Source organism: Mustela lutreola, chromosome 13 (assembly GCF_030435805.1).
Source record: "Mustela lutreola isolate mMusLut2 chromosome 13, mMusLut2.pri, whole genome shotgun sequence".
In the NCBI taxonomy this organism is placed as follows: Eukaryota; Metazoa; Chordata; class Mammalia; order Carnivora; family Mustelidae; genus Mustela; species Mustela lutreola.
In genome coordinates, this window is record NC_081302.1 from 56,597,189 (window position 1) to 56,741,367 (window position 144,179).

At 39.4% G+C, this 144,179-nt stretch overlaps 2 protein-coding genes and 1 pseudogene across 2 annotated transcripts; 1 reads left to right on the forward strand and 2 right to left on the reverse strand.

Moving 5' to 3' along the window:
• Positions 1-18,112: 18,112 nt before the first annotated feature.
• On the reverse strand, positions 18,113-64,399 carry NUFIP1 (nuclear FMR1 interacting protein 1). Its single transcript, XM_059143933.1, has 10 exons — positions 63,868-64,399; positions 61,412-61,494; positions 59,235-59,333; positions 58,468-58,530; positions 57,576-57,652; positions 44,670-44,762; positions 37,530-37,723; positions 27,908-28,024; positions 20,039-20,256; positions 18,113-18,419 (listed from the first exon to the last, which is right to left on the reverse strand). Exons 1-10 carry the CDS (start codon positions 64,298-64,300, stop codon positions 18,303-18,305), a joined length of 1,494 nt encoding a protein of 497 aa, XP_058999916.1. The 5' UTR covers positions 64,301-64,399; the 3' UTR covers positions 18,113-18,302.
• A 41-nt stretch (positions 64,400-64,440) lies between these two features.
• Positions 64,441-101,207, forward strand: GPALPP1 (GPALPP motifs containing 1). The gene is made up of 9 exons (XM_059143934.1): positions 64,441-64,581; positions 77,207-77,336; positions 78,152-78,253; positions 80,687-80,795; positions 86,843-86,974; positions 87,379-87,543; positions 92,678-92,776; positions 100,036-100,254; positions 101,002-101,207. The coding sequence occupies exons 1-8, from the start codon at positions 64,494-64,496 to the stop codon at positions 100,252-100,254; spliced, it is 1,044 nt and encodes a 347-aa protein (XP_058999917.1). The 5' UTR covers positions 64,441-64,493; the 3' UTR covers positions 101,002-101,207.
• LOC131813559 (large ribosomal subunit protein eL21-like) lies at positions 73,821-74,356 on the reverse strand (annotated as a pseudogene).
• Positions 101,208-144,179: the final 42,972 nt, after the last annotated feature.

A 144,179-nucleotide genomic window follows, 5' to 3' on the forward strand; every position in this document is an offset into this window, starting at 1 on the left:
TGTTTTTCCTCTCTCACAGTCCAGGATGAGAAATTCCCCCTAACTTGCATTCAGAATTACTGCTCACTGTTCTTTAATTAGTTGATTCATGCAATCAACAACCTAGACACAAAGACTTATGAGGCATAAGACATTCTGCCCCTCCGAAGCCATAAGCTACTTGACATCTGCACATGGATGACTAAGGAGCGTCTCAAACTGAACATGTTTAAAACTGAGCTCGTGAGCATCCACCACCCTCACCCCCACACCCACTTTCTACCATCTTCCCAGTTTCTGTTAATGGCAGCAACATCTTCCCCAGTTGCTCTGGCCAAAAATTCTGGAATCACTGTTGATTCCATTCTCTCTCTCTCCTTTCTCCATCTGATCCTTGGAGAAATCCTATTGGCTCTACCATGAAAATATACCCAGAATCTGATCACCTGTCCCCATTCCTCTGGCTCAAGTCCCCATCATCTCTCACCTGGACCACTGTAATAGTCTCACTCCTGCTTCAGCCTACCAGCTCCCTTCCCCCCCATCTCTGCAGGCTATTCTCAACACTGTAGCCTGAGGGCTTCTTTTAAATATTTATTTATTTATTTATTTATTTATTTATTAGAGAAAGAGAGAGAGAGAGAAAGAGCACGATGGAGGTGGAGGGGATCTCCAGCACACTTTCCGCGTAGCGCAGAACCCAATGCAGGGCTTGATCTCATGGCCCTGAGACCATGACCTGAGACCATGACCCCAAGACCATGACCTAAGAAATCAAGAGTCGGACACTTAACCAACTGAGACACCCAAGCGTCCCTGAGGGAGTCTTTTAAAACAAATCAGATCATGTCACTTCTCTCTCTACAGCCCTCCAGTGGCTTCCCATCTCACACAGAATAGAAGTCAAAATCCTGACAATGACCTACAAGGCTCTACATGGCAACCATCCCCTCCCATTACTTATCCTTTCCCCTCAGCAAGTGCGTTTGGCTCCAGCCACACTACTCTCCTGTCATCTTCACATCCTCTAGATATGCACCCTTTGGACTTGGGTGGAAAGGAGAGAGCTTTCTGTAGCAGGGGAATACCTTCATAACTTGTTCCCTTGCTCCCCTCAAATCCATTAGAAATTATCTCCTCAGTGAGACCTTCTTTGTTCACCCTATCACAAATTTCAGTAACCTGCCTTTTTCTGCTTTACACCTTCTCATGAGCACCTACTGGCACTTGACACACTATTTATTTTATGTATTTGTTTATTTATCTTGCTCATTGCCTTTTCTACCAGAGTACAAAACTTCTGCTGTTTTAATCCCTGAGAGATCCCCTGACTTGAGCAAATCTTTGAACTTAGTGGGCATTCAGTAAAAACTTATAGAGCAAATGAACGAATGAAGACAGTTACACAGAAGAGTGCACTGAAGGGCACTCTGAGTGGTCCGGATAACGATAACCACCATGAGAATTAAGAGGTAAAAGATCGATTCTTGCCAGGGCAATCACAGAAATGTTAAAAAGCACATGGTATCTGAGCTGGGATTTTAAAAACAAGGAACCTTTGGGGCAGGTGCAGGTGGTGGGGTGAGCACAGTGGGTTAGAATGGAACATGAGCAAAACCCTGGGAGCAAATACGGTGTGCCTCGAAGGGAGGTTCCCTAGGAAAATAATGCCAAGAAGTTAAGCTGAGAGGGTTGAAGAAGCCAAGAAGTTAGCCAAGAAGCCTAACTTCCCACTTGCTTTGTCCACACCATAATCGTAGTTGGCTCTGTAACGACAGCGTGTCAAATACGTGATGTGACCATAGGGTATAAGGTAAGTAGATGTCAGGATTTTTTCTCAGGTAGTTGTATTTACTGTATTACCTATTAACTTACTGTTCCCAAGCACAGAAAAGCAGCCTCAACCCCAACATCTGGAGGCTGGAACTAGGGTTTTTAGCAATGCACATATTAGAGTTATAAAAGGAAAACTCAAGAACAAACTGGAATTCTTCTTCCAGTCGATAGATGATGATTTTCCTGTATTACCATTAGGCATACATAGCTGAGACTCAGCAAATTAGAAAGCAGGCTAAGCAAGTATGGCCCAAAACCATGAAGCAAATGTGATTTTCAGAGGGGCCATTCAGTAGAACATATAATTAACTTCCATGCCGCTGATAGTTCCCAACCATTAGCCACTGCTGAACCACAGTATCTTTCTTTGGAGCCGCTCTTAAGATAGTAAAACTTTTATAAAGAGGACTAGGATGTACTACTAAGTGCAGGGTAAGTCAACTACTGATTACTGATCCAAGAGGAGTTGAATTCCCCCTTAGCGGTCCCTGAAAATTAAAGAGCTATTCAGACCACATCACAACAGCACTGTCTCCCACTGTGGGTTCCCTTAGAGCCCATGTTCTTGCCACCCTACATAAAAGGAGACACTCAACAGCATTTCTTAGTGACCCTCAAACAGCAGACTCCCGTCAGCATTGCTGTTTATCTGTTTCTATTATTTCTCTTGGCAAAATGCCAAGCAAAGGACAAACGATGCTTGTTAAAGTAAAAACAGAGACGCAAGGGGGAAGCTACGCAGGGAATGAATCCAACCCAGCAGCGGCAGTACTCCTGTGGAAGTAAGTGAAGACCAACCCAATGAGAAAAGCAAAGGCTGTTTGCAAGTCTGTCAGCCTCTGTCCCTTGCATTTGGGCAGATATTCCAAGGCAGGCAGAGGAGTGAGAAAAGTTGTACAATGAAAGAGAGGAAAGGCTGCAGGAGCACCCTGGTTGGAGGCTGCTGGTGTGGGGAAGCAGGAGTCAGGCTAACTAGAAGCGCCCTATGTGGTTGGGGAGTGGGGTTGCCTACTTAGCTTTCTGTAAAGGGCTCTTTACACTTGGAAGTGGAGGTAAAACAGGGAAGCTGTCTGTTATTAATCAAGTCCTGCCCATTTGGGACTGATTGTTACAGAGGTTAGTGTTTAGCTTCCTGGGTTATTGTTACTGGAGAGAGCTGTCGGACTTCCTACAAGCCTGGCCCGTTGGTTGCCTTCCTGGGCATCTCATCGGAGAGCATGGGTGATTTTCCCAGGCAGGCTGCTGCACGGTGGGGGTCAGAGTTCAGTCTGTACACTGAGTCTTGATTCTCAAGAGGGTTAGTAGCTCCAGCAGTTTCAAAGCACCTCGTCAGACCAAGACACATAATTCAGCTAGTCCTCACTCCTTCCTTCTGCTTTCCGGACAGCCCCCTCACCTATGGCCCAGCAATGCAGGTTCTTCCCTCCGTTCTGTCGGAGCCGTCCCTCCTACCTATGCTGCATGAGCAAGAGCTCTCATTTACACTCAAAACCACTTGGAAATCACCTGAAGACAGGCCTCCCCAGAAGGTTCCAGTTCCCCTTCTTGCTGAAGTATTCACATGTCATTTACTTGTTTGCCGGCACTCGTATTATCATGTGGTGTTAACATAAAGAGCAGTGACTGTGTCCTTTTTTCCCAAGACTGTCCAGGGACTGGGACAGTGCCAGAGAGGATGTGTAGTAAATGAATGGCTCTAATGGCCGATGACCTTTGCCTTAGGAAAGTGAGAAGCAATTCCAGTCCACCAGTCAGGGCAGTTTCTGGTAACCTGTTTAACTTCAGGGGGCATCTTTCTCTCCTCAGGTCCTCTTTCTTGTTAAATTCAGAAACACAGCAAAGGCATTTCCTCTATGTTTAGGAGAAAAAAGTCTCCCAGTTCTGACTGAGAAAGATACATATCTATATAGATATATATTATAGATATATTATATAAAATCCAGGTACGGATTCAAATCTCACTTACAATAACTATTAAACTAAAAGTCATAAGGCAATAATAACAAATGGGCCCTTCCACATTCATAATCCAATCAACAAAATAAACTGGGTAGGTATAATAAGGGAAGATGGACCAGCATCCTGTTATAACAGTGCCTGTTACCTAGATCCGGATTGTTGTCTGGAACACCTCAAGCCTTACCATTATCTACCAGGAGAGTCTGATGTGGCATGAGCTTTTGTCCAGTTTCTGGTACCAGATTCCAAATGAATTCCATTCAATAAAAATAAAGGGAGTTTGCAAAAAAATGTCTACTGTTAAACTTTCAGACACTGACATGGTCGAAGTCAGTCACTGACATTTTAAATCAGCACAAAGACATGGACTAGTGCCCTCCATTGAGATATGTGTCCAATTTATCTGGGTCCAAATTCTGACTTCAAGAAGAATGTTCAGGAGGGCCATTATTTATAAACGCCAAATCTTAAAACTATAAAACTGCTCTATGATTATGTAAGTTCTTTGCTCTCTGTTCTCTTTGTCTCCTCTGAATCCTCCCTTGGATACAGAAACCTCCCTGGAACTCAGCCAAGCAGCAGAAAGAATACAAATAATAAATACCACTTCTTGTTTGCATTATGCTTTACAGCTTATAAATCAGCTCATATACAATGAAGTCATGTGGACCACAAACTATGGGTGAAATACAATCACACATCTGTGGCGTCCTATCTCTTTGAAGGTATCAGTCATTATCAGGGTGTGGGCACACATGGGAATTTACACATGCTCCACGACAAGCTCATAAAACTGTATGCAACCTACTAAAGTTGCCAGTGGGTCTATCTCTCTGGATCCTATGGACATGTTTCTTCCTGCCTCCATCCATTGTACCCCACAAGATAAGCCAAGTAATTGCCCATGATGCGAAGCAATAATACAGGATGGCAAGTCAACTGTCCATGACTACTCCCTTCCCTGACCTGAAGGTACTAAGTTCAAGTTACTGCTGGAGACTCTTCAGGCAATTGCCCAACAGCCCCCAGGTAATAAACCATTTCCTTCTCCCAGTTTCTGACCTCTAGTCAAACAGGCTTTTAAAAATCCTGTGCTTGGGTACATGGGTGGCTCAGTCACTTAAGCATCCGACTCTTGGATTTGGCTCAGATTCTGATCTCTTGGCTGGTGGAATCAAGCCCTGCTTCAGGCTCCGTTATCAGTGGGAGTCCACTTGGATATTCTCTCCCTCTGCCCCTTCTTCCCCCCCTCCCCACCCCTCTCTCTCAAATAAATACATAAGTAAATCTTTAAAATAAATAAATAAATAAATAAATAAATAAATAAATAAATAAATAACAATCCTGGGCTGGTTATTTCTATCCTCTCCTCTGTGATGGCCAGTAACTAAAACATTTGGTCTCTCTAAAATGAACACAATTTCCAGATGTTACCCATTGTAGGATTCTACTATATGGAGAGGGCAGTCATGTTTACAAGTAGTTAAAAATTACCTTACTCTCCTTTGGTACCAACTATCTCCAATCCCAAAAACTACCTTAGAGATCTAGTTTGAGCATAAAATTGGTTTCTGCTGTTTTTGTTTATATTTCCTTCAGGAAATACATCTTCTATCTACAGATCATATCTTTATAATACACATTGGCTTTTGGAATCATAGGAAAAAAATAACACCCAAGATAATAGCAGACTGAGATTCTTGACTTCCTAGATCAATGCCAAACATAGGATTACAGCTGGTGTCTGACATATAGAAGCACTCAGAAAATAGTAGTTCAAATAACAGAAACCAATGTGTACAGTTGTGCACTATAGGGAATTTATTATAAGAATAACAGTGTCTTCTAGAAACCCCGAGACAGGACTGAAGCTAATTTTGGAATGCCCCCCCCCCCGCCCGTGCTGCTGTTTGTATACGTGACCCCATTTGTTCACCCACTATGTGCCAGACACAGCGTCTGTGGCTAGGCCACAATAGGAAATACAAACTGATCCACCTTTTCACAGCATAAGTCCCAGGGCTTACAGTCTAGCTGAGAGAGACAAATCAAGCTATGACACAAATACACAAATACCACTGTGGTTATGCTGGGAAGGGCAGGTATGTGGTGCTGAGTGTGTAAAGAAGGACCTGACCGACTTAGGGAGGTCACAGAAGGCTTTCAGAGGAAGTGATTGCTGAGCAGAGATCTAAGTTCAAGCAAGCAATAACAAGACATTGGGGGAAAGGGAAAAGCTTTCCAGGTATGGAGAAGAGTAAAGGCCTCTTGGCAGGAGGGAAGCATGGCAAGGCACCAGGGCTGGAGCTCCCCTGGCTGGAAAGCAGATTAGGGGACCTGCCCAAAATCACAATAAAACCAGGGTCAAAGCACAGGGATTTCTGCCCAGATCTGCACAGCTCCTCTGCTATTTTCATTCCCCTGCCAAGCCACCCTATCCAGCAAACATCAACATCCTTCCACTCGAAACGTTGCTTAGGGATAGAGGTCCATCAATTCATGCTCATTCCCAAGGAAGAAAAATCACCAATCAAGAAGAACATGAAAAAGAAAAGCAAAGGCTTGAGCCAAAGAAACATAAGATCTTGCCCCAGAATTCAGTTTGTTGTCTTTGTTGAGTGTGACCAGTCTGGGACTGGGAAGTCTCGGGGAAGATCTAGGTCAGTAGTACTTGAATGTGTGGTCCCTGGCCCAGCAAAAGCAGCAGCAGCAGCATCTCCTGGGAACTTAATACCATTGCAAATTCTCAAGCCCAATGGGAGACCTGTGAGGCAGAAACTTGAGAGAAGGGAGACCCAGCAATCTGTATTTTCACCAGCAAGATACACTGTAGGGGCTTTTCCACACACACAATACCAGTGCTTCCCAAATCTGTCGGACCATATTTACCACCTCACCTGGGCAACTTGTTAAAATATTCCTGAGCTATATCCTAGTATCAATAAAACCCAGAATCTCTGGGTAGGAACTTATATTCAGATGATCAACATGGTTTGGGAGCCAGCAAATAATAGTGACTGACACAGTGAACAATGAATTTTCAAATGCCATTTTTCCTTGCTAGGTAATTAAGGGTAATGAATACCACAGGCTCTACAAGTCTGACTCAATACCTAATTTGATTGATACCTTCTTATTTTAATGACTTGATACCTTATTTCTTATTCTGATGGTTTTTGATGACTGTCTCCTGTCTCACAATTTCCTATCATTACATCCGTCAAACACCGTATGGGACTGAATAAATGCCTACCAAATTCAAACCCTGTGATTTTAGTTGTGGTCTAAAAACCTGCTCTTGAAAATGTACCCAGGATTCAAAATATCCAAAAGAAAGCACCCAGCCTTGGAATGCAAATATGTATCTAATTCAGAACTTTTTCTTGTTCCTGCTTCTGCAAGGAAGTAGATGTTCTATCACAATGATTCAGCATTGTTTTAAATATATATACACAAATAAATATGGGAGGAACTGAGCCAATATTATGTCTAAAAACAAAAACCAGAAAATTTTTCCAGAGCTGAAAGAACAGATATTATCATAGATTCATCTTAAAGCAATAATATTTTAAAGAATTTTCCCATTTTAGAATTCTTCCAAAATCTGGAATTTATGCAGCTCATCTGCAAATAATACTGACTGGTCTACTCTAATTTTATGTGTTCTCAGACAAGGTAATAGTTTTTGACTTACTTTCCTCAAGATACAAGAAGGCCACAGTCCAGTGAGAAAGGGCCAAAAATAATCAGTGATCACTGTAATATTAAAAAAAAAAAAAGTCCCAATTATTGGTTATCTTCAGATAGTTTAGTGGTTAGAGCCAGAAATCTTATATAAAATCAAAATTTGGGAAGTGGCTACCACTGTTTAGGAAGTGCTACTACCACTCCCATAAGACATGGAAACAATTTCAGTAGTTCTTAAAACATAGAAGAGAGTACAGGAAGAAAATACAGCCTTGATTAAGTAATTGCCCCTTACGACATTAAAAAGAAACCACTATGAAGTTACGTAGTTACGTAGTAATAAAGGATTCTTTCTTATTATATGGTATCATCTTCAAAAAAAAAGAAAAAAGAAAAACAGAACCCTTCTATAGAGCACAAAACCTGGAAGGCAGTATCAAGAATGTAAACCATTTTACCTGTAAAAATAAAGGGATTAGAACAGCAGAATAAGGAATTTAAAAAGTAACAGATCCCTAACTCATGCTGTATGCAAAATAAAGATCGAAATATAGTATCACAAAAATATTAGAAGCCATCAAAGGAAAAGTAATAGAATGAATGTCCCCCCAAATAAAAATACTAGCAAGAGACTGCAGTATTTAACGGAAGATTGAGATCCATAAAGTCTGTGTACAAATCAGAAAGAAAAAATCCAAGCAACCAACAGGAAAATAAAGATTAGAACTCGCAATTCACAGAATGCAATGGTCAGAAACAAACATACAAAACAGGAAAAGTGGTTGGCCTCACTAGTGATGTAGCAAAGACGTTAGGGCTCAGAGCCAAACAGCCAAGAAAGAATTCTTGAGATGTCTTTGGTGCAAAAAGGTGATTTTATTAAAGCACAGGGACAGGACCTGTGGGCAGAAAGAGTTGCAGTAGGGTCAGGAGGAGTCCCCAGTATATACTTTCAAGTTGGGAGGAGATTAAGGATAGCACAAGTCTAAAGGAATTTGGAAGCAAGGTCTCCAGGACCTTGAAGGGTCTAGCTATTGTTGGGAAAAGGTCATTTACTGCGGTCTAATAAAACCTCAGTCAAGAGACCCTTCAGATGTGTATTGGTGGGCCATATGCTTGGGGGGTAACTGCCAACAGTTTTACAAGTTTAGAGATAAAGGAAATTTCTACTTGTCAAAGTATTAACATTGAGGCAGTTGAGTCCCTAGAGGAATGTCACTCTGCCTGCTTCAAGGACTTGTCAATGGGCTGTAGGTAGTAAGGAAATTTAGTAATTTTTCTTCTGCCTTTGTTTCCCAAATCAACTGGTGTCAGGAAAATGCAAAAAAAGATGCCATTCTCTCACCTGACAGAATAACAAAATTACTGTATTTGCTGTTTTGGGACATTCTTGTCCCTCAACAAGGTTGTATGAATATAACATGTGTTCCATGTGAAAGGTCCAACACTGAGGACCCTACTACTGCTCTGGACTGGCAGCTGCGGACAGGACCAACTCCCGGGGTAGGAGTATTTGAAGGAAAGGCACATCTCCCCATGCCATGTGGGATATGGAAGGGGAAGCCTGGGCACTGCCTAGTCCTTCTCTTAGAGTACCGAATCCTCTTCAGGCCCCTGAACAGAAAGCAGATGCACTGAATACTGAGGAAATGTTTAAAAAAATTTTCTTAACTTTTAAGTCCTTAAGTCTTACAATAGCATCAGCAAAACTAGTAAAAATATCTGTGATACATTGGTAAGGGCATGGATAAAAAGAAACTCTTGTGAACTTGTCAAAGAATAATTTTCAAAAGTTGGAAACAAGATAGTAAACACAGGTCAAAAGACTCCTTTAACTTATTATCAAAGGATCCCAAAGGATGATATGAGACGATACTGGAAGAGAATGCACGAGTAAAATTACAGTCAAATGATTAATGTCCTACAAGGCTAAATAACTATGACCTCCCTTCTACTAGAGAAAATGAACAGGTCACTCTACCAAATAAAATTCAGTTGTGGCTTATCAGGCCTTACAGAGTCTGGGCCCTAATGAATCAGTCAAACAAAAAGGGTCAGTTAACCATTAGGTACATTCGTTAGATACTGCTCTAGTACAGTGACTTCCCAAACATTTTGGTCTTAGGACTACTTCACACTCTTAAAAATTATTGAGATCGCCAAGAACTTTTGTTTCTATGGGTTATATTTATTAATATACATAGCACTAGAAATTAAAATTTAAGCATATAATGCACTTAAAAACAAAAAACCATTTACATATTCACATGAATTAACATTTTTAAAATCTGTTTTCTAACACAAAAAAGTAGTGAACTGAGTGGCATCATTTTAAAGTTTTCCAGATCATTGGCATTTAAAAATAATAATTTATTGATGACATTAATTCAATAATTACAAGGTTACAAAGACTATAACAGGCAAAACAAAGATAGCCAGCAAGAGTACTAACAACTTGAGTTAAGCCCTAAAAACTCACGTATGTTTATCCTCAACCTATCACTTTAGAAAATTCTAGACAACACAAGAATAGCCAAGGACACTTCCCATTAGCTGTCATAGTGAAGACAGCATCACATATCATATAGCTTTTGGAAAACTATTCATACATAAAAAATTAGAGTGAAAAGAGCAAATAATGTCCTAGAATTATGAAAACAGTTTGAATTTCACAGACACCCTGAAAGGTCCTGGGCCACACTTTGAGAACTACTGCTCACGTGACACTGAAAGGGCATATGCCAACCTATTTTTATTTCAAGTTTCGATATGTTTTCTAAACATATTTTTAATAAGAATGTATTTTGATATAGCCTTCTAAAGGCCATTCGACCTTTGAGCCCAAGACTCCTACAGAAATATTCATAGATAAAAACAAACACACACACAGAGTGTGTATCACTGTAAATTCAGCAGTGTTCACTGTAGTCTCATTAACATTAGAGAAAAACTGGAAACAAATTTCCCCATAGGGGAATGATGTTAAAAGTGAAAGCATATATATGCATACATGCATATATTTACATATATATACATAAATATCCATGACATACCGTCAAGTGAAAAATTTGCAAGGCAATATCTATGATGATTTTTCTATTTAAAAACAAAATTTATATGAGCATATTTAGACATTTGTAAATATGTGTATCTTAAAAGTGTGGAAATGCACTCCAAACTATTAACAGTGGTATCTCTGGGTAATATGACGATAAGAGTATAGGGCAAAACAAACCTCACTTTTTTATTTTATATATTACTGGATTATTTGAATTTTTCAATGAGCATATTACTCTTGTCATAAAAAAACAACAAAATGAACAACAAGGTAACTAAGAGAGACACACTGCTAAACGCAATGTGGTATCCTGAACCGAACTATCAAAAAACGACACAATGGAAGACTGGAGTAACCAAAATAAAGCCTAGAGTTTAGCTTTACAAATTAAATAAAAACAGAAATGTAACTAGAAAAACATACAGATGCTATGTGTTCGAAAATAGCTGACTCAGGAAATGGCGGTACTGCCCTCCAATAGCCAGTTAGAGACTGACAGAAATCACAGTATGGAAACCTTCACACAAACTATGAAAATTTCTGAAGTGAAGCCATTATAGGTTGTTCCGGGGGTGCACAAAGACACATTACAGTCAACTGGTAAAACGGATCAAGAGAAGACCCCAAAGTGTTTCACAGTGTGCACTGCACTGCAGGGCACAGTCTACGGCAACTGTGATCAAGAATGGAAATGTCAGTTCAGGCATATTCTGAGTATCTGTCTCCTCTATTACTCCATTTACTCACGTTTACTGGTTTCCTCCTCTTCCAATTTTGAAATAACCATTTCTTATGCCACCCTCAAGAAGCCCCCAGCTATGCTAACAGGAGACTGTTCTGGAACAAGCTTCCACCACAGTCGAAGTGGCTTTCCATTCCCAGAGTGACCATTCAGTCCATTTCAGCCTTGTGTATCTGGCAAATACATACTGGACAAAGGAAGCCAACAGGGCAACTTTCAAATGCTTATTAAATACAAGGCAAGCCCCCGGCCCTGGCCTGTTCCTTCAGCAGGGCTTTCCTATCTTCCTCTCCCCTCACAACAAGAGCAACGGTAAGCTCTACTGCGCTTGGCACTGCCATTTGCACATTTAAATGAAGATACATAGTCCATTTCAGAATTTAAATGTCTACTTTTTCATGGAAAAGAGGAAGGTGACCAGTAGTAAGTAGCAAATTGAGCAAATTTTAAATATGTCCAAAATATACTTTTCTAATCTGGCACTTGAGATACATAAACAAGGTACAAAATGAAATACACAGAATGATCTCAACTATGTTATCTTAACAAGTTATAGAAACTTCATTTGTCTGATTGGATAGTTGATGATCTTAAGGAGTTATTAAATTTGAAGATATGGTGGGGGTTTTTCTAAGTCCTTACCTTCTGGAGATATATACTGAAATGTGTAAGAATAAAATAATTAAGATGCCTAGGCATTTGATTCTAAATAATCTCAGGTGGGGTGGGGAGGGACTGGTGAGGTGTGGATAGAAATGAGACTGGCCACAGACTGATCGAGCACTGAAACTGCACGACGGGTGGGAAGATGGGTGTCATTGCATTACTCTATACTTTTACTTTATACTTTATAATATACTTTACTATATACTTTATACTTTAAAAAGCCTTAACAAGGAAACGGGGCACCTGGATGGCTCAGTTGGTTAAGCGTCTGCCTTCGGCTCAGGTCATGATCCCAGGGTCCTGGGATCAAGCCCCATGGCAGGTTCCCTGCTCAGTAGAGAGTCTGCTCCTCACTCTCCCCCTGTTCTTGCTCTCTCTCTCTCTCTTTCTCTCATGTGTGTGCTCTCTAATAAATAAAATCTTTCTAAAAAATAGCCATAAAAAGGAGAAATATTTTTAAAGAAGCTTATTCTAAAACTGAAGAATTTAATGAATGAAGAAATTAAAAGTCTAGACTAAAACAGTGGACTATTCCTCTCCTTATGCTACAAATTCCTTGAAATGATATTTAAAACAAAACAAAACAAAAAACTGAAGATTTAGGGGCGCCTGGATAGCTTAGTCATTAAGCTCCTGCCTTTGGTTTAGGTCATGATCCTAGGGTCCTGGGATCAAGTCCTACATCAGGCTCCCTGCCCCATGGGAAGCCTGATTCTCCCTCTCCTACTCCCCCTGCTTGTGTTCCCTCTCTTGCTGTCTTTCTCTGTCAAATAAATAAATAAATAAAAAGGGGGAAAAAAAAAAGAACTGGGAACAGGGAAGGAATACAAAAGGTAATATTGGGGTGCCAGTGGTTTTGAGAAACTCTCAAGTTCTTAAACGTCTCACAGTGTTTTGTTTTCTTTTCTTTTTTTTTTTTTTAAAGATTTTATTTATTTGACAGAAATCACAAGTAGGCAGAAAGGCAGGAAGAGAAAGAGAGTAGGAAATTCACAGGCCACATCCCAACCTCCTTATAATCTTCAGGGGTAGGGCCCTGCAATCTGGATTTAATAAGCCCTCTGGGTGATTTTGATGTCCACTGAAGTTGGGGAGCCCCCGTAAAGCTGATCAGACCAACAAAAAACAAGAATGGAGAGCTTCAGCCCCAACCAGCCCAGGCAACAACAATCAAAAAGGTGAAAGCAATCCTAAGGATACCCTATGCTGAGACAACAAGTGACAGAAAGGTGGGAGCCTCCAGCAGTGACTGTCCCGTCCTAACTTTGTCCACTTCCAAAACCAAGTCATTAGTGGGAGTGGGAGAGTTCTGTCCTGGAGAGAAGAACTCTGTCCTCAGAATCAAAACCTCTACTTTGGCAAACATGGTGACTCTCCAGGGATGGGGCTGAGGATGGAACAAGAGCCTAGATCTCCTGCCCATTCCCATCTATGTATTATTAAAAGTCTGTGTGAACAAGCCCTCTTCTTCCAGTCAAGGTAAAAAAAAGTCTTTTGGAGAAAAGAAGGCTCATAGCAATGTGGGGAAACTCCACACCCAACTACCAATACATTAATCAAGTGAATCTCTTCCATATATTTGAATGATCCTTTATTTTTTTTTTAAAGATTTTATTTATTTATTTGACAGAGAGATCACAAGTAGGCAGAGAGGCAGGCAGAGAGAGAGAGAGGAGGAAGCAGGCTCCCTGCTGAGCGGAGATCCCGACACGGTACTCGATCCCAGGACCCTGAGATCATGACCCGAGCCAAAGGCAGCGGCCTAACCCACTGAGCCACCCAGGCACGCCCCTGAATGATCCTTTAAAGACAACAAATAGTGGTAAAGATAATTAATAAATTAACAAAACAGTTGGCAATAGGGAACACGAGTAATTGAAGGAATGGAAAATAATGTAAAAACTCCAACTGAGATCCCCAGGAATGTAAGGGTACCACATCTATGAAAAAAACAGACCAAAAGAGCTATCTTGAGGGGCGCCTGGATGGCTCAGTGGTTTGGGCTGCTGCCTTCGGCTCGGGTCATGATCTCAGAGTCCTGGGATCGAGCCCCGCATCGGGCTCTCTGCTCCGCAGGAAGCCTGCTTCCCTCTCTCTCTCTCTCTCTCTGCCTGACTCTCTGCCTACTTGTGATCTCTGTCTGTCAAATAAATAAATAAAATCTTTAAAAAAAAAAAAAAAAGGAGCTATCTTGAATATTTAAAAACAAATGACTAAACTTAAAAGGAAACAGAAAACCTAAAATACTATTGTAATGGACATGCCTGAGGAGCGAATCATGATCTGGACAATCACATCTGAAGAATTCTTCCAGAATGGAGCAAAATATAAATGACAAAATATAAATGTCCAGCGAACAGAGGACCAAGGCAGGAGGTCCCACACTCACTCAGTAAGAGTTCCAGAAAAATGAAACTGATGAAATGGAAAGAAAATCATTAAAGAAACCATATTAGAAATTGCTCTTCATCCAAGAATGGTACAGTTCTTCAGAGTGAAAGGACCATGGGGTATGACAAATATCCCACATACCTAGACACACAATGGTGAAACTTTTAGGACTCAACACATAAAAAGAAAATCCTAAATGTTTTTCAATGACAGAAAAAAACAGGTCTTTATCAATATATAAAAAGAGAAGGTGAGAGAATCAGATTGGTGTTGGGTTTTTAAATCAGCAATACTGGATGCTAGCAGACCATCATATTAGGGCTTCAAAATTCTAAAGGGAAGGATTTTGAACCCAACACCCTAAAACTCAATTTAAAAAAAAATTCAAGTGGAGGATTCAATCTGATGGGATTAACTGATGATAATCTGCAGTAAACCAAAAAACTAACCTTGGGATGAAAGAAAAAGCAGTGAGAAGGAAACTAAAACTTATAGTTGTCTAAATAACTACACGTACTGTTAAAACACACACAAACACATTCACCAAGATAACAGAGATTAATCTGAAACAAATCCCACATCATTATACCAGGAGGAGAGGTCCAGGTGGGGAAGTGCAAGAATGGTAAGGGAGAGGAGTGGAAGAAGATACAGCCACTGTAGCTGCAAACTGAGAGAAAAGGAAAACCACGAAAGGAAGAGCAATAGGTTTGATTCTTTCCAAAGTACCAGAACGAAAAACTAAGAGAAAAAACAATGCTCAATCAAGTCACTGAAATGTTGAAGTAAGATACAAAATAAAATGGCAGGGACGATCCAAACATTTCAACAATTTCAATTAATACAGATGGATTAAATTCCCCAGAGACCATTAGACTGAACTCCCAGAAAGCTGTTTTGACTACATTAATTGGGGGAAATAGGTCATTGCAGAGAGTCCTGACAACAAACAAGAGTATTTCACAGTTACAAAAGACACAACTCACCAAAAGTCATCATATATTGCTTTCTTTCTTTCACATTCAGAAATCAATTCACTATATGAACAGTAAGACAGGAATGTAGACTCTATGAACAATTAATAAGCCAAATCCAAAAAAAACTTTGTATCCAAGAATAGGCACCCCTCCCTCTGAAAACACTCAATATTTACAAATATTGACCATGTATTCCATAAAGTAGAAACCACATGGGCTGTGTGCTAGGTGCTTAAAAATTTTAAACGCACTTGAGGAATTCCTGGGTTAATTGCTGAATCCAGCCACTGAAACTGAAATTACCCATTTAGAAATAAATGACAACAGTCACCAGAGCTCAAGACTGCCAGACACAGCCAAGGCAGTACTCAGAAGAGCGTTTTCCGTCTTAAATACATTTATTAGAAAGCAAGAGAAATTGAAAATAAAACTTTTTGCACAAAACCCTTTTTTTTAAATTTTTTTTTTTTAAGATTTTTATTTATTTATTTGACAGAGAGAGATCACAAGTAGACAGAGAGCAGGCAGAGAGAGACAGAGAGGAGGGAAGCAGGCTCCCTGCTGAGCAGATAGCCCGATGTGAGGTTCAATCCCAGGACCCTGGGATCATGACCTGAGCCGAAAGCAGAGGCTTTAACCCACTGAGCCACCCAGGCGCCCTGCACAAAACCCTTTAAAGCAGTGATTGTGAACATTCCTGGGGTTACAGAGGTCTGTGAAAGCAGCCTGAGAGTCTGAATTCATTTATGTAGTTAAAGTCTATGAAATTTGCATGCCAACCTATGATAAAACTACAGACTAAATCATGTTTTAGAATATCAACCCAGTTTTGTAACACTGGTTACTTCATTCTGATGAGATGGATTGGTTTAAGAGTCACAGCTATGAATAATATAAAAATTAAACTGAGTTCCTTAAAGTCAGGCAAGGCCTCATTCATTTTTATATTTTCAATCAATCCATGTTTCCAGTCGGCACCTAAGTAAGAACTCAACAGTGTTGTATAAACTGAATTAAGTAATGTGGTGGACAGGTAATTTTCTAAAACATGGGATTCACTGGAGGAGAAGAATGAAGGAGAGTAAGATCTGTATGGTGAAACACTGGCCTAAGTATGAATTTTGATCTCAGGTCTGTAGTATCACAGTGTTACATACCAGGTGCTCCAGGATTCTGGATAGGATCTTACAGAGGTCTTTCTTCAGGGTTGCCATAAGTTTTCTTACCTTTTTCTTGCAGGCAAGATTTATGGACTTCAAGAATCACAATGTCAGTCAGGTAACAGCAATTTTTCAACTACAACACACTAATTTTTAAAAATCCCAGTCAAAAGTGGAGAGCTCCAGCTCTAGCTAGCACAAGTGACTAGAACGTAAGATCAAAATCTTTGGTATTAATCAGGGAGATTCAAATTAAAACCACATTGAGATACCACCTTACACCAGTTAGAATGGCCAAAATTAGCAAGATAGGAAACAACCTGTGTTGGAGGGGATGTGGAGAAAGGGGAACCCTCTTACACTGTTGGTGGGAATGCAAGTTGGTGCAGTCAATTTGGAGAACAGTGTGGAGATTTCTTAAGAAATTAAAAATAGAGCTTCCTTATGACCCTGCAATTGCACTACTGGGTATTTTCCCCAAAGATACAGATGTAGTGAAAAGAAGGGCCATCTGTACCCCAATGTTCATAGCAGCCATGGCCACGGTTGCCAAACTGTGGAAAGAACCAAGATGCCCTTCAATGGACGGATGGATAAGGAAGATGTGGTCCATATACACTATGGAGTATTATGCCTCCATCAGAAAGGATGAATACCCAACTTTTTTATCAACATGGACAGCACTGGAAGAGATTATGCTGAGTGAAATAAGTCAAGCAGAGAGAGTCAATTATCATATCTTTTCACTTATTTGTGGAGCATAACAAATAACATGGAGGACACGGGAAGATGGAGAGGAGAAGGGAGTTGAGGGAAATTGGAGGGGGAGATGCACCATGAGAAACTATGGACTCTGAAAAACAATCTAAGGGTTTTGAAGGGGTTAGGGGTGGGAGGTTGTGGGAGCCTGGTGGTGGGTATTATGGAGGGCATGTATTGCATGGCGTACTGGGTGAATGAACTCTGTTACACTGAAAAGAAATTAAAATTTTAAAAAAATTCTGGGAAAAAAAAATATTTGGTATTAAAGGATCTATTCAAAAAGGGTTCAATTGATATGCTCATAGGATGAATTTTAATTAAATCTTAAAACTGGTTCTAAGGTTTTACTTTATTTTACAAACTACTGTTTTGCCTGTAAATTAGATGGGCTTCATTAAGTACCATGCTTTATATAGTTTTCAACAGAGAAATTTAAAAGGTCCAATTCTGAACCATAGCAAAAACAAGCATTTTCAGTGAATCTAAACATACTCAAAGGCCTTATCTATATTAATATTCCAAACATTCAATATTTGAAATATTTAATTAGTGCCAATAGGTGAATTTCAAAATATCCTTTGAAATAAACAGGGAAATTTTAAATTTCAAGACCTTTTGAATATATTAATTTGATACAGTTTATTTTCTAAATAATCTCCCTTGCTATGGTTAAGGAATGATTCTTGTTCTCCTGCATTAAAAACAAAATGAATATACTTCTCTCCCTAAGCTACAGTTTTGCTTAGCTGAATTTAACATTTTTAAAGCTTTTTTCTTTACTACTAAACCACCAGAGCAGACTTCCTTACCTGACAGCAATACATACAAGTAAATATAAATAACAGAATTCTGCCAGCAAATAACTATGCACATCCCCAACAATACAGACACAGTCTTAAAAATCAGTTATGTATTTATTTGCATAGATTCAAAGGAAAGATTTAAAAATCCAACATAACGTCCCATGAGGCCTACAATTTAATTACGAATCCATTTTTTTTTGTTTTGTTTTGTTTTTTTAAAAAGGTTTTCCTCCACTAACTTTAAGATGGGGCTATTTCACATGAGTGCTGAAACATCAGAACCTATATATCTTCAGTTTTTGCAGAATTAGTATTAAGTCCAAAAAAGTCCTTTTTGATGATGTACCGAACACACTGCAAAATCACATTTCTTTCATGTCGGATGTCCGGAGCTAAAAGCTAAAAAATAATAAATAAAACGATTAGCTGGTAAATAAAATATATCCTAAAATACTATATGTGTCTCCCCTATATAAAGAACAGAACAATAAAGATATATATATTTACATACTTACAACATAATTTTTAATAAATTTGTAATATATATTTAAGTAGATTATTATATTTAAATTATCTTGCTAAAAAACAATATAAGAACATTTACTTTTAACTTATACCAAGATTATCTAGCTTTTTGTATGGCACAAATGTTCACATTGGGCATCCTCTCTGGGAGTATGTAACAAAGGACAGGAAATACAGGTTTAAACGTCTGCAATTCTTTGATCCACAAATCATGTCAAAGAGGATCCTCCTAAACCCAAAGCTACAAACAGTATAGAAACTGATAAGCCGATACAGTAAATATAGTAATGATGAAAGCAGCAGTAAAAAAAATCCCAACATTCCTGGGCTTTTGTAACTTTTCACTTTTGTGCTTATTGTAATGGAAATATAAAAATCCCCCATATTTAGATGAAATACATAACCAAGGAATCATCTGTGATTTGTCAAAAAGGATAAGATCACTCAATTTATCTCCTGATGTCATTAGTGCAATAGAGAGACCTCACAAAGGAATGAACATCTAGTGAACAGAAGATTTAATTTAAAACTTAGGAGGTATTTTAAAAATGCAATTTACGGGGTGCCTGGGTGGCTCAGTGGGTTAAGCCGCTGCCTTCGGCTCAAGTCATGATTTCAGGGTCCTGGGATCAAGCCCCACGTCGGGCTCTCTGCTCAGCAGGGAGCCTGCTTCCCTCTCTCTCTCTCTCTCTGCCTGCCTCTCTGCCTACTTGTGATCTCTATTTGTCAAATAAATAAATAAAATCTTTAAAAAAATAAAATAAAATAAAATAAAAATGCTATTTACTTTATAGAAGCACTGAAATTTACAAAATAGATAGTCCATTCCAGATCAATTTAAATAAGAAGCAACTGTGTCTACATGTAATACCTCAAAGAGTGTAGCCACAGAACAGTTCAGCTACAGCAGAAACACTTAGCTGACAGGGCAAAAACAACTTTCACACATTGTCAATAGTTCTACAACTCTAGTAAAAATTTTGGAATATTTTCTATTACTTCTAGCACAAAAGAACTAGACCTTTGAACGACTTCATGTCCATTACTTAGAATCAAAAGATGTGCTGCTGCTTCTTTTAAAATTTGAAGAAATAGATTTTTCAGCACATCACACTAAGAATAAAGCCAATAATGCACAAAATAAACACATAAAAAAACTCCTTCTCCCTTCAGTCTGCCTTTGTGTTTAGTTGTGATTTCAAGAGAAACTTTAAAAATGTCAGTACACCTCAATACATATTTCCTTACCAATCAGTTAACTCTACAGATCCTTTTATTTTAAGCAGTTTTGAAAAGTATACTATTTCACATTTACTGAATATCAGCTGTACTCCAAATGCAGCTTCAAAATACACTAATGGAGTCTTCAAGGAGCAAATGTCCCTGGTAAACTTTAAAAACATGCATGCATGAACCCATGAGGAAACCCAGTGGCTCTATCTTTATCATTTGAGAAGAGCACAAAGATTAGAATGTAAAGAAAAATCATTTACCATTTCCAAGAGATATGGATGGTGTGTCCGTGGTTCAAATAATGTTTGGTAGTTGTGATCATCTTTTTTCCTCTTAGGTTTTGTCTTTTTAAAACTTTTCTTTGGGCTCTCATACTTCCTAGCAGTCTCTTTAGCACTGGGACTGGGTCTCTTAGGAGTATTGCTATGAAGAACCTCATCGGCCACCAGAATGTCTGCTTCAGTCTTAATGGGAGCTTCTGAAAGTAATGAAAAACAAATACAAAGATTAACCCCCTCCCCAAAAAAAGGTAAACTTACAAAATAACCAAAAAAGCCATAATACTCCCCCCAGCAGCCATAATACTGGCTACTTATTAATAAAAACTAGGCATTTTCAATGTAGTACCATATTTTTCAAATCAGAAATATAACTGCCAAGAACTGAAAAGATTACCATAAAGAGTTACAGAAAGTGATCTCTATGAAGGAAATAATACCAGACAGAAACAAAGGAATGAAGAGCATCAGAAATCATCAATATGTAGATAAACAGAAAAGACCTTTTTTTCTGGTTTAAAAAAGGTTTTAAAGATAACTGACTATTCTAAGCAAAAATAGTTAACAGTGCATGTAGGATTCATAACATCTGCAGGAAAACCTGATAACAACAGCACAAAGGAATGGAAGAGGAGAATGTATGTATATTGCTATAAAATTCTTAAATCCTATATGAAGTGGTATAACATCATTGAAAGTATATTGTTAGTTGGATATCTATAAACTCTAGATAGACCAACTCCTAAAAAGTAAAATAAAGAGGTCAACAAATAAACCTATGTTTGCACTGTCCTAATAGTTAGGCAGCATAAATCCAAAGGCAGGAAAAGAAGGAAAATAGAACAAAAGGTGTGACAAAAAGAAACAAGCCATATTAATAATTACAATATGTTTAAACAGTTTAAACATCCCACTTAAAAGAGTGATTGGTCAGAGTGGAGAGGGGTGGTAGAGAACAACAAGATCAACTATGTCATGTCTACAAGAAACCAACTTTAAATTGTAGGTAGTTCTTGCTTTCACAAACAGAACTGAGATTAAATCTCAGTTACCAAGGAAGTACAAAGCAAGGACTGCCTGCGACCAGTCACAGACTAAAAGTAAAAGGAGGAAAGAAAATTCCATACATACACCAATTATAAAAAGGCTGGATTGGTTTTATCAATATCAGACAAAGGAGACTTCAGAACAGGACTATAACCAGGGACAAAGAAGGGCACTTCATAACGATAAAGAAATCAACTCATCAAGAAAGCAAAACAGTAACACCTAATAACAGCATTTCACTATACATGTAGCAAAAGCCCACAGAGCTGAAACAAGAAACAAACAAATCCATTATTAAGGTTGGAGACTTTTAACACTGCTCTCAGTAACTGAAGAAAATTAAACAAAAAATGAGCAAGGATAGAGAAGACCTGAGTATGGCTAAGAACTCAAACTGACAAACATTCAACCCAATACATATTTTTGTCAGGTTCACATGAACATTCATTTGTGTTAGGCTACAAAACAAGTCTCAATGAACTGGAAAAAAAAATTGTAAGTGTGCAAATGTGCCCTCTGACCAAAACAGAATTAAAGTAAAATCATTAACAGAAAACTATCTAGAAAACCACCAAATCTCTGGAAACTATACAGCACACATCTAACTAACCCACATGTTAAAGAACAAACCACAAGAGACATTAGAAAACATTTTTATTATTTTTATTTATTTTAAAGGTTTTATTTATTATTTATTTGACAGAGACCGCAAGTAGGCAGAGAGGCAGGCAGAGAGAGAGGAAGGGAAGCAGACTCCCTGCTGAGCAGAGAGCCCAATGAGGGGCTCGATCCCAGGACCCCGGGATCATGACCTGAGCCGAAGGCAGAGGCTTTAACCCACTGAGCCACCCAGGCGCCCCTAGAAAACATTTTTAAATAATAAAAATGAAAACATAACAATTTGTAGGATGCAGCTAAAGCAATGCATGGAGGCAAATTTATAACTTTGGTTGCTTTTATTAGAAATGAAGAAAAAGGGCGCCTGGGTGGCTCAGTGGGTGGGCCTCTGCCTTGGGCTCAGGTCATGATCCCAGGATCCTGGGACCAAGTCCTGCATTGGGCTCTCTGCTTGGCGGGGAGCCTGCTTCCTCCTCTCTCTCTCTACCTACGTGCGATATCTCTCTGTCAAATAAATAAATAAAATCTTAAAAAAAAAAAAGAAAAAGAGAAAGAAAGAAAGAAAGAAAGAAATGAAGAAAAAAAGAAAAGAATTAAAAACTTAAAAAAATTAAAAAGAGGGGCACCTGGGTGTCTGAGTGGTTTGAGCCTCTGCCTTTGGCTCAGGTCATGATCTCAGGGTCCTGGGATCAAGCCCCACATCAGGCTCTCTGCTTAGCAGGGAGCCTGCTTCCCCCTCTCTCACTGCCTGCCTCTCTGCCTACTTGTGATCTCTCTCTCTGTCAAATAAGTAAGTAAGATCTTTAAAAAAAAAAAAAAAATCTAAAACACAAAACATGTTTAAAAAAAATTAAAAAGAAATGAAGAAAAGCCTAAAATCAATTATCTGAACTTCCACTACAGAAGGCAGAGAGTGAGAAGGGAATAAATAACAAAGTGAAAATCAATGAATTAGAAACAACCAAAAGAAGGGCACCTGGATGGCTCAGTTGCTGGACACGTGCCTTTGGCTTAGATCACGATCCCAAGGTCCTGGGATTGAGCCCTACCTACATCTGGATCCCTGCTCTGCTCAGCAGGGAGCCTGCTTCTCCCTCTCCCACTTCCCCTGCTCGTGTTCCCTCTCTTGCTGTCTCTCTGTCAAATAAATAAATAAAATTTTCCAAAAAAAAAAAAAAAAAAAAGAAAGAAACAGCCAATAGAGAAAAATCAATAAAGCCAGAAGTTGGTATACTCTGAAAAGATTAATAAAATTAACAAACAGCTAGCAAGACTGATCAAGAAAAAAAATTTTTAAATACCATTTAATAATATGAGGAATCAAAGAGAAAACATCATTATAGATCCAACAGATAGCACAAGAAAATATCTTTAAGTAACTGTATGCCAATGAATTTGACATCTTAGATGAAACAAATTTTTTTGAAAAACACAAATTACCAAAGCTGAACAAGAAAAAATAGAAAATCTAAATAGTCCTATACCTACTAAGAAATTTAATTCATAATTTAAAATCTACCCTCCCCCAAAAATACCAGGTAAATGACTCCACTATTGAATTCCACAAACACGAAAAAATGGTAGCAATCCTACACAGACCCTTAAAAGAAGTGGAGAAGGAAACAGATCCCTACTCATACCAAATCCAGACAAAGTCATTACAAGAAAAGAGAAACACAAACTAATAATCCTTTATGAACATGGAATAAATTATTAGTAAATCAAATCCAGTAATGTATTAAAAAGGTAATAATTGTGACTAAGTAGATTTTATTCCAAGAATACAAGACTGGTTTGATACTTGAAATCAATCAATGCATTTCACCATACTAACAAAATAAAAAAGAAAAACCATATGATTAGTTGAAAACTCACAAGTTTTAAGGATCCCCTCCCCTCACCCCCAAAATGGTTATTCTGTATTTTTGACAAGCTGATGTGATATAAAGAGTTCGATTCTAGAAGTTGGGAGACTCAGTTCAAATGCCTGAACAAAAGTGTAGGAGTCTAATCATATCCCTCAAAACCTTTACACCCAAGTGTTAATTGCATTAGAAGGGAAATACAGGGTAAGTATTTTAAGCACAAACCCTGGTCCCAAACTTCAAATTCTAGTTCCATCACATACCAGTTGTGATCTTGGAGCAAGTTACTTATCTCTACCTAAATATCCTCATAAATAATGGCACCTACTTCATGAGGTTATTATAATACTTAGATGAGTCAAGCACATAAAACAGGGCCTGACACAGAATAAGCACTATGTAAGAATTTGCTATGACAGGGCACCTGGGTGGCTCAGTTGGTTAAGCATCCAACTTTTTTTTTTTTAAGATTTTATTTATTTATTTGACAGACAGAGATCACAAGTAGGCAGAGAGGCAGGAAGAAAGAGAGGGGGAAGCAGGCTCCCTGCTGAGCAGAGAGCCCGATGTAGGGCTTGATCCCAAGACCCTGGGATCATGACCTGAGCTGAAAGCAGAGGCTTTAATCCACTGAGCCACCCAGGCACCCTAAGCATCCAATTCTTGATTTCAGCTCAGGTCATGATTTCAGCGTTGTTAATGAGATTGAGTCCCCATGCTGGGCTCTAAGCTGAGCATGGAGCCTACCTGAGATCCTCTCTCCCCCTCCAACCCACTAGAGTGCATAGGCGTGTGCATGCTCTCTATATCCAAGAAAAGAAAAAAAAAAAAGAAAGAAAGAAAAAAAGAATTTGTTGTGATGACCACAGTTTTGATATGCCTTCAAAATGATGGAAAAAAGAAAAATAATTAGAGAAATGTAACAATATAAGAATGGAGCAAAGAATTCAAAGTGGTTTATAGAGTTCAAAACTATGCGAACAGTAGCAAAAGGCAAAAAGAAAAGCCAGGGTACTACTCTCTATTATTTCCTTCCCCTTCAAGCATTAATCTTCTGGGCGCCTGGGAGGCTTAGCTGGTTAAACGTCTGCCTTCGGCTCAGGTCATGAACCTGGAGTCCTGGGATGGAACACCAGTGGGGAGTCTGATCCTCCCTCTGCCCCTCCCCTGCTCATAGTTTCTCTCTTTCTCTCAGATAAATAAGTAAAATCTTAAAAAAAAAAAAAAAAAAAAAGAAAGAAAAAAGAAAAGAAAGAAAGAAAAGTATTGATCCTCCAATCCAGGAATACAAAAGTCAAAAGAATCAGAGCGTACACTGTCAATTTTCTGCTAAGGAATGAGGAACTGAGACTCTGTATTTTTCTTGAGGCTCACAACATTTCCCACCTTAGAATCATATTTTAATGTAATATTTATCAATCCAAATAAATTTAAAATATAACCAATGAATTTTTTCAAATCTATAAATCACATCTTTTGGTTTGTGGCTTTTTAAAATGAGTTTTCAAAATGATACAAGATGGGATTGGGAGGGAGACAAACCATAAGAGACTTTTAATCTCACAAAACAAACTGAGGGTTGCCAGGGGTAGAGAGGGAGGGAGAGGGTGGTTGGGTTATGGACACTGGGGAGGGTATGTGCTATAATGAGTGCTGTGAAGTGTGTAAGCCTGACGATTCACAGACCTGTACCCCTGGGGCTAATAATAAATTATATGTTAATTTAAAAAAAAAAAAAAAGAGTTTTCAATTTGGAGGACACCCAGTCCTAGCCCACACCAGTTTGAGAAAAAAAAATTTGGAGAGCTACAAAACTGTGCTTAACTTCTAACATGGCAAAACAAAAACAAAAAACTAACATGCAAAATCCAGAACAGATATCAAACTAACCCATTTGGAAATATCACTCACTGAAATTTTCTTTTATATGTTACGTATAAAAGTTACGTATAACTTAATGATCTTAATGATTCTGATGTCCCCAGAGCCAAGCACAGCCTCTTGTTTTCCTTCAGTCTTTCTTGAGGGACCCCTTCCTTGTTTAAAACTCATTCTGGAACAGCAATGGTCACATTTAAGATACTCTATATACCTTTGTATCGATTCCCAAGTCAAGACAGATTATAACTATGATGATCCAATTGTTAAAAATCTGTGAGGAATCAAACTGCTCCTCTCCATTTAGAATCCACTTAAATAAGCAGCCTTCTAGATGCTATTTCATGGTTCAGAAAAGCCCACTTTATTTCTTTGGTTTATTTCTTCCAAAGTCCCTATGTGTCGATATCCTATCCCATAGCCCAGAACTTACAATGGAAGTTGGAAACTTGCTGGTGACCTGGATGGCTTAATAAAGCTGAATTCAAACTACATATAATAATTCTGAAGCCTTAGGAATATAAGCAAGGGGTTTTTCCTTCAGGCAGGACATTGTAGACAATTAGTAAAAATAAATTCATGTAAGATAAAATGTATCTTTTAATAGATAAATACCTTCTCTTATCTATAAGATAAAGCTATGCATTTCTGTGCAGTAAGACACTAAATACAACAAAGAGAATGACTACAATGAAAGGCAATACAGCTGGCTTTTTTCAGATTTTTAAGTCCCTAAACCTAGGCTTTCTATCAGCTCTCTCACATACTAGCTTTGTAAACTTATCTTCTTTAAGCAGAAGTTTCTACAAATGAAAGAGTGACCTCAAAAGATCCCTCCCAGTTTCCTTCCTTTCTTCTAATTTAAAAATGGTGGCAGCTCCTGGGTGGCTCAGTCGGTTAAGCATCTGCCTTCAGCTGAGGTCATGATCCCAGGGTCCTGGGATTAAGTCCCTCAGGCACTCCTTGCTCAGCAGGGAGCCTGCTTCTCCCTCTCCCTACCACTCCCTCGTTTGTCTGCTTGTGCATATGCAAAAAAAGACATGAGAATGAAAGTATTAAATGTTTTATCTTGGGAGAGAGAGCAAGAGCATTAGTGTGGCTTGTTTTTATAAGATTCAGTAATGTGGTACCAGCTTTCATTGCTATCACCTGTCATAAAAACACACGATAAGCAGGAAATGTAATATGTGTTTAAAGAATAACTCCATCTTCTATCAGTGTACTGGAAACAAGAGTAAAGAAATAAATACTGTTATACTTAAAATCAAAATAAAAACAAGAAGAGGCAACCATCTGTTAAGAAATACCTGATAAAACCAAAGTAGTTTATATTTCAAAATTCAAGTAGCTTTTAAACAGCTACCATAGTAAACCATGGTCCATTAAAAAAGAAGAAAAAAATCCCTATGTTACAGATATATCTAAACATTATCCTTCACAGTAAATGCCAACTTGTTCTCCTTCAACATCTTCCAACTATACAGTGATTATCTCTAGCTTAATTAACATTAAAAGTGCCACCATCGTCATCCAATTACATTAAAATCTTCCCTTCCTTCTACACACTCACCTGTAGACCCTGTATTCTTTATCTTCAGTACACATCTAGTGCAGAGACAGACACGTGAATTCTCTCATAGGTGGTAAAGCCCAAATAAACTTACTGTGCAGAGCCAAGTTTCCACAACAGAAGGGCAAGACTTATTCACTAAACATATGCTGATTATTTATATGAACCGTGGGTTTAGCATTGCCATGCTACAACAAATCAACAACATACAACTTTGAAGTAACTCTAAGAAAAGATGCTAGATTAAGCTGGTTTGTTGTCATTTCTAAAGGTTAGACATATATCCTGTACTGTACATCACCAATTACTTAGAAAGAACCTTGAAAGGATTTCGTTTCATCCAGTCTTTAAAACACACAGGCTAATTTGACACAAGAATAGAGTTACTATGTTCTCCAAATGAGGTAATTTATGTAAATGTGCTCCATAAAAAAAAATGCTCTACATACATGTAAGGAATTCTGTCATTCACTTTTTTACAAAGGACCTCTTTTCACCGACCAAAGGTGCTCTAAATATGTTAAGACAAGGGCTCTTGAGAGTAAACAGAGGAAATTAACTTTCTTTGCTGTATCTTTTAGAATTTTCTTTGACTCCATTAGTGAAACATTATTTCTTCCCCTTCCTATCCTGTCATATTATTTTTGCCTTTTTCTCCCAGACTAGCAATACATTTCCTCATTTCTCAAGTTTTCCTTTATCCCATGCTAACACCAAATGAAAAATGTGAAGATGAAATAAAGAATATGCTTAAAACATCTTGTCCTCAGAAAGACACACCTGAAAGGATGCTACTGGTGCAGAGTATACACCAAATTCAAAAAGCAACAAAACAAAACAAACCCACCTGTAACAACTGAGCCCATGACTTACCTTCTGGCTCACTGTCTGACCCTGAGAGATTGCCATAACTGCTCATAAGTGAGCACAGGGCTGGTGTCACTTCCTTGGGTATAACAGTGCTTTGCGGTTTCTCCTCTTTATCAGACTCTGAAACAGAATGGGAAAGAAGTAAAACAGTATACCAAACACATCTACCACCAGAGCAAAGAAAGCTGATAGATTCCCCACTGGTTCATACATTAGTGAAAAGAAAGTCATTTCTGATCATTTCCTTAACCTTCCCCCAAAACAAAATTCAGGAAACCTGGACATTTTCCCTTGGTTTAAACCATCGTGGTCAGAGAAGCTACTTGCCCCAAAGAGAAGACAGAAGGCCAGTGGCAGCTATAGCACAGCTAAGTTACTTACCATGCTTCACAGGTTATGAAATTTGGGCCTTCTCTAAATTAATTATACAGTTTTTGCTACTAATTAATTTTATTTTATTTAGGCTATTGTGCCATTAATTAATTTTATTAAAGTAGTAGGAAGGCCAAGGCCAGAAATTCATTTAATTTCACTGGATTAGAATGACTGGCTATAAAAATTAGATTTAGGAATAAATAATATAAGTACCTTTTTGGTTTTTATTTTATTTTATTTGAAAGAAAAAGAGAGAAATATTGGAAGAACAAATGGGAGGAGGGCCAGAGGGAGAAGCAGAATCTCTGTGGAGCAGGGAAGCTGACATGGGACTCCATCCCAGGCCCCTGGGATCATGACCTGAGCCAAAGGTAGACACTTAGCTGACTGAGCCACCCGGGCACCCTACCTTTTTTGTTTTTAAGACTAGCTTTGAGAGCACAAATAATATTTAAACCATTCCATATATAAAGGCTTACTCAAAGAGGTATACTGCAATGAATTCACCCAAAGTTTATATTTAGAACTTCTAAGAATTTAAGTAAACAAGCCAAGCCAGAGAATTTAGTAAGTATCAAAGAGCCTGCCAAAGGCAGAGTTTGATCATAGCCCAGTGAGCCTAGTTGTAGCCTCAGGCAACCATTTATTACATTTGTTTTTGGCAGCTCTAAAAATGTATTAAATCTAGTCTAAACAACCAATAAAAAAATAAAAAGCCTGACTGAAGAATGAAGACAGGAAGTAACCTGTCTATGTAATGTACCAGCTCAACCCACATCCAATATGAAACATTTCAAGGCAGCATTTAGTATTCACCAAGTCAGTCTAGAGGAAAACAAACAGGTCAGTAGGAATGGGGGTATACTTCTATGTGAATAAGGAACTACAACCTACTGGTGGATGAAATTAAATCCCCTCTCCTCCCTCCACCCATCCATATTATCCTGCGCCATGCCTTCTGAAAACTGCTGCTTGTCAATTTTAAGCTTATGATATTTCCTCCTGAATTAATAAGGGGAAAGAAAAATAATGCAGTTCTACATACAAATTATTAGTGGACTAAACAAATCTATAACAATATTAATATAGAGACTATTCAACTCACTGTAAGATAATAAGCCCCACTGTTATTTTCATCTAAGACCCCAAGAGAGATACTAAAAAGCACAATACAGTTGACTGTAACGCTCTTTAAAAGTATGAGCTTGTATTAATCCTTAGGAGGTTATAATTTTCACTATTAATTACAGATGAGAAAACCAAAATTCAGAGAATCTGAGTAATTTTTCCTTCAGGTAACAAAATTATACAACAGTTGGATCAAAGTTAAATCTGGGCTATCTGACTCCAAATCCCAATTCTTAACTAATGGGCTAGAATCTCTCCTATAGATACATAAAATCCTCCTTATTAAAACGAAGCCATCCTACCAAAATGTCTCTATGATTAATAATAATGCTAATAAATGCCCTTTCTTCTACCTACAGTTCCATTTCTCTGTTCCCTGTAATAGCAAAATTTTGGCTCCAAATCCCATTTCTTTTTTTTTTTTTAATTTATTTTTTTAATTAACATATAATGTATTATTAGCCCCAAGGGTACAGGTGTGTGAATCGCCAATCGCCAGGTTTACACACTTCACAGTGCTCACCATAGCCCATACCCTCCCCAATGTCCATAATCCAACCACCCTCTCCCTAACCCCCTCCCCTCAGCAACCCTCAGTTTGTTTTGTGAGATTCAGAGTCTCTTACGGTTTGTCCCAAATCCCAGTTCTTAACTTTTGGGCTGGAAGAGCTCCTACAGATACTTAAGGTCCTTTTATTAAGATGAAGCCATCCTCCCAAAATGTCCTACGGTCAGTAATAATGCTAACAAATATCTTCTTCCAGCTGTGGTTCCATTTCTCTGTTCCCTGTTATAGCAAACTCTAAACAACTATCTGTTGTACTTAGATGTGAACAAGTACGAGCTACAGGAGGGAAAGAATTTGGCTTTGTTCAGTACTGTATCTTCAGAGCCTAGAACAGTACGTTAAGCGCTGAACAAATATTTGAAGAACAAACTTGCGGGAATAAGTAAAGACGTAGTAAAGACGTATTCAAAAAAGTCTAACTGGCACAGGACGATAGGGCTAGGAAAAGGTGGAGCCACAACACAAACCTAATTCTGTCTGGATTCAAAGCCCATTTTCTTCCTTTCTTTCTTTTCATTAATAAAATGATTCCATTTTTATTTTTAAAAATCATACACCAGTGATATAAAAAATATTAAAAGGATATAAAACAAAATGTGAGCAGTGGCTATCTCTGTAAGATAGTAGATTTTTTTTTAATGTTCTCCAGTTTTTTGTTTTTATAGTCAGAATATAATAGAAAATAAAATAAAGGAGAAACTAAAAAAAAAAAAAAAAAAAAGTAATAGAAAAACATAGGAAAATAAACCCTGGAGGAATCACTCTCCTCCAGGAAAAGTGTTTCCTCACAATTCAGCTCAAGAAGCAGGGGGCAAGGCGTTAATAGGCCTACATATAGCCCCTTTTCCTGCCTTCCCTTTTTTAAAAAAACTTTGTATTTGAAACAATTTTAGATTTACACGAATGTTGCAGAGATAGTATAGAGAACTTCCATACACCCTACTATATAGCTTCCCCTCCCTTACATACTCATGGCACATTATCATAGCTACCAAATTAATGCTGGTAGAACACTACCGAAACTACAGACTATACTGCGATTTCACTAGTTTTTCCACTAATACCCTTTTCTTGCTTCAGGATTCAATCCATCATATCATATTATATATTTAATCATCATGACCCCTTATCTGTGTCTCCTCTAAATCTGTGACAATCTGTCAGTATTTCCTTGTCTTTAATGAACTTGACACTTTTGAAGACTACCGGTTATTGAAGAATGGCCCTTAGCTAGGGTCCATCTGAGGTTTTTTGATGATTGCACAGAGGCTACGGATTTTAGGTAGTGTCCTTCCTATCACCTCATACCAGGAGTCCATCACATCAACATGACTTATTACGAGTGATGTTAATCTTGAGCTCTTGGTGGTCTGCCTGGTTTCTTTGTTATTAAGTTACGATTTTTCTCTTTCATTTAAAAAAAAATGATTCATTAAGTCTAGCCCACATTCAAGAGGAAGGGAATTAAGCTCCCCTCTCTTAGAATAATGAATATCAAAGAAATTTAGACATGTTAAAACCACCACAGTAGGGGCACCTGGGTGGCTCAGTTATTAAGCATCTGCCTTCAGCTCGGGTCATGATCCCAGAGTCCTGGGATAGAGCCCCATGTCGGGCTCTCTGCTCCAAGGGGAGCCTGCTTCTCCCTCTCCCCCACCCCGCCTGCCACTCCCCTGTTTGTGCTCTCTCTATCAAATAAATAAATCTTTAAACAAAACAAAATAAAACAAAAAAAAACTACCACAGTAACTAATATTTAGTGAGCAATATTTTGAAACTACATAAATACCACGTTTTAAACTTTTGCCACTAATTTTACCATTCATCAGTGAGTTTTGCCTGAAACAACTATTACTGTGGTGTTTTAATGGTGACTTTTAATTCCTTCATTTTTTTTACATTTATTAATTAGAATTTTTCTGAAAGATCTGTCCCTCCTTCCCCATTTCTTATTCACATCAATATGGACTCATGGGTATTTATTAAATTCTTTGGGTTATAATCTATTATTATTTTCTTTGTGGCTCAAGTTGTTCCAACTTAGGCTATTCAGGCACTTTCCAGTTGGTCCCTATATCTTTCTGACATGCCCACAATCCCGATTGTTTTCTGAGAACTTTCTAACCCTCTGGCACTACTAAGATCCTCTAGGTTCACTTTGCATTTTCTCTGTCCCAGCTCTACAATCAATCATTTCTCCAAAAGGCTCTGGTTTCTTCAACTGGAAAATGGTAAAACCACAATATGGATGCTTGGTGTATTCACTACCAGGACTGTCACAAAGTTCACTGTACTGGAATGTCTCCTCCTGGGTAAGAGTTTGGAGTTCACAAAATGAACAAGTACTCCCCTAGGTTGTTCTCCCTCAGTTATGTTTCAGGAATCCATGACACACAATAACATTTTGAAAAGAGGTATCATCCTTTTGGTCCTATCAAAACATCCCCTATAGTGATGTTTCATCTGAAAAGGGGGTGGGGGGCTGTTCCCACAGTCCCTTGGATCTACTAGCAGTTCGAATATAGGCATTGTCAGCAGTTGGAAAGATTATGTTGAAGGCACTGTACTGGCTAACAAAATAATACTGAAGAAAATTTACTCACTTTTTAACAAAAACAGCCAAAACACCTCTCTAAACTAAAACATGCCAGTAAAAAGACAGGAGCAATGAAGACGATAAAATCAAACTTTAGAATGATTATAAAATACCTAGCAACACTTCTCCTAAAGTAAATCTCACCTCTCTCTCATACACAGATATCATGTGCCCTCTGACCAAATATATACATATAAATCTAAAATTTATCACCAGACTATAAATTTCTTGAAGTCAGGGAGAAATTTCTCTGAATTACAATGATGGACAAGCAGAATGTAGGGCCTCAAGTAAATCCCTATTAAAATGAAAAAAGGGGGACGCCTGGGTGGCTCAGTTGGTTGAGCAGCTGCCTTCGGCTCAGGTCATGATCCCAGCGTCCTGGGATCGAGTCCCACATCGGGCTCCTTTCTCGGCGGGGAGCCTGCTTCTCCCTCTGCCTCTGCCTGCCATTCTGTCTGCCTGTGCTTGCTCTCTCCCCCTCTCTCTCTCTGATAAATAAATAAAATCTTTAAAAAAAAAAAAAATGAAAAAAGGAAAACAAAAACCTTCCCTTTGTGAGTCTTGGTAAGTATAAACACTAGTGGTAAAAGCTCTCATCTGGGTTCTTCCTACATCTTCTTTCTTTACTTGTCTTTCCCCGTTCATCTCCTTACTATTTTCTATTGCCTTTAAGAAGCGAAACACAATTACATGCTCTAGCCGCAAGAAGATTTATAGACAGATTAAGTACCTTAAAGAAAATGCAATTCTGCAGAAAAAGTCACCAGAAAAAATGGAAACCTTGCTTTAATGGTGTCCAACTCTCAAAAACAAACATTAACAATGAGCATTCTTAACAGCTGATATGCTAGCTTATGTTCTTATTTTAACATTTACCTTTTAAACACCAGAAGCCCAACTAACTTAATATCCCCCAGGGTTCTATGACAACAGCTATATTTACACTGTAATGAACGACTAACAAATTGCGTCTTTTTCATTTTGTGGGCGCTGAGGCACTTCAGTCAGTGACACTTGACGCCCGTTACTGACCAGCTCTTCTCCCTCTAGCTCAGACAACACTTATTAAAACCACAGGTCAGGAAAGTCATAAAACATGTTGTATATGCATTTAAACAACGGCCACAAAATAAATGTGGTCCTAACTATTGAAATAGCAAAAAAAAAGATTTAAAACAATAACACCTTGAGGAAACTAGTTAGCAGAACACACAAGGAACTAAAAAAGAAAAAAAAATACAGCACCATTGAGATCATCTGGTGAAAACAGGCCATATTTAAAACTGATAAATTGGGAGACTCCAAATGACAGGCTTTCCCTTTGAAACACTATCAATCCCCAGTTTAAAGCACCTGCACTAGTAATGAGAGTTCACATACTACCAACCAGCACAAAAAATACTGATTTTCTAAGCATGATCTGAAGTCTGTAAAGATCCTCAAGAACTGCTGTCTTGTTTAAAATGTGATGCTGGCTTGGGTCATGATCTGAGGGTCCTGGGATCAGGCTCCATGTTGGGCTCCCTGCTCAGTGAGGAGCCTGCTTCTCCCTCCACCTCTGCCTGCTGCTCTGCCTACTTGCACTCTCTCTCTCTCTGTCAAATAATAAAATCTTTTTTAAAAATTAAAAATAAACAAATAAAATAAAATTTGAATGCTGTTATCTAGATAAGGTTCTGAGCCAAAAAAAAGGAAAAAAATGTAAGGTATCAGGAGATCTTCATTTTACAAGTGAAATTAGTGATAAAAAGTACTAACTACCACCCGAGAGCACAAACAGGGCCACATCATTTCAGTGGTGCCCCACCAATAAAAACCCGAATAATGAGCACAACTGATCTTAAGGTTGGCTCACCCTGGCCCAGGGAGAAGGAAGCTGCCTCCAAACAAGTGTAAGACTGAGAGATGAAGAGAGCAGACATGCTGAGAATATTCAGGCATGAGAAAAAAAATGGTACACACAGATTTTTGTAGCTATACCTGGAGTGAAAAGTTGAAGAACCAATGGTCTAAACATTGATTTGGAAAACGTAAATAATCCAGAAGAAATCCCAAATAAAGGATAATATAAACTTAAACAAAATCTTTCCTACAAAATTAAGTTATCCTAACTTAATCATTGGTTTTTTTATTTCCTTAATGAATAATATTATGAATTTATAACTTACTTGTAAGATTTTTATATTCAAGACTTACATAATCATCTTTGACCCTGAATATAGGTGTATTCCTATCTTTGACCCTCAGTACAGGTAAAGGCTTACACATTTACACCAAAACAAAATTACTTGAGGTCTCTCATACAACTGCTTGGACATAAAAGAATCTGACTAAACACTTTCTACCATGACAATAAAAGATACTATTATCTCTCACATCGAAAGCATCTCCTAAAGACCTAGATACAGGCTTAAGTAGAGCAAAATACATAATGATCTTTATGCTGGTATTTCACCAGATTACCATATACTGAAATACTTCTTTAAAAATGAGAAAACAGGAGCACCTGGGTGGTTCAGTCAGTTAACCATCTGCCTTTGGCTGAGGTCATATCTCAGGGTCCTGGGATGGAGCCCCACATCAGGCTCTCTGCTTCTCCCTCTCACTCCCTCTCTCTGTGCTCTCCCTCTATGCCTCTCTCTCTTAAATAAATAAAAAAAATTCTTTTTTTGGTGTGTTATGTTAGTCACCATACAGTACAAGATTAGTTTTTGATGCAGTGTTCCATGATTGTTTGAATATAACACCCAGTGCTCCATGCAATCCGTGCCCTCCTTAATACCATCACCATGCTCACCCAAAATAAATAAAATATTTTAAAAAATAAAAATAAAAAATGGGAAAACAGAGGGGGCCTGGCTGGCTCAGTCCATAGAGCATGCAACTCTCAATCTCAGGGTCATTAGTTCAAGGCCCATGTTAGGTATAGAGATTAAAAGAGAGAGAAAAAGGTAACAATTACCTATCTACCAAAGCTAACAGAATAAAGACTATTCAACATTACAGACTCCCTTAAATGTTCATTTAGAGAATTGCATGAAGTGAAGAATTACATAATTTTCAGATTAGTAACTTACTAATTTTAACAGTAGTCTTTGTATTGTGTTTCAAGTATTTTGATGACATGAAAGCTTGTATTTGGATACAGATGTTTTTTATCATCAAGGTCACACACTGTAAATCTGAAGAAGTGTGTGGGTTCTAACACCTTCTGAAGGAAAGAAATCAGTGCCCAAGAGTAAACTCAGCTCTGGCCCCAAATGTCATCTGCCTTTTCCCTGCTATCAGCAAGGATACAAAGATGCCTTTTCTAAACTCTCTCCCACATCACAACTATCCTAGGCTTATACATTTTTTTTTTTTTTAAGATAAATTCAGATTTCACATTTAAAAGAAGCACAGTGTCTAATGGAATCAGACTCTTAAATTCAAACTCTGGCACTGTTGCCAATGAACAGCTGGGCTAAGGTAAATTACCTACCTGTGTTCCTCAGTTCTAAAATGCAAGTAGCAACAGTACATATGCATTGTAAAAGGAAAAGAGTTAACAAGTATAAAGCATGTAGAGCACTGTAAGTACCTTACTCAGTAAGTGTTGGCTGGTGTTAAAATAATTATTATTATTCTAACTAAATTATATATTATTCTTAGCCCAACACTCCCTATGCTAAGATCTTTTCCATCCTAATTCAGTCATTGAATTAGTTATTCCATTTCTTGCCAACCACAAGTTTAAATATTTGCCATGTGTTTATCACAGAAGCCATTGTTTTCCGAGTTAAACAGTGCCTGCTAGTATCAGTCCCCTCACTAATACTACTCCTTTGCAGAAGAGAAAATACATATAATAAGATAAAGCCTCATGATGATATTGGAAGGAAAGGTGGTAGAAATATTTACATTTACATTTTCATTTTTTATTTTATTTTACTTTTTTTTTTAAAGATTTTATTTATTTATTTGACAGATAGAGATCACAAGTAGGCAAAGATGCAGGCAGAGAGAAAGGGGGAAGCAAGCTCCCCGCTGAGCAAAAAGCCCAACGTGGGGCTTGATCCCAGGACCCTGAGATCATGACCTGAGCCGAAGGCAGGAGCCTTAACCCACTGAGCCACCCAGGTACTCCTATATTTTCATTTTTTAGAAGGGAAAATGGAGCCTCAGAGGCTGGATGATATCTCTGTGTGGTTAGCAGCATTCTGGTCCTTTAATTTCTCAATTTATTAAGCAAGAGTAAGGGAATTCAAAGCTAATATAAAGATATTCTACACGCTAAGGAAGAATAGTATCAAAAACAATGAAATAATATTATTTACTCAAGGAGATCATATTCATGCTCAGCAGCATAAACAGTACTGGCTTCCACTGAAATTAGCCACCTCGTAGGTGGGGAAAAATTAAGATAATTAAGCAACTCTGAATCTACAGCATCAAAACATTCAAAACAATTTTTTTTTCCCCAAAGATTTATTTTGGAGAGTGAGAGTATGGTGCAGGGGCTTGGGGGGCGCCAGAGGGAGAAAGAGAAAATCCCAAGCACAGTCCCCTCTGAGCACTAACCCTGACATGGGGCTCCATCTGATGACCTTGAGATCATGACCTGAGCCAAAAATCAAGAGTTGGACACTTAACCGACTGAGTCACCCATGCGCCCCCATACAGAACAATCTTAAGAACATTTCAAAGATTACACAATACTATGAAAATTATCCAATAAATATCATCTTTCTTCTACATCCTGCCTGCCTCATGCACCTACTCCCCAAGATTCAGAAATGAGGGTTTTAACAAGACACTCCTACTACAAACAAAAACAAAAGCATCAGTCTTTTTTTTTTTTTTTTTTTTTTTTTTACATACTTGCCATTAAATTCTCCACAAACAATGCCGTGAAGCATCAACTTCAGCATCACGGTCTATACACTTATAAACACACTACTTTCCTTTCAGCTTACCAGAATCCGTGTTTACCAAAACACCCAGAGGGTCTGAATTTGCTTCAGGTGGATCTTCAGGCTTCGCATCACCCAAGCAACTGCCAGATCCAACGGCTGCTTTCTGTCCAACGCGGTCATTTTTCCATTTGTGATGCCTGTGAGGACTTCTAATCTTTGCCATCTGTGAATGTCTGGACATCCCCTTCATCTTGCTGGAGTGAGAAAAATGCAATTCTATATATAAAAGGCACTGACCTCTCAAGAGAAATCTAAAGGAGAGTACTGAATGCAAAAGAAACTTAGCTGCCTTATCAATTATTTGTAGCCTAGTACATTAAAGAAATCAAAATAAATAAACTCAACAGCTTCCAAAGACAAGGAATTTTATGGCAGACCTCTAAAATAACATACCACAATATACTATCCTTTATCAATTCTGAGATGCGTATGTCCTCCCATATTCTAACCCCTCTGAAAATGGTCTATGTTGTATGATCAACAGCAGGTCAATTTAACTGGCAAATTTCTTTCATTTTGATTGTACATGAAAGTATTTCTTAGCTTTGAAAGAGTGGTAACTCTTGTCTATTCATTCTCCAGGAGTCTTAAAAGTTTCTGACACATTTACAAATATGCTGCCTTGTTTGATCTTCATGACAACTCTTTGAAAGTAGGTTAGACAGATTACTATTCTCTTCTCTTTAGAGGATAAACTTAAAGATCATAAACTGAGCACAATTTCACAGCTACTTCAAATCAAGTGCCCTCTCAACAACTATAATTACCCCTCTTAGAAGGAAAACAAATGCTTGCCTGAGCATATTCCAAGGTAAACTGTGTAGGAAAAAATTTTCAAAAAAAGGTTCACTGTATGTTTTCAATAGACAACAATACAAGTTATCCTTTAGTAGGGCTGAGTTTTCACAAAAATACATGATTTTTCTAATTTATCATTTATTGGCAGAATTCTTTTTTTTTTTTTCATTAATAATGCAGGCTGCAGTTAGGAATACAGAAATTTGAAATCTGGATTCAAATCCCAATTTGCCACCTACTAACTGTGCCTCTTGGACAATATTAATATCCCTGCATTTGTTTACTCCCCCACTTGTAGAAGGGAATCAAAGAGACATAGAACTAATAATAAAGTGCCACACTGAGCTCTTAATAAATGGTAGTTATTATCACAACAATTTCTAAATAATTTTCTAAACTAACATATTTGGTTAATATTTCTGCAATCCAAAGATTCTTAATTTTTTTAGGGTCACCATAATCCTTACACAGTCTCATTCCAAAAATCATGTATAAACGCCAAACTTTGCAGAAAACCATGGACCAATTTCCAATATGCAAGCACAGAAGTCAGGCCTCAACAGTGTCATCACAGGTAAAACAGGTAGTTTCTGCCTCTGGCCCACTGGCCCCATGAAGATAATGAAGAGATGGCACTTTCCTTAGGTTCCCATTCACAAATGGCTTTTAAATGATCATCTTAAAATATTCACATTAGTAAGAATGATTTTTTTTAAGATTTTACTTTTCTTAAAGATTTTATTTATTTGAGAGAGAGACAGAACAGAACAAATGGAGAGGAGGGGTAGAGGGAGAGGAATAAATTGACTCCCTGCTGAGCAGGGAGTCCAATGTGGGACTCAATCCCAGGACCCTAGGATCATGACCTGAGCCAAAGGCTGATGCTTAACCAACTGAGCCACCCAGGTGCCCTAAGGTTTTTTTTTTTAAGTAATTTTTTAAAAAATATATTTTATGTATTTATTTGACAGAGAAAGAGATCACAAGTAGGCAGAGAGACAGGCAGAGAGAGGGGGAAAGAAGGCTCCCCACTGAGCAGGGAGCCTGATGTGGGGCTCAATCCCAGGACCCTGAGACCATGACCCGAGCCGAAGGCAGAGGCTTTAACCCACTGAGCCACCCAGGCGCCCTTCTTTTAAAGTAATTTCTACAGTCAACATGGGACTAGATACTCACTCTAAGATCAAATCTCATGTTCTACCAACTAAGCCAGCCAGGTGCCCCTAGAAAGACCTTTACCTGATTGGTCAATAAGACTTCATTGAAAGTGGTATATCTGGTATTTGCACTACCCTACCTTTAGGGAGTAGTTCCTTTACACTGTTTATTGACAATCATTTAAAAGGAAAAGTTTATTTAATCAGCACTTAAAAATACTTACAAAAAGTATAATGTAAATAAAGATGTAGATACACATGAAGTAGAGAAATAAGGAATAATTATAACTAAAAAGCTAATAGAGGAGAAGTAAAATATTAAAAAAATATTCAATTAATCCAAAAGAAGGCAAGAGGGAAGGGGGTCTCTGATTGGCTCAGTTGGTTAAGTTTCCAAGTCTTGATCTTAGGGTCATGAGTTCAAGCCCCTTCTTGGGGCTGGGCATAGAGCCTACTTAAAACAACAACAAAAAACAAAGGAAGGAAATAAAGAAAAAAATAGGACATATTTTTTAAAAAATAAGACAATGGTAGACTGAAACCCAACTGTATTAGTAATTATTTTATTTTATTTTTCTTAAAGATTTTATTTATTTATTTGACAGAGAGAGATCACAAGTAGATGGAGAGGCAGGCAGAGAGAGAGAGGGAAGCAGGGTCCCTGCTGAGCAGAGACCTGCTGCGGGACTCAATCCCAGGACCCTGTGATCATGACCCGAGCCAAAGGCAGAGGCTTAACCCACTGAGCCACCCAGGCGCCCAGTAATTATTTTAAATGTAATTAAAAGATAAAGACTGTTGGCCTAGATAATAAAAAATAAGACCAGGGGTGCCTGGGTGGCTCAGTAGGTTAAAAGTCTCTGCCTTCGGCTCAGGTCATAATCCCAGGGTCCTGGGATCGAGCCCCGCATGAGGGTCTCTGTTCCTGCTTCCTCCTCTCGCTCTCTGCCTGCCTCTCTGCCTACTTGTGATCTCTGTCAAATGAATAAATTAAAAAAAAAAAAAATAAGACCAATTACATATTCTCTAAGAAAATATATATATTTTCTCTAATATATATTTTCTCTATATATTTTCTCTCTATATATATTTTCTCAGAGAAAATATATATATTTTAAATACATAGATATGAAATTTAAAAGGAAAGGGTTGAAAACGCTACCTTTCTCCAATGCACCATATTGCCACCAGCCATAAATCAGGAGACTATTTACCAGAGGCTCTATTGTGGACTGTATTCTGTTCTGTTTACCTATCCTTGGACAATGCCATACTACCTTCATCTCTTTCTTAGCTGTCTGGATCCTCTGGGTTTTCATGTAAGTCTTAAATCTTACCAATACTAACCTCCCCTTCTACCGTGCTACAAAGCAAAACAAAACTTTCTGGGATTTTGATTGGGATAAATTTGGAGAGAAAAACATATAGAGTCTTCTAGTCCATGAACATTACATATATCCTCCATTTATTTAGGCCTTCATTTTTGAGCAACATTTTATAGTTTTCAATATAGAGGCCTTACAAATCTTTTGTTAGATGTTTTCCTAGGTATTTGATATTCTGATGCTATCATAAATAGTATCTTCTAAACTTTCATTTTTAATCATTAATAGCATATAGAAATCCAACTGATTTTTTAAATACTGATTTTATATGTATTCAGCTCCCTTGTTAAATTCACTTTATTAACTCTAATTATAGATTTGCTTGGATTTTTCTTACACACACAATCATGTCGACTTTTAATAGCTGACAATTACTTCTTCCTTTTCAAATTTTATATGTCCTATTTTTTTTTTGCTTTATTATACTGTCCAAGACCTCCATTATAACATTGTACAATATACAAGACTATATATTTTAAGACCAACTCTTAAAATGAGTTGGAGAGGTACCTAAGTAGCTCAGTTTAGCTTCCAAATCTTGATTTCAACTTAGGTCATGATCCTGGGGCTGTGGGATTGAGCCCTACATCGGGCTCTGCACTGGGTGTGGAGCCTAATTGAGATTCTCAAAATTTTTCCAAAACTGACAAAAACTATAAACCCATAAACCAAGAATTTCAACAAATCCCAAGCACAAGAAACATGAAGAAAATACAAAGGCACATCATTATCTAATTGCTTAAACAGTAATAAAGAAGAAATATTAAAAGCAGCTAGCAAAAAAAAAAGCATTTTATATATTGGAAGAAAATAATGATTAATCGCAGATTTCTTTGGAAACAATGCAAATGAAAGGACAATGGAACAAAGTCCTTAAATTAAAAGAAAAAAAAAAAAACTAAAACTAAACAAAAAAGCCTGTTAATAGCCAAACTATGGAAAGAACCTAGATGTCCATCAATGGATAAAGAAGATGTGGTATATATATATATATATATATATATGTGTGTGTGTGTGACACACACACACACACACACACACACACACACACACAATGGAATACCATGCAGCCATCAAAAGAAACAAAATCTTGCCATTTGCAACAACGTGGATGGAACTAGACAGTATCATGCTGAGCAAAATAAGTCAATCAGAGAAAGACAATTATCATATGATCTCTCTGATATGAGGAGTTTGAGAGGCAAGGTTGGGGGTTGTGGGAGATTGGGAAGGAAAAAAAATGAAACAAGATGGGATCAGATGGGAGACAAACCATAAGAGACTCTTAATCCCACAAAACAAACTGAGAGTTGTGGGGTGAGGGGATAGGGATAGAGTGGCTGGGTTATGGACGTTGGGGAGGGTATGTGCTACGGTGAGTGCTGTGAAATGTTTAAGCCTGATAATTCACAGACCTGTACCCCTGGGAGAAATAATACATTATATATGTTAATAAAATAAATAAATAAACCTGTTAAACTGGAACTGCATATCTAGCAAAAATATTTTTCAAAAAGAAAGGCAAAGAAAGACCTTTTTAGACGTACAAAGCTGAAAAAATTCACCTCCGCAGATCCTCACTACAAGAAGTGCCAAAGAAAGTCTTTTAGGCAAAAGGAAAATGCTATCAGATGATGGATCAACACTAAAGAGTGAAGCATACCAGAAATGGTAACTACGTAGGTATCCCAGCCTTCAGCTAGGCTAGATTAGCCATCAGCTAACCAACCCTCAGCCATGACTGAGCCTTGTCAAGATCAGCAGATATGTCTAACTGAAGCCCAAATGACCCCAGATGTCTAAACAATTAATACTTATTGCTATATTGGGGGAAAAAGGATACCCAGTAAGAGAGTAAAAAGGCAAGTCACAAGTTGTAAGGGTATACTTTTAATACATCTACTCAAGAAAGGAATTGTGTCTAAGTAAATAACTCCTACAAATCAAGAAAAGCAACCCCATTTAAAACTGGTCAAAAATTTGAACTGGCACTTCACAAGAAAATATCAAAATGGCTGATAAGCATATAAAAAGGTGTCCAACATCATTAGTCAAGAGGGAAATCAAGATAGAGATAGGAGGACATGAGGAAAAGGTGTAACCAAGAATGAACCAAAGACAGAACAATTAGATGCACAATCAGTAGGAATGTAAACTGGTACAACCATTACAGAAAAATTGCTTGGCTTTATCTATTAAAACTAAATATACAGATGCCTAATGATTCAGCATATATCTATGACCCATGAAAACAAGTACTTATGTCCCAAAAGACATGTAAAAGAATGTTCATTGCAGCTTTATTCATAATAACCCAAACCGGGAACAATCCAAATGTCCAACAGTAGAATGGCTATTCTCACTAATGAGTGCTACGCAACAATAAGAATGAACAGTTTAAAAAAAAAAAAAAAAAGAATGAACAGTTTAGAGCTACACACGATATGGGTGAATACCACAAAACAATTCCAAACCACAGAAATCACACACCAAAGAATATATATCTTACGATTCTACTTACCTAAGGTTTCAAGAGCACGTAAAACAAATCTATGATTACAGAAATCAGAAAAGAGGTCATCTTTGTCGGGACACAATAAACTAGGGAGAACTTAAGAAAAATTCATGAGGTGAAGACATTTTGAATATTATTAACCTGTGTGGAGATTACACGGGTGTGTTGGTGTGTGTATGTGTATAAATTTGAGTTGTACATTTGAGATCTGTATCTTCTATTTATATTAAAAATTAAATTCAGTAAAAAATGAAACAAAAAGTTTTGAAAAAAATTCTATGAAGGTGAGGGGTTGGGAAAAATAGGGTGTCTCATATACAGCTGGTGGGAGAGTTAACTATGATAGGTATTTGGCAGTTAGCCATTAATATTACAAATACACATACATCTGAGACGCCTGTTTGGCTCAGTCAGTTAAGCTTCTGTCTCTCGACTGTAGCTCAGGTCATGGTCTCAGGGTCATGGGATCGAGCCTCATGTCAGGCTCTGCACTCAACAGGAAGTCTGCTTGGGATTCTCTTCCTCTCTCCCACCCTTTGCTCCTCTCCGCCATGCTCTCTCTCTCCCTCTCTCTAATAAATAAATAAATCTTTAAAAAATAATAAATAAAAAACTAAAAAATAAAAAACAAAAATAAATTCACATATTATCTTTTGACTTAGCAAATCTACTTCTAGGAATCCATCCTAAGGAATACTTACGTATGTGTAAAATGTATGTCAGGGCAATAATGGCAAATTTTTATTAGTAAAAGACTGGTAAGAACTTCAGTATTTGTCAATAGGAAATTGGCTTTAAAAAACAAACAAACAACAACAAAAAAAAAACTGTGGGACCCCCTTAGGGCTCTATACATCCTTGAAGAAAGAAAAAGCTAGTTATTTATTAATATGGCCAAATATATCATTCGGCTAAAAAAAAGAAAAGTATAGAATAGTGTCAAAAAGGGAAAGAAAAAAAAGACTATTATCTTATGTGCTACATACAAATGAAGTATCTCTGGAAGGATAGAATGGGTTGTCTCTGGGAAGAACTGTTTAGCTAGTAGACAAAGACAAAAGATTTATTAACAATAAATCTTTTTGAAAAACCACTTGAATATAGGGCACTACTTATTTAAAAACACAATTTAAAGAAATTTTGAAGTAAAAAAGTTACAAAAGCAAAGATTTCAGAATTAGGAGTATAGAAATTTTAAGATTTTGGTACATACTCTTGTTTATTATTTGTAAGTATACTCATTTGAAATAAGCATAGAGAATGAAAGCAATTTTAAGGAACTTACCCATACTGTGTCGTCGTCAAAACTGCTCCTCTCTTTTCCTTTTCAAGTTTTAACTTTTTCTTTCTTTCGATATTGGCCAGAGTTGGGTAGTTTCTAGGAAACAGTAAAAGTCAATTATAAAAGGGCTTTTAGAGTACAAATTTAATTATGCAATCAAGCAATTTATGTTTAATTAGCAATTAGCAATTTTTGTTTAATTAATGACTAATATAATAAATCATTTTAACTGTTTTTGGAACTTTTTTAAGGGAGAAAAAGCAGACTGTTCCAGTGCTACTCAAAATGTAAACTGGCTATTAATCCACAAACTTTGCTACGAGTAGGTAGGGAGCTTATACCAGAATTTGAATCAAATATCATAAAATGTGCTCAAACTAATATAGTTCATCTATTTGCATGTACCTGTAAATACTACTAAAAAAAAAAGTACCCCCCAAAGAGTATAAAGATGAGGCGGGAGGAAAAGATGGTATCTTGCTGGAGAAATCCAGAAATCCAGAGAGAGAGAAAAAAGAGAGAGAGAAAGAGGGAGAAAGTGAGTTGATCTTACATGGTGTTAAACAGAAATTAGATGGAAAAGCTTCAGTGGTCTAAGCAGAGCAAACAATGCAAACAAACCAAGGCCTCAGAAGGTGTGCAAGATATCCAGGGAAGGCAAATGTTTTGTTTTGTATAGTTACAAGCAATCAGACAGAAAGGGAAGCTAAGGCCATGAAAAATGAAATAATGGGCCTTGAATACCAAATCAGGAATTTTATGTAATTCAGTGGCAGTGGGGAGCCACTGAAAGTTATGAACAGGGTGAGGTATGTACAAGGCAGTGATTAAGATTAAATCTGACAACAGTGTCTAAGGTGAATTGCTCTAACAAAGCTTTCTTTGTTCCTTGGCAAAGCTGTGTGGAGATGCAAGCACCAAACTCTGGTGGTAAGGGAACAGATCCTAGGAGTATAAGAAAGTACAAATGAAGGGAAACAGAGATGGCCCACTACCATTCAGTTTGGCTAGTCAACATAGTAAATTTTAAAAATACCAACAAATTGTGTTCTGCCACTGTTTCTAGAACATTGTTTCACCCTCCTCCTTTTTTTTTTTTTTTCTCTTTTTTTAACATCTGCATCACTGACTTGCATGGCACAGAAAATATGAAGCCTTTGGGTTGGCCACACTGGAAGATAAGCATGGAAATGACATTAATTAAGTGGTAAAATAATTAGAAAAAAGGGCAATGAATTTCAATGAGGACAGTGCAAAGCAATCCACCCAAGAAAAGTAAACTCCATAAATAAAAAATGATGAATGCACAAGCTATAAATAAACATAAGAGGGAAAGATCAAGGTCATAGGAGATAAAAATCTGACAGCCAGTCAGCACATATGACTGGACTTCTGGAAAGCAAACATCATCTAAGGTTATGTGAAATGGAGTCTGGCGCATGTGTACGTGTGAAATCTCCCTCTCACAGTACTCAGAAGTGGTCAGAAACTCTCAGAGCACAGTGTCCAGTTTTGTGCTTCTAAACTGAAAAGGAATGTTAAGGAAAAATAAAACTTGGATGGGATTCAGAAGAGACTCAAAGATGATTAACAGGCTGAAACTAAAACCTCTGAGGAAAGATGAAAGGAACTGGAACTATTTGCAGCCTCTAAAAGAGGAAGAGAAGTGACAATAAATGCTCTTACAGAAAGGACGGTAGCCAGCTGGTCTCAATCTGAAGACAAAAATATGCAGAAGCAGAAATGGTGAGAAAAACAGTGATGACTTTCACAGGCCCCACGCTGTCTAGGCATATAACTCACAGCTACTCAACACCCTTCACATTTCTGAAATGCACTTATTCTTACTAGTAGTCTCTTCACCATTTTTCTTCTGAGCATTGCAGACCCTTAACATGCTGAGTCACTTGCTGAACAATAAAGATTTGGTACTACAGTCTACCATGTACAAGCAAGCAGATGCTACCTAAGTGCTTCCCAATGGTAAAACATGTAAATGGTTGTTATAGCAAGTGGATTTTATGTGAGGTCTGAGAAAGAATTCCTTAAACAAGACATCAAAGATGTTGTGCAATCTCCTTTGGTAGAAGTCTTTTTTTTTTTTTTTGACAGAGAGAGAGAGATCACAAGTAGGAAGAGGCTCGCCGCTGAGCAGAGAGCCCGATGTGGGGCTCCATTCCAGGACCCTGAGATCACGACCTGAGCTGAAGGCAGAGGCTTACCCCACTGAGCCACCCAGGCGTCCCTGGTGGAAGTCTTTTAAAACAGCTCACTTTCTCCTGACAGATCAAAGTAACACTTCCTGAAAGGTAAGAAACCTTTCAATACCCCTTGCAAAGCTAGAAGATGCCATTTTTCAGTGCTTATTATAAAACCCAAACCCTCATCCAAAATGTGTATCATTCTTATTTGCACAGAACCTAGAGACAAAACACTAAGAAAAATGAAGGCACTAGATAGCAAATAATCAAAAAAAAAAAAAAAAAACATAAAACCTTGCCACATATATATCAGAAAGCCCCCTCCAGCAACATAATATTAAAATAAAAGAATAAGGAAAAGTTTGGAGCTTTGATGAACAACAACAAATGAAACACAGTTAAGGTTCCTAAAGTACACCTGAAATAAATCCAAACACTGCTGAGAAAAAAAAAAAAATCACAAACTGTCTTATGTTACACCACTACATACAGAAAAAACTTAGTCCAGTGTCTCTTGTTAGAGAATGGCTATTATGAACTTATAAAGCCTGTGACAAGTGCTATTTCCATAGTTGGTTTCTGTGTTTTTACTTACTAAAATCACTTTTTCCCTATACTTTCACATTTGCCCAATACTCCATGAAGAACTGGCCCTGAAACCATATGTCCTTTCTCCTCCTCCTCTTTCTTACATGTCTTCCCTACTTTTTGCCCTCCCCTTGCTTAAGCCTTAAGTCTGCAGTGACAATCCTTAAGCACTACCAGCAATAAATGGGCAAAATTGTGCCAATTGTGATCCTAGCACGTATCATTTTGGTTACATTATACACTGCCTCTTTCCCTCTCAAATCACCACCCATTTCTTGACTTTTCCCTAAGCCTTTTCTCTATAAAAACACAACCCCTCTTTACTGGCATTGACCCGAAACTGCTTTAACACAAGCCATTCTGCTGTATTTTTATTTCGAAGTTTTTCTAAACTTCAAAAAGACACAGCATTTTTTTTCAGAAGCCAACCCTCTCTATTAGAATTCTGAAAGAAACGGAGATACAATTTAAAAGGATTTCCTCAGCACCACAGTAACCACTGAAATACAGATCCCAAAACTACACCACCTAGTGGGCTCACAATCTACTGTAAAATATGTTTCAATGTTTCCAGCAAACCTCTATCACTATTTTCTGTAATGCCCAATCATATAGCATTTGTACCTCTCAGGTCAGGAATTAAGAAAGAATCACTTCAAGCAGGGTGAGGTGGGGTGAAGGGTGAGAAGTGGGTTAAAAGTTGTTAGTAGAAAGCCTTAAAAGTTTTTAATTAAACACAGTGGGCACCTCTGGGTTTGGCTAGTTGAAGGAATAAGAGCAAAGATATGCCTTCTTCAAGGAAGGACATAATATACCAAGCAAATCTTTAGCATTTTCTTCCAACTCTAAAAATTCTTGCTATATGGAAGCCTTTTACAAGGTTTCCTAACATAGCTATTACATAAAGATCTTATCTTTCCAGCATGTTAAAGAACACGGTGCCTTCCTCAGAAAGAATGTGGCCCTCAAAAGAAAATTCAAGACATAAGGACTATTCTGCCACATCAACATGAAATTTATTCTTTTCAGGCCTTCAAATAACATTTTTTTAAAGTTGAGAATGATAGAAATTTAGAAAGTAAATATATTTTTATAATAAGTTCTTTAAAAACTGCTAGTGGAGAGAATGTTAATGTATTCTTGAGAAATGTGCCAAAGAGAAATGTTTCCCATACTTTTTATTAATAAAGTACATTTATAGAAATAATGTATGAGAACGTTACAGCAAAAGAACTTCAGAAATAAGATATGGAAAAACCTCAGATGAATCAGCAAGTGCCAAGTGATAATTTCAGGACACCGTACTAACAAGGCCACATCACAGGTACAAATAAACTTTACCCCAAATAGTTATCCTCACCCAATTTCCTTATTCTCTTTAAACATCTCTAAATTTCACAAATCTGTCATTTCGATTATTCACTTCAAAGGTTTACCCATTCCTCTTCCGAGACATTTCTGTTCACTATCACAGCCTATCTTCAGTCTACATTCTAGAAAACAGAACTGCACTGCCTATCCCCTGTGCCCTCACCTATCTTTCATAAAAATCATCACCAATAAGTGTATTAAACACTTGCTCGAGTTATTCCTTTTTCAAGACAGACCTGCTTCCAAATACCACTGAAAAGTTTTGAAATACATGGGGCACCTGGGTGACTCAGTGGGTTAAGGCCTCTGCCTTCAGCTCAGGTCATGATCCCGGGGTCCTGGGATCGAGCCCTGCATCTGGCTCTCTGCTTGACAGGGAGCCTGCTTCCCTTCCTCTCTCTCTGCCTGCCTCTCTGCCTACTTGTGATCTCTGTCTGTCAAATAAATAAATAAAAAAATCTTAAAAAAAAAAAAAGTTTTGAAATACAATGAGCTTTAAACTCTGCCACCAAGCACTGAGGCAAATACTCCTAAAGGCCTGTTCTGCCCCTCTTCCTTAACAATTTTGTTTGTGGATGTTCAATCAACTCTGTTGTCACTAAAAGTGGTCAAACAACCCACTTGTTAGCCAATGACAGCTAGGTGGAAGTCTCCTGGTTGGATTGAAAACACAAAGCTATTGTTGTCTCAATGAAAAGAGGCAAATTCAGCTTTGTGTGCATTTTGCCTTTTTCTCATCGTCCTGCCTAGAATGAGGGTCTAATATTTGGATAGGCAGGAATCTCCTGATGGACACGAAGATGAAAGCCACCTACTAAGGAGCAATAAGCAAGAAAATATGCCTGATGGTACTGCTAAGCAGCAACAGTAGCCCAGGACTTTTTCCTACCTGGGAAAATAGCCCTCTTTGTGCTAAGCTAAGGTAGTAAGGTCGCTGTTCCATTTACTGAAACAGGATCCTAACTGATGTAAGCACCACTGCGTCCTAGCCATCCTCTTTCATCTGAATGCTGTCCAAGTCCTACTAGGCGTATCTTGATTTAAAACTTGCCTCCTAAAAGCAGGGTTCCTTTTTAAAAGATTTTATTTATTTATCTGACAGAGAGTGAGCAAGCAAGAGAGCACAAGCAGGGGGAGTGAGAGAGGGAGAAGCAGGCTGCCCACTGAGCAGGTAGCCTGACATGGGCTCAAACCCAGGATCAGGTCCAGGATCATGACCTGAGCTGAAGACAGATGCTTAACCAACTGAGCCACCAAGGCATCCCCCTAAAAGTAGCTTCTTATAAAGTTAACCATATACTTCTTATAAAGCTATACTTATTATATGACAAAACAATCCCATTCCCAGGTATTTACCCAAGTCAAAAAAAAAAAGTATAAACAAAACAAAACCTGTACATCAATGTTTACAGAGGCTTCACTCACTCATACTCACCAAATACGGGTAACATCCCAAATATCCCTCAATTGGGAAATAAATGAACAAACTGTGGTACATCCATATTATGGAACAGAATAGCAACAGAGAGGTACTGACTACTGTTACATGTAGTAACATAAATGAATCTCGAATGCACTATAGCTAAGTCAAAGAGTCAGACTCAAAAAGCCACATACTGTATGATTCCATTTACATCATGTTTTGCAAAGATATGAATATAGGAGCAGGAAAAAGACCGCTGGTTATCAGAGGCTAGAGCTGGGGGTAGAAGTTGACTGCAAAGGGCATGAGGATTTCTGGGGGGTTAATGGAACAGTCCTATACCTTGATTGTGGCGGAACAGTCTTGTACCTTGATTGTGGCAGTGATTAAATGTCGATATACATCTGTCAGAACCATATATTAAAAAGGATGAATTTCACTGTATGTAAAACATACCTTAAAATAAACAGAGAGGGTGGGTGGGCAGGTACTATACCTCCTACAAGAAGTCTTGCAAAACAAATTAGTAGCCCTGCCTTCCTAAGATTCCAAGTACCCCTTGACCAAACATTATTATCCCTATAAGGTTAAAATTAATGCTTCAGTTGCCTGTGGTCTCATAGCCATCTCACATATATTTATCTTTTATGTCATATTAGGGTAAGAGTCTTAAAGGCAAGGGAAATATCTACTCCTATATGTTTTTGGTGACCTCAGCCATATGTAACAAAATTCTTGCCTTTTCAAATACTGAATGTTTACCTCTGACTTTTAAGCTAAATAATTATCAAGAAGTTAGCCAAAGGTATCATAATATACATTAACATAAAGTATCAAAACAAACATATCATAATTTACAAATTAACATAATATAAATTCAAAGGTTACTAAGATATCTCACTAACATTAGAAAATCAAACCAGCCTTCACCAGAGCCTTTACATTCGCTAACAAAGCTGGTTTTTGTCTTCATATTAATATACCTTAAATTTCTCTAGCCAGGGGAATTTTTCCTTTAAAGCATTTTTTACACAAAACCACAAGGGGGCATAGTTCATATTCACACAGGGAGAGTTAATCTAGAAAGTAACGCATTCAAACAGATCAGTTTGGTTTGTCTAGTGATGGTCTGTCCTATGTGGTGAGAATTTAATGTTCAAAACCACAGTAGTTTAAGTACTGTTAGCTATTATTACTGATTTCCAACTGTAATTACCAACCAGATCAACACACTTTTACCCAATTTCTTTAAAAACAACAAAGATGGGACACCTGGGTGGCTCAGTTAGGTAAGTGTCTGCCCTCAGTTCAAGTCATGATTCCAGGGTCCTGGGATTGAGTCCCGCACGTACCAGGCTCCTTGCTCAGAAGGGAACCTGCTTCTCCTTCTGCCTGCCACTCCCCCTCCTTGTGCACACTCATGCTCAGTCTCTCCCTCTCCCTGACAAATAAATTAATAAAACCCTTTTAATAAATAAACAAACTGGGTAAGGAGGTGAAAACAGAAAGGGAAGACAGAAGGTAAAGGGGTAAGGGATGGGAGGTCTCAAATAGTGCAAGACCATGTACAGGTGACAGTGGGAGCCAGAGAGAATGGAAGTTATGATCAAAGAGGAGTATGCCTGGGGCGCCTGGGTGGCTCAGTGGGTTAAAGCCTCTGCCTTCAGCTCAGGTCATGATCTCAGGGTCCTGGGATCAAGCCCCACATCGGGCTCTCTGCTCGGTGGGGAGACTGCTTCCCCCTCTCTCTCTGCCTGCCTCTCTGCCTACCTGTGATCTCTTTATCTATCAAATAAATAAATAAAATCTTAAAAAAAAAAAAAAGAGGAGTATGCCCAAGGGCACCTGGCTGGCTCAGTCAGTAGAGCACGCAACTCTCGATCAAGGTTGGGTTCAAGCCCCACACTCGATGTAGCAATTACTTAAAAAAAAATTTTTTTTTTAATTTATAGAAAGACGAGTATGCCCAGCTTTAGGATTTTCAAGGCAAAAAAAATCCAGAATGTAAAATCCAGACTGTGATCATGAAAGTGAGCAGCTAAAATTGCATGGAGGTGAAGGACACCAGAAATCCAAATATAAAAAGGCCCTAATGAACTATTATAAGCTATGAGTCTCAAAAAGTCAGGGGAATTCTAAGTATACACGCTTCTGTTGGAACATCTAATATGCCAACGACAGGTGGCAAAGGCAACTGCAACCCGCTGGAACCCATCTTGTTACAAGTCACTGGGGAGGGTGTTAGAACTGCAGAGAGCTGTGTAGACAGATGGCAGGAAATTCAAAGAAGGGCGAAGGAGCAGTCATCTGAATCCACATCAAGAAGGCCCTATATGTCACAAAATCAAATAGTCACTTTTTGTTCTTCTTTTATTTCCTCTTAATACAGCAAACTACACTGCTACTACTAATCACATCTTCCTTCTCAAAATCCTCCCCTTTACTGGCTTCCATGACATGTCATAGTCCTAATTTTCTTCTACCTCTCCAGCCCTCACTTGGAAGTCTTACTGGTTTCTACTGTAAGGCTGTCTTCTCCTTTCACTCTATCCTCTCTCTCTGCGGGGGGGATGTCTTTACATTTATAACGTTAGGATTTAAAAATATGTATCTCCAGCCCAGTCTGGTCCAAGACCCAATATCTACATAACATCTTCAAATACATATCTCAGAATCTCCTGACACTCAACAATGTCCAAAATTAATACATCCAAACCTTATTCCACAATTCACTGTTCAGAGGGGCTCAGAGTAGAATCTAGAAGTCTCAAAACCTCTTTCCTCCTGAACCTCTTATTAACCAATCCCCAAATAGTGCCCATTTACCACCCAAGTGTTCTAAATCCACCTGGTTCTTTCTGTCCACATCACTGCCATCTTTTAAAAACTTCTATCATGGGGGCACCTCAATGGCTCAGTGGGTTAAGCCTCTGCCTTTGGCTCAGGTCATGATCTCAGGTCCTGGGATCGAGCCTCGCATCGGGCTCTCTGCTTGGCAGGGAGCCTGCCTCCCCCTCTCTCTGCCTGCTTCTTTGTCTACTTGTGCTCTCTCTCTCCTCGTCAAATAAATAAATAAAATCTTAAAAAAAAAAAAACAAAAAAACAAAAAAAAAAAACACTTCTATCATGTCGGGGGCACCTGGGTGGCTCAGTGGGTTAAAGACTCTGCCTTCGGCTCAGGTCGTGATCCCAGGGTCCTAGGATTGAGCCCCGCATCAGGCTCTCTGCTCGGCAGGAAGCCTGCTTTCTCCTCTCTCTCTGCCTGCCTCTCTGCCTACTTGTGAGAGCTCTCTCTGTCAAATAAATAAATAAAATCTTTAAAAAATTTTTTAAAAATTAAAAAATAAAAACTTCTATAATCTCTTACCTATACTCAAGTTCCTTGAACATGCCAATCCATCTAGATATGCCTCCCTGCCTCCCCTCATCTTCTCCTAGCTAGATCTGAGTTCAGTTCAACCTCCCTTTGCCAAGGAACACTGCCCTCCTCCAGACTACATGCTGAGAAAGAGGGAAGGACTGTAGAACAGTCTTGTGGACTGTAGAACACAGTCATTGAAAATGGTGACCATCACTAATATTGGTCTAACTTTCTCAAAGTTCATGATTCAATTTATACAGCCACCAGAGATAAGAGAACCAAAGCTGGCAAATTAGAAACTCATCTCAGACCTTTCCTACTCACTTAAGTGAACTCAAAACTTGCAAGATTCAACAACTGAGTTTAGTTAACTTCTTAGCTGCTTTATAATCTATGCTGACTAGCAGCATTGTCATCCACCTCAAAAGAATTAGACATTTATAAAAAGGCCTGGCACCATTGAGCAGCACCAACTCCCAACTGATCAAAGTCAGGGCTAAGTAGCAAGGGGAACAACAGCCTAGTGTTTTAGCAGTTAGGTCACTTCCATCCCATCTAGCAGGATACAATCTTCAACACGGTCGCATTCAATCTTCAAAACCAAAGTATCAAACAGGAAATGGAGTTAATTCTTCTTGTTTTATTATTCCTCTGTGTAAAATAATAAAAAGATATAACCTATTGATAAAAACAAAGAAGCAAAACAAAAAACAAAACACAACAAAATAACCACATACTTAGGGAGCTGTGAGGAGAAACAACTCTATCAATAAAGAAGCCAGCTAAAGGGAGCAAGGAGCTAGGTGCTTCAATATGCCATGCATATTGAGTTCTTCACTAAGTCAAACCAAGTTATGGTCCTAACTGCTTCTAAGTTTGACCACACAATTGGCTGAGCTCCCCTCATGCTGAAACTGGGTGTTCCTACCCTGTACCATTTAACAGAAATTCAATCAACAAATATTTATTCTCCACATACTAAATTCCAGGCATAGTGCAAAGTGCAGTGGAATCAAAGATGTCTAAGACTAGGGATGACTAGCATACTATGCAAGAGGTGCTACCATGGCTGTATTCATAAGCTACATAGTCACAAATGAGGTAGTCCATACTGCCTTAGGTTAGGGTGGTCCATGGATTGGCAGCCAATCCACACGCTGAAGCCAGAGTATAGACCAACTATGTTCCTAAGCAAATATTTAAATCAGCTGACATCTTCACCAAGATTTCCTCTCAATAAAAAAAGGAGGGGTGCCTGGGTGGCTCAGTGGGTTAAAGCCCCTGCCTTCGGCTCAGGTCATAATCCCAGGGTCCTGGGATCGAGCCCAGCATCAGGCTCTTCTCTCATCGGGGACTCTGTTTCCTCCTCTCTCTCTGCCTGCCTCTCTGCCTACTTGTGATCTCTGTCTGTCGAATAAATAAATAGAATCTTAAGAAAAAAGTAATGTATCAATTTACATTCTAATACAAGTTCCTTATCTCATTAGAGACTAGTACTCTGGCAGCACTGAGATAAAGAAAATGAAGATTAAGAAGAGAGTGACATTTGAGGTGACATCTGACACAGGTCTCTCAAGATAAGATTCTGCCTAGGAGGTAAAGAGAAAAAGGCATTCCAGTATACTCTGCTCCTGGTGGCTTAAACTCCTTCATGTGTTAGCCAAAGGTGTGACTAAAATTCTAAGTGGCTAGATTCTACTTGCTTCAAAATTAAATTCTTCTGATCATCCCTTCACCACCATCCATCTCTGCATTTTACAGTATTCATAACTGATATTTATATACCCCTCGACTAAATTCTGTTTGCTCTCAATTGGTTCTAAATCTTAATGTTTATGCTGGTTTCCCACAGAATTATCCCTGTAGCTTTAAAGGGCAGTCACTAACTTTTTCACCTAACAGTGTAATATCTGCCATGACATTACATATGCAAGTGGGTTTAAATTAACAATTGAAGATACCATGGATGGACTTAGAAGGAATTATGGTAAGTGAAGTAAGTCAGAAAGAGAAAGACAAATATCATGTGACCTCACTTAAATGTGAAATCTGAAAAATAAAACTAAATAATAAACAAAAAGCAGAATCAAACCTATAAACACAGAGAACAAACTCATGATCGCTAGAGGGGAGGTGGGTGGAAGGATGGGTGAAGGGCAAGTGGGAGACACAGGCTTCCAGTTATGGAATGACCAAGTCATTGGGATAAAAAGTACAGCATAGGAATATAGTCAATGGTATTATAATAGTGTTGTGTGGTGATGGACAGTAGCTACATTGTGGTGAGCAAAGCATAATCTATAGACTTGTTGAACTACTACTCTGTATACCTGAAACCAATATGACATTATGTACCGACTATACTCAAATATTAAAAAAAAAACAAAAACGTGCATTTTAAGAGATTTACAAGTGAGACAGTGAGTGCTATACAAAAGCATTAAGATACCCTGGGCTGGGGGCACCTGGATGGCTCAGTGGGTTGGGCCGCTGCCTTAGGCTCAGGTCATGATCTCAGGGTCCTGGGATCGAGTCCCGCGTCGGGCTCTCTGCTCAGTGGGGAGCCTGCTTCCCTCTCTCTCTCTCTGCCTGCTTCTCTGCCTACTTGTGATCTCTCTCCGTCAAATAAATAAATAAAATGTTTAAAAAAAAAAAAAAAGATACCCTGGGCTGTTTCTCATTGGTACGTTTACTCACAACTTCACATTGTACCCACAGCACATATTAATGAACTAATAAAACGTGCCAAGTCATACTTTATTCTTTGCTGGGCATCCCATCAAGCTTATCTCACTCACATATCCAGACTCTGGGGATGATAACTGTGGTGATAATAAACACCAATAATTTTACTAACATCCTCTTTCCATAATGCCAACACAGTCTCAAATTATTTGTTACAAATAAAAATGTTGAATTTAAAAATAAACTAAAAAATTAAGTTGAACAAAGCAAAAATTTCACCTGCTGGTCCAAAGAGTTTTAAGTACCTTTCTTGACCTCAGAAGATAACTATCCTCTTTCTCATCTCAGGCTCTCCTCATTTTTTTTTTAATTTTTTTATTAACATACAATGTATTATTAGCCCCAGGGGTACAGGTACCTCATTTCTTAACTCCAGAAAACCATCATCTGACTTAAAAATGCATTTGACCATTCAATAGTTCTGCCTGGTTTCAGCTTCAGGGTGAGCTGTCATATTCCTTTCTGAGAAGACAGTAAGAGAGTGGGATTTTTCATGAGTATATCTAGCTAGACATCTATTAAACTTTCTCCCTAACAAGCATAAAGCCACAAGTCATGTTGTGGCTGAATTTTCTTAGCCATTACTCACAGGAAAGAATTCCTGGTCTTTTTAAAATTAAGGATAAACACATGTATCATTGCTATACTTCCTCTACCAAGCATACTGCAGTCATCCAACAAGTTTTTGTTGGGGGAGGAAAAAAAAAAATCAAAAGAAAAACATAGTGAAGTATTATATATTTTTGAATAAGAGCACCCACTCATGACTACCTGAGCACTGAACATCTAACATAGGAGGCATGCGGTAGCTCCCCTCAAAGAGCAGAGTACGGTCCCATGACAACACCAGTTATTCACAAAGAGATCCTATTAGGTCTTCTCAAAACTTCCTCAATAACAAACCTCATATAATATAGCTCACACCCCCATTCCCTAGTATCAACATTATAAGGGAATTCAATCAATCAAAACTGCCCTAGTAAAAACTGTACACTTCTTTTTAAAACATCAAGTAACAATCTCAAGTTCACTACATACCAACCCCGAAGAACAGCAAAATTAGTACTAGTCATTTTCAGAGGAATATTTGCAATGTTGAAAAACACCATCATTTCCTTTTTCAAAGTACTCATTAGGGCCAGAACGGGCATTAGTTGGAAGTAGTCAACCTTGCCACAGTACAAGAAAGTTATTTCACTAGTTCTGAACTCTTGACTCACTTCCTTCTTTCTTCCCTCCATCTTGCAATCTCCTCTGGAGAATCTAACTTGATCTTCTTCATACCAGGAGCATGCATCTAGGGAGAAAAAGCCTGCTGAACATCAGGAAGCATATTGTATGTGTTGGCTGTTTTTTGTTTTGTTTTGTTTTTTAACTTTTTGTTTTTTAAAGTAGGCTCCATGTCCCCAAGGCTTGAACTCACAATGCTGAGATCAACAGTCACATGCTATACTGACTGAACCAACCAGGCCCCCTCATGTTGTATGTTTCTCACTAAATTTCCAGTATCATGAGGGATAATGGAGACTCTGTACTCAACATTAAATTTCTTAGCAGAGACAATTTTAAAAAAAAGTAATCAGATGTTATCTATCCATTATTATGACTCCTCCTTTAAAGGAAAAAGAGTAATTTTTTATGTATTTAGATTAGTGCTATTGATAAAGAAAAAAGGAGTAACATAACTTTGGTTACAAAGTAGGTATGTCATTATTTCTCAACCGACATCAAATACCCAAATGAATGACTGACCAACCAAAACTGGCTGAGGTAACTAAAAAAATAATGAATAAATAGAATGATCTGAAGCAGCACCATGTAGTAAAACAAGTATAGAATGTGTGGTCAAGAAACTCAAGTGCAAGAATCATTTCTAAGGCCCTGGACAAGTTATTATTATTTTTTTTAATCTATTAACTCTGGCCAATATTTATCTGCTTCACATAGTGGTTTATGAGGATAAAACTGAATAATACAAAGTACAAAGTACTCCATGACTGTTACTTATTATTAGGCTATGTAAACGAAGAGCTGTGGACAGCAAATCAATGAAATAAAAAGAGCACGAATTTAAATTTAAAAAAAAAAACAAAAACCCACACAAGAACTTACATTTCTCCAATGGAACTGGACAATCTTCTCATGTGCACTAAAAGAACAATCTACTTCAGGACACTGAAAGAGTTTAGGGAAAAAGACCATTCGATGTTTTCCATATAAAATTTATCCTACTACTACATATTCAGACATAATCTGGTTGAATTACTTACGTCCATAGCAAAACAGCATTTCAAAATAGGATTGTATTTAAAAAGGAATGACATTCTCAAAGCATATAAAACAATAATGTATATCACTTACTTCTCTACTTAGTAAATGCATAACATCAGCAATGTTATAAAATTTTCTTAATTCCCAAAGTTGAAGGGGCATTCCTATTAACTGAAAAGAACCTTTCCAAATTAAGAACATTATGATTAAAAATTTCTTAAAAGTACTTAATAAGGTCCAGACCATCCTTAGAGAGTAATGGGCCATGGCAAGTTACAGTGTGATTAAATAGTCAAGGGAAGTGTTTAAGGGGAAAAAACACACAAAGGTGATAGAGAGAACCATAGGTGAGGTCCAGCACCCTTACAAAGCAGAGGAGATGCACACACACAGCTGTCAGACCTCCCTTCTTTGCTGCCATCTTGCCTCTTCCTGAAGCAGTGGGCTCCCCGCCCTCAAACTGCAAATCCCAGGGTCTCAGTCTCAATTTGTCAAGTAATCAAACAACTTTTTTATGAAAATTATAAACTTTTATGGAAAAAAGCTCAGAATTTCTACCAAATATACCCACTTTGCTATCAATTTCAGGGAAACCAAGAAAAACCTACTTTCGTATGTTCGGACATGTGTTTTTCATACTTTTCTTGATTTTTAAAACCACGATCACAGGTATCACAAAAACAATGAAAAACTGGTTCCTTTCTTTTCTGCAAACAAAAACAGAGGCATTAGGCTTTTGATAAAAAAAAAATTTTAATCCATAATAAAAATATAACTATCCTTCCAGTGGTATGTACTTTGATTTTTCACATAACCCATCATGTATGTGGGAGAAACTTTTGAGTACATGTCTAATGAAGGAGTATTTGTTTTTTTATTTTATTTTTTGGAAATACATTAGGAAAAGCCAGGCATGGTAAAGAAATTTTAAATCTAAGTAAAGCAAATATAATCATAGATTTCAAATTGGTAATCTAATTAAGAGTACAGCATATGTCAAAATAATCTAATGATCAGTATTCCTGGTAAAGACAGCATTCTAACTTATAGGAAAAACAACTATATTACATTTTTTTGAAACCCCCCAAAAAACATTATTGAGTAAAGGTCAGGTTTTTTTTTCAAATTTGCTATTTTTATGTTTAAACATAAAACAAAAAAAGATAACCACCATGACAGACTATATAGGAAATGGTTTCCCATTTAATGGTTTCCCATTAAATCCCATTTAATGGTGGGATTACGTTAATAAATACATTATACATGCACAATATTTTCTTAGTATTAGCTACACAGTTTCCATGCCAAAATGAAGAAGGATACTAATTTCATGCTGTAGACTTTATTCAACTCATTCTAAAATAATGACATTACTTTTTTTTTTTAAGATTTTAAGTAATCTCTGTACCCAACTTGGGGCTCAAACTTACAATCCCAAGATCAAGAGTCACATGCTCTACCAACTGAGCCAGCAAGGCACCCTGACATTTATATACCTTAAAACAGATCAGATTTATAACCCTCATCAGAATAAAAGAAGCCTGGGACACGTGGGTGGCTCAGTCAGTTAAGCATCCAGGGCTCCTGATTTCAGTTCAGGTCATGATCTCAGGGTCTTGAGATTGAGCCCTGGTCTGTTGAGTGCTCACTGGGAAGTCGGCTTAAGATTCTCTCTGCCTCTGCCCCTTCCCTCTGTGCACATCTATGTGCAAGTTCTCTCTCCCCCTCTCTAATATAAATAAATAAATAATCTTAAAAAAAAAAAAAAAAAACAAGGAATAAAGGAAGCCTATTTTAAGATTTGGTCTCTGAAGCATAACCAAGAGTTGATCCTGATTTTAAAAAAATAATTTTTCATAAAAATGGTAAATACCCACTACTGAAAAGAACTGAAGCATTATAAGGAATTGAGATAAACAAATAATAAATAACAATGACAGCACAGAAAACCTTGTCTGAACAATTTCAGACATTACTTCAGGTATAGAAGATAAACAAATTATGTATATTAAATTTAATTTTAATTGAATTTGACACAAGAAAAACTGCTGCAAATGCTTTTTTTTTTTTTTTAAAGATTTTAATTATTTATTTGACAGAGAGACACAGAGAGAGAGGGAACACAAGCAGAGGGAGAGGGAGAAACAGGTTTTCCGCCAAATAGGGAGCCCAATGCAGGGCTGGATCCCAGAACCTTGTGATCATGACCTGAGCCAAAGGCAGACGCTCAACCAACTCAGCCACCCAGGAGCCCTGCAAATGCTTTTTTTAAACACAGAAATATTTGTTCCTAAAAGATCTGTGTTATAAAAAAAAAAAAAAATCATAAAAAACAAAAGGTTTATGTCATTGTAATTTGTTCTTAACTCCATGCTTTCAATTTTATAAGAGAAAAGTTTGGATTTCCATTCTTTCTCCCTAAATTCCATCCTTCCCATCCCAATTTGCTAATATACATGTGTGTGTATATATATATGTATACACACACATATTTTTTTTAGCTCAGCAAGATTTAATAACATTTATACTTACTAGTAATATAATTCTCAATTATATTTATTCATGAAAATATACTGAACTGGATTGAATGTTTTTTCTACAATTTCTCCATTTATTTCTCAAAAAGATTTTGCTTAAAGTTTTTCCTTAAAGTTAAGATCCTATTTTAGCCAGGCCTGTGTCAAAAATGGATGCAAAACATTGAGACCGTTATGACAGAAATATAAGGCATGAAACAGTGACATAGGGACCCAAGCGTCACATTCAAGAATATCTTTAAAAATACCTTTTTTTTCTGTTTTCTACTGGGAGGGAAGTTGACATCAGTGAACTTTGGATCATATTTTCGTGGAAAATAAGGATGTTTAACTAAAAAACAAATAGAAATCCATAAGTATTTACAATGACACAATTTTTAAATTTTTATTTGCCCTAACATGTCACAAATACTTGAGCAAAAACTACCTCTTCTGAGAAGAGTAATAGTTCAAACATATTAACAAAGATTAAGAACAATCTACCAAATAAATATTTTTCAGATGAATACATAATTGGTAAGATTACAAATCCATACATACTTTAGGTGTCAAAGTAAAGAAAGGAGTGGCCACCCTAACCTGATGAAATTCCTTGTAGTTATTTCAAACAGTAGAAATGTAAACAATAAAATCCCAATATAGTGCTTTCAGCATCAATTTTACACTAGGCAAACAGAGCCTTGTGAAATATACTTTCTCTCAAATTCTTTCCTGTCTTATTGCCATGACTCAACTCTGAAACCCTTATCTTTCACCTCAATTACTCTGACAGCCTACCCCACTGTCTTCCAGTTCCTAACCCCTCTCTTCCAACAGACCCTGCACACTGACATCACAAAATAATCCTCCACTGGTCACAATCCTGCTGGACAATCTATAAATGGCTTCCCAGAATCCTCTAATGAGATCTCGGTTTATTTCCTCAACCTACTCTTCACTCCATACCCTCCACTTACTTTACTTCAGTCACACCAGAACAGCGCAATTCTCAGAACTCACCTTGTACTCACTCTCCCAAGACACTTCCTCCAAAAGCTTTCCAACTTCCTCTACACTCTGAAATCACCTTTCATATGCCTCCATCACCAGTCATGCTGTGTTGATTTATATTTATGAGCTCATCTCATCTGATTTACAACTGTCTTAGGCACATTCCTATTCCCAGCACTTGGCTGGAACCCAAACACTGATCTGGATTCAAGTTAATGTAAATTAAATCTTAGGCAGAGTTGGAGAAGTGTTTTAAGTGAACAAACTCATGGCTTTAAATACGATCTATATGCTGATACCCAAATTCACAGCTCCAGCTACAAATCTCCCCCTTGGGCGCTCCTGGGGGGCTCAGTGGGTTAAAGCCTCTGCCTTCGGCTCAGGTCATGATCCCAGGGTCCTAAGATGGAGCCCTGCATCCGGCTCTCTGCTCCGCAGGGAGCCTGCTTCCTCCTCTCTCTCTCTCTCTGCCTGCCTCTCTGCCAACTTGTGATTTCTCTCTCTGTCAAATAAATAAAATCTTTAAAAAATTTACAAATCTCCCCCTGGAAAGTACAAACTAACAGCCTATTCAATATCTCTATTTGACACAAACATACTCCAAACTCAACTCCTGGTCTTCCTTCCAAATCTGTTCCACCCCCATTCTTCTGCTTGTTTGGCAAAAAACTTTATTCTTTTCTTATCTTTACCTCACACCTTGTGTGATCCTTTAGCAGATCGTGTTGTATCTGATCCTTCAGCAGATCGTGTTGGCCCTACCCTACCTTCAAATTAGATCTGGAATCCAACACTTCTCATCATCTCCTGAGCTCCACCCTGGTCCAAGTCGCCAATATCTTTCACTTGCATAGGTGCAAAAGCTTCTTAATTCGTTTCCCTTTAAGTCAATTTCCATCAGTGGCCCATTAATCCTTCTAAAATATAAATCAAATTGTGTCACGCCCCTAAACTAACCCTATCACAGGAGTAAAAAGTCAAAGTCCCAACATCTACAAGGCCCTAGCAGGTCTGCCCTCTTCCCCAATCTAGGGGCTCTTTCCTCTCTAGCAACATGGGCTTCAGCTCCAATCTACAGCTCCTGCCTCAAGATCTTAGCACTTGCAGTTCATTCTGCTTACATCCCTATTCCCCCAGATTATCCACAGCTCTGATCGCTCACCTCCCTTTGCTCGAATGTCACCTTCTTTATGACTGACACTGACATTTAAAACTGCCCTATCATTCTTCTTCTTTGCTGTGTCTCTCTCCGTAGCACTCATTGCCTTCTAATGCACACTGCTTTATTCTGTCTTCTGCCACCAGGAAATGTTAAGCTCCATAAATATAGAGATGTTTGTATGTTTGCTTCACTGCTATGTTCCCAGTTCCTGGTACATAGTTGGAATTCAATAAATAACTGTCGAACTGACTGAATAGGCGGGGAAAAACATTACTGTCGTACAAATTATGAGACATGAATGAACAGCCTTCAAGAGTGCAGGGCAGAATCAGAAGTAGAGAGAGGAAAAGGGGGAATTCAATAAATAACTGTCGAACTGACTGAATAGGCGGGGAAAAACATTACTGTCGTACAAATTATGAGACATGAATGAACAGCCTTCAAGAGTGCAGGGCAGAATCAGAAGTAGAGAGAGGAAAAGGGGGAAAGTGAGAGAGGGAAGAAGGGGAGAAGAAAAATAAAGGGGTGGTGAGGAGAGGAGTAAGAGCCTACCTGGAGCGTTCTGATGCCCAGGAAAAACACCAGGAGACTGTCTCCAATACCATGATGTCGAAGCCTGGAAATTCCAGGAAGGCTGGCCGTTGAGGTGAGGCTGAGAATCAAGCGGGGACTGGGCGTCGAAGGGAGGCTGTGCCCCGGGAAGAATCTGGGCGTCGAAGGGAGGAGGCGCCTCGGGGAGAGCCTGGGCTTCCTGAAGGGGCTGCTTCTCTGAGGAAGGCTGTGACCCTGCTACGGGGGCGAACGACGAAGGCGGTGGTGGTGGCGGCGGCAGCATTGCCCAGAGCATCCAGCTGTCCCGCTGCGCGGCAGTGTCCCTCGGAGGCCCCAAAGTGGGGGTCAGCTCGGATGCTGGCAACCACCCTGCAGAAGACACGAAATCACTAGCCGGCTCAGCCATGCCTCCCGCCAGGTGGAAACCCAGCATGCGAATGTGACACAAGCCTTAGGCGTCACCTCCGTTCTCGCGAATTACGCAACTCTGCCAACCAGAGGCTGCTACGTCATCGGTAGGCGCCGGGAAAACTTCCTGCATTTCCGACGGATCCCGGGTTGCCTCTTGGGTAGATTTGACTCTGCGTGGTTAGAGTTGTAAGCTTGAGCAGTGTCCGCTACTGCGGATGGCGAGGGATCTGATCGGGCCGGCGCTGCCGCCCGGCTTCAAGGCCCGCGGGACAGCCGAGGACGAGGAGCGAGACCCCAGCCCTGGTAAGCGGCGGCGTGGACGCTACCCGCCAGGCCCGCCCGCCCCTTCTCTGGCCCGGCCCCACTCTTAGAACAGAGGTCTAAGGCCTGAGAGGGCGGAGCGGTGGCCTGTGGGCGCGGCCGAACCGAACTAACTTGGCTTCTTTAGCGGTAGCAGGGAGGAGAGGGTGGGCTGATAATGATGACAATGATGATGTATTCTCATTTAGCGGTGAATGGGCTGGACCCTGTGCTAAACGATCGATACACATTCAGTCATTTCATTCTCCTAGCCACTGTATAAGGCAAAGATTATCATTTCCATGTTACAAACGCTAACACTGAGGCCCAGGCTGTTGCGCAGATCGCATAGCGAATAAACGGTGGAGCCCGATTTAGAACACAGCCAGTGCTCCTAACCTCTGTGCCATTTCGTCTTCTGACGTATCATGCTCTTAACTCTTGTAGAAGATTCTCTGCTCCCTAGTCTCCAGCCTACCTTCCTAGCTCCTCTTTCTCTCATTATATATGGAACACACAGCCCAGTGCTGAAACCAGTCCCGAGTTTCTGCGCTGTTCCTCAATACTCTAGGCTCTTTCTGGCCTCACTCCACTTCTTGACATACTCCTACTCCATTCTCCAAGGCCCAACTTAAATGTCAGTGAGGCTTCAGTGAGGCTTTTCCAAACTCTCCCAAGAATGGTCACGCCTTCCTTTTCCCCCGGGTTTTCTTCTATTTAATTACATAACATATTTAATACACTTTTTTTTTTGAAGATTCTATTTATTTATTTGACAGACAGAAATCACAAGCAGGCAGAGAGGCAGGTAGAGAGAGAGGAAGGGAAGCAGGCTTCCCGCTAAGCAGAGAGCCGGGTGTGGGGCTCGATCCCAGAACCCTGGGATCACGACCTGAGCCGAAGGCAGAGGCTTTAACCCCTGAGCCACCCAGACGCCCCTTTAATATACTTTTTTAAAATGATCTGTGACATATCTGCCTCACCATGGCAGTATGATCTTCTAGTTTAACAGAGTGAGCACTTACCAAATAAATGCTTTCTATCTCCTTTAATGTTTGCTCTAATTTGTACACTGGGATTGACACCAAAGTTGGAAAAGAGTAAAACTGGAAAACCAACCCACCCATTTCTTTTTTTTTTCTTTTCTTTTTTTCTTTTTTTTTTTACGATTTTATTCATTTGAGAAAGAGTAGAGAGTGAGTGAAAGGGAGAGAGAGTACAAGCCAAGGGGAGAGGCAGAGGGAGAGAGAGAAGCAGACTCCCCTCTGGGCAGGGAGCTCGATGTAGGGCTGGATCCCAGGACCCTGAGATCATGACCCCAGCAGAAGGCACCCAAACTCCCCTAACCCTCCAATTTCTTAATCTAATTTTCATTCTTTGACTGGTGGAGGGGGACGATATGGGAATTGGTAGAGGCATGTTCCCACCTAGAGATTCTCTTCCAGATCTCCCTTCTTTTAAAACTGCCAACAAGTCATTTTTATTTTTAGCAAGGAAGGACCATTCAACTAAAGTTGAAGAAAAGTGGGGTTAACCAGGTTTTTTAGTTGGGTTTCTACATGTATGTTGTTTTTGGTTCACCATATTCCCTGATCTTAAACCAAGGTAGGATTTGCATTAAATAACCACTAATCTCCCAAATAGATACTTTAATAATGATTGGCTTCCATCATTCTGCAGCATTTATTGCAGGTACTCCTTTCTCTGTCTACTCTCTTGTGTTTATTTCTTTTGTGTATTCCTTCTCTTCTCACCCCCACCCTCAGCACTTAACACTGTGTGTGTAGGTACTCCTCTCTATCTTGACCAAGTTTTACCCTGCCTGGCACATAAAAGATCCTCGGTAGATATTTGATGGCCACTTGCTCACCAAGCACAATCTCTTATGCACAGCATGTTCTTTTTAACACCTAAAATCCCCCTACTATAATTCCGTTCCCTTCCTAACCTCCTGGATGACTGATACTATAACTGTTGGCCAAAAAATCTTGAGATTTTTTTTTTTAAGATTTATTTGACAGGGGCACCTGGGTGGCTCAGTGGGTTAAAGGCTCTGCCTTCAGCTCGGGTCATGATCCCAGGGTCCTGGGATCAAGCCCCACATCGGGCTCTCTGCTCAGCAGGGAGCCTGCTTCCTCCTCTCTCTGACTGCCTCTCTGCCTACTTGTGATCTCTCTCTGTCAAATAAATAAATAAAATCTTTAAAAAAAAAAAAGATTTATTTGACAGAGAGAGATCACAAGTAGGCAGAGAGGCAGGCAGAGAGAGAGGGGGAAGTAGGCTCCCCGCCAAACAGAGAGCCCAATGGGGGCTTGATCCCAGGACCCCGAGATCATGACCTGAGCCAAAGGCAGAGGCCTAACCCACTGAGCCACCCAGGTACCCCATCTTGAGATATTTCTTATCTCATTATTCTTTTGTCTGGTTTCTTAAGTTTATCAGTACCAATATCCTTGAAATACACTTGGTTACATCATAGAAATTACCTTGTTGCCCTCTTCCAGGCACTATCTGCCTCCCCATCCCTCTTTCAACCAAAGGGGAATGACTGTCTTGACTTACCATAGATTGGTTTTGTGTGCTTTATGTAAATGGAAAAATACAATATGAACTCCCTTGTAACTGGCTTCATATTTTGGCATAACATTATTTTGTGAGATTCATCATGTTGATGAATTATTGTGGGTGTTACCGCAGATTGGTTATTGTCACTGCTGTCTAGCAGTCTATTATGTGAATGTTCTGCAATATCCCACCCATTTTACTCCTGATGGACATTTGAGTAGTTTCCCTCTTTAGGCAGTTAACAGCGCCCTGCTGTGCGTTATAGTACATGTCTTTTAGTGAGCACGTGTTGCATTCCTTTGGAAATTTTTGGATCATTGGGCATGCATCGGTTCAGCTTGCCAAACAGTTTCCAAAGTAGTACCAATTTACACTCCCACCAGCCTGGGTAAGAATTCTAATGATTCCATATTCTCACTTAGTTGTCTCTGTCTTTTTAATCTGGTGGTTTGTAGCAGTGTCTTAAGATAGTTTAATTTGCAGGTCTATGATAACAAATTGAAGTCCACTACCTTTTCATTTGTTTGTTGTTGGGTTTTTGTTTTGTTTTATTTTTTGGAAACGCTGATGTGTGTTAGTCTTTTGTTCATTTTTCCACTGATTTGTCCGCCTTTACTGATCTATTGAGTTCTTTATATAGTCTTAACAAATCATTTTTCAGTTACGTGTGTTGCAGGTATCTCCTCTAATTCTCTGGCTTCCCTTTTCACTCTCATTAGTATGTTTTGTTGAACAGAAGTTTTTAATTTTAACATATTCTGATTTGGGGGGGGGTTCCTTTACAGTTCGAGTTTTTTGTACCCTATTTAAGCAGTCCTTGCCTCCTCTAAGGTTACAGAGTTGTTCTTCATTTTATCCTACAAGCATTATTGTTTTAGCTTTCACATTTATATTTGCAGTTCATCTGGAATTGATATTTCTGTATGGTGTGAGATAGGGGTGAAGATTTATATTTTTCCTTACAGATATCCAATTGGTCATCAACCTCCCTTCTTCATGATACTATAATGTCACCTTCTTTATATATCATGTGACCATATATATGCATCTAGTTACTTTTTTATTCTGATAAAATACACATAACATATCCCATGCTAACCGTTTTTAAGCATTTTAACCATTTTTAAGCATTAAGTACATTCACATTGTACAACCATCACCACTATCCATTTCCAGAACACTTTTCCTCTTGCAAAACTGAACTCTGTACCCATTAAACAGTGAATCCCCGGTGCCACTTCCTCCAGCCCCTGGCAATCACCATTCTACTTTCTATCTCCATGAATTTAACTACTCTAGGTCTCTCGTATAAGTGGAATCATACAAGAGCACCTGGGTGGCTCAGTCAGTTAAAAGTCTGCTTCAGGGGGCACCTGGGTGGCTCAGTGGGTTAAAGCCTCTGCCTTAAGCTCAGGTCATGATCCCAGGGTCCTGGGATCGAGCCCCGCATCGGGCTCTCTGCTCAGGTGGGAGCCTGCTTCCCTTCCTCTTTCTGCCTGCCTCTCTGCCTACCTGTGATCTCTGTCTGTCAAATAAATAAATAAAATATTTAAAAAAAAAAAAAAAGTCTGCTTCAGCTCATGTCATGATCCTGGGGTCCTGGGTCCAGCCCCACATTGGGGCTCTGCCTCAATTTCTTCTCCCTCTGCCCCTCCTCTCACTGGTATGCTTTCTCTCTCCCCCTCTCTCTTCAAATAAATAAATAAAAATCTTTAAAAAAAAAAAAAAGTAAGTGGAATCATACAGTATCTTTCTTTTTGTGACTGGCTTATTTCACTTACCACTATGTTTTCAGGTTTTGTCAATGTTGCAGCATGTGCCAGAATTTTCCTCAGGTGGGAATTCTTAGACCCAGTCGGATATCTGCCCTGTGTTCTCGTACTTAGCTACTTCCCCGAGAGAGATCACTGACAGGATTCGGAGGAGGGAGTGAGCACACAGATCTGAGATGGAACAAATGAACTTTATTCAAATACTCTAGAATATTGAATGCTGGAAAATGTCCCCTTAGATCATGTCATTAGAAAAACTCAAGGGGGAGATGTTTTCTCAAGACCAGTATATATACTCCAGATGCTGTTTTGTGGAAGTTAAGTGGAGCCTTGGCTCTTTTGACTCCAACCCCAGATTCCTCATGTGCAGTGACCTTCACCTCCACTAATTTCAGCTGTATTTGTAATCACACACTGGACTCTTTCATCTCTGAAAACTTAAATTCAAATTTCATTCAGAGCAAGAATCCCTCATTCAGCCATCATTCTCACTTCCTGTTACACTTGCTTGGTTTTGTTTTGTTTTGTTTTTTAATTTTTGTTTTAAAACCTCATTAAGCTATGCCATCTCTACCCTCTGTCCTTTTTGGCCTCCTTCTTTTAATCACTTCTGCCCCCAGACCTAGACCTCACAATGCATCACTTCATCCACTCTCTTGTAATATTTTCAACTGCCTTACCCATTCAGGATTCTGTTAAACCCATCTGGCAAAAACCCAGCTCTGGATAAATCCAAATGTTGACCTCTTATGAGCCTACCTCCAGTCTTCCAAATGCAGCTGGAAAAAACCTCAGACCTCCACAGGCTAATGTTACTAAAAATTACAGTCTCCTCCCCAGCTGGGTTCTCAGCTCTGCCCAGCAGTCCTCAGAGGTTTCCCTGTGCAGCTCTTTCCCCATTATCAACTGTGGTTCTTTAAAAGCCTCTTTTTTTTTTTTTTTTTTTTCCCTGAGACTATCTTTCCCTCTATGTTGCTGAAGGAGTAAATCCCATCTTAAAAGATCTTCCTTAATTTTCTGTAAGTGTGCCTAAAACTTTCCTGAATCTATGCCCCATATGTCATCTCTTTGATTACAGTAGAAACTGTACACTATCGGCTTCTAAGGCTAAATCCTTCCATTTTTACTCTGAATCCCTTGCCTTATTTGTTCTCAGGGCTCCGTGCCCACAGCATTTGACCAAAGCATTCCAATCTTTCTTGTCTTTATGAAAATTCTACTCTACATCCCCCTGTAGCTAGTATTCTTTCTCTCTGGATCCTCTCCATTTTCTCCTTACCCCCTGCGTTGTACCTTCTTAACCCACTACATTCTGGCTTCTGTTCTTGGCAGTCCACTGATTTCACAGTGAAAGTAAATGAAGACCACCCACCAATTGTTTTTCACACATTTTGCTAAATCCAAGGCACTCTTTTTAGTCCTGACCGTGCTTGACCCCACTGCAACATTGAACCCCATGGATGCCTCCTTTCTATCCATTCTTGGTGCCAGTCCCTGATCACACTTCCAGTTTTTCTAAATGTGATAGGCCCTTGTGTTTCCAGTTCTTTAGAGATCCTTTTGCCTCTGCCTGGATGGTGCGTCCGGCAATCCTCACCAGCTAAGTCACTTGAATCCTTCAGCCCCATCCCAACCATCACTTTCTCCAGGAAACATTCTCTGACGTAACTATTCTCTACAAAAGACTGAATTGGGTTCTTAATGATATTTCCAGGCTCAATCTTGTCACAAGTTCAGTAATCTTTTTTTTTAAGATTTTATTTCTTTATTTGATAGAGAGACCATAAGTAGGCAGAGCAGCAGGCAGAAGGAGAGGGAAAAGTAGGCTTTCTGCTGAGTAGGGAGCCAGGCAAAGGGGCTCCATCCCAGAACCCCGGCATCATGACCTGAGCTGAAGTCAGACACTCTACAGACCAAGCCACCCAGACGCCCCAGGATCAGCAGTCTTTTTTCCTATAAAGGACCAGATAGCAAACATTTTAGACTTTGCAGGTAAAAATCAAGATTAGTGTGAAAGTATGTATACAATAAGAGAGAAAACAAATTTTCATAATTTTTGTTGAAATCCAAAACATAAAGGAGTACAATTTTATTGTATGTATAAGCCTACTAATGAGAAGAATGGGATTACTTTTGGTGGGAATAACATTTCGTTTAATTGGGGTTCTGAGTTAGTGTTTCCTGTCATCAGAATCCATTGCTAATCTGTAATGAAGGTTGTTTCTTTAAGAGAAAGAGAGGGTGTGTACATGAGGATTTGGTTGGGGCAGGGAGCAGAGGGGGACAGAGAGAGAATCCCAAGCAGGCTCCAAGCCCAGTGTGGGCCCGATGCAGGACTCATTCTCATGACGCTACAATCATGACCCAAGCAGAAGTCAAGAGTTGAATGTTTAACCAACTGAGCCACCCATGTGCCCCGTAACGAGGTTTTATTTACTATACTGAATATATTTTTTTCTGTGCATAGTTTTGCATTACAGATGTTACAAGGGAAAAATAATGAAACATAACCCCTATTCTCATGGAATTAATTATCTGTTTGTAAAATTACCATTGCAATGAGAGATCTACTTTAATAATTCTAATATAGCATTACTGTTTTAGGACAGAGATGAACTAGTTCATTACAAGTGCCTAAAATAATTTTGAGACAAATTCGAGACAAATCCTAAAGAAGAATACCTATGAAAGACTGAAGCCAGGTGTGTCCTTAATTTTATTAAAAAGTTTATAGTGGCTTATACCAACTTACATTTTCAATATTCTTTTTCCTTTTTAGGTCACTGTCTCTTAATATTCTATTCCTTCATTATATAATAGGTATTTCCTTTGATACAACCCAAGTAGAATCTCACTCTTTTACAGTATTTTTCCTGTGATCATTTTTCAAAAATAAGGCTTTGCATCCTTCTCAGATGAGTTTTATCTCCATCTATTTAACTATGCTCTTTTTTATATACCACACTTGTTTCTTTAAAAATTTAAGGCAAATTTATCTGTTAGTTATAAAACCAAGGACAGCACCTATTTAGACCATTTAGTCTTTTAATCATTCGAACTGTATAAAAGAATAGTAAAATCTTTTTTCTTAAGATTTTTTTTCTTTAAAGATCTTATTTATTTATTGAGAGAGAGAGACAGAGATAGCAAGAAAGAGCACAGGTGGGGAGGAGAGGGAGAAGCAGGCTCCCTGCTGAGCAGAGAGCCTGATGGGGGACTTGATCCCAGGACCCTGGGATCATGACCCAAGCCGAAGGCAGACGCCCAACTGACTGAGCTACTCAGGTACCCCTCAAGATTTTATTTTTTAATAATCTCTACACACAGCATGAGGCTTGAACCTGCAACCCTGAGATCAAGAGACATGTGCTCTACGGACTGAGCCAGGCTCCCCATAAAATCTTTCCTTAATCCAAACCAATCCAAAATTACCCAGTTAGTGTCAAGTTGACAAATTACATTGGTAACACTCTCATATAAGAAAAAGATGGAAGCAAAAGAGAAAAAAGAGAGAGAGACAGGAAAAAAAAAATCTTTAATACATAGAATGAAGAGGAAGAGATTAGAGCTAATCTCTATGAAAGGGAAATTTTCATAGTCATTTTCATGGTGCAGCTGTGACCTCTAGAATTTTGAAGAAAGGGTTATTGATAGAAGGTGGTATCTTCCCCTTCTTATTATAGTCTAAAAGGTGTTTTCCCTAGGAATTAATATACATAAAAGATAATTAGAAATTATTAAAGACATTAATCATTAAGCTTGCAAGTCAGATACAGTCTCCATGTATAGTTGGGGAACACTTACCTACTAACTATGCAGTCAATCTTAAACAAGAGTTGGAGAGGGATGCCTGGGTGACTCGTTGGACATCAGCCTTCAGCTCAGGTCGTCATCCCGGGTCCTGGGATCGAGCCCCCGCGTCAGGCCCTGTGCTTGTCTGGAGGCCTGCTTCTCCCTCTACCTCTCCCACTGCTTGTGTTCCCTCTCTCAGTGTGTCTCTCACTGTCAAAAAAATTAAAAATCTTTTTAAAAAAAGAGTTGGAGATATGGTTCCTGTCCCTTAATTCTTAATGTTTTCCTCTTTTGCTGCTTGATTGTCCTTTTCTAGGCATGCTGAATTACTAGTGTAGCATGTGGTAAAATTCCTACCTTTATTTAATGACATACAGAAGAATATTGAAAAAAATGCATCAGATTTTTAAAAACAAAAATTTGGATTTTAAGTCAACTTACTGTGTATTGAGTATTTAAAAAAAAAAAAAAAAGATTTTATTTATTTATTTGACAGACAAAGATCACAAGTAGGCAGAGAGCAGACAGAGAGAAGAGGAGGAAGCAGGTTCCCCGCCACACAGAGAGCCTGATGCAGGGCTCTATCCCGGGACTCTGGGATCATGACCTGAGCCGAAGGCAGAGGCTTTAGCCACCTAGGTGACCCCTTGAGTATTTCTTCTGTAGAAATACATGAAGAGGGGATAGGAAAAAAATGTTCAGAAATAGACCAAATGTTCCAAAACTGGCTCTTTTTCCCTCAGCTTAATACCAGTAAACCCAGATACCACTGATAGTGCCACTGACATGTTTAGTGGTCATGTTAAACTTAAAATGTGAAAAGCAAACTCTTGGGGGCACCTCGCTGGCTAAGTCAGAAGAACTTGTGAATCTTGATGTCAGGGTCATGAGTTCAAATCCCCTGTTGAGTAAAGAGATTACTTAAATAAATAAACTTTTTTTAAAAAAGCTTTTTAAAAAAAGATGTGGAAAACAAATTCTTGACACTTCCCCCAAACTTGCCTTCCTCTTAGTCTTCCCCATATTAGCAAATAGCGTTACCATCCTCCTGGCTGGCCACTCAGGCCAGAAACCTAAGACTCAACCTCAAGTCCTCCCCCCGCCCCCACAGTCTTGAGGTCTTTTATTTTCTTTACATTTGTCATGCCATGAATTCATAGGGAATCGGTTCCAGCAGTTCAGGCTCGTTTCCATTGGTTCTTCCAAAGTGTGCTTCTCTGGGCAGAGCAGGCTGACGCTTCAGTTGTACCCAAGTACCTTTCTCTTTGGCTTCCTCCTTTTTCTGCTCATTTTCCTTCACACGCTTCAGGAAGCTACCTCGGCTCTTTGAATGTTTAATATGCTCAATGTGTACATTCATTCTCTTGGCAGGAATCTTGCCCTTAACTTGTTTGTTTAGAACAATGCCAGCAGCATGCTGAGTAACATTGTAGACTCTTCCGTTTTGCCATGGTAACATTTGTGGGGCATTCCCTTTTGAACAGTGCCCATCCCTTGATGTCCACCATATCACCTTTCTTGTAGATTCGCATGTATGTGGCCAAAGGAACAACTCCATGTTTTCTAAAAGGCCTAGAGAACATATAATGGGTACCTCTCCTCTTTCCCTTTGTGTTGGTCATTTTGGTGAATTACTGGAAGATGGCGGTTCCAGCCAAAAGGCCTCAAGTCCTTTTGGGGGGGGGGGGTCACTTCTCCCATCCAGACCATTAGCAAGTCCTCTTTGCCCTTCCTTCAAATTATGTTGCAAATCAAATTATTTCTTGCCAGCTTTCTAACTCATCTCCCTTACTCCCAATCCCCCAGTCTATTGTCCATAAGCAAACAGGTATTTTTAAAAAATGTAATTCAGATTATGTCTCTCCAGACTTAAAACCTCTCAGTGACTGCCTATCATTAAAACCCAAACTCCTTACCACATCTCATATTAGTATCTGTTGAGTGCTTAGTGGATGCCAGCTACTGTGTAAGATGCTTTGTGTGTGTTAATTGACGTAATCTTCACAATAGCCTTTTGAGATTGGGAGTATTATTAACCTCATATTACAGATCAAGAGTATAACACAGGTTGGTTAAATAATATCCAGGGGCACCCCAGTGGCCCCAGCGGGCTGAGTGACCAGCTCTTCGTTTCAGCCCAGGTCCTGATCTCAGGGTGGTAAGATCAAGTCCCACACTGGACTGCCACTCAATGTGGGGCAGGGACTGTCTGCCTGAGATTCTCCCTCACCCCTCCCCCCACTTGCACATGCTCTCTCTTTATCTCTCTCTCTCTCAAATAAATAAATAAATCTTTAATGCATAAATAACATCCAAATCACATAGCTAGTTAGCAGCTAAGCTGGAATGCAAAGCCAAAGAGTTGACTCCAGAGCATACAGTCTGGCCCCTTTATCCCAGCCTTATCTTGTCATTTTGCTGACTTGGCTTGTCCTTCAAGCATATCAATCTTAGTTCCATGATGGGATTTTTGCAGTCGCTCTTTCTCTGTCTAGACTGTTCTTTCCTCAGATGGTTTGGTGGCCACTGTCATCTCATCATTTAAGTTTCCATTCAGATGTTTTCTCTGAAAGGCCTTCCCTGACCTCTGTCTTTAAAATTCCTTTCCCACATATTTACAGTCACTCTTTATATTTGTTTCCTTTTTATATTATTTTTGTAGGAGTATTTACTTAGTAAGTATTTGTTGGATGGATGGATGTTGACTCTTCATTGAATGTTGCCTAGTATAGTGATTAAGGGTAGAGGCTCTGAAATCAGACTCCTGGGTCCATATCCCAACTCCTGTACTTAATTGTGTGAAGTTGGGCAAGTTGCTTTCTGCCTCAGTTTCCTTATCTGAAAGGTAGAAATAATAATACTTCCTAATAGGGTTGTTGTTAGAATTAAATAAGTTAATGGTAATGCATGGGAATCTTTTTTTTTTTTTTTTAAGTAGGCTCCACACCCAGCATGGAGCCCAATGCAGGACTCTAACTCACAACCCTGACCTCAAGACCTGAGCCGAGATCAAGAATCAGACACTTAACTGACTAAGCCACCCAAGTGCCCCTTGCATGTGAATTTCTGAAAATAGGGCATAGAAGGGGCTCTTGGCTGACTCAGTCAGTGGAGCATATGACTCTTAATCTCAGGGTTGTGGGTAAAAGTGCATCGCATATCAGAACTCAAGACATATTTTTTCTCTTTTATTTATTATTTTCAAGTTTTTGCTATTATTAATATTGAATGACTAGCATGCCAGGAAAGTTCTTTGGAAAATCATATTTTCAGGCCCTACTCCAGGCCAGCTGAATCAGAATCTCTGTGGAAAGGGCCCAGGAATTTTTTTAAAAGATATTCTGGCTTAGGGCATGCATGCATAAATATACATATGTAGATACATAGATAGATATTATATATATATATATATACATATGTGTGTGTGTGTGTGTGTGTGTGTGTATATATATATATATATATATATATGATTTTTTGGCAGTTGTGATAAGCATCCAGGTTTGGGAACTATGGCAGCAGAGTTTTAGCGTCACTGCTCAGGTTCAGTATAGACAGGTATGACGTGACATCATGCAATGGCATTATACAGTAATTTGTAATTTTGCTAAGTTGTAGAGTGAGAGCAAGTCATTGTGGTGAGTGGTTCCAGAAAATCCCCATCCCCCATCCCCAGCAGCAACATCCTGGTGTAGCCTCATTCTCTGTGTCTTTACTAGTAAGCAGTAAAGCTTAAAGTGACACTAATTTTTGTTTCAGCTTGAAAAATCATCTCAAAAAGAAAACAGGGATGCCTGGGTGGCTCAGTCAGTTGGGCATCTGCCTTCAGCTCAGGTCATGATCCCAGGGTTCTAGGATCAAGCCCCGAGTTGTGCTCTATGTTCAGCAGGGGAGTCTGCTTCTCCTTTCCCTCTCCCTATGCCGCTGCTTGTGCTATCTCTCTCTCTCAAATAAATAAACAAATCTTAAAAAAAAAAAAAAAAAAAAAAACCTGGGAAGTATGATGATGCCAGTAAAGATAATTTTTAAAGTGGTGGTTCTTAATCATAAACCAGAATGGATAGTCTTGATTATTGATTTTTAGAGTATGGAATGGCAAATTTGTTGCTTGGTTAGCACCGTGACGTAAATATTGCCTATCAAATGCTGTCTGTAGGAGCAAAAACTTGTGAAACTATCTTGGCAGTTGCACCAACCAAAATTGGAACCAATGCAAAAATTGTAAGATGTCAGGGAAGTTATATGCTATTGTTACAGTTACAAGTTTGGGTATATTAATTTTTTTGTGAATCTTATACTACGTAAACCACGATTGCTGTCTTTCTGTAGTTGGAAAGACAAAACCACAACATACAAAACAGGGACAAATGAGATTAAATGTTCCTAATAAGTAATAGCCCACAGGTGCTGTGAATTTCAGAAGAGAAGATATAAGATGCCAGCTAGGGGGTTCATTGAAACAGTTGTGGCCACTTAGGACTTACACAAGAAATTTTCTTCAGTTGCAGGACCAGCTCTGCCCCCTAATTATAAAAGCAGTAGCTCGGAGTCCTCAGACAGTGATGAGGACAGTAGTTCATTATATGAAGAAAATCAAGAATCTGAAGACGATGACAGTGGTCCAGTGGCAAGGTCGGTCACTTAAATGATAAACCAAGCTTCAAATCTAGCATACATTGGCTGAAACAGATAGCTAGTCAGAGAACAACATATCTGTGTTTTTACAGCAGAAGAAGAAATCCTTTCACACAGCATTGCCTCATGAACTATGCTGTGGAGAAAGAAATTTATTCTAGTAGCAGATAGCTGTGGAGATACCTAGGATTTTGATTAAATTCTTATTGAAAGGATTTTTCCTGAAAGTATTGCTGCAATGACTAAATATTCTAAATAAGCCATAGCATTTCTTTTAAAAATTTTTTCTACAGTGGATGGTTTTTGCTTAAGTAAATGAATGACTTCCCTCTAACAATCTTACTTACCATAGATCCATGTAAATAAGAAGTGGAATCTTTGTTTAGTATTGGGTTGCAAGGTTTTTTTTATGCATTTTAAAGATTATGGACAGAAATAGCAAGTTAAAACCCTTCCTGAATGAGATTAAAATGGAGAATCATGAACTTTTTTCTCCAAAATTTTCAGCATGTAGACTGTTCAAAACCTCAGCAAGTGGAATCTTGAATTAACACTGTAGAAAATATAGAAAACTGATAAAGTATTCCCACCAGAGAGAATTAACCAGTCTCTATTCTAGACCAAAAATAAATTCCAAGAAAAGGTTAGTGTAAGATCTACTGTGGTATCCATTTGCTGTTATTGGGCAAGATTAATTTGTTAGTATTTATTATCAGCATTCATACAACTAGTTGGGAGTTAATGGCTTCCTTTAAAACTCAAAACTTCTCTGTGAAAAACATTTGCATAAAGTTGCGCTACTGTATTTTTAGAAAACAGAGGAGAAATCAAGATGACGACGACGATGATGATGAAGGGTTTTTTGGACCAGCTCTTCCTCCTGGATTTAAAAAGCAGGATGATTCTCCTCCAAGGTGATAATGTGTGATAGTTCAAGCCTGTCTTGTCTGAATATTTCAATTGGTGTTTGTTAATTCACTAAAGAGTTGTCCAAAATTGTTGTTTAACTTACAGACTTAGGTAACATATGAAATGCATAGGGAAAAGTAATTGTCTCCTATAACAAAAATGATTATTTCATTCTGTATAAAAATTTTGTGGTTTATAAAAAAAAAACTTTGCATCTCTTAGGTGATGTTCACAAGAGTGTTTTGTAGTAGATTGATTGGAACATTATCCTTCTTCCCCCCTTTTTTAAATAGTTAAGGTTGCACACATAGGGAGTGTCCTGTCTGGCCTGGGGCTGGAATCCTGGTATTTGACTTTTAATATCAGACACTTTTTCAGTTTTTTGGTGATAGAAGAAACAATTCCTGTATGCCACGTTTAACAGTTTGACTGACTTTTCTGTACCTCAAATTTGCCATCTGATAAATAGGATAACAACAAGTACCTTTCAAAATTGTTGCGATGATTGAGATTTCATATTTACATACATATACACATGTGTGTATGTCTCTTACGTGATACCTAGCCCCAAGTGAGTATATAGTAAGTATTGATTCCTATCTTCTTGGAATTGTATAATTTTTAAATGCTGAATATGAAATTGTACACCAAATTGTTTATACTTCAGAACGTTATTACTCATATACAAGAGCAAATAGAAGGGGCTATTGTACATTTTACTTTCAAACTTTGTAATCACATTCGTCAGCTCCAATTTTCATATTACTTTGGTCTTTTTAGAATTAACAGGGATAAACTCTCCACTGATTTTGTATGGCCCCCAAGTCAGGAATAATCTTTAAATGGTCACTGAAAAAACAAAGACAAGCATGCCTACAAGTCCCATAGGTGGCCTCAAAGCTTAAAATGTCCTCTATGGCCTTTTACAGAAAATTTGCTGACCACTGGGGCACAATATTCCTTTCAAGAAAACACATTATTAGGTGTAGAGCAATTTCTTTCTTGAGAGTTGTATTTTGGCTATTAAATGGCCAGGATCAGAACCCAGATCTTCTCCTGGTAGCGTTTTTCCTCTGCCAAGAAGCTTGCCTGTGAGGCTCTAGTTGAACTCAGTACAACCTGGAAAATTCAGCTCAGGACTTCAGTGCCATGTTGGTTGGTAATCCTGGCACAGTGACATCTCGGGGGAGAATGTTGGTATGAAAGAAAGAATGAAGAAACTGAAAAGCTCAAAAGAGAGGAGAAAATATCTTGTCTGTTATTTTTTTCCCTGATGTAAGGCTTTCTCTCATTTGGAATGATGAGATTTTAGGCGCTTTTCGCATTTGGAATGATGTCAGTTCCCTCAGAAATGTGGCAGTGGGGCAGCTTGAAAGAAAATGAACTTTGGGGGGGTGCCTGGGTGGCTCAGTGGGTTAAAGCCTCTGCCTTCCACTCAGGTCATGATCCCAGCGTCCTGGGATCGAGCCCCACATGGGGCTCTCTGCTCAGCGGGAAGCCTGCTTCCCCCTCTCTGCCTGCCTACTTGTGATCTCTGTCTGTCAAATAAATAAATAAAATCTTAAAAAAAAAAGAAAAGAAAATGAACTTTGGCATCAAGGAGACCATGGTTTAAACTCTAGCTCAGCCACTTAATTATTTGTGATGTCCTTGGGTATGATTTTGCTAACCTAGAAAATGGAATGACTTACACCAACCAGGGTTGTTTGAAGGAACAGAAAGGTGCTCTAGTTGAAATGTGGTTAGCACAGCACCTTTTCCCTTATCTGGAGGTCTCACGTGACTTATATTCATTCTTGTAGACTTACATTCATTCTTGTAGAGCTCCACGTCATTGTTGGATCATTGGTGAGGACAGTGTTTAGATTTTTATACTACCTTGGCACACATAACCATTAATTGCCAACTTCCGTTGTATGCGTGTGCTGTTTACATTCTTAGAACTCAATTTCTACTTAAGGAGTTCTGACTATAATTAGATCGCCCCCGAAAAATGTGTCGGTGGACAATGACAGTCAAAAGTGAAAGCCAAAGCACAAAACAGAAAAAGATCTACACAGGCTTCAATTCTTAATAAGGACTTTTTTAAAAATTGGTATTTCTATTTAATGTAGTTCTTTTAGGAAGTGGCATACACCAGTGCCACAAAGATTGGGAATTACTGGTTTAATATCTTAGCATTGGCTAACAAATAGAAAGTAAAAAGGAGAAAATTAGATTTTTTTTAAAGATACTACTAAGTGGAAAAATACTAGGTTATAAAATAAAAATATGTTAAATAAAATTCTTGTTTTCAACATTTTGTTATATTTTGGCTTTGAACATTTTGTTATTTTGTTATTTTCAACATTTTGTTATATTTTGGCTTTGTGAACTTTTATTCTAAAAACTGCTTTTTAAAGTCAGGGAGAATGCTAAAGGTACATTTTATTTTTCAGGCCTATAATAGGTCCTGCACTACCACCTGGTTTTATTAAATCTACTCAGAAAAGTGACAAAGGCAGAGATGATCCAGGACAACAAGTATCATCATATTTCAACTCTGAGGTTTGGAAAATTTTTGGCTAAAGAATAAGATGTAGCAAACTCAAGACTTTACAAAGTAATAACTGTATTCATTTGGCTCAAATGTAACGAATATGCAGCCCTGTTAGCCTGAATCTAGGATTGTAAGGTACAGAGATGAAATCAAAAGCTTGTCCCAAAATGGAGATGTTACAAAAATAACAAGACAGTTACATGATGACAAGGATGTTATTTATTCATCCTTCTCATCTTTGAAGGGAAGCTTTAAAGTGCTAGGAAATAGAACATGATGAAAAGTTTAAGGAATCATTGTGATTTGACCTGAAAAAGAGGAAGCTGAGGAATTTGTTGACCATGATCTTTGACTTGAAATCAGCTCTTACGTATACAGCTATAGTGCCGGTATATAACAAAGCTGGGAGTTAAGTGATGTTATGAAAAGATAGGTCAGATGATTTTATAAAGAGTCAAGTACAAAAGCTGTTTTCTTGTTAGAGGCCTGGTCCTTATCAATAGCTGAGATTTGTAGAGTACTTTATAACTTGTAATGCTCTTTCCCCATCTATGGGTGAATATTATTTTTATCTTCTCTGCAACCATATGCAATAAATATGATCTGCCATCTTACAGTTGCTAAAAAACAGAGAAGTTAGGTAATTTACCAATGTTGCAGTTTATATTTATCAAAGCCACAGCTTAAACCCAGTTTTTGTTTTCTTTTGTTTTGTTTACAATTTAAAGTAATCTTTACACTCAATTCAGGCTTGAAGCTACAACCCCGAAATCAGGAGTGAGTCACTCTACCAGCTGAACCACCAGGTGCCCCTTAAACCCGGTTCTTAAGATTTTAGATCACCTGTTTGGTCTGTTATTCTCCAGTAGCTTCTTGTATATTCATCTCTACTGAGAATTCAGCAGTTACACTGAGGTTGCTACTAAGGAAAATAAAATACAGTGGTTAAAACCATGAACTTCAGAGTCGTTTACTCATTCCTTCAACAGATATTTATAGTGCACCTACAATGTATCAGGCACATAGTCACAGAAGTGAGTCTGTCAACAAATCCTATTGTCCTGCCTTCAAAAGATAACCACAATCCAACCATTTCTGCAGTCACCCTGGTCTAAGTCAACATCATACTTCCCCTGTTTTGTTGGTCTTGATACTTTATCCCTGGTTTTTCTGCTGCCTCTTCTCAACACAGCCGCTAGAGTGGCCCAGATAAAATGAAGTCAGATCGTGTCACTCACACCCAAAACCATCGGATTGCTCCTCCTGTCTCTGCATAAGAGCCAAAGCCCAGGGCCCCCTCTACAGTCTGGTCTCCTTTAGCTCCCTGATGTCCCCTCTTATTTTAATCCGACCACACTATGCTCCTTGGTGTTCCTCCTCACAGAGGCCGGGGAGGCTCCTACCCCAGAGTGTTGATGCCTGTAAGTCTCTCCAAAATGGTCTTCCCCTAGGTATCTATGTGGCTTGCCTCCCAGAACATCAGTTTTTGGCTGGAATGTCACCTTAATGAGGTCATTTCTGATCTCCTAATCCAAAATTGCTAACTCCTCTTCCCCTAACTCCTCTCTCCTTCCCTCCTTTAATTTTCTCCAAGCATCTGTCACCACCTCAGACACCATTTATTTTACTGCTTCTTTTTATTTATTGATGACCTCTGCCCACTAGAATGTGACTCTATTGAGGACAGAGATTTTTGTCTTCTCTCTAGTGGACATTCAGAAGGGTTTGTTGAGTGAATGAATAAGTTAGACATAGTCCCAGCTAATCACACCTGCAATGTAGTGGGGAATACAGACACTAAACAAAAATCTAACATTATGAGTGATTCAAAAGGTGAAACGAAATACAATGGAACCATGACGGACGACTCTAAACTAATCTGAAGAAATGAGAAAAAGTCTTTGTCTCTGAGAAAATGTCTAAAGATTGATAAGTTGGAGATATCTCAGCAAAGAGGGCAGGAAAGATTGTTCCAGAACATACAGATATCTTCTTTGAAGGCAAAAAAGTGTGGAGAGGGAGAGTTAGGTTTTAAGAAGTCCATTGCAGTCGGAGGAGAAAGAGAGAAGGCAAGAGCAATCAGAGCTTGGAATCCTGGACGAGCTTAGTTTCACATCAGTATCGTGCGGTTGTTTTCCTTATCTTAGAGGGCTGTTACAAGGATTAAGTCAGAACAGTAGGTTTTCAACTTTCAAGAGCTCTCATCATTGTCATCATTCTTACCATCTTCACTACTGATGTCATGTGAGTATCTTTGAAAAATTTAGTGTAACTATAAGAAATCTTTCTAGCAAGGTTGCTAAATACAAGAATACATTACCAGAGGAAGTACCTCCAGGCACATGGAAGACTGAGCTGGCGGGTCCTGCTCGGGGCTCCCTGCCACAAACTCAAAGAAATGCCCAGGCTGTGGGGAATAGCAGCAAAGTTAATATACAGCTAAGCTCCAAAGAAAGAAAGGGAAGTCTACAGCTGCTAGTGACATTGTGAGAATTCAGAGCTAGAGCAGGAAACACAAGCTTACACAGCAGAGGACCAGGGTGGTTTTAGGGAAGCCAGTCATAAGCCCTAGAGTTGGGCTTGGGGACCAGAGCCGTAGCTTCGGCTGTGCAGGCAGAGCAGAGGGAATTGAAGTCTCTGAATAAAACCCACAGCCTCCAGGTTCCATTCTGCAAAAAAAGGAGTCCTGGAGAAATAGAACTTGCAGCCCTTGGAATGTGGGAAGGAAGTTTCATGCTCTCCATAACCTACTTTCAGATGATTCCCAATATGTCTATCTGTCTGCCTCACACAGAGAGTGGCAAGGGAACGGGAAAAGAAAGATAAATACGGTAAAATGTTAGCAGCTGATGGATTTGGGTGAGGATACATGAGTGTTAGTTGTGAACTACATTTTCCAAAAAATTTGTTCAAGCATAATTCAGTTTTATTCATGCTTGGAATTTTGTCCTAACTCACCTAGACAGCAGATGAATAGTTTAATTCCCTGGTGGTATCTATTCTATATTTTCTGCTTCTCTTAGCAAAGGGTGAGGGGTAATGGTAGGGCAGGGCTTACACCATCGCATACCTGTTGCACTTGGTTGTACTCTTGGTTCTGAATTACTTGCTTTATAATTTCCTTCCAATGAAACCTTTTTCAAAAAACACTTCTCGTTTTCATATTTTACTTTTTCAAAGAGGGGCTTCTCTTAGTCTCTTATTCACAACATATACCCCTAAATTAAGATATACATAATGGTACTAATATTTAGCATTCTTTGAGCACTTGCCATAAGTCTGACACTGCATAGCACAACATAAACATATTTACATGACTTAATTATATTCCCAGACCACATAAACTTAATTTAATCAAAACAACAATCCTGGGAAATGTCAGGAAGTGTCCGCCAGAAAGCTTTTAGCTGCAAATAACAGAAAATGCTACTCAACGTGGAACTTTGTCCTAACCTATTTTATTAGCAAATGGGCTGTATGTGTAATTGCCTGGGCCATCTATATTCCCAAAATAAGAAGAATGTGTTTCATATGTAATAAAAGCTATACAACTAGGGTCATTCTAGGTTGGTTGGTTGAGCAGCCTAAATGATACGGGACTGCAGCTTTTCCCGTCTTTTCTGTCCTCTACAGGATGTTCATTCCTCTTAGGGTGACCCTTCATTATACCAGGAAGCTTGTCAAAGTTCTAAGATTCCCATGCACATGCCAATGTTCAGACAGAGGAGGGAATGATCTTACCCTGTGCCCCTTTTGTAGAGGAAGGAACACCTTTCCAGGTTTCCTGTAGACCTGTCCTCAGGTTTCTTTGGCCAGAATTGGATCATATGCCCAAGCCTTGGCTAGTCATTTGGGCAAGAGGAATTCAACCAAACTGACTGGCTTAGAATTACCAACATTTTTCCCCTAGGAGTTAGAGAAGTTCCCAGGTTCCTGAGAAAGGCATGGCCCCTAAGAGGATGAACAGAAACAGGGTTCTCTTAGAGTAGTTACTAGTTGGAGCTGTTATAATCCCCATCTGAAAAGACAAAAAGCCAGAACACCTGGATGGTTCAGTCAGTTAAGCAGCCAGCCCTTGATTTCGGGTCAGGCCATGATCCCAGGGTCCTGGGATCAAGCCCCACGTCAGGCTCCACACTTAACAGGGAGTTTGCTTGAGGATTCTCTTTCTCCCTCTGCTCTCCCCTCCACTCCCCCACTGTCTCTGTTTCTCTCTCTCTCTCTCTCAAATAAATAAATCTTAAAATACATAAATAAAAGACAAAAAAACAAGGCCTAAAAAGGCTAAATAGCACTCCTGAGGTTACATGCTAATACGATAGCAGATTGAGGCCTTGAAACTAGTTCTAACTGCAGCCCATAGTATAAACCAGTAAGGTATATGATTTCTATTGTATTTCTAGATAAAATAATTCACCCAGTTTTAACTCAACCAGGATACCAAAATGATTATATATCTAGATTGGATTTGGATTATGATTCTAGTTTCTCTTTTTCATTTTAGTATGTTGGGCCTGATTTTCATTTTGCTCCCTTAGTTTATAACTCCCAACACCCTAAGTGATCTTTATTTCTAAAAATTCCAGGCATCATCCTAACAAGACATGCAAGATGTGCCAAATTCTATCTTTATAAAATCATCTCTTGTTAGATGGAAGTAAAAATAAAATTCCCTTATCCCATACTTTAATACTATTTTAATGTCATGCCTCTTATAGTTGTAAAAGTTCATTGTATCTTTTATATTTCCTCATTTTATGTCACCAAGTATTATTTTGTAAGGGCTATAAATATGTTTATAATAATGTTTGACATCAAGGAGCTTACCCTGATAGAGATGAGCTATAAACACTTAAGGTTAAACATTAACAAGTGAAATTTTTTTAAAAAATAGAGAAGAGTCTCTAGTATAAGTAGAAAACATACACTGGCCTTAATCTTAGAATATTTTCATCTTAAATACCAGTTTTGTAACCTTGAACAATTTGTTTAACCTTCCTAAATAGACTTCTCTAAACCTAGGTTTCCTGGAAAAGAAAACAGGAATAATAATGTCTTTTCACAATTGTGTTATAAGGATCAAATGATGCATTGTATACCAAAGTCCATAGTTAGAGAAAGTGTGTGTGTGTGTGTGTGTGTGTGTGTGTGTAATTTAGAGTAAGCCGAGAGATAATACGTAATTATCTGATTGTTTGTACCAATAGCAATTGCTTTAAGGGTGCAGAGAAGAAACCACAGATACAAAGTTACCACCGAGTAGCTAGTGGGGAAAATGTAAACAACACAAATGAACTTGATCCTGATAATTTTTAAAAAATAGAAGCAAGAAGCTGCCCCTCCAAGCTGGAGGACAAATATCTTATTGTCGTTCATCTTAACCTACCTCTTCCTTGAGGCCAAGGACTGCTTGAAGCCCTAGAGTATCTAGATTTTAACACAGAGTCTTACATGCAAACCCTTTATTCAAATGATTTATTTATTGAGAGCAAATTGAATTCACTTATTCCAATACTATTACGTGTTTAGGGTCAAGGGAGTGTTTTGAAAACGAAGCTAACTCTTTGGGGCCAGTATTTGTGAGCTGTTGTATAGCATTTATTTCCGTGCACCTTGCTGAGTCATAAAGGCTCATACAGCTTCCAAGAACTGTGTCTTGTTCCAGAGAGCTTTTTCTGTACCAGGAACAAAAATGGTTTCAACTTGTGTCATCTCTGACCAGCTAGTAGTAATTACCTGGACTATTACTGTGAGAAGAATTGTGAGGCCACATCTATGTCCATCAGGAAAAAAGCTGAAATCATTTAATGAGGTCTGCCATGACCAGGGGAGGGCGGGGACAATGCACATTGTGTGGATTTGTCGTCTCTGTATTGTGAACTTTAGGAAGATGAGGAAAAATTCCTCATTGTTCAATGGTTAGCAATATGTTGTTTGCATTTTTGTTTCAGTGTCTCTGGGTAATCAATTTCGGCAAAATTTTAAGTAATTTAGGATCATTTTCTATAACCTGTAGCTCTGTTCCTGGGTTAAAGGTAATGTCTTATTTCAAAAGGAAACAGATAGCAGTGAAGATGAGGACATTGTTGGACCAATGCCTGCCAAAGGACCAGTTAACTATAGCGTCACAACAGAATTTGAAAAAAGGGCCCAGCGAATGAAAGAGAAACTGACCAAAGGAGACAATGTAAGTTTTAAAGAGACTGTACTCTGAAAGATAGACTAAGTGAATTAAAAATCTAAATTTTAAAAATAGACATGAAAGAAAATATAGGCACGTATGTATATAAGGAAAATTTAGGAGCAAGGTAACCCAGAAGCTGGTAAAGGAAAAGACTGGCAATTTTGCCTATCTAAAAAGTTCTGTATGGCAAAAGGTAAAAAAATCCGAAAAATGATAAATTAGATGAAGGTATTTATAACATATATGACAAAGTATCAATTTATATTAAATTCTTTCTCTTAAAGTATATTTTTTAACCTTAAAGCCTCAATTAAAAAACATGGCCATTTATAGAGAATTTTACACACACACACACACACACATTCTGTCTAGGCTACCTTTTTTTTGACAATTTACTTCTCTTAAAGGATTCATCTAAACCAATGACAAGAGAGTCATGGATGACTGAGCTTCCTCCAGAAATGAAAGACTTTGGTCTGGGGCCCAGAACTTTTAAGAGAAGGGCCGATGACAAATCTGGAGATCGATCAGTCTGGACAGACACTCCAGCAGACAGGGAGAAGAAAGCCAAGGTGAGAGTGTTTGTTTGTTCATGTATTTCTGCCCATGTTCACTCTATTTTGCAAGGATATAAGGCACAATAGTCTCAGGGTACTATTTTTAAAATTATGATTCCAAAAGGAAAATACAGAGTTCTCCCTGAAAGAAAATAAGGAAAGTGACAGCAGTTGCGTACTGTGTCCCAGTGAACTGTCTCATTTACATCTCAAGAAAACCCAGAGATAAGACTTCTCGACTTCATTTCATAGAGAAGAAACCAACTTTTATGAAGTCGACTTTTCTGGAATTAGAGGGCTGGTAAGTAATGAACAATGCTTCTATTCTAGACCTTCCTGTAACAGGAGAGGAGGTAACAAAAGAGATGTGGAAGTGAGCGGCCCACTTGGAATGGCTAATGTTGGAGTGCCTTTCTACTCTTTTGTAACTGGTCTTTTACAAAAATAATCTATTGGAATTTTTCTAATTTAGCCTTTAAGATTGTTTCAAAAAAGACATTCCCTTGTTTACATGGATTTATTCATGCCTACTTTTAGTTGTGCTTTTCTCTGTCCTTCTGTTCCTCATTATAGGCAAATAGATTAGCATATAGGCAGATATGCAAGGACTGTTCTTCAGAGGACACTATGACAGAAAATGGAGCAAAAGGAAATTAAGCAACACAGTGATTTTAGGTCCTGAGATTGAGTTCTTTAGATCCTTTCCTTTTCAGTATTGAAAGTGTTTTTCTGAGTTTTATAGTGAACTCATAAAGAGGTTATTAAAACTCCTTAAATTTTATGCTGTATGATGTTAAGCATATAGTACAGCAGACCTGTATTTATGGCATGAACTATATAGTATCAGTGTCAGAGAGCTGTTCATTTTTTAGGTAGTCCCAGTAGTTTATTTTTTATTTTGTTTCCCATGCCTCAGGAGACATATCGAGATGATGCTGCTAAGACTGATGTCAAAGAAGTTACTGCTTGTGTTCTCTTCTAAGATTTTTATGGTTTCAGGTCTCACAGTTAGGTCTTGAATCCTCTTTGAATTTATTTTTGTGTGTGGTGTAAAAAAGTAGTCCAATTTCATTCTTTTGCATGTTGCTGTCCGGTTTTCCCAACACCATTTGTTGAAGAAACATTCTTTTTCCTGGTAGATATTCTTTCCTGCTTTGTTGAAGATTAATTGACCATATACTTGTAGGTTCTTTGCTTCTGGGCTCTCTATTCTGTTCCGTTGATCTGTATGTCTTTTTGTGCCAGTACCATACTGTTTTGATGATCACAGCTTTGTAATAGATCTTGAAGTGCAAAATTGTGATGCCACCAGCTTCTTCTGTTTTAAGATTGCTTTGGCTATTTGGGGTCTTTTGTGTTTGCGTGCAGATGTGAGAACTGCTGGTTCTAGCTCTGTGAAAAATGCTCTTGGTGTTTTGATAGGGGTAGCATTAAATACGTAAATTGCTTTGAGTAGTAGTATGGACATTTTAACTACTTGTTCTTCCAGTCTGTGAGCCTGAAATGTCTTTCCATTTCTTTGTGTCATCTTGAATTTCTTTCATCAGTATTTTATAGTTTCCAGAGTACAGTTCTTTCACCTCTTTAGTTAGGTTTATTACTAGGTAATAGGGGTACATTTTTAAATGGGATTGATTCCTTAATTTTTCTTTCTCTTACTTTGTTATGTTGTATACCAATGCAACAGATTCCCATACATTGATATTGTTCTGTGTGACTTTACTGAATTCATTTATCAGTTTAATAGTGTTTGGTGGAGGGGGAGTCTTTTGGGTTTTCTGTGTAGAGTATCATGTCATAGGAAATAGTGAAAGCTTCACTTCTTCCTTGATGACTTTGGTCCCTTTTCTTTCTTTTTATTGTCTGGTTGCTGTGGCTGTGACTTCCAGTACTATGTTAAATAAAAGTGGTGAGAGTGGACATCCCTGTGGTATTCCTGACCTTAGAGGAAAAGCTCTCTTTTTCCCCATTTAGGATGATCTTGGCTGTGGTTTTTTCATAAATGGCCTTTATTATGTTGAGGTTATGTTCCTTCTAAACCTACCCTGTTGAGGACTTTTATCATGAATGGATGTTGTACTTTGTCAGATGCTTTTTCCACATCTGTTGAAATGATCATATGGTTCTTACCCTTTCTTTTATTAATGTGATGCCTCATATTGATTGATCTGCAAATATTGAACCACCCATGCAACCCAGGAATAAATCCCACTTGATCATAGTGAATGATTCTTTTAATGTATTGTTGGATTTGGTTTGCTAGCATTTCATTGGGAATTTCTGCATGTGTGTTCACCGGGAATTCTGGCCTGTCCTTCATTCTCTCTCTCTCTCTGTTTCTCTCTTTTATTTATTTAGTTAGTTAGTTAGTTATTTTAATTTTAAGTAGACATTCTGTGAATTCATGACCCTGAGATCAAGACCTGAGCTGAGAACAACAGTCAGATACTTAACTGACTGAGCCACCCTGGTGCCCCGTAGTTCTCTTTTTTTAGTGCAATCTTTATCTGGTTTTAGTATCAGGGTAATGCTGGCCTCAGAATGAATTTGGAAGTTTTCTATTTCTTGAGAATAGATTTTAACTCTTCTTTAAATGTTTGTTAGAATTCTCTGTGAAGCCATCTATCTAGTCTTGAACTTTTGTTATCAGTCTGTTAACTTTTCTTTTTCTTCCTGTTTCAGTTTTAGTAATTTAAATATTTCTAGGAATTTATTCATTTCTTCTGGATTGTCCAATTTGTTGGCATATAGTTTTCATAATATTCTCATGACTGTTTATATTTCTGGGGTGTTGGTTGTTATTTTTCCTCTCTCATAATTTTATTTATTTGGGCCCTTTCTCTTTTCTTTTTGATAGGTGTGGCTAGAGGATTATTAATTTTATTTTATTTATTTATCTTTATTTTAAGAATCAGCTCCTAGTTTCATTAATCTGTCCTGCTATTTTTTATTTTCTGTCATTTTTTTCTGCTGTAATCGTTACTGTCTCTGCTGGCTTTAGGCTTCATTTTCCATTCTTTTTCTAGCTTCTTTGGGTGTAGGATTAGATTTGTGATTTTTCTTGCTTCTTGAGATAGACCTGTATTGCTAGATACTTTCTTATGAGGACTGCTTTGGCTGCATTCCAGAGATTTTGGACCATTGTGTTTTCATTTTCATTTGTTTCCATGTATTTTTTATTTCTTCTACTCATTTTTCTTTTTTAATATTTGAGTTCCCAGCATAATCTCCACTAGGTGGAGATTAAGCTAAGTGGAGACTAAGCTACTAAATTCTCACATTCACTTAGCCAACGTAGCCTAAAAGAAGTAAGATTGCTCTTTAGAAAGAAATGGAAGTGTTCATTATAAATTGACAGACATCTGTTATGCCCTCGCCTCCCAGTCTTGACTAGCTCTATTAACTCTTTTTCTTTTTTTAAAGATTTTATTTATTTATTTATTTATTTGACGGGCAGAGATCACAAGGAGGCAGAGAGGCAAGCGGAGAGAGAGAGAGGGAAGCAGGCTCCCTGCTGAGCAGAGAACTCAATCCCAGGACCCCGAGATCATGACCTGAGCCAGAGACAGCAGCTTAACCCACTGAGCCACCCAGGCGCCCTAGATCTATTAACTCTTAATATTAAATGGTCAGGTTTTATCTCTGTCTTACCATAACATCATTTCTTCCTTAATATTTATAAATGAAAGCATCTGTTTTCTAGGAAAATATTTTATGAGAAAGTAAGAGCTGAGCTAGTCCTGTTTTTAACAGTGCTTTATTAAATACAGCATTGTTTTGTACAATTATTTTTAAGATTTTATTTCTTTGTCAGAAAGAGAACACGCAACCAGGAGTGGCAAACAGAGCAGGCAGAGGAAGAAGCAGGCTCCCTCCTGAGCAAGGCACCTGATGCGGGACTTGTTCCCAGGATTCTGGGATCATGACCTGAATGGAAGACAGGGGCTTAACTGACTGAGCCACCCAGGTGTCCCTATAGAATTTTTTTTTAAGTAGGTTCCATGCCCAACTTAGGGCTTGAACTCACAACCCTGAGATTGAGAGTCACATGCTCTACCAACTGAGCCAGCCACGTGCCCGTTTTGTACATTATTAAGATAAAAATTTTAGATGACATCCTTGGTTTTCTTAAGCAGATAACAGTTTACAAATATGCTTTGAGATTTGTTGGAAATTTATATCAGCACTTCATCTTGTATATGCAGTGTTGTTTTGTTTTGTTTTGTTTTTTTAAAGATTTATTTATTTATTTGACAGACAGAAATCACAAGGAGGCAGAGAGGCAGGCAGAGAGAGAGGAGGAAGCAGGCTTCCCACTGAGCAGAGAGCCCGATGCGGGACTCGATCCCAGGACCCTGGGATCATGACCTGAGCCGAAGGCAGAGGCTTTAACCCACTGAGCCACCCAGGCTTCCCTGCAGTGTTGTTAATGTTGTGTTTTTGTTTTTGTTTTTGTTTTTTTTTAAGTTCAAATTCCAGTTGTTCACTGTTGGTATATTCTGTATATTGACCTTGTATCCTGCAGCTTTGCTATAGTGTACTTGCTTATTAGTTCCAGGAGTATTTTTATAGATGCTTTGGAATTTTCTATATAAACAATCATGTCATCTATGAATAAAGATAGTTTTATTTCTTTTCCAAACTTTTAAACCTTTTCTCTTTATTTGTCCCCTCAAGTGATTTTACTAGTTTTAAAAACAGATAATGCAGAATTTCTTTCTCTTTTTTTCTAATTTTATTTTTAAGTAATCTCTGTACCCAATATGGGGCTCGAACTTATAACCCCGAGATCAAGAGTCGTATGCTCTACCAACTGAGCCAGCCAGCCACCCCTGTAGGATTTTTTAAAGCCTCATTTTCTCTCCTACATCTCATCATTGTTTGTCAGACTCCTTTGTGAGTTTGATAAATAATTGGCTTCTTCCAATTAGTTGATTGGATAGGTTTCTTCCTTGTTTTCAAGAAAATCATCGAGTAGAACACCAACTGATTCCTTATCAACTATATGTATATTTATATTCCTAGTAGGAAAAGATTCAACAATCTTAGTTTAGTCTCTTAGTACTCAATCTGAGTAAAAATAATATTTCTTTTTTAGTTTTTCTTAACTATATGGTTCAGTAATGTGTTGCCTGTGTTCATTTTTCAGGAAACACAAGAAGCAAGGAAATCATTTAATAAGAAGGATGAAGAACATACATTGTCAGGAAGGGAAAAGAGATTGGCTGAGCAGGTATCCTCATACAATGTAAGTAAGAATAAAATATATAAGCTTTTTTTCTTTTTTTTAACAGAGTGGTCATAAGTTTCATTGTTTTTTAAATATTTATTTATTTATTTGAAAGAGAGCGAGCATGCGTGAGTGGGGGAAGGGGTGGAGAGAGAGGGAGAAAGAGAATTCCAAGCAGACCCCGCACTGAGTGCCGAGCCTGACTTGTGGATTGATCCCAAGACCCTGAGATCACAACATGAGCCAAAACCAAGAGTCAGACTGACTGTGCCACCCAGGCGCCCCTAAGCTTTTATTTTTTTTTTTCTATCCTTCAATGTTCTTCTCATATTTTTTCTCTTTCTTGTTTTTCTTTCTTTTCTATGTCTTCCTTTTTAGCTTGGTCTTTTTCTGTACAACTGCCCTGAGAAATATTCCACTCTATTGTGTTACATGTCTTTATGTAAAATCCTATTTATAGGATTTTTTTAATGTATGTGTATAATATTTTCAGTTTGTATTTTACTTAAGTCTTATGTTAGAAATTTAATTTGTAGAGATTAGAAACAGATGATCAGAAGCAAGAGCCCCTGCCCTGCAGCCACTCCCCACCCCACCAGAGGGCCTGCACCATCCAGCCATGGTCAGTCCCACCATGTTCTGTGATGTCACCCTGAACAGGGAGCCCTTGGGCCGCCTCACCTTGGAGCTGTTTCAGACCAGGTTCCAAACACAGCAGAGAACTTCCGTGCTCTGAGCTCTGGGGAGAAAGGATTCGGTGATAAAGTGCCGGCTTTCACAGGATCATTCTGGCAGTTCTGTGCCAGGCTGGAGATTTCCCACCCCGTACTGGCACTGGTGGCCTGTCCATACGGGAAGAGAAATTCGCTGGCGAGAATTTCGTCCTGAAGCACACAGGTCCTGGCATCTTGTCCAAAGGCTGCACCCCACACAAACGCTTGCCAGGTTTTCATCGGAACCACCCACACAGAGTGGTTGGGCAGCAGGCAGTGATCTCGGGCGAGGTGAGAGGGCAGGAATACTGTGCACGCCATGGGGCTGTTTGGGACCAGAAACGGCAAGACTAGCAAGATCACTATTGCTGACTGTAGACGCACCTAAAAAATTTGACTTGTATTTTACCTTAGCTGGCAGACCATTCCTTCCGTAGCCCAGGAAAGCAACCTCCACCCCCATCTGCTCGAAGTACCGGTAATCTTTGTGCTCTTGCTGCAGTGCTAATGGATTCCATATTTTCCTTGGCCCCCTTCCAAATCCAGCCAGGTTGCAGAGTTAAATTTATGATTGTGGCGTGAAAACTAAACAACAACAAAAGAAAGCAAGAGCCCTACTAACTCCTAGAGATCCTCAGTTCATATTTCAAATTATAAGCCAATTTGGAATGTTTGATGTGAAGATTTAAATATGGAAGAAAAATGGTTTTTAAGATATAGTTCAATCAAAAAAAAAAAGATACAGTCCAATCTAAATTTATAAACTAAACAGTGTTCAGTTAACATTTTGTTATTTCATTATATTCTCTTACTTTAAAAACAAAACAAAAACTTTTGAGTGGTCCAGCTAAATGTAAATCACCAGACCCTTTGGGCCCTACAGTGTTCAGGTATCTAAGGAAAATTACCTCTGTTCCCAGCGTATTAATTAATGAAAAGTTTCCCAAACATTAAAAATATAGTTAGCGTGATTAATTGGACCTGTGTAGACCAGTATACAAACAGTGAAGCATACATGAAACATTTTTTTGAAACTGACCAAAACTCAACCCACAATGGAGCATTTATGAAAACTGACCAGCTTAAGAGTCAAATCTCAATAAAACTGGAAGAATTACTGTCATTAAAACCATGTTCTCTGACCACAAAGAATTTAAGTTAAAATTTGGAATAATTTAAAAGCCTTGTACAACTTAAAATTAGAAAAATTCAGAATTTAAATTTTGCATGAAGGACAACATGATAATGAAAGTTAGAAAATACGTAGACATGAATAACACAAAAATACTACATATCAAAAATGTGGGCAGTGCACTATCAGGTGGTACTTAGAGGCAAAACTATAGCTCTAGTGAGTTCTGTTAGAAAAGACTAACTAAAAATCAATGAGCTGGGCCTCTTTCCAAATAGGCATTTCCAGTAGTAAACATACATCTACCCCCAGACCCTATAGTTTTACCCTTGGGCATCTATCTACTTAAGGCAAATGAAAACCTATTCACACAAAGACTTGAATATGCTTTATTGTTAATGTCCTCAAAAAAACTTCTAGAAGAAACTCTGGATTCCTGGTTAGCTCAGTCGGTTAAGCGTCGGCCTTCAGCTCAAGTCATGATCCCAGGGTCGGAGTCCCACATGGAGCTTCTTCCGCTGCCTGCTGCTCCCCCTGCTTGTGATCTCTCTCTCTCACTTTCTGAGAAATAAAATCTTGAAAAAGAAAAAGAAACTCTACCTATGAAACTAATAATACACTATATGTAAACTAACTGAATTTAAACTAAAAAGAAGATTTGCACATTGAAAAAAGACTTCTATAAGAACGTTCATAGAAGCTTTGTTCAGGGTGCCTGGGTGGCTCAGTGGGTTAAGCCGCTGCCTTCGGCTCAGGTCATGATCTCAGGGTCCTGGGATCGAGTCCCACATCGGGTTCTCTGCTCAGCAGGGAGCCTGCTTCCCTCTCTCTCTCTCTGCCTGCCTCTCTGCCTGTCTACTTGTGATCTCTCTCTGTGAAATAAATAAATAAAATCTTTAAAAAAAAAAAAAAAAAAAAAAGAAGCTTTGTTCATATAAGCAACTATCTATGGACAGCTCAGATGTTCATCAGGAAGAGAAAGAAAAACTGAATGCAGTGAAATACTACTTAGCAATAAAAAGAAACAAATCACAGATAGATGGAACAACATGGATGAGTCTCGAAGTCATTACACTGAGTACAAGGAAATATGTACAAGGAAGTACATACTGCACCATTCCATTTAAGTGATGCTCTACATTAAGCAGAATGAGTCTGTGGTTGAAAAAAAGCAGAATACTGGTTGTAGTAGTTGAGTGTGGGCGTTGATTAGGAAGAGGCAAAGTGTTTAGTGATAGAAATGTTCCAGATTTTGATTGAGCCCCAAGCTGGGTTCGGTGCTGGGCATAGAGCCTGCTTAAGATTCTCTCTCTGCCCTTCCTCCCAGCTCCCCTCACATTCTCTCTCTCTAAAATAAAATAAATTTTTAAAATATATGAAAAAGATTATAGTTATAATCTTATGCTGAAATTTTATTCACAAGATTTACTTTTCAAAATAGTAATAGTCTTAAGACCACCCTCTAACTCTTGGTTTGGATAAATCGAACACTCTTTTAAAGTATTACCATGAAGACAAAAACAAAAAACAAAAAACTAGCCTCTTAGCGTGAATTTTCAAAAGCAGTTAAAAAATGATCTCATTCAAAATAAATTGCACTGGCTTTTAGAAATTGTTATAAAACACACATTTTGTTAAATGAGTAAATTTGGCAAATCAGCAATTTGGTCATTTAGCAAATTACTCTGTACGTGAATGGTCCTCAGGGTGATTTTTAGTGAATGGACTGTTTCTGGTTGTTTCCATAATTTTTTTTTTTATAGCTCCAGCATTGGTTTGGTCCTGGGGATCTCAAGGTACAAATTACGCTGAAACAGTGTCCCTGAAGCTGCAGACATAACAGCTCATTTATCATAAAGAATTTGAGCACTTGAATCGTTTGAATTGATTGGTAGTAATCCAGTGGTTTAACGTAGTCCTCTCTTTACTGGTGTTTAATTTAATAATATAGGGCATTGGTAAATTGAAGCCCGCCATCTTTGTTCCTCCGTTATTGTTTGATTTTGTTACCTTTTGTGCAGTTTCCCGTTTTGTTTTGTTTTGTTTTGTTTTTTTAAGAGAGGGATGGGGGAGCAGAGGGAGAGGAAGAGCGAGTTGACGTGGGGCTTGATCTCAAGACCCTGAGATTGTGACCTGAGCTGAAATCAGGAGTTAGACACTTAACCAACTGAGCCAGCCAGGCACCCCATCCTTTTGTGCAGTTTTGATCATCGGTATCAATCCCGTTCTTCAAGTGGCTCAAGGTGAAATAGGGCCTCTATAGCATCATTCTTTCTCACATCGCCACACATCTCTTTCAAACCTTGTTCTCTGTTTTCTCCAGCACCTTCTTATACTTCAGGCCTTCCCCCTGCCAGCTCTTGATAGCCTGTCTACCTTCAGCTTTACTACCCCACTAATGAGGTTTTTTTCTCATTCATGAGGGAGGGAGGGGAAAATGTGGAGAAATCTAAAAGATTAAGTTTTTCTAGTATGGCTTTCTTACATTTATATATATATATTTTGTGTGTATATATATATATATATATATATAATACATTATAGTTCCTCATCCTACAATTAACCCTGCTCTTCATGTCCTTTGGCTTGCTTTCTCTCTCCTCTGATTTTTAAAAGCACGGGTTTCTGAGACTCAGAGTTGGCAATTTAGATTCACGAAATCTAACAGCGGGGCTCAGGAATCTGTATTTCTTTTCAGTCAGGAGTGGAGACCAGCAGTCTTCAGGTGTTTTTGCTTGGTATCCCCTAAAAGAAACCTTTATCCTTAACAACTAAAAATTTTTATTGTAAGTTTCAGTAATTACAAAAAATGTATAGTATAGGGTATTACTCTGTTCAGTGTTTCAGATGGAATCCAAGAGACATAGCAATTCAGGATCAGTTATTAGCCATTAAAATATACACCTGAAAAAGCACTTTCTTAACATTTGACAGTTTTATTTCATCCTTTTTTCTCCTTGAATTCATAATTTTCTCTTCTGCCACAGAATTTTTTCATAATGGAAGTCTCTTACACTTGAAAATCTTTTATGATAATATTGACAAGTATCTCTCCCTCTCCCTTTGCCCCTCCCCACCTCACATGCACACTCTAAAATAAACAAGTCTTAAAAAAAAAAAAAAGTGGAAAGCACTTGACTTGCAAATCAATTTGTTTCTAAAAGATTTTACGAAGATTTATGAAATGAGTGAGAGGGGTTAGGAAAATTTGAGAGTGGTAATTCAAATAAATACTAAACTAACATAATATCTTTTTTTTTTTAAGATTTTTTTTTTTTAATTGCCAGAAAGCGAGCACGGGGGAGAGAGAAAGCGAGAGTGCAAGCAGGGGGAGCAGCAGGCAGAGGAAGAAACAGGCTCATTGCTGAGCAAAAAGCCTGATGTGGGACTTGATCCCAGGACCTTGGGATTGTGACTTGAGTCAAAGACAGACACTCAACTGACTGAGCCACCCCGGTGCCCCAACATAACATCTTTTGTACATTCTGCTAAAACCTACAGCTCCAGATTGAGCTCATTCAGTTGATGGGGAATAACAACCCCATGACCTAATTGGCAAAGTCGGTTCTGGTTGCTAAATCAGCCAGTTAAGAGTCATTTTCTGGGGACGTCTGGGTGGCTCAGTTGGTTAAGCAGCTGCCTTCAGCTCAGGTCATCATCCCAGCGTCATGGGATCGAGTTCCACAGCGGGCTCCTTGCTCCGCAGGGAGCCTGCTTCTCCCTCTGACTCTGCCTGTGCTCACTCTCGCTCGCTCTCTCTCTGACAGATAAATAAATAAAATCTTTAAAAAAAAAAAAAAAGACTCACTTTCTGTCAGAAAATCTTACTTCATTTTTTCATTCAAATAGACGTGTTAATGATTGTCCCAGTGACACTTCAGAACTCTGAAGCAGATGGGTGGGCAGGATAGTTTTTCTCTTGGATCAAATAGGGTGCTGCCATTTTCACCGTTTCTTACCAGTGTTATGTTGCTTTCACTGCCTTTACTTCTTTGCTCTCAAACACATCTTTAACAGAGTAGGGCCTGGAAGAGATGTCGTTGCTAAGCAAAAATTGCCCTTTCTTCCACTGCCCTTCTATTCAGTCTGTTTGAGCACAGAACATTCAAACAAAAACCAAAACACCAATTTCTGAGAGACACCACACACTTAAGAGAAATATGTTTAAGACACAGAACAGGGCGCCTCAGTGGCTCAGTTTGGTTAAGCATATGACTTGATTTCCACTCTGGTCATGATCTCTGGGTTGTGAGATCAAGCTTCACTTCGGGCTCCCCAGTAAGTGGGGAGTCTGCTTGAGATTCTCTCCCTCTGCTCAGGCTCTCTCTCTCTCTCTCCCTTTCTCTCTCTCTCCCTATCTCTCTCTCTGTCAGGTAATCTTTTTTAGAAAAAGATCCTCTCCTTCTGCCCCCGCCAACTCCTACTCTCTAAATAAATAAAAGTCTTAAAACACACACACAGAAGAACCAAAGCCTTCCTGAGTTTATAGTACCTCAGTTAGAGGAAGTATTTCACATTTTTTGTTTGAAACCTTGGAAACTTGCTCTCCTAGGCAGTATTCTTACAGTAAGATTCTGAGAGGCCTCTCTTTTGTGAAGTAGCCAAGGGCTCTAATAAAAGGGGAGAGATCAAGCTAGCAAGATGCCTTATGGAGCAAGTCAATTTTAAGTGAGGGTACATGAAGAAGTTGAGCTTTGTGGGTAGATAACCTTAAAATTATCCATGTCTTTGTACCACACGAATTCCACTCTCTGTAGCCCGAAGGCCCACATCTGCCCCCACTGAAACTAATGGCCTTTGCTCAGAACTCATCCTACTGGGTATATTTGAAACCGTGAGCACCTGTCCCAACTAAGAAGAAAGAGAATGAGCGATGTAAGAGAAAGAACAGTAAACTGAAAGGAACAAAAATCTCTTAGCTTATGGAATATGCCAGTAGATCCTGAGCGGGCCTTGAATTTTGTCACTCCTGTGCCATTATTTTTTGGGTTTGCCCTTGTTTCTGCGTTGGCCTGGCCACACCCTTTGCTTCCTGTGCACCTGTTCAGGCGGCAGACCAGCACATCCATGACTCTTTACCCAGGTTCCTCAGTGACGATGTAATTGCTCTTCCGTCCTCACCATGCTCTTGGCTTGGACTCTAATTATGACACACCACATGTGGTTATTTCAAAATGTATTTCCTCTCTGTCTTGTTTTTTTTTTTTTTATTACTATTATGTAATGGTAGTTAGTAGATATCTTCATTATGGTTGAATTGAATTTGCCTCCGCTACATATTTTCTTCATGGATCCTGTCTTGGATTTGGCAAAACCTGACAGGGTCTATAAAAAGCCCTCCTTAATTTCATCATTACTGCTTAGTCATTTTGCTTCATGATCCTATTCTGTCCACAATCTAGACAAAGATTTTCATTTCTACTCTCCCCCAGGAATCAAAAAGATCAGAATCTCTTATGGACATTCATCATAAAAAATTAAAGAATAAAGCTGCTGAAGAAAAAAATAAGCCCCAAGAAAGAATACCATTTGACCGTGATAAAGATCTCAAGGTTAATCGGTTTGATGAAGCTCAGAAAAAAGCTCTGATAAAGAAATCTAGAGAACTAAACACCAGATTTTCACATGGCAAAGGCAGTATGTTTTTATAAGTAAGTATGAGAGGTCTCTTTTCAAACTGATAAATTTGAACTTTTCTAAATACTCTGTTATCCAGAAATAGTTGTGTGTAAAATCTATTTCCTTTTATAATAAAGTAGATTATAAACATGAAAATCTTTTTTGATAAGTCGATCATGATTTTTTGAATATTCAGCCTTGTGGGATTAAAAAATGTAGTTTACTTTGAAAAATAGCTTTGTCTTCAGGCATTGCTATTAAAAACACTGAAGTTAAAGTTTATAAGAAATGGCCAAAGAATGAGTGATTTGAAGCTTGGTTAAATATGCATGCTTTTTTAAAGAACGAAGAAAGGAGATGCATCTATAATCTCTGTGTTAAACAAGATCACAGTTAGAAAACATTCTTTGCTTTGAAAGCCTCTCTGTGAATTAAGCTTAAGTTCAAAATCATTATATCCTTCATCCACAGCCCAGTCTGACAAGGGTTCGTAAAGGTGAGTAAGGAATTATGTAAAAGCTGAGGTTGCTTCTTAAAATCTTGAGCATTTTTAAATGTATGAAACCTGTATCAATATTAAAATGTGGCTTTGAAAGAAAATACAGGGGCGCCTGGCTGGCTCAGTCAGTGGAGCATGCAACTCTTAATTCGCAAGGTTGTTGTGAGTTCGAGCCTCACGGCGTGTAGAGATTACTTAAAAATAAAATCTAAAAAAATAAAGGAAAATACAGTTAAAGTTAGAAATATTTTCCAACTTACTGAACTTTCTTATTCTTCAGGGGGATTTCTCTGTGCAGTGAAGAAAAGTTGAAGAATACGCTTTTATCTGTCTGTCCACCTTTATCCCTTTGTTTTGAGTTTCTTGAGATTAGAGATGACTTCAGTCTTAAAAACCATACAAACTTACCTTGTGTGTATATCCTGTAAGTTCTATGGAAACCTAGTCAGTATTTCTTATGTGGAATAGAATTTTGTGTGTCTTCGGCTTCTGAGGAAGTGTGGGCTTTTCTTCAAATAATTATTTTGAGGCTCTCCCATCCGAGCCCTAATTTTTGTGGTGTCTCACAAGTATCCTGTAAGATCTTGGTCAGGACTATCCACCAAATCCCCACCAAAGCTTAGACCTCCTCATCAAATGTTACTCACCTGGCCCTGGAGTAAATGTGCCGGGTCCTTGCAGTAAATCCATGAATTTGAAATTGTTTGGGTTTTCCCTCTAAACCGTGAATACACATTTACAAATAGAGGGCTCAGAGGTTTCATCTGTTTTGTTCACATTTGCTTGTTTGGGCGATCAGGGTTTTTTATTTGTTTGGGCTTTTGTTTTTCTATTTTGGTTGGTTCTATTTGGTTTTGGTTTTTAAGTCAGCAAGAAGGGCCTCTGCATTATCTCATGTGCTAAGGAAAAATTATATTGATTTTTCCAATATTAATAAGTATTTCTGGGGGAGGCAATCTGAGGGACAAAATATGCCCTTAAGCATTAGCAGTGTGAAGTCTAAGACTTGGTCTCCATGGTCTCAGTCAAAGCTTTCTAATTAAGTCTTTAAACTTTGCTTTGCGATGATCTTATTTTACCCTTTTATAGATTTTAGCTAATTTATTATAAACTGATCTTTTTTATCAGTCATGAATAGTCTCTTAAAAAAATCAAGCTCCTGGGACGCCTGGGTGGCTCAGTTGGTTGAGCAGCTGCCTTCGGCTCAGGTCATGATCCCAGCGTCCTGGGATCGAGTCCCACATCGGGCTCCTTGCTCCATGGGGAGCCTGCTTCTCCCTCTGACTCTGCCTTCCACTCTGTCTGCCTGTGCTCGCTTTCGCTCGCGCTCTATCTCTGACAAATAAATAAATAAAATCTTAAAAAAAAAAAAAAAAAAAGTCAACTTTAAAAAAAAAAAAAAAAAAAAAAAAAAAAAATCAAGCTCCTAATCCCTGAATACAGAAATATAAATGGACATGTTAATCATAACCACCCTAATGAGAGTATGTAAGTTTGTAATGCTTGAGGTACCATCTGTCGGGATGTTAAATAGAATATTCTAAATGGTTAAATCCTAAATTCAAATTCTCTAAGTTTTGTTTTCTTACAGAGCCATTCTAATTGTTCACTAGTTCTGTGGTCTATTCTTTTTTTTTTTTTTTTTTTAAAGATTTTATTTATTTATTTGACAGAGAGAGATCACAAGTAGGCAGAGAGGCAGGCAGAGAGAGGGGGGGAAGCAGGCTCCTCGCTGAGCAGAGAGCCCGATGCGGGACTCGATCCCAGGACCCTGAGATCATGACCTGAGCCGAAGGCAGCGGCTTAACCCACTGAGCCACCCAGGCGCCCTCTGTGGTCTATTCTTGATAAAGCATGAAGGGTTTTGTTTTTTGTTTTTTATGGGGAAAAACACAAAATGAGAGACGAGGTGGGAAGTGTGAGGTTTCAGTGGAAAAACATTCTGATTCCTTGTTCATTTAGGCTTTATGACAATTGAGTGACCTCTTCAGATTATGGCACAAATTATTCTTTGCTTTTATGATATCAGCCTAAACAGTAGCCTAATCAAGGAGTGTAGCTACTAAAACGATAAATTATTCTCCCAAGCAAACCGAGAAAGCCTCTTGTCTCAGAACTTGAACAGAACTACCATTTGCCTAAGATCTCATTTTTAGTGAGTAATATTTTCTGAACCCAAAACTTTGTATAAAAGCATCCATTGCTCTTATTTAATTTTGTTACAATTTTTCGCCAATGAAAGGAAGAAATGTTTTCTAATTCCTTATCCTTGTATGAATTCCTAACATATATTTTTGGGAAATTTGGTATTTTTTAAAGTAAAAATGTCACCTTTGGTTACTTATTTTTCTTTGTTTTCTTCATCTTAAAGAGATAGGATATTTCCATATCACCTATTTACTGTTTTTCCCCTCACCTTGAAGCATCTTTGTCCTCAGCAAAAGGGAGAAAACCTCTTTTTTCGGCCTTATGCTTTCCATGAGTTACCACCTTATTGCTTCTTGTCACCCCAGGACAGTTTTAATCAAATGTAAGGCCAGACGGGAGGTTTTTATGCCCCTCCCCCGACAGGGACTACGCCCAATATAACAGTATTGATAATAGAATAGAGTTGCTATTTACACAGAATGGAAAGGTGCTCGTGTCAGCCCCTCCCCTCTTCCAAAGTGGTGAAAAGCCTACTTAAATCAAGTCTCCATCCATCTGGCAGAAAATTGGCTTTGCTGACATCTTCTAATAAGAACTTTTTAATTTCCTATACTTCTTGGCTACAAGTTTTCTAGAACTGCATCCTCCTTTGAAACTTCAAAATGAAGAAGAAAAAAGAGCAACACTCAGTTCAAAGGGTGAAGCAGATACTTTAACTTTCTTTTCCATTGAAGGTGACATCTAAGTTCATTGTACCTAAAAGTACATGATTTTTGTCCACCTCTGTAAATCGTCATCTCAGATTGAGTTACTTCCACAAGTAACCACATTACTGATAAATAAATGGTGACTTTAGCAAGTGAGAGAATTGGGAATGGGGACAGAAGGTGAGAGATGATGGCTTCACCCATTCATTATCAGGTAAATTAAAGCCTTTTTATATTGGGCAAAATATTGTAAATTAAGTCCTGCTCTTTAAAAAAAAAAAAAAAAGCCATGGTCTTATTAAAAGTTTTTAATCGTCTTCGGATATAGCAACCATTCGACATTTAATTTATCTCTTAAACTTTTAGTATTTCTCTGACTTAATGACTTATTTAAAAGTGAGGTTGAGAGGGACACCTGGGTGTGGCTCAGTCGGTTGAGTGTCTCCCTTCAGCTTGGGTCATGGTCCCGGGGTCCTGGAATCAAGCCCCGCATCAGGCTCCCTGCTCAGCGGGAGGCCTGCTTCTCCCTCTCCTACTCCCCCTGCTTGTGTTCCCTCTCTTGCTGTCTCTCTGTCAAGTAAATAAATAAAATCTTTTAAAAAAAAAAGAAGTGAGTTTGAGATTGACATGGTACCAAAACTTATATGCTCCAGAATAGATTAGTAGTTATTCTATAAATTATTTGGTCCCCAAACATGATGGCACTTTTTATTTCTTATATAGGGTGGATAATGTTAATATTATTACTCAAACGTATGATCATGGGAGATGAATTGTTAAACTGTCTACAAGAGTTCTGTCATGTCTCTTTTGTACTTCTTCCATGCTAATGATAAGCATTGTCAGAAAAAGCAATTCTCTGTTGAGTTATGTAGCTCAGAGGAAGAATTAACGTGGGGGGAACTGGTTAGAAATAGTGCCTGTGTAACATCAGTGCCAGCTCTTCTCTTTCATGATACTAATTTATTTTACTTTGACTTTTGATGCCATCGTGAGATTTAAGTCTGCAGTTACAGAAGTCATGCATTTCCTATTATATGAGAGTTGGGGGTTTTTGCAGCTTAAAAAATTGTTCAACTGTGACTCTAGTTTGTAAAATACTATAAAGAGCTATACACTGCCCCTTTGAATCTCTTCATTTTGAACTCTACAGGAAAAGACTTTTTAGAAAAGAGTTCTTGGTGTATAATTTTTTACGTATAAATAAAGTTTCATCTCTGAGAAGTTGTGGACTTTTATTTGTGTTCTCTTAATATAATTAACTTGTCTGAAGCCAGCAATACAAGGAAAAAAAATATTCCACAAAAATATATTCTGGCCAATCAGATCATTTTAGGAAGAAACCTCACTTGCCACGTTTTCATTATCCCGGTCTAACTACAAATAGTAACTGTTTCTTTAGACATGTAAGACAAATTGGAAATGCTCTTAAGAGCATCATGACCCAAGAGGGGATAGAGCTGGCTTATAACCAAGATTCCATTGTTCTGTGAATCATAAGACTTTAGAACAGTTGGTGGGTGTTTTCAGGGGTGTTTGATGATCACCTTTTTTTTTTCCTTTCTCTACTTCCCAGATTCTTTCAGAAAGCATGTGTTCTTTTTTAATTTGAGGTGGGGAGGCTAATCCCCCTTTTTATAACATTCTGATTTTTTATTATATAGGGTTAGTTGAGGACAAGAAACTTTTCAGGTAAAATGGTAAGGAAAGTCTGAAGAGACATCATTTAAGCTGAAACCTAAAAATGAAAAAGATGCTAGCAGAATGAGCAGTACTGACCACATATGCAAAGGCCTTGAAGCATTAGTTGGGAAGTGTTTGAAGAACTGTACTAGTGTGGGCAGTATATAAAAAATATGGGGGCTCAAGGTTGGTCCCTGCTACTGATGCTAGGAACCCCATACAAGGGCATCTGACCCAGTTTTAGAAGGCAAAAGGAAGCCTCCCAGAGGAGAGTATGCTTTAGCCAAGTCATAAACCTCACATAGGAGTTAGCCAGATGGGTCCTAATACTAAAGATCTACCCTCCTGGCTATGTCTGAATTTCCCAACCATGTCTGAATTCACCCTTTAGGCCCAGTGCTGTGAAGACAGCATGTACTCATGTCCTCAACAGAAAATTAACACATTGAACTTCTGCCCATACATGTCACCAAAACTAATTATTTTAAGTATTATTATTTTTTAAGTAGAGCTGGAGTCATTTTTCTGTTTTTTCAAAATTTGTCATGAATTATTGTTCATTTCCTCCTCATGGGCCTAATTATTAAGGATTATATACATTATTTTTAAGAGGTAAACAGTACTAGATGAATGCAACAGATACCAATTGAGTAATTAATCTTTAGAATTCCAGAACGTGGAAGAATATTTTCATTCATTTTTTTCTTAATTTGTGATCCTTGGACCACCTGAGGAGATTGATCAGAATCACCTGAGGAGATTGATAAATGCAGGTTCCCAGGCCAACCCCTCTTGAATGGAAATGTTTGAGGTTAGAGTCAGGTAATCTCTGTTTTTAACAATTTTCCAGGTCATTCTTTGTAAACTCAGGTTTGAGAATCACTGCACTACTTATCTATATAATCATTTTATGTTGCATAGCTACAATCACAAGTACCAGCAATAACTTGGGTTTTGAAGAGTGGATTGTCATTTCTGTTAACTAAATCAATGCCTAAAAGGCTTTATTCTTGAGACATTTTTCCCAGCCTGCTACCTTGGGGCTCAAAATTCTACTGTCAGTGATAATTTGGTTTCATTAGACTGCCTTCTCTCAGGCTACCTTTTTTTTTTTTTTTTTTTAATTTAAATTTATTTGACAGAGATCACAAGTTGGCAGAGAGGCAGGCAGAGAGAGAGGAGAAAGCAGGCTCCCTGCTAATCAGAGAGCCCGATGCGGGGCTCGATCACAGGACCCTGGGATCATGACCTCCTGGGATCATGACCTGAGCCTAAGGCAGAGGCTTTAACCCACTGAGCCACCCAGGCGCCCCTTAGGCTACTTTTAAAATGGAAGAATCTTGGGACGCCTGGGTAGCTCAGTTTGTTAAGCATCTGCCTTCGGCTCAGGTCATAATCCTGGGGCCCTTGGATTGAGTTCCACACCTGGCTCCTTGCTTAGTGGGAGCAAGTCTGCTGCTCCCCCTGCTTGTTCTCTTTCTGGCAAATAAATAAAATAAAATAAAATGGAGGAGTCTTTAGGAATAGTTAGGTTATAAGATTCTTGTCCCTGGCTGTTGGGTCCCATGAGATCACTGAATACCCTGGCATTGAAGAACACTGAAAGGGCCAGGGGCCCGCCCAATGGGTGCTAATGACAAACTCCAGAGGTAGTCTCTGCCTTATGACCTTTCCTTAGCAAAATTCATCAGTGTTACCGAAGTGCTTTGAGGTCATAGATAACCGTGCCTGGACAGCTAATTATCTTAACTAAAGAACTTTGAAAGCAAGTCGGTTTACTTTTAGATATCATTTTCTGTATTTGCTAACAAAAGAAAGATGACAGTAGATTTTAAAAATGGCAAAAAGAAACAAAGGGGCATGATTGTGTTAAGGCTGAAAAATTTCAAGGACCTATGCTAGAATGTTAAAAAGAACTGCAAAACTCAGTTCAGTTCTCTGATAACCACCCTTCTATTGTCCAACTTCCATTTGGTTTCCTTAGGTTGGAGTAATGTTGGCCAAACGGCCATTTGATAAGGTATCGAGTCCTAAAGTTTTCTCTTCATACAGTCAATGCCCTGAGATGAAAACAGATGTGCTCCTTCTATCACCGGGCACAGAGACCTCATTAACATAGGGGAGTTAGCTACACTAAACTAATTAAGAGCAAAAACATTGGAAATGGCAGCCTGGAATGGAATTTCGAGCTCTGCTACTAGCTGTGTAGACTTGAGAAATTTCCCTAACCTATTTCAGCCAAATTTGTCTTAAAATGAGACCGGTAATATCTCACTGGCTGCTATGAGGATTATGGAAATGACAGATGTAAACAATTAGCACAAAATCCAATAATCAGTGATGGTTATCGTTGTAGACCCCTGGATGATAAACCCGCACGGACTTTCGTAGACATACCCGTTCCTTCGTTATAATCTCAGAGCAGTCCTATATTTATCAGGACTCTTGGCAGCAAGTGAAAGAAATCTAACTCAAACTGACTTCAGCAATTTAAAAAAAGAGATAATTTATCTTTTGTAATATAATGTAATGAAAAGTCTAGAATGTAGCCCTGGTTTTAGGTACAACTGGATCTGAAGGCCCAAATTATGCCAACAGGATTCTGTCCCTGTCCCTCAACCTGCTTTCATTTGTGTGGACCTGATGGTTGCATGGGCTTCCTAGTTGGTGACAACCGTGGATAGCAGCACCTTTAAAGCAATAGCCTACCAGCTTTGCCAATGAAAAGAAAGCTTCTCCCCATTAAATCCAGTCAAAGCCCAAGGACTAATTCTAATTGGCTCCAAGGACAAACTTTGGTCATTTGTTCATCCCTGAATCAATCATGGTCAGGAGAGACAGCACCTGGTTACCCAGGCTGGCTCACATCCCCTTCCTGTGGAGCTAAATCCTACCCAACCACACAGACTTCAATGTTGGGAGGGTAGTTCCCTCAAAGAAAATAAAAGTGCTATATCTTGAAACAAAGTAACACATGCTACAAACGCAAAAACAGCTGATGCTTGGGTTAGCCTCCATCTCAGTTTTCATTTCTACCCATATTCCAATGAGAATACCAGTGTTCTGGGGTGCCTGGGTGGCTCAGTCAGTTGAGCGTTTCCCTTAGGCTCGGGTCATGGACCCGGGGTCCTGGGATCAAGCCATGCATTGGGCTCCCTGCTCAGCAGGAAGCCTCCTTCTCCCCCTGCTTGTGTTCCCTCTCTCACTGTCTCTCTGTCAAATAAATAAATAAAACCTTAAAATAATAATAATAATACCAATATTCTGTTTTCCAAAATAGGATGCCACCCAACTGCCTGTCAGTTCTCCCCAGATTATCATTATTACTACCCGGGCATATGACTCTCCCGTTAGGTATCTTCCGGTCCAGGTCTCGGGGTGATGAGTCTGTGTGTGGGGAGGGAACATGCATAACTGAAATGCTTTACAGATACCTGAGCCAGGTAAGGTTCCACCCAGTAAGATAGTCCTTGTCTCCTGCTTCTTGGCTTCCATCAGACCTTCTGACATCAAGAAGCACACTGAGCACAATGTAGATGAGAAATGAAGTCATCACAGTGTATCCACCACATTCTGCTGCAATGTACAAATCACAATACAATCTGCTGCAATGTATGAATCACAGGACAATTCAGAATGATTTATTTAGCCTTTCTTTTTACAAACGAGATAAGAAAAAGGAAAGGGAAATGACAAATTGTGGAAAATTGCCACCTTCAACCCAATCAATAGCAAAGAAGCTTGCCTGACCTTGCCCATTAATCATGTATCTTGGATAGAAGGTATTCAATGTCTGAGGTAGCTCTTGAGAGGGGAGCGCCAAAGTGGGGACCACAAACCCCCACATAAAACTCGGTGGCAGCAAGAAGGAAGATAGGAGAGTCTCAAATTCTCTCCTGAGCACCTGGAGGTCGAGGTCTGGAAAAGTGCCAAGGGCAGTAGGCACATGGTAGCCGTCAAAAGCCCGTCCACCCAGAGAATCACAATGTGACTTGTTTGAAGTAAGGGTCTTTGAAGATGTAATTAAACTCAGGATGAAATCATCCTGGATTGAGGGTGGGCCTTACATCTAATGACTGGTATCCTTATTAGAGAAAGTTCTATTTGCCATGAGCCAAGGAACTTTACAAGCCACCAGACGCTGGAAGAGGGAAGGAACGATTCTCCCCTGGAGACTTCAGAGGAAGCGTGGCCCAGCCATCACCTTGATTTTGGACTTGTGGACTCCACAACTATGAAAAATAAGTTCTGTTGTTTTAAGTTGCCAAGTTGTGGCAGGTTTTTGCAGCAGAACTCAGAAACTAATGACCAAACGGGAACTGAATTCACCTTTGCTTTTTCAAGCCCAAGATGGCGACCTCATGTTAGCAACTTCTAGCTGGCCATAGTGTTGACTGAGGGCACTGATGGGCCCCTGGATTCACCAGGCGCTCTGCTGGTTTCTAGTCTCTGTGCCAGAATGCTTTCCTAAAGGAAACTGGAGGTATTTTTACCTAAAGAAGGGAATATATTCTAGACAGGTAAAAACGTGAAAACAAACAAAACAGTCAGTGAAAAGCCTGACAGGGATTAATGAGAAATAGATTTTTTTAAGTGTTGTCAAGTGGAAGTAGTTCTTTAATAAATATTTGGTTTCGATTAGCAATCAGATATGCTGCTATAGTGCCGCTGGCCTCCTATGCATCGCAATTACATAATTTGTGAATGTTATGTTTCTAAAGATAATAAGATGAGGGGTCTGGGGGACTCCTGGGTGGCTCAGTCAATTAAGCATGCTCAGGTCATGATCCCAGGGTCCTGGCCTTGAGCCCGACGTTGGGCTCCCTGCTCAGTGGGGAGCCTGCTGCTCCCTCTAGCCCTCACCCTGCTCATGCTCTCTCTCTCTCTCTCAAATAAATAAATAAAATCTAAAATAATAATAATAATAAGGGGGGGGTTCTTACATAGGTAACTATTTTTAAATGAGCTTTGTTTGTACTTCCTCCCCAGGAATTGCACTTCAATGTGTGCAGTAATCACATTAATTTAGGCATTAATAATATAAATTATTAGAGTATGAGCTTTGAATTCTTAAGTTGTAATGCAGAAAAGGGTTCAGAATTCATTTAGACCAACGCGGTGTGTAGCTATAGCCAAAATAATAATAATTATTATAATTATACGCATCTCTTTAAAGCTAATAGGTTATTACATCAGAGAGAAAAGGAATACGAGGAATAAAAAGTGGTGCTACATTTGGACAAAACTATGGTGTGTCTTCCTAGAAAACTGTTTCTTGTTCTAATTGCTATACCTCAAGAAAAGATGTAATGGGGAGAGATCCCCTAGTGGCTCAGTTAAGCATCTGTCTTCAGCTCAGGCCATGATCTCAGGGTCCTGGGATCAAGCCCCACATTGGGCTCCTTGCTCAATGGGGAGACTGCTTTTCCCTCTGTTTGCTGCCCACCCCTGCTTCTGCACACACACACACTGTCTCTTTCCGGCAAATAAGTAAAATCTTAAAAAATAAATAAATTTTAAAAAATGAAACCATAAAAGTACTGGAAGAAAATGTGAGAGAACTTAATTTCACAATCTCAGAATGGGCAAGGACTGCCATAGGATAACGTAACTTCTAGAAGTCCTAGAATAAAATGTTGATGAACTGGATAATATTAAAGAAAAATTGAAAGCTTCAAAAGACAAATGAATATTTGCAACTCATGTCACAGACAAAAGTGTAATGTCCTTAGCATTTGGACAACTGATAAAAGTCGATAAGAAATTCAACAACAAAGGACATCTGGGTGGCTCAGCTGGTTAAGCGTCGGACTCTTGACCTTAACTCAGTTCTTGATCTCAGGTTTGTGAGTTCAAGCCTTGCGTTGGGCTCTATGCTGGAGCCTACTTTAAAAAAAAAAAAAAAAATCAACAAGCCAACAGATAAATGGGCAAAGAGTATGAGCCCAATTCATAGCAGCAAGATAGTAGAAGATTAAATATATGAAGAGAAACTCAATCTTGCCCATAAAAAAGGACAAACAAGTTAAAAACTACAATAAATCACTTTTCAGTTAATAGGTCAGGAAAAGTAAAAAATGTTAAAACACTTTGTTGGCAAGGGTGGTAGGAAATGTGTTCTTCACATTGTTGGAAGGACTATAGACTGTTGTGGCCTTTTTGGCGATTTGTGAATATTCATAAAAATCACATACAAAAGAACAGTAATTCCACTGTTAGGAATTTAGTCTACACGTATACTCGCAGAAATATAAAAGGACGTGTCATTTCAAATTGCACATTGTTTGCAGTAGTAAGACATAAATGCCCATCACAGGGGACTGGCTTAACAGAAATTACAACACTGCTTTATTAAAAGAATGAGTCAGTTGTGTACATCCTGATATGAAACCATCTTCAAGTTAGATTAAGTGAAGGGTTCAGTCGGTTAAGCTTCCAAGTCTTTTTTTCTTTAAAGATTTTATTTATTTGACTGACAGAGATCACCAGTAGGCAGAGAAGCACGCAGAGAGAGAGGAGGAAGCAGTGCTGAGCAGAGAGTCCAACAAGGGGCTCGATCCCAGAACCCTGGGATCATGACCTGAGCCAAAGACAGAGGCTTTAACCCACTGAGCCACCCAGGCTCCCCATAAGCTTCCAAGTCTTGATTTTGGCTCAGGTCATGACTTCAGTGGAGAAATTGAGCCTTGGGTTGAGCCCACCCCAACTCCGTGGAGCCCCACGCTGAGCGGGGTGTCTACATCTGTCCCTCCCTTTGTGCATGTGTGTGCATGCACCTGCTCCCTCTCTTCAATCAAACAATCAATCCTTTTTTAAAAAATCCTCTGCTCGTGGACATCTCCACTTGATGTTCCATAGACCCTCCAAACCCATGTCCAAATAGAATCCATTATTTGCTTTAAATTGAAATATGCCTGTAGAAGCCAAGACTATCTCTGGGCGAACACACAAGAAGCCGGGAGGCATGGCTGCTATGCTCTGACCTCTCCTGGATTCCCCCTTTCTGTGAACAGGCACCACCGTCCACCACGGCACCCAATGCAGAGCGCGGAAGTCATTCCTGAACGTAAGTCACGAACGCAGCGCCATCGTAACAATCTTTGTACCGCACACGTTTGATTACGTTGCCCCCTACTCAATGTCTTCCAATGACTCCGTAGCCTTTAGAGTGCCCGGCCATCTCTTCTGACTCGCTCACAAAACCTTGCCTGCTGCACCTGGGGGTGGCGCCCCCTCCAGCCTCGGTGTGCCCCTTGGCTCACGCATGCACCCCACTTTCTGCCCGGGGAACAACCTGGTCCTTCCACGAGGTCCCACCACCTCTGCTTCGGGTGCCCGTGGGTGTCAGCCAGCGGGCTGTATTGGATTCAGTCCGCTCCAGACACCTTCTTCCCAGGTGTTGCCACCAGCACTGTCTCCTGTCCCTGCTTCTGACTGCAGAGGGACAAGCATAGGGACCCAGAAAAACCCTGGTATTACTGCCTAGTAGACCCCGTGGTATTTTGATGACGGTATCCCCTGCTTGATGAGATCAGGGTCTTTATTTCATCTTTCAACTTTGAAGGACCGGTTCTTTGAACATCCAGCTCCAAAAAGCCTTCTCCTTTTGTAGTGTACAGTTTCCCAGGCACATGGATCCCTCCCGCTGTCATTGTCCCATTTGCTCCTACGACTGTTGGGAGCTGATCACTTGCTTCGTCCCTTCCCCACACCCGAATTGGGAGCTCTGTGAAGGCAATACCCTGTACTTAAAAGAGTACTGTTTCTGGGGCCAAGCCGAAATGTAATGGCTACCCAGTGACGTTTGTGGGAGGGAAGGAGAGGAGGACGGATCCGTTCATGATGCATGGAGAAAGACCACTTTGCTTCCTAAATACTAGCAGTAAAACCTCGGTTTGGGTTTTTTTTTTTTTTTTTTTTTTTTCCCTGGATGGGGGGAGATCGAGCTGGAAGTGTCAGAGAGGCCACAAGGGGGCACTAGAGTTCCACCTGGGCTCCCTCTGCCAAGAAAAGCCAGTTAGAACGGAGTGTCTTGACCTGGGCAGGTGCCTTGTCACAGATGCCTGGTGGGGCCAAAATAGGCCAGGAGAGAGGGTTCGAACCGAGGATTGTGGGGGGGGGGGGGTTAATGCAAAGAGGCTACAGCATCACCGCTATGGCCAAGAGTTGGATCGTGCCTCTAAAGGGACTTTAGCATGAAAGAATTCCATCTCCACCTGTGACCAGCATCCCCCTGTCCCCTGGAACCAGATCCAGACAATATATTGCTCCCCGACCCCAGTTTTCCTCCTCTGCTAGTGAAGCAAAATACTGAGACTCATGATAGGGGGATATCTTCCTGCTGCCACAATAGGTCCCCTCGGAATCCTTCCTTCCTCGTTCAATGATCGATGACAACGGTCATGAGTATTATTAGATCTCCCCCTTTCCTTCCCAAGAGGTCACTGAAACTTTCATCTCAGATCTTCGAACCCTGGATTTCTGGGTAGGCTGGTGAGAGAGGGAAAAAAAAAATCCTTTGAAATTTCAAATACATGTATCTAACTCCTGCCAGGGACTGGGAGATGTAACCATGGCAACCAGAGCATGCCTGTAACCATGGAGACCCATTTAAACCAGCTGGGCCATTACCGCCTAGAAGCTGGTGGGGCGTGGCTGTTAGGATAGTTAATATGGTCGAGTGATTTCAATTGTTTAGGTGAAAATTTACAGACATTTCAAGCAATTTTGAGGTACTGCCAACACTGTAAAATGTTAATGAAAATGCCTTTTAATAGGACTTCCTCTGTTTGACTAATTTCTAAAGGATCCCCAAATCTCTTCCCCACCCCCTTACCACACCTACAGAGCCATCACTTAATCAGACATTCCTTCCATAATCATGGTAGTGTGCTGGGCTCTCTCCTGGATCCTACCATGTGTGTTTTCCAGATAATACACATTATCTGTTCCATTATCTTTAATTCTGAGCCAAGTCCTTGAATAAAGGGTCTCTTTTTTTTTTTTTTTAAAGATTTTATTTATTCATTTGAAAGGCAGAGATTACAAGTAGGCAGAGAGAGAGAGGAGGAAGCAGGCTCCCCGCTGAGCAGAGAGCCCGATGCGGGGCTCGATCCCAGGACTCTGAGACCATGACCTGAGCCGAAGGCAGAGGCCCCAACCCACTGAGCCACCCAGGCGCCCCAATAAAGGGTCTCTTTATCAAAAGGCTTCTTTACCAGAATCCATCAGAATTTGGCTTTGTGCTTCCAGTAAGTGAGATGTGACCTAGCCTTTTGTTATTTTGAAGGAAACTGCCCCTAGCCAATGTCCTAAAAGTGCTTCACAAAACCAGATCCTTCTGTTTATCCCACGTGTTTTATTCTTTCCCAGCTTCTGCCAAAACCCCATCATTGCCCCAGAATTTCGGCTTCCAAAACCTGGTGACAGCTTGGTTTGTGAGCTGTTCTGTGGTGTGTTTTGTACCCCGATTGTAGTTACAAGATTGAGCACTGGAGTCACAACACTGGCTCCTGCTGCCCACCAGCACGTGCCCTGAGGCAAGTCACTGGAATTCTTGACACCTCTAGAAAAGGGAAACAAAGCCTATCATTATTTGAGGATAACTTCACACAGGGGTGGATAGATCAACACTGCTACAGTGTTATCTCCTGGTCTTACCTGCATCCCCCGCATATCACTCAGCAAACTTTCAAACTTTCCAGTTCTTCAGTCCCCTCTATTTTACTCAACAGCTGGTCCAAATCTTTACAACTCCCATCAGGCACCAGAGACCATATGGCTCAGCAGATAGTGACAGTGGAGATGACACCAGTAAGGACAGTTGCGACACAGTGTGTGTGTTCCTCCAGGCACTATTCTAAGCCCTCCATGTATTCTAACTCATTGCATCTTAAAACAGTCCATTGCAGATTCTTACACCCTCCCCATTACACAGATGAAAAAACTGAGGCACACAGTGTTTGGATAAATTTCTCAGGGTCATGAGGTAGGGAATGACAGGAAGAGAACGTGAACCTCAGCCACACCTCCCCAACTGGCCCTGCTCACCGTCATCAGATCGTCGGCCTCTCTCAAATGAGTGTGTCCTGTCCCGACTCGCTGTAAAGAGAGTCCACAGGCACAGACACCCTTAAATGTCTCCTGTTCAACCCCTGCTCTCGCCACATGAACTAACATCTTGCTCACCACCTGTCCCAACAGCCTTCCTCAAGGTTTTTGAGGAAAGGATCAACTTTCCTCCAACCCCCCACCTACCCCGACATCAGGTTCCTTGCTCCCCCAATTGTTCCCTTTTTCCTGATCTTCAATCCTTCTTCTCATTTGGCACTTTCTTCCCAGCATGCCAGTACTTCCAAGTCTCTCCTATCTTATTAAAATTTATATATATATATATATATATATATATATATATATATATATATATGACTCTCCCTGCTTGTCACGTTCTCTTTCCTTTGCTCAGCCAAACAAACTTCTCGAAAGCTTTCTATCTCCACCTTTAGGCCTCCTGACTCAGCACTCTACTGCAACTATTCTCCCGACGCCCCTCCAAATTCTACAATAAGGGACCTCACGCTTCCCTTCCTCCCTACCCTCCATCCTTCCTTCCACCTTCCTTTCTTCCTCCCAGCACCCTTCTCCTCCCCCTCTTCCTCTGACTGCTCCTTCTTCTTCTCTCTCCCTCCCTCTCTCAACTTCTCCTCCCATCCCCAAACCTTCTTCCATGTCTCCCCATCTGTACCAAAATAAATAAATAAATGAATGAATAATAATAAAATATAAAGTATCTTGTTAAGGTACTGGTCCTGCTCCTCTTTGTAGCATTTAACTCCATTGATGGAGTTTTCCCCTTTAATAGGTTCACCTTGGCATGACCTCCTGTTCTCCCACTCTCTGGCTCCTCCTCTTCCATGTCCTCTGCTGGCTCCTCCCTTCCTGCCTATTCCTTACATCTGGGTGTCCCCGGAGGTCCTCCACCTGGGTGTCCTCTCTAAGGACAGTCAGTGTCGTGTCTGTATGGTTCACCACAACTTTCTTCTGAGTTTCGGAATAGTAGATGAAAATGAAGACTAACCATTGTGCCCTAGAGGGTCCCCCAGCTCCTCCTCCTCAGTTCACCCCGCCCTCCACCCAGGAGCCCATCATCAAACCAGAAGTCACCCTCCAGTCTTGGAAATGGGAAAGACAGAGGAGAGAGCTCATTCATCTTGTTCAGCTAACACTTGTTAGGGCCCAGCTCTGCCAGGTTCTGTGTCAGGAGCCAGGGCACAACAACAAAACCATGTGCTCACTGTCCTTAACATGTTCATGGCCTGGAGAGGCAGACAGATACACAACCATCAAATGCAAAAGGCAGGAGGGGAAACGGTGTGATTAATTCTGCCTGGAGAGAGAACACAGGATGGAGCGCAGACCTCAATAAATTTCCCAGTCGTGGCATTTGGTATGGCTCTTGAAGGGCTAATGATTTTTTTTCAAGTAGGGAAGGGAGAGTTCCACAGCGAGAGAACAGAACGAACAGAAGAAGCACATAGAGTTCACAGCTGAGGCACCTTGGAAACCATTGATTTTCTCCAGGACGTGCACAGCAACAGCTGAGCAACTTGCTCAGAGCCCCATAGGCTCTTGGGGAGCCTGAGCGGGCTGATGTGTAATCCCGTGTGGCTGGGGTACACCACGTTGGCCAGGAAGTGGGGAAATACAGCAGGGTCCCACAAAACTAATACACATTTCTTGGATGTGCCGAAGGAAAAATCCTTTTTAATTTAATCTGTCCCTGATCTAGTCTTCCTTCTCTGCCTTACCCACACCTTTGCCAAGAACAGAAGTAACTAGACGGCTAGTAGTTTCACAATCCGTGTAGGTAACATGTGTCTCTCAGATATTTCGCTTTACCCTCTGCTTCTCTTCCAAGAGTGTGCTGAGGAGTACAGTTTTTACACTCTCATGAGGTCCAGAAGGAGTTGGGGCCTTAAGAAGTTATGGCAGTACCTCTTTCCCTTGGGTGCTGTCCACTGTGCTGGCCTTTGAGGCTGAACGTCTGCGTCTTTGGTCTAACTTAGCTGGACCCAGTCAGTCAGCAGCGCTCCCTGGACTCTGAGCCCTCACTGGGCCCCCCAAACTCGGAGGTCTGTGACTCCCTATTCACCCTCACTTGGGCACTCTTCCCTGCACAGGATTTTTCTATAGAACATCTTTACCACATCTGGAGTTCCTCAGCTGAACCCCACATTTTACCTGTGCAATACAGGGATCAAGGATACCTTCAGCCATTAAACCTCCCAAAAGCACTCTGCCTAGCCAAGACGAAATGGTAGCACCCAGGGGTAATTTAAAATATTTAAAACCCCTTGAAGGGATATCTGCACCCCCTCATTCATAGCAGCATTTTTTACTCTAGCCAAGACATGGGAGTGACCCAGTGTCCATGGATGGATGAATGAATAAAGAAAATGTAACATATATATACAGCGGCATATTATTCAGTCTAAAAGGGAGGAAATCCTATCATGTGCCACACAATGAATGAAACTTAAGGTATCGTGCTAAGTGAAAGAAGCCAAATGCCAAAGGACAAATACTTTTTGATTCTACTTCCACTAGGTATCTAGAGTAGTCAGTCATAGAGACAGAAAGGGGCTACAGAGAGGGAAGAAAGGGAGGGTTCTGTTTAATAGATACAGAGTTTCAGTTTGCAAGACAAATAAATTCCGGAGATCTGCCTTACAACAATGTGAGTACTTAATACTATTGAACTATACCACAAATGTTAAGATGTTAAATTTTATGTTACAAGGAGGGGGGGGGTTTAACCACAATTTAAAAAAAAAAACTACAAATAAAGACATAAAACCCAAAATACTTTAAAAGCCTGTAGGACATCAGCACAGCACAATCCACATGGACCCTTGTCCTTACGAACCCGACCAGACAACCAGAATAGGCTGTGAACCCCCGGAACGGCTCCATTAGGGCAGACTGACACAGAAGCACCCAACTTAGCTACATTCTGTCCCCTGTCCAAGCACGTTTTTGCCCATTCGGTTCTCCTAGCTTTGCCCCTCTACTCTTCTCTCCACAACTTCTCATGCCTAAGAAGGCTTTTATTTCATTTCTACTCATAGATTTTATTTATTTATTTACTTACTTAATCATTTTTTACAGAGAGAGAGCACAGGCAGAGGGAGCAGCAGACAGAGGGAGAAGGAAAAGCAGACTCCCTGCTGAGCAAGGAGCCCAGTGTGGGACTTGATCCCTAGGATCATGCCCTGAGCCAAAGGCAGATGCTTAACCAACTGAGCCACCCAGGCGCTCACCACTCACAGATTTTAGGTACAAGGAACAGAACCAACTCTGGCAGAGTCAAGGGACAAAGGAATTCCATGAAAAAGCAATGGAGAGCCTGCGGGATCCCTGGGAGGGCCAGAACCAGGCACCAGGACTCTGCAGCCAGGAACAATCCTCACAGTAAGGCCTTAGAAACAATGCTGTTGCTATGGACCTGGACCTCACAGGTTCCTCCACTGAACAACACTGGACACTGGACACAGCCAAGGTCACTATCTGCACCCAACACCAGAACAGGCTATGGACTCCAGCTGCTTCTTCCAAATACCAGCTTTTGAATCGAAGTGAGGGTAGATGTATCTGACTGGCATGGGCCTCACTTATTTCACTTATTTTCAAGGGAAGCGAGGAAAGCAAGTATCTGGTATTTTCTGATTTTTTTTTTAAAGATTTTATTTATTTATTTATTTGAGAGAGAGAGAACACCAGCAGGGAAGAAAGGGAGAAGCAGGCTCTGGTGAGCAGGAAGCCCAATTCAGGGCCTGATTCCAAGACCCTGGGATCATGACCTGAGCCAAAGGCAGACGCTTAACCAACTGAGCCACCCGGGTGCTCCTGATATTTTCTAGTTCTATGGTAGGTGCAGGCTCTGCTCAAATAGAGGAAAAGGCTTCAAAGCGTGTATGGTCAGTGTGACTGGCCTCTTCTAGACTTCCCTCACATCTTATTTTCCTACATGATATTACTTGTCTGACTGTCTTGGAAATTAGGAATAGGATTAGGTCAGGTTTAGAAAATAAAAATACAAGATGCCCAGTTAAATTTAAATTTCAGATAAACAGCAAATAATTTCTTAGTGTAAGTATGTCCTATGCAATTTGGGGAACATACTTATATTTAAAAAGTTCTCATTGTTGGGGCACCTGGGTGGCTCAGTGGGTTAAAGCCTCTGCCTTCAGCTCAGGTCATGATCCCAGGCTCCTGGGATTGTGGCCCACATCTGGCTCTCTGCTCGGCGGGGAGCCTGCCTCCCCTCACCCCCTCTGCCTGCCTCTCTGCCTATTTGTGATCCCTGTCTGTCAAATAAATAAATAAAATATTTTTTTAAAATAAAAATAAAAAAATTAAAAGTTCTCATTGTTTATCAGAAATTCAAAATTATCCAGCAATCCTCCAGCATTTTTATCCAGCAATCCTCCTTCGGGCTTTCTTTTCTATATGACACCACACTTTCCCACTCTATACCAGAGCCTGGTTCCCGAGTACACTAAAGATGCTGCCATGCAAAATCCATATTCAAGACAAGAGCCTCATTGCAGAATCCTGTCTCTAAGTGCCCCAAATCGGAAATTACCCAGTCTTTCTCTTCACTTGCCGCCCATAACAGAATTTCATCTCCTCCAAATCAGATATATGCCTAGAACCAACTCATGGGAAGATTATGTCCTTGGGAAGGCGATGGAGAGAAGCACATTAATATTCTAAAAACAATTACCCAGTGGCAATGAGGAAAAGTGCAGTAAGCAGTGCAGAAAGATTTCATGAATTTTTTACACCAGGCTCTCTCGATTTCTAGGACCTCGAGTTTAGTGTGACTCACACTTAAAAGGGCTTTATAATAGGAGGTGAAATGATAAAGCAATGAAACGGATTTCCATGGGCTGTGTATGGAAATGAATCTCTGAGTCAACGGTTACTGTGGCTCTCACCTCCCACGTGTCAAAGTGGACCCATTACCCAACTGCCAACGTGTTCCTTTGATGCGAAAAGGCAAATGATTTTCAAAACCACCACATTTCCATGTATTGTAGAAAAGTATAGGACTATTTTGTAACATTACTTAAAATCATAAACAACACAAACAAGGCACACTTTGCTGAATTCTTGTAAAGCAACTCAGGTCTTACATAAGGAATAGTTAGACTTTCCCAAACCAACCTCAGCTTTCTCTGGGCTGCCAGCTGCCCCACAGTGGGATGGTTCCAAGCCACAGAAAATAAATGGTGTCTTTGAGAGCTGATGTGCATGTGTGTATTTCACTAGCCAGCCTCAGACCCTTGGAAAGAGAACGGATTTATGTATTTGCTTAAATTAGACCTCTTTTCAATTCTTCAAACATGCTCGTCCCTCCCATTTCGGAGCCTCTGTGTACACTGTTCCCTCCTCCCAGAATTCTCTTCTTTGCTTCATCTCGTTAATCCCTTTGGACCTCTGTTCAAAATCATTCCCTCAGGAAAAAGTAAATTCTCTGACACACACACCCCCGCCCCCAGACTGGATCAGGACTCCTTTTTATGCTTTCAGAGTCCATGTTACCATTTTACCACAGTTTATTAGGATACAGTTCTGAGAGCTGGGGGTGAACATCATATCCCCTGTCTTCCCAAGTAATGAGAGTTTTAGCAGGACACAAACCAGCCAGTTACCATATTTCCCAGCATCCCTTGCAGCGAGGTGGGGCTGTAGGACTAGTGCCTGGCCAATAGGAAGAGTTTACCTTCTGAGTGTAGGCTTTTGTGGTTTTTGTTGTTGTTGTTTTATTTTATTTTAACAGACAGAGATCACAAGTAGGCAGAGAGGCAGGCAGAGGGTGGGGGGGAAGCAGGCTCCCTGCTGAACAGAGAGCCCGATGTGATGTGGGGCTCAACCCCAGGACCCTGAGACCATGACCTGAGCTGAAGGCAGAGGCTTTAACCCACTGAGCCATCCAGGCATCCCCTGAGTGTAGCCTTTTGAAGGAAAGGAACACATCTTTTCTTCCTCTAAGAGGCTGGAAGGCTCATACAATGGTGAATGGCCTTCGCCCTTGCAGGTGTGAAGACTTGAGTCTTCATTACCATAGAGCCATCTTGTCCTTCTGCCATTAACCATGCGTTTCAGAGATGATGCCTCTGAACCTTTACCTGAGGAAGAAGCAACTTAGTTTTCTCTATATAACTTTTAACTTAATTTTTCTCTGTGCCACATATAATTTTACATAAATGCAAATTGTATGAGCTTTTATTTTGGTGCAATGCTTTTTCTTTTCTACTTGGTTTCCTCCTTCATTTCCTCTTCTTCTTCCTCCCCTCCTACAGCAGACATTCCCACACCAACCCACACACAAGCCAGATCACCCATCAGCTGTGTGTTCTCCCAGATTTTCTCCTCCATGCTCATAAACTTGGATATAGAGATTCAGAGGGGTTTTCTGTCTTTTTTGCTTTACAAAAGTGGGATCACATTATATACTTTTTCTGCCTCTTTCTCTTCTCACTCAACAGCACCTCATGGAAATCTCTCCAACTCAACTAGTTTAGATTTACTTCAGTCTCTGATGCCTGAATACTAATTTATGGTGTCGTGTATTATAATCAGCCATGGGCTTTGTTTCCAGTTTTCTGTCATAACGATTAATCTGCAACGGCATCCATGTACATGCATCTTGAAGGAGTGGCTTTGTCTCTGTGGGATATTCCCAGGGATAGGCTTTCAAAAGTTAGATGAATTTTTAATTTTAAAAAATATTGTTTTCAGTTGCAATTGCTTGCTGCCCTACAGCCAACTTCTCCCTCCACTCCCTACAGTTCTCCTGTTTCCCCACTTCTCCCATTATATCCTTCCTGTCTTTTATTTTCCATAATTAAAAAGTTGGCCTGTTTATTTTAGGTCTAATCTAATAGTCTAAGATGTAAGCTATTTGTGCTACTCTATGAAAATACAATAAATAGTAGTTTAAGAATGATCATTATATTAAAAGTCTCAACAGGAAGAAGCCCTCTTCTGCAATGGACTGAGTGATTAAGAATGTGGCTCTGCGCTCCCTCTGCCCCTGCCCCGGCACCTCCCCTCCCTCTCTCTCTCTCAAATAAATAAATAAAATCTTTTAAAATTAAAAAAAAAAAAGAGTGTGACTATAGATATGTAATGGTACTTATTTTTCCTCTCTTTCTACATTTAATCAAGATACATGTTCACAAATGCCCAAGCACTACGGCAACTAAATAGTATCAGTAGCAAATTATGCAATATCCTGCCAGTGTTTCTTAGGTAATTCACTATATGAGGTAATGCTTTCCTGAGGCATACCTTGCCCTGCCACCCCACTTCCAGGACTATTTATTCATTCGACAATATTTATGGAGTTACTGCGACATGCTAGGCGCTGTGCTGAATGATGGACATAGAGCAGTGAATAAGAGGGACAAGATCCCACTCCTATAGAGCTTCTCTTCTAGCTGAAGAGAAAGATATTAAACAACTAATTACACATGTGTTTGCCTAATATTTTTAAGTGTTCATTTATTCATGTAACTAACCTATACCCAACGTGAGGCTCAAACCCATGACCCCAAGATCAAGGGTCCCATGCTCTTCCAAATGAGCCTGCCAGGTGCCCCCCCTTAGATAATAATATTTTTATTGTGATCAAATATATATAACATAAAATTAATTAAGCCACTATACTGTCTCTTATTAAAGTTGCCTGTATCCCATGGATATAGATTTAAACCTTTTTAAGTGCCCAGTTCAGTGGCAGTGAGTATACCCCCATGGTTGTAAAACCATCAACATCTTCCATCTCCATAACTTTTCTTCTTACAAAACTGTAATTCTGTACCCATTAACCATGAGCTCCCCCATTCTCCCCCAGCCCTTGGCAGCCACCAATCTGCTTTTTGTCTCCACATACCTGACAGCACTCATGTAAGTGGGTCACACAGGGTGTCTTTTTGTGACTGGCCTCTTTCACTTCTCATAATGTTGTCTAGGTTCATCCATGTTGGAGCAGGTGACAGAATTTCCTTTCTTTTTAAGACTGAACAGTTCTTATCATATGTGCAGACCATATTGTGTTTACCAGTCATCAGTGGACACTTGGATCGCTTCCACCTTTGGATACTTTTAAACTTTTTCTTTTCTTTTAATGAAGTTTAAGCTTCTGCACTAGACTGGTAAAGAGTGGCAAAGTATTTCTCCCACATAACTTCTCTATACATTCCCAGACAGAGTAAATATGTGTTTGAACTATTTTAAAAATATTAACCAAAATAAATAAAATCTTTAAAATAAGCATCTGCCTTTGGCTCAAGTCATGATCCCGGAGTCATGGGCTGGAGCACCCCATCGGGCTCCCTGCATCTGCTTCTCCTTCTGCCTACCACTCTCCCTGCTTGTGCTCTCTCTCTCTCACTCTCATTCTATCTCAAATAAATAAACTTTTAAATAAATAAATATATATATATATATATATATATATATATATACACACACACACACACACACACATATACATACATATACATATATATATATACACATATATATGTCAGTATTTTCCCTTTCTAGCTTTTCTTTCCTTGCTTTGTCCCTATGAAAATAGGGAAGCTATGCTCATTGCTCTAGAGACAGTGTGGCAGGGCAAAAACTTTTCCGGGTATTTCTCTGGCTGCTCTTGTCCAATGGTCAAGAGGAATACTTAAGGAAACAGAACAAAATTGGACTCTAGGTGTCTTTTTTTTAAAGATTTTTAAAAAATTTATTTGACAGAGATCAGAAGTAAGCAGAGAGGCAGGCAGAGATGGGGAGGGAAGCAGGCTCCCTGCTGAGCAGAAAGCCTGATTCGGGCTGCATCCCATGACCCTGGGATCATGACCTGAGCCAAAGGCAGAGGCTCTAACCCACTGAGCCACTCAGGTGCCCCACCCAGAGAGATTTGTGGTCAGATAACAGTAAAGACAAAGTGGTCATCCCCCCAATACCTTCTTTTCTTCCTCTTCCTCCCTCCAACCATATAAACTTAATCCTACATAACTATAGAAACCCTTTGGGACCCCAAATATAATTTCTACCACCATCGTTGAATGGGATCTTGAAGTATAAGTTACTTTTCTTGTTCACCTAAGCTGTCGATTAGGATCTTTACTCCTCTACACAGTGAATGATGTAATCACAATGGTGTTACATGCTGTCAGAGAAGGAGTGATTCTGTGAAAGCCTAGGATGGGGCCTCATCTGGATGGTTGGGAAGGAGATGGCAGATGAGCAGCTAGTCTTCCTAAAATTTGAGCTGAGATCAAGGATGAATGTGAAGCAACTGCACAAAGGCAATGGGCCAAGAAGTTGCATCTTCTCTTCAATGATGCTAGCCCACAACTTTCCCATGCCCTTTTTCTGAAAAAACAATCCCCACATTGTTTTGTTGTCAGGAAAACTTGTCCAGCACTCCCTCTTGCAATAACTCTACTTTCCCAATTATTAATATTGCTGAGGTGTCAGGGACACCTGGGTGGCTCAGTTGGTTAAGCATCTCACTTCGGCTGAGGTCATGATCCCGGAGTCCTGGGATCCCTGGGATCCCTGAGCCCCACATCAGGCTCGCTGCTCAACGAAAAGTCTGCTTCTCTCTCTCTCTGCCTGTACACCTGCTCCTTCTCTCTCTCTCTCAAATAAGTAAATAAAATCTTAAAAAAAAAAATATTGCTGAGGTGTCCAAAACTCCATGTGGATGTTATCATGTTCTAGAAGTTTTATATTTAGAATTCTCTAGACATTTTAAGATGCTATCTTGATCTTTGCAGCTTGTCTTCTGAACATCTGAGCATTCTTCATCTAACACAGACATATCAGCTCACATGTGTTTTCCCTGGCAGTATTCATATTCAATCCTAACACTCTATGCCTTATCATAAAAAGCCCTCATGTTGAGAAGCAAATAAAGGAAAGATTTCTTCCACATCATTAATTACTCCATTTTTAAGCAGACACAAACATGTTTCCTCCTTGGATGTGAAACAGCTACTATGGCTCCCAGCTGGGACTCCCAGGGTTTCAAGACTGTTAATCACCAGACTGAAGTTTTGTTCGTTTAAGACTAAATTAAAGGCACACTCAGATATTTCCCCCCTGGTTAGAAAAGGCACAAAACTTGGTGACTAATTTCTCATACTTGCCACTGACTTTTAAACAGTTACTATAACTTAAATAAATTTCTATTGAAGTGTAGCCTGATTATAAATTTAACTATTTAGTCTAAATCTATTTTCTAGCTCCAAACTCATATCCAATTACCTACAACAACTCCCCTTAAATATCTCATGGACATCTAGGGGGAAAATATGTGTCTAGACCTAGGATTCTGACACCAAATGTGTGGTGTTTTTTCCATGCCAAGAAAGTCTTTTGAAAGATTGATTTATTTATTTTAGGGAGAGAGCGCAAGAGAGCAGGGGGAGAGGCAGAAGGAGAGAGCTAATCCTGAAGCGGACGCTCCACTGAGCACAGAGCCTGATGCAGGGATGTGGGATGTAGGTCTTGATCCCAGGCCCCTGAGATCATGACCTGGCCGAAGTCAAGAGTTGGACTCCCAACCAACTGAGCCACCCAGGCGCCCCGTGCCACCTCTCCTTCTGATGGAGGAATTCTCATGACCCTCTTCTCTGGTTTGATGATTTGCTAAAATGGCTCACAGAACTCAGGGAAACATTTAACATTCACTATTACGGGTTTGTTAGAGAAAGATTCAGGTTAGGAACAGCTGCATGGAAGAAAGACATAGGTCACGGTATGGGGCAGGAGTGTATGCGTTCAGAGCTTCTGTGTCCTCTCTGGGTATGCCACCCTCACAGCTTCTCCATGTATCCAGATCCTGCTGTTTAGGTTTTTATGGAGGCTTCATTACATTGGCATGACTGACTCATTCATTGGCCATTGGTGATAAAGTCAATCTCTAGCCCCTCTCCTTCTTCTAGGGGGAAGGGGAGATTTGAAAGTTCCAACCATCTGGGAACCAGCCTCCATCCTCTAAGAGTCACCTCATTAACATAAAATCAGATGTGGTTGAAAGGGGCTTATTATGAATAATAACCTCTTCTCATTCTATCACTGATGAAGTCACAAGGGTTTTAGAAGCTCTGAGCCAGGAACTGGGAGGAGACACCAAAAGTATATATCTTTTTGTGTCACAACATCTCAAAGAAATCATGTCCAAAACTGAAAGGGTTTTTTGTTATTTTTTAAAGATTTTATTTATTTATTTGATAGAGAGAGATGGAAAGATCACAAGTAAACAGAGAGGCAGGCAGAGAGAGGAAGGGAAGCAGGCTCCCTCCAGAGATCATGACCTGAGCCAAAGGCAGAGACTTAACCCACTGAGCCACCCAGGTGCTCCTCAGAGTCTTCCAAGATGAGTGTTGTCTGGACTGTATCAGGGGAAATTCTAAAAAACAACAATTTAACTTAATAACTATTCTTTGTTATTTTTATTTTTTAATCCTTTTTTTTTTTAAGATTTTATTTATTTGACAGAGAGAGAAGACCACGAGAGAGGGACCACAAGCAGAAGGAGCAGGAGAGGGAAAAGCAGACTCCTGCTGAACAGGGAGCCTGATGTGGGGCTTGATCCCAGGACCCCAGGATCATAACCTGAGCTGAAGGCAGACGTTTAATGACTGAGCAACCTGGCATCCCAATAAATACTCCCTTTTAAAAGTATAGAACTCTAAGTTTATAAATGAAGGCTGTTTTAAGTTGTTAAGTTTGTTACACAGCAATAGAAAACTACTATATGCTTTTATTTTTTTAATCATTTATTTTATTTTATTTTAAATATTTTATTTATTTATTTGCAAGAGGGAGAGAGGGCAAAAGAGAGAGAGAGCATGAGTTGGAGGGAGAGGGGCAAAGGGAGAGAGAGAGGCAGATTCCCCACTGAGCAGGGAGCCCAATGCAGGGGAGGGGGCAGTAGGGGAGGCTGGAAGCCAGGACCCCAGGATCATGACCTGAGCAGAAGGCAGATGCTTAACCAACTGAGTCACTCAGGTGCACTACTACATGTATTTAAAGGGGATTATAATAATACAAGAAATCTTTCATGCCAGACATGCTGCTGGATCACCTGTGGACCTACATTTGTCTCCATGTCAAGATCCTATATGTGCAGATAAATGGCACCCGGGTGGCGCCTTCAGCTGAGTGTCCAAATCTTGGTTTCTACCCAGGTCATGATCTCAGGATCATGACCTCAAACCCTGCATAGAGCTCTGCGCCCAGCTAGGACACTAGGAGCTGGCTTGGGATTCTCTCCCCTCTCTTCCTTTGCCCCCCCCCCCCCATTCACACATGCTCGCTCTCTCTCTCGTAAATAAATAAATAATTTTTTAAAAAAACTATTGTATGTGCAGATAATGTGGAAGATTCTACAAGTTTGTTTGTTGCATGGTAAAGAGCTCGGGTTTTAAAATATCAGGAACCAGATTTAAATCATGATTTCACCTCCTATAAGTTGTTTGATATTCAGTAAACTAAATAACATCTAGGGATATTGCAAAAAGTAAATGAAATGTTATGACCAAAATCTGGAACATGGACAACACCAAGCACTGGCAAGGATTTGTAGCAACAGGAACTCTCATTCATTGCTGGTAGAAATGCAAAACGTTACAGCCACTTTGGAAGATAGTTTGGCAGCTTCTTACAAAACTAAACATATTTCTACCATACAAATCCATCAGTTGCATTTTCTGGCATCTACCCAAAGCATCTGAAAACTTATATCCACGCAAAAACCTATACATGGACATTTATAGCAACTTCATATTGACAAGACTAAGCAGCAAGCAAGATGTCCTTCAGTAGGTGAATGGACGAATAAATTGTGGTCCGTCCAGACAATGGAATACTGGTCAGCACTAAAAACAAATGAGCTACTAAACCATGAAAAGATATGGAGGAACCTTAAATATATGTCACTCAGTGAAAGAAGCCAACCTGAAAAGGCTACATACTTTATGATCCCAACTATATGACATTCTGGAAAAGGCAAAATGGTGGAGACAATAAAAAGATCGGTGGTCACCAAAGTTGAGAGGGAGAGAGGTGATGAATATACAGAGTACAGGGGATTTTTATGACAATTAAAATACTCTGCTCTGTATCTTATAATAATCAATGTATGTGATTATACATTTGTCTCAACCCCTAGAAAGTACAATAGACTGACACAAGGTGGACATCTTCAGCTTTATCCTGATTCTTGGGGATGCAGGTTTATTTTGTCCTGCTGAGAAATGACAAAGAAGCTTAATATTTAGTGGGTTGGTGGAAGAAGAGGAATCCATGAAAGTACCTGAATAAGAATAAAGAGGGAGAGGAAAAGCAGCTATACTTTTTTTGTTTAACTTTGGGAGAGAATTTTAAAGAGGGAGTAATTACAGTGTCTAATGTCGCATTGAGTACACCTAATATGGCCATTGCATTTGGAAATTGCAGCACTGCTTTCAGTAAGAAGAAATCACAAGGAAATTAGAAAATACTTTGAGATGAATGAAAATGAAAACAAATTTGAGCTCGCATATTTGCTGCGAGGGAAATTAACAGCTCTAAACGCCTTTTAGAAAGAAGAAATCTTATTAAGAAACTTATTAAGCTAAAATTTCACCTTATAACACTGGGAAAAGAAAGGCAAATTAAACCCAACACAAGCAGAGAAAGGAAATAATCAGAAGTAGAACAAAAATTAAATAGAGAAAAGAAAATAGAGGAAATCAATGAACTCAAAAATTGGTTCTTTGAAAAGATCAACATAGTTGACAAATCTTTAGCAAGGGCAGCCAACAGAAAAGAAAAGAGGTTCAAGGTACTAGAATCAGAAGTGTAAGGGGAATATTATTGAGTGCCTGGCTGTCTCAGTCAGTAGAGTGTGTACCTCTTGATCTCAGGGTTGTGAGTTCAGGCCCCATGTTGAGCATAGAACTTACTTAAAATAAATAAATAAAAATAAAGAATGACATATTTAAAATTAAAAGAAGAAGCAAGAGGGGACTTTTCTACCCACCCTCCAGAAATGAGAGGTTTGTAGGAGAATACTATGAGCAACTGTACATCAACAAATTAGATAACTTAGAAGAAATGGACAAATTCCCAGAAACATGGAAACTATCAAAACTGACTCAAGAAAAACTAGCAGTGAGGCAAAAAGCCTGATGGGTGCCTGGAAGCTGAGGAAGGGCAGATGTGCACAGACTATTTATTCTTAGAATAAGTCTGGCTATGCAGGGAAAGAAAGATGTGGTTCCTGGCAGGAGTGTGGCCATAGAATTAGGGGTTTTCTTTTCTTTTTCTTTCTTTTCTTTTTTTTTTTTCTGGTTCTCTTTTCAGGGTATGGAGACTTTCTTCTTTTCTTTTTTAAAATTCTTATGTTAAGTAGGCTCCACAGCCAATGTGGGACTTGAACTCATGATCCAGAGATCAAGAGACCCACGCTCTACTGACTAAGCCAGCCACGCACCCTAGGAGGCAAACATTTGACCATAGTTGAACAATAAGGTACTAATGGAGAGGAGAGGTTGAGGACATAGGAGGAGAAAGAGGCACAGGAGGTGGCAGGAGATAGGATGGTATGCAGAAGGAGAAAGTCCAGTGCCATGCCTGCCCTCAGCCACAAGGACCATGGTATGGGACAATAAATGGCCTCCATGTGGAAGGTGCAGACAAGTATAGGCTGAGACTGTATTTTCAAATGAATAGATGCCTCAGAGTTCATAAAGAGAATGATTAAAACAGAGGCTGGTGATAGTAGCAGGTGGAGATACACTTTGGTCTGTCATCATAGAGGCCAAACAGAGCTATAATGCATCTTAACCCTGGCCGAAGTACTAGTCTCCAAATCTTTCTCTTCCCCAGATACTCTAGATGATGTGAGGTGACCCTCGCCTACACACATACCACCCTGTGATACTTCTATTATAGAAGGTAATTGCATTGTATCATAATTGCATGTTTACTGGCTTATCTTCCCTACTAGACATGACAGTAATTAGTATAATCTTTACATAACAGTTTTTGTAGTTTTCTTTTCTTGCTTATGTTTTTAGACCTCCAAGCCAGTAATTATAAAGAGGATTTTTTTAAAAAATCTTATATAATAGAAAATTTTAAATATATATAGAGGTTCAGGGAATAGTATAATGACCCTCCTCATGATACAGATGGAGCAATTATCAATTCATAACCATTCTTTCTTCATTTATGTTCCCACCCACCCCCCTACCCTGATTCCCTCTCTCTTTTTAATTTTAATTTTAAATTTTTAAAGAGATTTTATTTATTTATTTATTTATTTATTTATTTGAGAGAGAGAAAGCATGAGAGGGGTGAGAGTCAGAGGGAGAAGCAGATTCTGTGCTAAGGGAGCCAGATGACAGACTCAATCCTGGGACTCTAGGATCATGACTTGAGCTAAAGGCAGTTACTTAACCAACTGAGCCACCCAGGCTCCCCTCCTTAAGAGAGAGAATATGTATGTGTTTTGTGCAAGTGAGTGGGGGTAGGGTAAGGGGCAGACCAGGAGGGGCAGAGGGAAAGAATCTCAAGCAGACTCCTGCTGAGTGCAGAGCCCTCAGCAAGTGGGGCTTGATCTCTCAACCCCAAAATTATGACCTGAGCCAAAATCAAGAGCCAACACTTAATCACCCGAACCACCCAGGTGCCTCTCCTCTCCCCTAAATCTCTTGAAGCATGTCAGAGACATTGTAATTGACCTAAAATGTTTTAGGTGAACAAAGCTTATACTCTTTTAAAAAAACATAACCACAGGGGCGCCTGGGTGGCTCAGTGGATTAAGCCGCTGCCTTCGGCTCAGGTCATGATCTCAGGGTCCTGGGATGGAGCCCCGCATCGGGCTCTCTGCTCAGCAGGGAGCCTGCTTCCCTCTCTCTCTCTGCCTGCCTCTCTGCCTACTTGTGATCTCTCTCTCTGTCAAATAAATAAAATCTTTAAAAAAAAACATAACCACATATTATTACATATTTAAAAATAAGCAAGTTCTTAACATCATCAAATATCAAGTCAATGGTCAAATTTCCTCATTCGACTCATAAAAATGTATATACTTTTTTTAAAAAATCACTGCAATTAGTTATACAGCTTTTAAGTCTCTCTTTTTTTTTTATTAAAGATTTTATTTATTTATTTGACAGAGATCACAAGTAGGCAGAGAGGCGGGCAGAGAGAGAGGAAGGGAAGCAGGCTCACCGCTGAGCAGAGAGCCCGATGCGGGGCTCGATCCCAGGACCCTGAGATCATGACCTGAGCCGAAGGCAGCAGCTTAATCCACTGAGCCAGCCAGGCGCCCCTTAAGTCTCTTTTTAATATAGAAGTTCCCTCTCCCTGATAATCTGTGTAGAAAACCCAAAAGACTCCACCAAAAAATTGCTAGAACACATGAAGTCAGAAAAGTTGCAGGGTATAAAAATCAATGTGCTGAAATCTGTTGACTTTCTATCCACCAATAACAAAGGAGTGGAAAGAGAAATCAAGGAATTGCACCAAAAGAACAAGATACCTAGTAATAAACTTAACCAAAGTGGTTATAGACTTGTACTCTGAAAACTATAGAACACTTATGAAAGAAATCAAAGAGGACATAAGAAATGGAAAAGCATTCCATCCAGCTCATGGACTGGAAGACAAAGAGTATAAAAATGCCTATACTACTGAAAGCAATGTATACATTAAAAGCAGCCCCTACCAAAACGCACCAGTATTTTTCACAGATATAGAACAAACAGCCCTAAAATTTGTATGGAACTGCAAAAAAAAAACCAAAATAGCCAAAGCAACCTTAAAACAGAAAACCAAAGCTGGAGGCATCATGATTCTGGATTTCAAGCTCTATTATAAAGCTGTAGTCATTAAGACAGTATGGGACTGGCCCAAAACTGACCCATAGATCAATGGAACAGAATAGAGAACACAGAATTGGACCCATAACTCTATGGTCAACTAATCTTCCACAAAGCAGGAAAGAATGCCCAATGGAAAAATACAGTCTCATCAATGAATGGTACTGGGAACACTGGACAGCCACAAACAGAAGAATGAAACTGGACCACTTTCTTACACCATATGCAAAAACAAATTTAAAATGGATTAAAGGGGCGCCTGGGTGGCTCAGTGGGTTGAGCCGCTGCCTTCAGCTCAGGGCATGATCTCAGGGTCCTGGGATCGAGTCCCGCGTCGGGCTCTCTGCTCGGCAGGGAGCCTGCTTCCTCCTCTCTCTCTCTGCCTGCCTCTCTGCCTACTTGTGATCTCTCCATGTCAAATAAATAAATAAATCTTTAAAATGGATTAAAAACATAAACATGAGACAAAAAACCATCAAAATCCTAGAGGAGAACATAGCCAAAAACCTCTTGGAGCTCAGTCATGGCTACTTCTTACTAGACATGTTGCAGGAGGCAAGAGAACGAAAACAAAAATGAACAATGCGACTTCATCAACATAAAAAGCTTCTGTACAGGGACACCTGGGTGGCTCAGTGGGTTAAAGCCTCTGCCTTTGGTTCAGGTCATGATCCCAGGCTCCTGGGATCAAGCCTGCATTGGGCTCTCTCCTCAGCAGGGAGCCTGCTTCCCCACCTCCCACCCCCAACGCCTGCTATTCTGCCTGCTTGTGATCTCTGTCTGTCAAATAAATAAATACAATCCTTAAAAAAAAAAAAAAAAAAAAAAAGCTTTGCACAGTGAAGGAAACAATCAATAAAACTAAAAGACATCCTATGGAATGGGAGAAGATATTCGTAAACAACATATATGATAAAGGGTTAGTATCCAAAATCTATAAAGAACTTACCAAACTCAGCACCCAAAAAACAAATAATCCAGTTAAGAAATGGGCAGAAGACATGAATAGACACTTTTCCAAAGAAGACATCCAGATGTCTTGTTAGCCAATAAACACATGAAAAGATGCTCAATATCACTCATCATCAGAGAAATACAAATCAAAACTTGTCTCACACTTGTCAGAATGGCTAAAATTAACAACAGGCATTGACGGATGCAGGGAAAGGGGAAGTTGTGCGCTGTTGGTGGAAATACCAACTGGTGCAGCCACTCTGGAGAACGGTATGGAGATTCCTCAAAAAATTAAAAATAGAACTACCCTCGGATCCAGCAATTACCATACTAAGTATTTACCCAAAGAATACAAAAACACAGACTCAAAGGGATACATGCACCCTGTGTTTATAGCAGCATTATCAACAATAGCCAAATTATGGAGAGAGCCCAAATGTCCATTGCCTGTTGGATGGATAAAGAAGATGTGGTACAGGGGCTCCTGGTGGCTCAGTCGTTAAGTGTCTGCCTTCGGCTCAGGTCATGATTCCAGGGTCTTGGGACCAAGTCTTGTGTAGGTCTCCTTGCTCAGGAGAGAGCCTGCTTCTCCCTCTCCCTCTGCCCCTCCCCTACTTGTGTTCCCTCTCTTGCTGTCTCTCTATCTGTCAAATAAATAAATAAAATATTTTTTAAAAAATATGTGGAATATATATACATACATACATATCTATATATGTGTATGTATGTATATATATGAATATTACTCGGCCATCAAAAAATGAAATCTTGCCATTCGCAATGATGTGGATAGAGCTAGAGCATATAATGTTAAGTAAAATAAGTCAGTCAGAGAAAGACAAATACCATATGATCTCACTCATATATGGAATTTAAGAAAGAAAACAGATGAACATATGGGAAGAGGTAGGCAGGAAAGTAGAGAGGGAGACAAACCATAAGAGAAAAAACTGGAGGTTGATGGAGGGGGGTGGGTGGGGGATGGGCTAAATGGGTGATGGGTATTAAAGAGGGCACATGCTTCATGAGCATTGGGTGTCGTGTGTCAGTGACAACTCACTGAATTCTACTCCAGAAACCAATATTACATGGTATGCTAAGTAGATTTAAAAAAAAAAAAAAAAAAAGATCCCAGTACTTTTCTATTAAAATTTTGAGACCATTTCATACACACTGTATTGACTGGACCAGAGGTATAAAAAGAACCCAGGAGGGACGCCTGGGTGGCTCAGTTGGTTAAGCGGCTGCCTTCGGCTCAGGTCATGATCCCAGCGTCCTGGGATCGAGTCCCACATCGGGCTCCTTGCTCGGCAGGGAGCCTGCTTCTCCCTCTGCCTCTAGCCTGCCACTCTGTCTGCCTGTGCTTGCGCTCTGTATCTCTCTCTCTCTCTCTCTAACAAATAAATAAAAATCTTAAAAAAAAAAAAAAAAAAAAAAAAAAAAAAAAAAAAACAACCCAGGAATGAATCAAGATGGTAAGAGGATGAACTATATCATGTAATGCTTGTACTGTACTGCCTTTGGAAGAATCACATTCTCCCTACAACAAAGGGAAATTGACTTTCATTTCATTAAACCTTCAGATACGTAAGATAAAGTCTAGTTAAAGCCATTTTTTAAAAAAGTTCCCTCTCCCTCTTATTTCTCCACGCAATTTATCTTTTTGAAAAAACTGGACAATTTATCCTGGGTTGTATTTTTTTTTTAAGATTTTTAATTTATTTATTTGAGAGAGAGCAGAGCTAGCCAGAGAGAGAGAGGGAGAAGCAGGCCTGGGAATGCGGAACTCCATCCCAAAACCCTGGGATCATGACCTAAGCTGAAGGCAGAGGCTTAACCAACTGAGTCATGCAGGCGCCCCTGGACAATTATCTTAAAGAGTTTCCCACATTATGGATTTTGATTATTGCATCTCCATTGTAGTATTTTATATATTCCTAAAGAGGATTTTTTTTAAAATATAGTTTACCCTGTGAAAATCTACAGTTTAATTCTCATATTCAATTGAGATTCTCATATCCCGTTCAAATAACATGTTATTTTAACACTCTGCAGCTGCAAATAAGGACAACAAACCCAAGCAGACCGACACAAAAAGATGGAACTCCCCAAGGGGCAAACTAGCTACCTTTTCTCTGTAGCATTTTTACCCTCCCTCCCCTCCACAGCCCTGCCAGCTCTGATGCAACGGGATTATGATTATGACTAAACAATGCCATAAATTTGCTAAAATATAAAGGCCTTACGTTCTAATAGGGAGAGACAGATAATAAGTTAGAAATAAGTAAAACATAGAGAATGTTTGATGGTAAAAATGCTATAAAGAGAAAGTGCATGAACCTGGAAATGACAAAGGCTATGGGAGAGACCTCTTTTCCTCATCCCTTTTGGAGAGAGCATGTTGGGGAGGGGAAGCAGAGTTGGCTAGACACCAACCAGAGGACAATCAGGATATTCTACTATATTTGTCTTAATTAGAGAGAAGATAAAGATCTAATTCATGTAAGAAAGTGATACAACTTAATAGAAAAAAAAACAAACAATACAACTTAAAAATGGGCATAATAATAATAGGTAATAAAGAAAATATTCTAGAGGCATCCGGTTGGCTCAGTCAACTGGGCATCCAACTCTTGATCTTGGCTAGGGTCTTGATTTCGGGGTCATGAGTTCTAGTCCTGCATTTGGCTCCACACGGGGCAAGCAGCCTACTTAAAAAATACATAAATAAAAGTATACAATATTCTAGATAGGATGGTAAGTGAACAATTCTATCAATTTGCTAAAATTAAGAGAACTCACATCCTAATGCAGGAAATAGACAATAAATAATAAAGGATACATTTGATGGTAGTAAATGGTATAGAGGAAAATAAAGCAGGGAAGAGGAATGGAGAGGAAGGAGGAGCTACGTGTTTCAATAGAATGAGCAGGGAAAGTGGGACTGGTAAGGCGCCACTTAAATGACAATTGAAAGAATGGAGGTAGCTTTGCAGAGCTGAAGGAAGATTATTCCAACCAAGAAAATAATAAAACAATCCAACCAAAATACTAAAAGGAAATGAGCCTAAGAAATCAGAAAACAAGCAACAGGTCACACCCAAGGTAAATAGAAGAAAACAATAAAAATAAATAAAAATAAAATAAGGAAAGAACATTTAAAAATTACACAGTGGAGAATATCAATGAAGCTAAAAACTGCTTTTAAAAAAGAATTGGAAAAACTGAGGAAGAAAACAGCAGACAAGAAACAGTTACAGAAATGTGCCAGGGCGGCTCAGTACGATAAGTTTAAGTGTGTGCCTTTGGCTCAGGTCATGATCCTTGGGTGCTGGGATCCAGCCCCCTCCCCCCTGCATTGGGCTCCCTGCTCCATAAGGGGGGTTCTGCTTCTCTCTCTGCCCCTTCCTCTGCTCGTGCTCTCTTTTCCTCTCTCAAATAAATAAAATTTTAAAAAATAACCACAAACATAACAGAGTTTAATAAAAAATGAAAGAGTAACTATTTGGCAACCTGGATAAGAGAGACTTGGGGCGGGGGTGGGGGCGGGGCGGGGGGGGGGGCAACCAAAACCGTAAAGTGCTAAAATTGATACAAGAAGGAAAAGAAACATGGAGAAAATAATAAAGTAACTGACATGATGGGGCGCCTGTGTAGCTCAGTCCTTAAGGGTCTGGCTTCGGTTCTGGTCCGGATTCCAGAGTCCTGGGATAGAGCCCCAAGGCCCGCATAGGGCTTCCTGCTCAGCAGGAAGCCTGCTTCTCCCTTGCCCAAGCCCCCTCTTTCTGTTCCCTCTCTAGCTGTGTGTCTCTCTCTGTCAAATAATAAATAAAATCTTAAAAAAAAAAAAAAAGAAAGAAAGAAATTGACGTGATTATCAAGGACATCCCCAAACTTGCACACAGCAAAAGACCTTGCTCTTAATGGTTTTACTGTTGAGTTTTGATAGTTTTTAAGAAAGCAGAGAATAACTATACAAATCATTTCAGAAAATAAAAAAAGAGGGATAACCTCATTTCTTGAGGCTGCTACAATTTTGATTTCAAACCCAGACGGTGTCAGGACAAGAAAAAGAAATTATGAGCCCTCTTCACTTCTGAGCATGGGTGCAAAATTCTAAATAGACTAATAACCATCTGAGCCCAAAAGTGTATTACAAATAAGAAACATCATGACCAAGTAGAGTTTATCCTAAGAATGCAAAAGCAGGGCAACATGAAGCAATCAGTGAGTGACTACCTGGCCTCAGATAATGCTCAGAAAATATTAGTTATTTATTGGCTATTAATGATGATGAGAATACAAACATACAACTTTTGCAGGGTGAACTAGGCAGACTGCCAGACCCCGGGGGTCTCAACCCTGACAGATCTGAAGGAGCTGTTGATGGTTCTTGGTCAAGAGAATGAATTCAAGGACAGACATGCAGCACAACAGATAAATGACACATGTAGGAAAGTGTATTTAAGCAAAAAGGATACTCTCGAGATAGATCAGGCAAACAAAAGACAGACAGAGAAAGAGACAGATAGAGAAAGACAGAGAGAGGGAGAGCATGCTGTGAGCCCTGGGGCAGTCGATAACTAGTGGGTGGAATGTTTATTTCTTGGCGGTGGGGAGCAGCGTTTTGTGCTTTTTCCTCCTAATTTGGTCAGGGGATTCCTGTCATGACATCTGCCATCTGGGCCTGGCTGGTTAGATCTGGCTTCTTGTGGAACACTGCTAAAGGTCCCTCCCAATAGCTGGCCATGACTTCCAACTTGCGGGCGTCTGGGTATCCTCCTAGAACCTAACCAGCTGCCTGCTCTACCACAATGGCTTTAGGAAACAATGTGATATTATCTTGAAAGTTGAATACCTGTAGTGGGTAACGTTAAGAATGCCACCACCTGGGAAATACACCCCAAAGATTCTTACTTATATGCAATTGTAGACATACACAAGAATATTCTTAGCAGTTTTTTTTGAAATACTGAAAAAAGACAGAAAGAAAGAAAAAATTCAAGCAATTGAAGTGTCTATCCATAGGAAAATGGATAAATAACTTGTGTAATAATCAAACAATAGCCTGGTATTCGGCTGTGGGTTAGAGGTAAGTAAGTGAGAGACAAAGGATTGAAGATAAAAGAGAAAAGTAATTAAAACTATAACCAAACTCTTGCTGGTTCGCTCCTTGGTAAGTCACGGAAACGGCACCAGGTGGGGGGTGGAAAGACTTTATTTGCAGCAAATAAGGAGTCAGAGCTTCCAAATAAAATTTTCTTTGTGCGACAGCTCACCTGGTGCCATTTCCGTGACTCACCAACTCAACTCCAGTTGGTTCAGTTACATATTTGGTGATGCAGGTGGGTGGGGGCATGGGGTAACCAGGTGATGGGCATTAAGGAGGGCACCTGATATAATGAGCACTGGGTGTTGTATGCCCCTGATGAATCACTAAACTCTACTTCTGAGACAAAAACAAATAAACACAAAACAGAGCAAATTTGGTGACCCTGATGGGACTGCTGCCTGGGGTTCTGCCCTCTGGTTCCCTGGCTTCCAACAGTCAGAGCAGCAGGCAGCTGAAGCTCACTTGGGCCAAACCATCCAAGCTTGAAGGACCAGGGTCAGATTCCTCAAAGGGATCTCTGCCTTTCTGGTGCTTGTGACCACCAACCTGCCATTCTGTCCTCACTTGAAATCCAGTGGCCGACTCTCATCACTTTTACTCAAAGAATTTCTGTTGGTATAAATTGTGCTTGGGCCATGGCACAGCTTTTAGAGGTAAAACTAGAGTTGTCTCACAAAGTCTGGGCAAGGCAGCGGAATAGAGAGAATGTTCTGGGTAAGCAGGGCCTCTCTGGTAAATACCTGGAGGGACTGAACCCCCCATTAGGGTCTAGCTGCTGGACATCCCCAGGTGACAAAACATCACTCAGCCATTCAGAGGGTTGAACAGTCCAGCCTGGTTTAACAGATGTAATCTAATCTAACAGATGAGTTTAGAGTCTGGGAGATTGAAAGAAATCTCTGTCCCACCTGTGGTTTGGTCTGTTTGTGGTTGGTTCCTGTTTGGATCTCTACCATGGCTGTTTGGCTCTTGGGCTCCTCCTCCTCCCCTGACAACCCTGGACGAAGGAGGCAGCAGCTCTGTGGGTCCCTGGAAGCACACGCTGGGACAAGGTAAGAGCTCTATTGAATTGGTTAAAAGACAAGCACTTATAAAAACTGGGTATTCGGGGCACCTGGGTGGCTCAGTTGGTTAAACCTCTGCCTTCAGCTCAGGTCACAATCCTAGGGTCCTGGGTCCTGGGATGGAGCAAGGGGCAGCAAGCTCCCTGCTCAGTGGGGAGTTCGCTCCAACCTCTTCTGCTGCCCCTTCCCCCTCCTCCATGATTTGCACTCCCTCTTGCTCTCTCTCAAATAAGTAAACAAAATCTTTAAAAATTTTTGTGTAGGTGCCTGAGTGGCTCAGTGGTTAATCATCTACCTTCGGCTCAGGTCATAATCCCAGGGTCCTGGGATTGAGCCCCACATCAGGCTCCCTGCTCAGCAGGAAGCCTGCTTCTCCCTCTCCCACTCCCTCTGCTTCTGTTCCCTCTCTGACTGTGTCTCTCTGGACCAAATAAATAAATAAAATATTTTTTAAAAAACTGTGCATTCTAAAACTCAAAAAGGTAAAAACGAACCCAAATGTTTTTCACGTTCCTGTGATCTAGTATAATCTTGGGTAAATAAAAATAGACATGTCTTTGGTGTTATCAATATCAAATATAATTGATAAGCAAGTTTTGATCTATCTGAATTTATTAGTTGAATACCTATTGTATCTGTTGCAATTCGTCAGCAAAAATGACATAAAAAGGATGGTTGATTTTGTCTGTCTCATGAAGTTTTCATGGAAAACTGTTAAGAACAAGTAGGTTGGTGGGGGCACCAAGCTGGCTCAGTTGGGAGAGCATGCGACTCCTGATCTTGGGGTTTTGAGTTCAAGCCCCACCTTGGGTATAGAGATCACTCTCTCCTCCACCCTCCCAAAAAACCTTAAAAAAAAAAAAAAAGAACAAGTAGGTTGAGTAGATTAAATTTTTGTAGGTAAAACTTCTGAGTAGCTTTCAAAATCTTTGGTAACCTGCAACTTTGAAGTTTTGCCAAGTTAAATGATACATTGGGTTGAATAAATCAGATATCTAAGGTTTTTTTAATAAGATAAAATTAGATAATAAATAAAAAATAAAGAAGATAAAATAAGAAAAAATTAGATAATAAATAATAAAATAAGATAAATTCTACAACATTGGTTACTAAACGTAGGTTATTTTTTGGCTTATTGCAGAGAAACTGAGGTACATGGGTCTGTTAGTATACATGCTTTATGTTTTGTTGAAAGTTGTACTATTAAAAAAACATGTTTCTGGAAATTGCAAGATATACTTACAAGTTTGCCCATCTAAAGAATTCACAGTTGGTTACTACTTAGGTTTCACTACTTAGTTTCACTAGAAAACTTAGTATCACTAGAAACTAAGGTTTCTGAAAGTAAAATTCTACTAAATGTAATTGAGGTAGTTAGAAATGATAAGGAAAGCAACTCTGTCTGCAAGAAAGGAGGTGTTTTTGATAAGACAGATAAAAGGAATGGGAATACATTTCATTGAAAGGAAAAAGAAAGCAATTTTGTCCTAAAAGGAGACTGGCCATTTAAAGAGAAAAGGCTTAGGACAAAATCTGAATGAAAGAGGAACTTGTAGAACATTTGTAAAGGAAAACTTGGGAAAATAATTTTGCGTGATCAGGACTAAGACTGATCTAAGATTGAAAATCTGTTTTTCTCTCTGATAAAAAGACAAAATTTTCTTGGATTGTTGCCCAGTTCTTGATAAGAAATTATAAACAATGTTTTAGACATGTTCTTTATGTGCCCAGGGGTGCCTCGGGGGCTCAGCCATTTAAAGATCAGACTCTTGATTTCAGCTTAGTGTCATCGCTGGGTCATGGGATCCAACCTGTTCTCTCTCCCCCCCCACCCCCCCATCCCCTAGAGGCATGCATGTTCTCTCTCTCTGAAATAAATAAATAAAATCTTTAAATAAAAATAAATTTTCTTTACCTGACCAAAAAAACCAATTCTTATGCTTTGTCTTTATCAGGTCTTTGATTACTTAAAAAGTTATAACTTCTCAATAGTCAAGGAGCTAAATTTGGCTAACAACTGCATAACCTATAGAATCTTTTTGGCCAACTTGTGTAAATAGATAATTAAATATTAAGTTTTATAATGATCTGTAATCCTATTTAGGCATGTGCTTTAAAATCTTCTGAGACTGGGGTGCCGGGGTGGCTCAGTCAGTTAAGCATCTGCCACGGGGTCAGGTCATGTTTCCGGGGCCCTGGGGGGTCCTGGGATCAAGTCCTGCATAGGTTCCCCTGTTCAGAGGGGAGTCTGCTTCTCCCTCTCCCTTTGCTGCTTTCTCTCTCACTCTCTGTCAAATAAATAAGTAAAATCTTAAGTAAGTAAGTAAATAAATAAAACCTTTTGAGATTTATAACAAAATTCCTAAGATGCAAATTCTTAATGAAGTCTTTTTGATAGCTAGGCTTCTTTATTTGGTATGTTAAACTCAAGGAGAAGCATTGTCAAACAAATGATGGTAAAACTTCTTTGGGTATGTTGTTTGGGTAAATGCTATCACTGTTCTGAAATTATATAACTGTTCTGGAAATTATATGAAGTCCCCAAAGTTTTAATATGTCAAGCTGTCACTTGACATTGTAATTATTGAAATGTTCTGTGTCACAGAAATAACTGGATTTCTTTGTCAACTGCATGATAATGAACTCTTATTGGATGTTTAACTATGTCCATTTTTTAGGGCACTATGTCCATTTTTTAAGGGCTTTTTTTGTCATTTGTAGTTATTATTCTGCTCTCTTACAAAATGTGTTTCATCTTCAAGGAGATTCATAAAAAGGCTGGCTCCATTGGTAGAGTGTATGACTCTTGATCTTGGGGTTGTGAGTTCGAGCCCTACATTAGGTGTAGAGATGACTTAAAATTAAATCTTAAAAAAAAATAAAGAAAGCCATGATATACAAAAATATGATAAACTATTCCTTTGTGAATGAATTGAAGGATTTAAGTTTTCTCCCTACCTGAGCCCTCCCGAATTCAGAAACTCTCAATGAGTATTCTTTCTTTCAATAGGAATCTGTTCTGTTTGTAACAGGATACCACTGGAAACATTGGTTATTTTACCAAGGCTTTGACTTGAATATTATATTTGAGAATGACATGTGTAGGCTCAGATATGTCCGAACAGCTTTAAAGAATTAAGTTTGGGGCACCTGGGTGGCTCAGTCGTTAAGCATCTGCCTTCAGCTCAGGTCATGATCCCAGGGCCCTGAGATTGAGCCCCACATCAAGCTCCCTGCTCAGCGGGAAACCTGCTTCTCCCTCTCCCACTCCCCCTGCTTGTGTTCCCTCTCTTGCTGTCTCTCTCTCTGTCAAATAAATAAATAAATTTTTTTTAAAAAGTAAGGTTGACTTTATGGACACAATGGAGCCCTTTGGGAATGTTGGCCTTGTACCTAGCTTAGAGTTCCCAGAAGTCTTACCAGGTGAGTAAAGAAAATCACTTCCTGGCAGGTCCAGGAACCTCTGGATATTTTGGGGACCTTGAGAAGAGGAATTCAACCAAATCTATAGGTAATTCAGACGGGTCTGATGGCAAGAATTTGGCTTAGCTTCTGACCTCGAGAGGCTATTGAAAGTTCAATCTAGATATTCCTTTTGAAAAGTTCTAGCAAAGCAAGTTTTAAAAAATCTATACGGTCAATCACTATTCTTGCTGAGCTTCTGTAAATAATCAGGCCAATGCTGTTAAAGCTGGACTTGTTTTACAAACAAATTAGTATTGATTGGACCATCCTTGGTGGGAAGGAGGATGATTTTAGAGAAAAATTATGTTTCAGTAATATGTCTTTTTTTTTTTTTTTTTTAGATTTTATTTATTTATTTGACAGAGAGAGAGAGAGATCACAAGTAGGCAGAGAGTCAGAAAAGCAGGCTCCCCGCTGAGCAAAGAGCCCAATGCAGGGCTCGATCCCAAGACATTGAGATCATGACCTGAGCTGAAGGCAGCGGCTTAAACCACTGAGCCACCCAGGCGCCCCTCAGTAATATGTCTTTGTGGATGTTGGATTCTAGGTCTGATTGTCTTAGTATTTGTTGTTGGCCTGTAAAACTACCTAGATCCTGAATTCTGGTTTCTTTGAATTTCTGACAATGACCCGCCAAGCTAAGGTTTCCCATTTTCTTTCATTCTCTTGACTTGCAATCAATGAGAATTAACACTGCCCACCCCACTTTCTTCCTGAAATCCTGCAAAACGAAGCTGGGCAATATAAAGCCCTACTTAGGAAGGCTCCGGCCTTAGCATTACCTGATTTTGACAAGCTGTTTTATTTGTATGGACACAAGAGGGAAGGAATAGCTGAGCAGTGTTAACCCAAACGTTGGGGCCCTTAAAGAGAATCATAGCATTTTTCTGAACAATTTTTTGTTTTTCTAAACAATTGGACACAGTGGCCAAGGGGAGCAGTAGCAGCCCGTGCCTCTTGGTAAAAGCAGCAAAAAAATAAAACCCCCCAAACAAAAAAACTATGAGCCAACCCATGCCTGTTTGGACTCCATACCAGGTTCCAAAGGTTTGGGGAGAAACAAGGGACATCTGTGGCTCCCCCAAAACAAAATGTTACAACATCAGGCTGTGCTGGTAGATAGCGCAGATACAGCTGCCGCGCTACTCCCCCAATCATGAAGCACTCGATCAAATTTATTCTGGCAACGAAGATCTCCAGAGAGAACCTCTGTCCAACTCGGAGCAAATCGGGTTGACGGATGGCAGCAGTCCTATGGGAAATGGGCTAAGAAGGGGAAGGTATGCAGTGGTATTCCTAAATGCGCTCACAGAAGCTAAAAAACCAGCCCCTGGAACTTCAGCCCAAAAGGCAGAAACTATTTCAATAACCAG

What these genes read in the sequence shown, in the direction of transcription:
- NUFIP1 (XM_059143933.1), bottom strand. Translation starts at nt 64,300, where the DNA reads ATGCTGGGTTTCCACCTGGCGGGAGGCATGGCTGAGCCGGCTAGTGAT. An exon ending in TTTGGTAAACACGGATTCTG is followed by an intron (nt 28,025 to 37,529) that starts GTAAGCTGAAAG and finishes ATTCTGTTTCAG; the next exon opens with AGTCTGATAAAGAGGAGAAA. An exon ending in ATCCATATCTCTTGGAAATG is followed by an intron (nt 18,420 to 20,038) that starts GTAAATGATTTT and finishes ATTATTTTTTAG; the next exon opens with CTTTTAGCTCCGGACATCCG.
- GPALPP1 (XM_059143934.1), top strand. Translation starts at nt 64,494, where the DNA reads ATGGCGAGGGATCTGATCGGGCCGGCGCTGCCGCCCGGCTTCAAGGCC. An exon ending in AACTGACCAAAGGAGACAAT is followed by an intron (nt 86,975 to 87,378) that starts GTAAGTTTTAAA and finishes CTTCTCTTAAAG; the next exon opens with GATTCATCTAAACCAATGAC. An exon ending in AGCAGGTATCCTCATACAAT is followed by an intron (nt 92,777 to 100,035) that starts GTAAGTAAGAAT and finishes ACTCTCCCCCAG; the next exon opens with GAATCAAAAAGATCAGAATC.